Below are 144,179 nucleotides of genomic sequence, written 5' to 3' on the forward strand. Positions count from 1 at the left end.
CCAATTGCATCGCTTATTGGACACACCCACAAAATGTATTACGCCTTAAAAGTAAGACTTTTAACAAAGGGGTAAAAATAGCAATAGTCATTTTACGCAACGTACGACGGTTCCCGGATGCTCCCATCCACTTCCTCAGGTCGTGTGTAAGCCGAGTTCAGGTCATTAGGTAACGCAGGGTAGAAAGCATTGTCTATCGCGCATCCTTTCCAAACAAAGAGTAGTGTTTCCAGTACAGGGTGAAAGCGACAGATTTGACAACAGGTAGTCTGGTAAATAATAACAATTAATAACATAATTGCTTAGTCCTGATATTTTTTATTATTATTTTGACTTATTTTCCAAAGAAATTGTTATTTTTATTCACTGATAAATCAGTTATAGCATTTGAATCAAATTTAGATTTTCATTGAAATTTTGGATTCTTATTAATAGCTTAACGCCCCTTGTACTAAATCGATATCAACATCATGTTTGTGATGACAATTCTTATAATAGTGTTTTACTCGCAAAATATTTATTTTTACGGAAAACAGAACTTTGTGGAACTATCCGTTAAAATATGGGTCTGCCAGATTACCTTAAAAATATAAAGTTAAGACCCCTACAAATGAAACATACCAGAAAAGGTTAAATGCTCGAAAGCAAAAATTAAAAATTATATCTACCATAACAGCCAGATGAGAGATGCGGAAAACACAAACAGAACGACCAGCCTTACAATATATAATATAAGCCTCGATGTATAATGTACTATAATAAATATATGAAAATTGTAGATCAGTACATAGTTACCTAATATTTAAAAAAAAAACAATGGAATGAATAAAAAATTTAGTTTTTTTGTTTATTTTCACGCGCATTGTTTAATTCGTTTAGTGTCTATCAAAATCTAAATCGTAACAGCAAAATTCAATTCAAAGATTTTATTTTGCGTAAGGGTGAATGCAGAATTCAGTGAAATCTATCGATTGCCTAAATCTTGCCGTCTAAAAAATCAATAAAAATAAAAAGTGGAGAAAATGTGTGAGAAAAAAAAATGTGCAATTCCTTTTCATATTGACGAGTGTTTTTATACGTAGCAAAAAATATTAAAATAGATAAAAAGTGTAAATAATAAAAATCAATAGTGATATAGTGTGGTTTATGTGTAATGAAAAAAAAAGTGTCCGTGACAGTTGTATGCAGAAAGAGGATGCTGAAAAATTTGGTAAGTGCAAATTATATTATATTATAAGCGGATATTCTGTATAAATCGTTTATACAAAAAAATATGGGAGCATTTAATCATACATATTATTAAATATTAAATAACTAGCTTGTTGCCATTGCAACCATTTTCAATTTACACAAAATATTATAAATGAAAAATGCATATTTATTCGTTCATGATTTTATTCCTCAGAGATTCTTTTAAGCGCAATAATATTATTTTTCTCAAATAAACTAATACGGCGATAATTTATCCGAATTGTAGCTTTTTCCCCTAGCTTACTAATCTTTAAATCATAGGTTTTCTAAATCGTGAGGAAATATCAAAATAACAAACACCCGGTAAAAATGTTTGTAAGTTAACAGATGCTATTTCTTGAAAGTTCTTTGATTATTGTCTTATCTAATTTATCTACATATACCGTAACGGGTTTACTTTTAAATTTTGTAATAATGTATATAATTGTAAGTGGAAAAACTTGATGTGGTATTAACCGTGGATGTTTCGATTTATTTTGATTGATTTTATTTTTATAAAGCAAAACAGTTTTGATCCTGAAATTTATTTCTGTTCAAGGAGTACAATTTTAAAGATGAAATCAATGATTATGATTTATACATTTCATTTCTCTTTTAAGAATTTATTTTTTATTTTTTTTATTTGATATCATATAGAAATATAATAGTATCATCTTTCATTATCTTGTAGAAGCAAACTTGATAGTATTCCAGTATTTTTTTATTATGGCCATTAAACAATGTTCTTTTAAGACTCATACACTATTCCACGGGCGTTAAACTGTTAATATCTGAATACAAATTTAATAGATTGGGATCTTCCCCATCTCTTTAATTTGTTAGGCCTTACGTTCTAGACAAGGTGTATTTCTTTTTATTTGTTCGTTAGAATAACATCTAAATTGTTTTTTAATGATTTTAAAAATATCATATAGAAACTGAAATATATGTCATTTTTAATATAATGTAGGATACTCAATATATTAAACCGTTTTCTGTACTTTATTTTTATAAATCTTCACAAAAAAAAATATTTTTTGGTGTTTTTTGATAAAACATAAAATACAGATCCATTTGATTTCTGAGTAATACTGGTTCATTAAAAATATATTGTGAAGTTTTATAATTATATGTTTATTGCGTCTTATTTTTCACATTATTCGAATAAAATTAAGTTTAATAGATTAATATTAAAATTAAAATTCTCACTTCTATATTTTTTTTATTTTTGATATTTTTATAAATGATAAAAATATATGTAATATATAGTGAATATTTTTATAATATTAAGAAACAGATTACAGAGCGTCAAGTTATAAAGGAATTTTAGGCTCCCGTATTTGATAATTGTGAATAATAGACTGTTGCTACTTTACATTTCCCATATTTCAAACAAGATAAAGATTAAAAACCTATGTGCAATATTAAAAAAACTAGATTTAAATTCGTATACAGGCAAATTTTATGGCTTAAATCTATGGAAAGATACACCGCGGAGTGACTTTTTATTATATGATTATTAATCTAGTTCTTAGATTACAGACCCACCCTTTCTTATGCAATGGTATTTAGAAAAATATGTGGTTGTAAAATATCCGTGAAAATATATTTTTTAACAAAAAGAGGCTCTATGAATATTCTTTAGAAATCAGCAATTGTATCAAAGAATAATATTTCTGGATTAGCCATTATTTCAATAAATAGTTCTCAAAGGAAAAGAATCATATAAATTATTATAATACGATCATTTAAATTAATGCTTTAATGAGCTATAAAAATTATCTAAAAAGTAGATATTTAATTACTTCACAATATTTATAAAAAGCAAACACAAATTAAAATTTAATTGCTATCTATTTAATTTTTATTTTAAATGTTATTAAAATACTTGATACGATTTGTTTTAACGGTATTATTATGACAATTGAGTTACTTTTAACAAGTGTATTATGTCTAGATAACTATTTTTGTAAATCGATAGTGTTATCATAATTAATAATGTCTGATACTATGTAACTAAGTAAATAATGGAGATGATTTATAATGCACCTATAAAGGGCACTTGATTTTATAATCGTTCAAGATTCATTGGTATATTATGTTTAATTACTGTTGTAAGTTTTATTTCATATAATTCATCATTAGATGCAGTATAAATTATTCATATGAAGTTTGATTTATTATATTTTATAAATGATATATTTATAACGTTCATAAAATATATTACTATAACTGTGATTTTTTAAATTGTATATGTAGATTGATAAATACGTTTTTGGAATTAATGCAGAATTTGCAGTATTGAAACAGTAAAAATAATAATTCATGTATTACACAAATCGTTGTCTTGTGCTTATAATTAATCGATTTTGTTTTATAGCAGACTTGCTTGAAGTTATCACTTAATACATTAGTAGAAAATCTTTAAATAGAATATTATCTATAAGTATGTCCAAAAATAATAAAATCTAAAAAATAAATTACCTATATTTTAAATATATTTTATTACTATAGCTTTCATTTTTAAGTATATAGGTATATAAAGCAGCAACTGAGCTTACAATTTATTATTCACACAGAAGCTTATTTAACTAATTAACCAGTCTATTCATTCAGTGCATAATTGCATCAATCGAGCGACACAACACTACATTGCCACCCACACCTAACCATACATTGACGTCACATTTCACCAATCCAAAAGACCCAGCCAGATTGATATCTCCCATAATTTAATAATGAGCTCAATTAGGTCTCATGTTAATTTTAACGGCCACACACACACATCAATCTACAAAATACAATGGTTCAGAGGACACATTTGCATAGTACGTTCATTGGTATTGTCTTTTGAATAATGTATGACTATATCGTCATTTGAATGGATGAAAAATATGTTACCATTTATTCATAATCTATTTCTATTGGGTGCATACACCTTGAACCTTTGAAATATACCGGCCCATAACTAAATATAGTTTAACTTTTAACGAGTGTCTACTACTGGAAACCGTAAGCTCGCGTTGTTATGTTCATTTCAAGAATTCGACGTCAGTTATACGTAAACATTTAATTTACGACTAGAGCTTTATGTGTTATGTGCGAAATCAAATTTATGCCGCTCTTCCTGTGATTCCAGCGGAGGATTATGTCTTTATACGATGCAGACATAAAATCAATGTTACTAGACAACATAAATTATGAATGAATAAAATGAGAATAATTTACAAGTTTGTATAATTATATACATTAATACAAATTTTGTATATAATTCTTATAGTATATAAAGATTTTTAAAATTTTTTTTGTATTATATTCAAAGGCCAAATTAGTGTTTTGAGATGATTTTTTTATGAATATTAAGCACCGTTCAGAAATAATAGAATTGAGAACAAGAGCAATGTCAACTAATGCAGTTACGTGATAATATGATTTTTTGCAATTTTTAAATGTTGATTTTCAAAGACTAAAGTCACGTAAAAGCTCTACAAACATGGACTAGATTCTAAATATAATTATAATATAACGGTCTTGAACGGAAATATTTTCCTATAGTGCAAATACTTAACTCTTTCAAGACTATCTGTTCTTTTTTAATTGTTCGTTTAAACAAATATATCTTATAACGGGTTTAACAGTTATATGTATTTCTGTAGATAGAATAATTAATAAATTATAATATAATATGCTATTCAAATTTGGCAGTGATTACAATTAAATTTTAACTTTGTTACAATTCAATATTTTATCTGTTGCTGCCATTATTATTATATTTTTATTTTGGGTGGCGCATAATAGTAAAATATATTTAATATACTGATATCTATTATAGTATATTTTTAAGGATAAATTTAAATACACGTACATATCTAAAATAAGTTTATCTTATGATTTAATAATCGTATTTATAAAATCGCTTCGTTTTTCTTGACCACTTTCTTAATACATTTATTTGCAAAAAATCACAAACAGACGTGTTAAGCAGAAAAAGTAGGTGTATTAGTTTTCTGCACAATATAAAATGTGTTTTATAGTTTCTTGATGCCTTATTCGCCTAATTTTCTGGTGGGATTGTGGCAAGTAAACCTCTAAAGGATAATGCATTTTTATTTAACGAAATCTCTTATACACAATAGCAATTTTATTTTAATGGATAAATAATTATTTACAGCAATTAATTGCTGCAATTAAAGTATTTTTTTATTTAATAGCAAACTAACTTTATACTTTAATTACCATGGCAAATTATTTGTTTCGATTCACTACCTTACACTCGAGAATCAAACCAAGGACCTTTAAGACGTTAATAAGGGCTTTTGCTTATTTATTTATATTATTTGCTCAATTAAATTATAAGGAAAATATCAAGATTTATTTCATAGGTAAACTAAAAATATCGTTAATTTTAAAATCTTATTGCTATATTTAAGTATCTCTTTACTAGCAAATATAAATTCTATATAATTTACATCTGATGGATATACGGTCGATTGCAACAAGAGACTATACTTTATTTATTAGAACATTTTTATTATCCTGTTATTACAAATACACTTTCATATTTCTCTATATATAATATCTTTAGTCTCATGTCTTTACGTATTGCAGTAACATGCAATCAGTCGTCAGTAAATCGCTGCTTAATTTAAAAATAGTAGAATGATATGTGCAAATGTCCGTCGCTACCGTTCACCGTTTGAGAAAAGCTCTTGTGACAGACAAACATGTGAATTTTTTTGTTTGATAGTATAGGTAAAAAAACATATGATTACATTTGAAGACACATATTTTTTAATTCTAAACATATTTAATAACGGTGTCTATTTGTTAAAAATACTATGTTATTTGCTTAGCTTTAAATGTGATGTGAAACAATTTAAATATATGATTTCAAAGATAAAAACCACAATGACTTGATGTGTGAGTAGAACTTTAAAAAATAATCATGTAGTGACTGTTTCATACATTTTTTTTTAAATCTATTTTTTTAAATTTAAGTTAAAAGTCCATAAACTATTTGTGAGACACGCCTTTTTTTTCGTATCTTTTGTAATTATTGTTTTGTCGCCCATCTTGAAAGTACGCTTTCACTGAGGAATGTGCTAAAGGCGGAATTAAACAAAAACGCAATTGGTTCTAAATTTATTTTCTGCTCAATTCATCCATGTTTAATCGAAAGATCAGTATAAAATATTTTATTTGGGTACATATCAGAAGTTTCAGTGAAGAAAAACTCACCACTTTTTTTTCTTTATTTTTTTTGACTTGCTACGAAGAACCAGAGACTAGAGAGACTCACATTTTTAAAACTACGAGGTACTACGACTCTTTCTCACCAAACGATATATATATATATATATATTTGTGAAATAAACTGTATATCACATAATTTTTCCAGTATTCAACTGGCTAAAACTCGTACTACTTGACCATAAATCTTGAAAACCTATTTTTAGTTAAGAGTTTAACATATTTTCACGCATAAAAATGCGTTATGTGTACAAAAGTATCAGACAAATCAAACATATAAATTAAGTTGGTTTGCTATATATTTTTGTATTTATTTAGACATAGATACTAAACATACTATTCAATAATTCTAAATTATATACATAATAGGCATTAAAGAACAATATTTTAAAAATATTATAAAATATTTTAATTAGTTGAATTTAATGCGATTAAAAAAATGTGGTTGTTCATAAGGTAATATGTTTCTTATATAGTGCACCTAATTAGACCAACCCTTTCACGACAAAATAAAAAAGAATGATTTTAGCATATGCATTTTTGGTTTAAGGTGGTTTAACTTCATTTGTTCATATCATCATGGCGGCGAATTAATTTTCAACGCTCAATACACGATCAAGAGTAGCTCCTTTGTAAAAGCGCAAGTCAAGTGTCCGATTTAAAATATCATCGCCCCCCAATCAAAAGTTCACGGGGATCCTTTGAAAACAATTTCGTGCTTTGCTCTCGCGTCTTTGAAATTGGATTAAATACGTACCACGCGCTTGTTGGCGAAATGTATGCAAAAATATTCCATTAAAACCAAACACCCGTTGCAGATAAAGCCGAAATTTTCAATACGGCCTTTTGTCGGAGGGATCGATCCACTGCGTTGTATAATTTCACGCGTGCACAAAAGCTTGCATCGCTGCAACAGCGGCGAGATTAATAAAAGCTCGTCGGTGATTCGGAGCTTTTGTGCTTTTTCGAGTTTCATCATGTATGGCCTCTGTTTTGTTATATTTCGCCACGTCAATATTAATTTTCTAAATCTGCCTGTCTTCCCCTTGACGTTTCGGCGGCGAGAGTACCTGTCGTTCTATATTAGGGTCGGTTCACATATCAACTCGTCTGCTGGTTTATTTTGTCTGCTCGTTTGAGGGGAGTTGCCATATCGAATCTAATCAATATGTGTGCTTTTTGCGAGATGGATTCGTCTGAGAGTAAGATAGTAATTTTATTAGTCATTTATGTTAATAATAAAAGGCAGATCCAAATATAAACGTCTATGTATATTTATTTGCTAATTAGAATTTAATATAATAATGTTTATTATTACATATTATAACAATTCGTTTTATTAAATAAATCTGTAATATATTAAGGATATATTATTTTATTTTTAGATCCACCTAATTTTAAACCAGGACTTGAAAAATATTTAATAGATTTGTTATCTGTGTGTTTTTAATGAGCTTTCTTAAACTATTTCATCAGTAACAGTAAATCAATTTATCTTGAACGTCAGTTCATTTCTTCGCCATTTTGTTACATGTTTTCTGTTTTGATGATAAATTCAGCAGCAGGTATTCTTATTTTTATAATAAAATAAGAGTTAAATACCATTTTAAACACAACTGAGGCTTAATAAATATTGCACGTTTTCTTTATTTTTGGAGGGTATTTTGTTTACCAAAATAATTGTGATACTTTTTTGACTAAGTTTTAATGCTACTAAAAACTATAGTCCTAAAAAAATAAAAGATATATCAGTGTATTTATTTGTCCAATGATTTGTAATTAAAAATCGTTTAATCATTGGGTATGTCAATCAAATTTTCGTTCTTTAATATTGTAAAGTTCAGTTATAATACAACAAATTTGCCTTCCTGCTATTTAAAAAACTTAATTTCAAATTTCGCGAAATTCAACAGAACCAGCAGATTTTTTGCTATTTATTGATTTATATCATTTCATTTTTGGGCCCCTCTTATCGTCATTTCGAAAAAGAACCAATATCAGTGGTTTTATTAATTTCTATTATTTTTTATGACGACAGGAATGAATAAATATGAATTCGTTCCTATTCAATAATAACATAAAATAACTATAATAGCCGTCAGATGAAGTGCCTAGCCGCGCGACATAGATCGCGTACTCTCTCAGTCTCTTAGCGACTGCAAAAGAGGTGTACGGCATTTGATTAACAATACAGAATAAAGAAATCACTAATTTATATGCAAGCGCTTGCCTTACATTACATTCATATAATTCAAATATTTTACATTTAAAAAACATTTACACTCACATACATAAATAAAACTATGTATTTTATTCAGAACTCAACAAGCCAGTGCACCATTGCTCAAATGGCAAAATACACATTTATTCACAATTGCATACATATACTCATATATGTACATACATACATTTTGCCAACCGAGTAAAAAAGTAAGCATTTTCATTTTCAATTTTTATTGATAAATATCTCTCGTATTATTTGAATGCAGTAGTGATAAGTATTTTTGTGTAGATATTGTTAGTTTTTTGTGGTTTTACATTGTTATATAAATATTTCGATAAAGGGATTATTATTAATACTATTTTAGAATCCTTCATCTGATTTATATGTAAAATTATGTGCTGATTGCATGTTTGATATATTTTAATTAAATGATTTACAGCAGCTTCAATTTTGAAATCAAGTTGTAGTTTTATTATGCTGAATATACAGCTGAATTTAGAGCAGGTAGTAAAAATGGGACAGAGATTTATGCTTGTCACACAGATAGCATTGTTTTACAATATATATTTAACAACTGACTCCAAGCTTACAAACAATTTTATGTAAGATACAATGTTTAGTTAATACATGATAATATTATACAAAAAAATGCTTATTTTTGCATCAAATTTTGCTTTATACTATATTAAGTATTTTCATTAAATTTCTTATTAGTAATATTGTAATTATGTTTCATAAAATGTTAAATGGTCTATTAACAATTAAACAACTAAACAAACAATATACACAAAAGGTGAAACTTTGTAGTACAACACATTGTTCACAAAAGATCATCGTATCATTGTTTAAATTTTATAAATATGAATATTTATTGAAAGAATTAATATTACATTGAGCTGGTATTTGAATGGCATTTTTAAAATATTAAATGGTTACTCACAATACAAAATGATGGCGATTCATGGTTACTTAAATTGTGTGCTAAAGTTTTCTTGTACTCTTTCAAATAAATAAGTATTATGACCTATTTTAATAACTTTGATATGTCAAGTAATTATATTTAAAAGCAAAACATACAGTAAGGTTAATTAAACATTTCCTTTAATAACTGCTATATACAACAACCTCAATATTATCGTCAATTAAATTTCTCTCATCTTCCAGATGGTATAATTAATATATGTATATATTATATAATTCCGAGAATTTTATTAGAATATGTAATCACTCAATCAATGTTGCGTTTATTTGAAGTACTATTTTATTATTAGTATTCTACTATAATTATTAAAAAAATATCAATATTTTTTTAGTCACATTTCGTACAATTTCCTCTAAACATGTGTAACGACGCATTTAGAGATTTACTGCTGCGACGTCTCAGGAGATTTGCTCCTGCTTGGTCTGGAACGTGAGCAGAAACTTCAACGCCAAGTTCTGTACTATATGTACCTATACATATATCAAAGATTTTTATAGTTACAATATATTTTATGCACTCAAGCATTTCTGTTGCAGTAACTTTCTGAACGTTGTTTATATTTTCTTTTAAATAATTGTATAATAAATAAAAATATATTTACATTTGTTTTTTTTTTGAAAGTAACAGTTTGTCCTTTCAACCTTATTCTAAATCGACTCTCATATCCGATATTCCTAATGTATGACGTCTGATACCGGCGCAATTTCGGATCCCCTCCGCAGTCCCCTATCGAGGCTTTGTGATCGGGGAATTGATACTGTGGTACTTATTGGGAGCCGAATTGCACTACCGGGTGTTCAGTGAAGCGAAATCCAATTACCCAGCTGTCGGACACAGTGCTCCGTGTTTGTATTCTTCTTGATCACCGTGCGCTCAGTGGCGGCTCGTGGCTTAACCGTGAGTCAATAAATCGACTATCTTTCCAATCCGCGAGGGGACCATTCGGAAAACTTTCTAACACTTAGTTCGATTCTATGCCTGTACAACCATACATACATAGGTATCTGTATTTGCTTTGAAAGGAATTAAAAATACATTCATATCTATTGTAGTATATACGCACAAACAAGAGATATTTGGGTAGAAAAAATACTTCTTCCTGCTTTAAATATTATACATATACATATAATCATAATAAAATTGCTTTGTTTATTTGCGTTGCATGATTATAGAAGTTTTTATTTTTTTGGCAGATTTGGCAACCTTGCACTTGTTATTTCGCATTCCGTTTGTCAATAAAATATTTTTTAAAGGAAAAAGATGCAGGTTAAAAATATTCGTAGTATATCGTTTAGAATCTATTATCTTTATGTATATAATGCACTTGTCGCGTGCTGATAAAATTAATAGCATTTTGTTTATTGCTCTTTTAACGCACACAGCGGTTTTTTACCGGTCAAAGGTCCGGTTAGTCGCCGGTGATTCTTACAATACTAAATCGACTGTTATCAAATAATACGTTTTGTATTATATAGCAAATAATTTAGTTTCGCTCAGTGCGTAAATAAATTCGTGATTTGGCTCATAATCTCACGCTTGTGCTATTTGTTACATCGCGATTTACGATTAAAACCATGCACTTTACACTCTTTACCTTGGTTATTGTAAGGCATATTAGTTTCTTAATGTTAATATTTTCTTGACTTTCTCGATAATTTTCGATTATTTTTAAAATGATGCAGCAGTATAAAAAATACAGTGGTTGTAAAATATTTGTACAAATTTAATTTTTGCCAAAAAAGGATTCATAAAAATTCGTGTTATTCTTGAAAAATTCTCGAGAAGAAACATTTCTTATTTTTAATATTGTACTCATTTTCACTTAAATGATTTGTATTTTTTTTATTTTAACTTTTTAAGAAAGTTTTAACAAATCAGAAATATTTATTTGATAAGAATTCTATTAAATTTAATTTAGAAGGTATTTTTAAAATTGCAAATCCAGACTTTTTTTATCAAAAAATATTTTTAATTTTATGATCTGGCAACTGCATGTGTTTATTGAACAACAATCGATTTTTATGTTTTATACTTTATTATATACAATAACTTCTATTGAGATTTTATTGCAAAATTCATTTTTTTTTCAAGTAAAAATAAATATCATTTAGTTTATTATAATACTTTTAATTAAAGTCGAGAAAAGTGTTTTTATTCTGGCAAGAAACTCATTAAAGCATAAAATCACCTTGGTGCATTCTCGATTAATACCTTTTGATCACGAGGAAAGCTTATGTTAAAAAGCTTGAAGTTTGGCATTCAGAATTTGGTACTTACTTTTCCACGAATAGAAGGATTCCATTAATTTATTTTATTAAAAAAACGTCTGAAACAAACCAAATAAATCTAAAATATCTGTTTATATCATTAATTAGCTTAACAAATATTTTTTACACCTTAACGGAAGAAATCTTGTGTACTTTGTAATATTATGGTGGAACTTACATAACGAAGTTACTTAATATTTTGAACGAACTATTACATTTTATAAAAATACTTAAAATAAATATATAGTAAAAATACAATTATATATTTTACAAATTAACTTTAATTTTTATATTAAACAAACTTACTTTTATATTTTTTACATTTATTGTATACATTAAAAAAATATTAATAAGCTTAACTAACCTAATTTGAGCTATTTATAAGAGTAATATATCTTAACAGCAGATTTTAGACATTTACTTTTAGTCAATTATTTTAATACAATGTACTTTTGAAATATACATTGTATATCACGTAAAATACTGTTTGAGAAACTTTAAAAGCGTTGAACAATAAAACACGTAAAGCAGTTTTCGCTATATTAGCATTTACATATTTATAGCATATTGTTAATAATTTAAAATAATTGACTAAACCAATATCAAAAAGGCTTTATTATTGACTATAATATTTTAGATCAATTAAATATTTATTCGTTTTAAAATAATACATATTTAATATACCATCTTAAAAGTAGCTCATTGCCAATTCATACTAAAAAGTTTATGATTTTCTCTTCTATTCGTGATGCTAATGCAATTTACTGTATATTAATTCGTCAGTGAATATGAAATGTTAAGGTCTTTGATAATAAAGTCGTAAGTTCAACGAGGAAATATAAACATGTTCTTAAATTAATAACGTGAGCAATAGTTACATCTTAATTATTAAACGGCAGGAAAATAATCATTTTGTGCAATAATACTCAATTTCCTCATTCGAACAATTTAAATATTGCTCTAAATCATAGTTAATATATATTGATACTAATAAATCCAGAATGTAAATTCTTTAAATACAAACATCATTTATCACCGCACTTGTGTTTATTTATTATAATAAATAACTATTGGGTTGATGCAAAAGTTATGACCGTTTTTTACATATACAATTAAACATTTTTTTTTTAGATTTGTAATATTTATTTAATCAATTATATAATTTCCATCAGTTCTTATAACCTTCTTCCATCTTTCTATGAACTTATAAATACCATTTGTGTAAAATTCCGTGGATTATGATGCGAAAAATGTAGTAAGGGATGTTTTTACCTGCTCTATTGTATCAAATTTTTTATCATTTAAAATTTTTTTCAGTGATCGGAATAAATGAAATTCGGAAGGAGCAAGATCAGGAGAATACGGTGGATGCTTGATAACATCCCAATTCAACTCATTTAGCTTGTGTTGGGTCATCATAGCCACATGTGGTCGCACGTTGTCGTGGTGAAATACTACTCCTTTTCTGTTTACCAATTCTGGTCTATCCTTTTGAAGGGCGATGTTCAATTTGGATAATTGCTGACAATATCGTTCTGCTGTAATTGTCTGATTGCGTTCCAAGAGTTTAAAATACACAATACCCTTACAATCCCACCAAAAACAAAGCATAATTTTTTTTTATGGATTTCGGCCTTCCAAGTTGTTAATGGGGCTTGTCCAGGTATAGCCCAATGTCTTTTTCTTGTCACGTTGTTGTACACGACCCATTTCTCATCTCCCGTTACCAAACGATGCAAAAAAGGTTCATGTTTTTGTCTCGCACTCAAAGCAACACACGTTGAAACACGGTCCAATAAATTGGCAGCCGACAATTGATGAGGTATCCAAATGTCGTACCGCGAAACCATCCCCATACGGTTCTAATGTCTTAATACGGTTGTTTTGTTGACTTCCGTCATAGACGCGATCTCCCTGGTGGTTAGACGTGAATTGGTGTCAATTATGACTTTTAACTTGTCGTCATCAGATTTTAATGGCCGCCCGGTACGTGGTTTATCAATTAGTGAAAAATCCCCAGATCGGAATTTTGTAAACCAACTTCGTACCTGTCGAACTTTGATGACATATGCTCCAAACACTTCGCAAATGTTTTTGGTTGCCACACTCGCGGTATTGTCTTTACGGAATTTATAAAGTAAAAAATGACGTAAATGCACTTAATCGACCGACATTTTGAAAAAATACAAGGGCTCTTCACTGTACTCTGGCCAGGCCAAAACTGAATAGAAAGTAGAGGGAAAGTATCCTTTATACAATGGAGTCATTTAAAATAAGATACTATTCATCATTTCTGAAGAAAAATTTTTTTTACCTAGGATCATAAAAAAGGGTCATAACTTTTGCATCAACCCAATATAATTATAGGTTACTTCATAGTAAAAAAAAAATTCAATCTCAATATACATTGTATATGAAAAAATATTAAATTTGCGCAATATTGTAATTTTTGGTTTATAATAATATTTAGCCTTTCCTTTACTCATAGAACAGTTGGAATTGCAGAATTATTGTATGTGTGAATTTTGCTAAATTTTCACGGTGAATATGTTAAATTTATTCGATATTTGTATTCAAGCCTCGAAAATCGTATAATCATTTTATTGTCATGATGCCTGAATTATCGAATAAAAGACAATGTATGTATGTATATACTAGTTTCATTGTCCTAACAATAAAGCTCGCGAATTAATAGGTTTTAAATTGGTCATTTCAACCAAATTTAACGATTCTTTTATGGCGTGCATATGAATACCATTGAAATTTTATTTGACATGTTTCAAGACAAATGGACAATGTTATTAGTTTGACCTAAACACATATACGTTAAGGCATTTTAATAATACATATTTACTTTTGTGAATGCATGTTTATGGATTAACTTACTGGCGAAATCTGCTCTGAATTTAGCAAATTTAAAATTGCAGCAGTTGTAATGTTAAACTTGTTCTTTGAGTAATTTGGTTTAAATTATTTACACAGAAAATTAATTTTTTTAGGTCGTTTTTAAATCTGAACTTTAAAAAATATTTTAAACAAAACAGTGATATTTAAAAAAACATTGATATAACTGCCAACTTTTAAAATATGAATAATTAAATGGATTGTTAGATGAAATTTAATTAAAATGAAAATTTTGCGATATTACTAATTTCTTAATAAAGATGGCTGTGTTTGATTAGACAGATATTTAAAAAAAATATTGTAGTTATAATAAAATCGGTAAATCAAAAATATTTTTTAAACCCTAATATTTTAACTATTATTTTTTTGTTTATTTAATAATTTTTTAAACATTTTCTAGTCAACGTTTATCATACTTGTATCATTTTTAAGTTTAATCATTAAGTAAAGATAGTCATAAATAAACTTTCTTCACTTCACTGTTGATTGTTCTTTGCTTTTTAGCCCTTGAAACGCCGCAAACTATTAATACGGCCGTGCAATACAGGCCGGGAATTTCTTAGCAAAAACAAAGTCTAGTAAAACTTTTATGACGACGTATAAAATAAATATATAATATTTCATTTTTACTATCATTTATATATTTTTTCCTTTCAAACCAGGGTTGTCAGATTACAAAATATAAAAATAAAATAGGATTGTCATATAACTATTAGCAAAAATATAATAATAAAATTTCGTAAAAAAATATTTACATATTTGCAAATATATGTATATGTATATACATATATTAAAAAAATTATATCAAGGTTGTCACATTAGTTTCAGAAAAAAAAAATATAGTTTAAAATATTAAAATTAAAAATATTAAAAGAAAACATTGTAATACAATAAATATAGACATATATAAAAACATTAAGCAAGGGTTGTCACATAACTTATAAAAAGTAAAACTGTAGTACCATATAATGTAAAAAAAAAATGTCAAATTTAAAATAATGTCAAATACGCCCCAAGCGTGAGTTACACCTGTTATGGATTAATAATAGAAAAATCCCGCGGAGCACAGCCCTGAACAGCAACTCTCAATGAATGTCAAACAATGCTTTGATTTAGACCTCTCTAATATCGATAATAATTGCAATTTATTGTCCATTTTTCCTTATTATCTTAAGATATGCACTATGTGTTAAAACATTTTACGTCACACAAAACACTTGATATTGGCTAGTAAAATAGTACAAAGTGAAACGCGCTAACACGCTTAAGGCACCGAAAGGGTTAAAATAATTCATGAACTATGACTCAATTGCCTATGTGCATTAGGCTTATTTATTGGCATATAACCTTTCTTAGTCAACTATTGTTCTTTGGACTCAATCACTTTGCATGATTTTAATTAAACTTCAACAAAGCTAAACAATCCTTTCGAATTTAATAGCGTGTATGTTTAGTTTTCAATGTCAGCGTTTGTAGAACGGCAACTTTTAATAAGGTTCAAATTTATGTAGCTACTTGCGCCTGAAGTTACTGTTATTTATACAATTTTAATTATGAACCAATCAATACCATATCATCAATATTTTGTGAAGTAATCTTCGATTGGCAATTTGCCTCTTTTAAATTCATCAGATCACTTTGTCACTGCGGCATAGACAGCAAAAGAGACAGATTTTTAAAAAGTAGATAATTATAATACTATTAAAAAATAAACATTAAATAAATGTTTATGATATGTTCATTTTGATATTTCATAAAAATATCTATTTACTAATTGTATTTAAAAATATCTTAGCTCTTCACAACGCCATATATGTATATGTATATACATTTTTTATGGATACTTTAAAACCCCTTTTAAGTTAATATTTATTTTTTAAATAATTTGAATTGTACGAATATATATTTTTTTGTATTATATATTTTCTAGGATTCCAGATGCATTAGTACTCGACACACAAGTTCGATCTCGTTTCACATTACTCAATGGTTTCGTTCTTTCAATGTCGGTTCACGGCCGTGCGCAATTTGCATATAAGGCGAGTTTACTGGATTCGCTCGAATATAATCTTCTATATATAGAAAATCTACTCCCAATTCCGTCTCTCCGGTATGCAAGGCAGATAGTGCGGCGTATATGTTATAATGCACTTGGGTAGGTGCTCTGTGAGGTTTTTAATAAGGTAACGGGTTTCATAATCACTCGCTCGTCGACATCTCTCTCTCGCGAATAACCCAACTAGTAATTAGCATAAAATTGATCATTAGCGCCTCTGACATTTGACCATGACACTAAAGCGTTTGTCTTAATTAATGAATTAATCGTTATTCTGAGCTATGTGTGTGTTTGTGAATTTTCAGTCTTCAGTCTTCAACATCACGACGAGCATTCGATCCGCTCGGGTCATGTTGGGCTCGGACACTAGCTGACTGTCACGACCTGTCAGCGAGTAGTCATGTCTTGACATAACGCAAAATTGCTTAATGGAGAGCATTGTTGGTGTTCGTTTAACCTCATAAAAGAATATGTAAAACGGTATATATCGAAAGTACTGAATTAACTAGGATATTCAAATATATTTATAAAATTCTGTATATCTATTGTGCCTGTACTACACTCTCTGGAAGTTGGCCAAGGGAGAACGGGAGGTAAAGTGGGGGTAATTCAGTCGACTTGGCCAGCTTCGAGCGCTTCCGAACATTGTTGGCAAAGGATCCAAAGTCGGAGCTGATCTTTCGAGCGCGAGCTGTGAGATACTTCCCCTTTCGCTCTCTCGCTTGTTAAGTGACGAGAGGGAGAGAGACAATGATATGGTTTTTCGCAAACTGAGATAGAACGAGTAACTCGGTTCAATTTCAGTATGCGCGTATGCGTCCTATGGTCAACACGCATGACGAGCGCTGCATCGTGGTCACGTGGTCAAGCTATAATACCACATGCTTATCGAAGAATTCAACAGACTCTTACTGCCATCTTTGAATATTTTAGGGTACCAAAAGCGATTAATTATATTTTTGATAGTATATTCTTCTAACAGATATCGTTATTATATTTTTTTTCATATAAAATTAAATAATTAAAAAATAATTAGTGGTACTAGATTTTGTTAAAAAAAATCGTTTCCTAGATCGGTTTATATAAATGTCACACCATAACGAATTCTTATTTAGAATCGATGGCGACAAATTCTAGGATAGTCACAGATGTGGTGTTCGTATTCTGAAGTATCATTTTTATGCCTTATGGCATTTAGCAAAAGCTGACAAAAATTTTGCATAAATTGAATATTTACGACCGAAAAGTTTTCACTGATATTATATTGGTGAGTGCCCACACAAACTTATATAATTATCAGTAGCGTAATTTTAATAATATGACGATTTAAAAATTGAGATTATTTGGCACATTTTTCGATTGCGTGCAAATATGCCAGCTGTACGTGACAGCAGCCGCCGTGCGGACGTCGTCCGGACGGTATATAAAATTTGTGGCAGTGTGGCCGCTACTCAGAAGCCGGCGACCTCGGCCGACTTCAGTTGAACTTCGGTTCGGATGTGATGCTTTCAAGGAGGTCTAATGTTTTGAGACTCGACGACTCATCTTAACTCTTTGGGGAAGGTTTCAAGGCTTTGAGGCACTATTTTAATTAAATTCCAGGTAACCACAGCTTTCAGGTTTATTGATATATATTTATTATCACTATGAGCTAGCTGCTGTGTTTTGAAGGACCGTATGATACGAAATACTATTATAAACTTTTCTATTTGTAACGTTATGAGATATCGTCACACATTACATAACTTTGTAGTAGAAACTACGATGAGTGAGTTTCGAATTAGACCATATATGTAAAAGACATAATAATAATACTAAAAAATATGATTTAACAGTTTTTTATTTGTTCTGTCACCATATTACAATACGTTCAAAATATTGGTTTACAATAATTATTAGTTCAAACTTTTTTTTTAAATCGTCACAATTTTTTTTCTCGATATAATATTTTTGTAGTTATATTGTATATATATAGTCAATTCTTAGTATCTTATATTTGTGGCAAAGATTTTTAATTGTTGTAATATGATTGTATAGCATTGAAAATATTTCAAAACTGACTTTTTAATGTCGTTTATAGTCTTATATTTAAATTTGATTTTATGTGCATTGTTTTTATAATTGTCTATCTTTTATATATTATAGCCATGAAAGTTGTTTTACTATACAAATTTGTATGCATATTTTCTCTGGAAGTAAACTTATATTTTTTGGCAAAAAGATTCAGCAACCTAAGTAAAATTAAATTAAATCCTTTTGACACAGACCGCTAAATTATTGGATAAATCGCGAGCTATGAAATGCTAAATATTTTTATCGCATTTTATTGACAGTGTAAATATTGTATATATCTCGCCAATGGACTTGTTATTAATACATAAAACCATGTGCGGGTTACAAATAAGCAACCGGATGATAAGATTCCAGGATATAGCTTAAAATAAACATTACCATAACTGTTATATATACATTATTCATTGCAAAATCAATGTAGGTATTTCATTTTCATTAAGAATAACATCATCAATATAAAATATTTTAATAGGACACACTGTATTTGGAATTAAGAAATTACTTATTTTATTTATATGTATATATAACGAAGGTTTGCTATAAGTGTCTTCTTTAATACGCTGATTCAATTCCGAACAAGTGCCGCGGAAGATAATCGATTTTATATAACATCACAAGTCTACTGTACAAGGATGTCCACTTTATGCGCCCTATCATCATTGAAAGATATTAGCAATAATATATATGTGTGATATAAAACTGGACTATAATGCTCAAAACGTTTTAATAGATTGATAAAATAAAATCTTTATTATTATTTAGTGTAAAAAGTGGGCGAAAGCGAACCTTGGCCGGTTTAATTCAATCAGTTTTGATAAATAATCAAATTTCTATGTCGAAAAGTTTATGAATAATTTAGAAAATAAATCTGTCACCATTTTAAATTGGCTCGGGCGTGACGCGTTAATTCGTTTCGTGTAACAGAACAGCGTGGCCAATCTAAAGGACCGGAAGGACAAGAACCTTGTTATATTTAAGTGAATGTATTTATATACATAGTATATAGTACATATATAAATATAAACAAAATTAATTAATTTGTGAAAAGGAAATGAAACTTCTTCCCGCGACATCATTGATCGTTAAACTTTACAACATATTTTTTGTGGGCTTTATTAATATTTAATTATACATAATAAAAGTATAATTGATTTTGTTTCTAATAACATTTTAGATGTATCGTAAAATTATTGAAGTAATTTGCTCGAATGAATGGAAAATTTGATAACAGGAAAACGTATTATAAAGAATGACCTTACACGCAAAAATGGGTTATTGTGACATAACTGTAATTGACGTGAATACATTGATAACTGTCAAAAATATTCGTAAAATATACGGACAATTTAAGTGGTAATATATGTGTATAGTAGTGAAGCAAATTTTAAAAACGCCTTATACTGACCTAGTTGTCAGCGTGTTCATTTTTATTTAAGGCAATGTTGTTTGTATTTTAAATTATTATCGTATTAAATGTACAACAATATGTTCGTAAGCACCGGTTGTTTTCAAAAATCAGTAGTATTCTGGATTTTGGACTATATAACTAGATAACGGTTAATGTCAAGTGGGAAGCGGCCGTTCCATTTGGTGCTAATTTGTATGAAGTTTAGTGTATTTGGTGAAGTTATTGTACAAAGTGTGATGTTTGCGCTATGTAGGTATGTGCTTGTATACGCTTGGTCAAGATAGGTACGGTCGCTTTTCTTTGGCTTCTTTCGTCGCATGCACCAATTGCGATTTGGGGGAGAGTAGTTTTGTATATTTTCATTGTATTTATTGAAATAATAATTGCTTAAGCATTAGAGATTAATCATGTAAAGATTTAGAAACAATGTATTTTATCTGCTGTTCGTACATTTTTTATTTTTTGCAAAGTTTTCTCAATGCGTAATGGTGAGCATTATATAAAAAAATAATAATTCATTTTGCTAAAAATAATTCAAAAACAGTAACGGTGCATACCTAAAATAAATAAAAATCATTTCAAACTTTTTTAGCTCTTCATAGCTATCGTCGAAAACATCCTTTTTTGGTTAAGCTCGTTGTAAGGCTAAATAACTCTTGCAACATGAGCGTTCTCTAGCGCTGACATCCCGGCTGAAACAGACAAGAGTATGATACGTAATCGCGACTCTAAATCTCGCAGCCGAAAGTCAGTACTTAATTGATTAGACGCTCCAGGTGCTTTATTGTATCCAAACGCTTCAGGTAAAAATGCTTTAGGACACAAACCCAGATACAACTCGTACTCCCTCTTATTAAGATATCTAAAAAGTATTTTTTTTATTCTCATTTATAACAAGAAGTACTACTTTTCTTCACTCGGTTTTCAGATAATTAAACCACATTCATTCAGATGCGAGTCGCTAATAAATTATTGATGGTACACGCGCTCCGCATAATGACGCAGAGCATCCTTGATGCCATATCGAAAATTTTGGTGATACAGATTTGATACTACCAGATTGTTTTAGTGTATCTCGGAAACAATCTGTATAATAAAATACACCAACAAAACTAGCAATATCTATGCAGAGATTAGAATAGTCGCTTGTTTATAAATATAAGTATGTCCACTAATTCTCTATAATTTATATCATCGTGTTGAATTATGCTTCGGATTCTAATTTTAGTTTCCAGAATATTTTTTTCATTAATAATAAATTCAATAAGCACAATACGAAATTTAATCAAAATAGTGACACAAAAGCTATGAAAATAATTTACATTACAACTATTTATAGTTATCTTAAAAATTCTATTATAAGTAACATACACATTGAATAACATTTTTATTCACACCAGAAAATCCTATAAAAATATTTCGCATATCCACACTAATCAACCAAATGCCAAAGTGCATATTGCTTTATTAGCATACATTTCAATGGTTTTAAAACTTTAGCTAGTTATAATTTTAATCCAATTTTAAATATTAAAAACGATTTTTAACATTTTTCCCCTTAATTTTATGTTATAAAGACATTGCAATTTTTAATGTATAAATAAATAAAAACCAATATATGTTATTGTTTATTAAGTACACGTATATTTCGTATCATATTTTATGTGAATAACTTTAGTTAGCAAAATAGTGTTTCATATCATAATTTAAATAAAAAAATTCCAGTTTGTAAAATAGTCGTTAATATTATTACAAAAGTTGCACAGTAGAGTTGCAGTAATTATTATAAAAATCCATACTAGGGCTAAAAAATATTGAAGGTGATTGTGAATTTTTTAATGCAAATTATGAAAATAAAGATTAATGATATAAATAAGCTCAAAATATATTAGTAAATTATCAATATATAAATTGATGGTATATTCAAATTTCAATCTATTACTTGTTTCAGCTTCAATGGAAGCTTAAATAAAATAATTAGGTAAAAATAGTATGCTACACTTAATCATGTACTAAATATTGTAATAAAAAATAATACATCAATTTTTAAGGCCTGCGTCTATTTTCTCAGTTATTTTATTTTATTTTATTCAGCAATATAATTGAACAAATATTAGTTTTTTTATATGGAATATTCGGTTAAATTTTGAAAGCTAGTTTATTTTTGGATGCATCAAATATACAAAAGTTTTTGGTGATGAGAAAAAAATACTGCAATATGTTATTAGTTGATATAAATTTTAAGAAGGCGATTGTTAATTACATTGTAATATTTATTAAAAATAATAACATATTGAAATGTTTTTCTATAAAATAATAGTATTTTAAAACACGCAAAATATCATGATTGATCATAAGTCAATAAGTTACTGGCCCCCTATAATTATTAACTGACTGTACATTAAAGACATTACTGACCATGTATCGTTAAAAAATCTGACTGTTTAATTTTTGCGATTTTTTAATTCTAATTCTAAGACTTTTATGTTAAAATGCAACATATCTTTAAGATACAGAAATAATATACTAGTTATTCATTTGGACTTAAATGTATTTATCCATCTTTTCTTAATTCATTAAATGCGCTATTTGTTTTTATAAAAGTCTATCCTGAACCATATCCTTTGTAAAATAATCGTAACAATATATTTTTAAAATAAACCAAGGTTTCATTTTAATATGCACCTAATCTGCAAAATTTTACTTTTTCTTGCGTCGATAACGACTTTAATTCGAGGATTAGCTCTAACTTTTGCTACTATAATTAAAGTAGAAGAAGGATACAAATGTTTATTCAAAATATTACTAGCATCAAATTAGCTACATTTTTAGGACTTAATATACAATTATGTATACTTTACCTTTTAACACAATACATCTGAATTATTCCTTGTATTTATTCTGGTATGAGTTTATCTGCATTTTTTTGTCATAATTATATTTTATAATTCCTGTCTTTAAAATACATGAATTACAAAATATAATTATTATAAGAGAGTGTATAGAAACCTATACCAGTATGCAAAAAATGTGGATGGAATTTTGATATTTAAGTGCATTTAAAAAATGACATACTTTTTAAAACATTGCTAAAAATAAAGTCTAAATGTAACATAAGTGAAGTCTTTTCGGCAGTACGAATAATTAAGATGAAATCTCGTGCTCACTATTTTTTAAATTAAAATGAATTTTAGGAAATATCTATTTTTATATTAAAAATAGATAGATGAGTTATCTAGCATATTTTTATGGGTTGGGATTTGTTTTAAAAATAGTACATTTCAGTCCAAATTACTACTACCTAGGTTGTTTTTACATATATATCTCAAAAACTAGATTATATTAATATTTCATTTCATTATCCGTTAGACTTTGTTTATTACATTTTTATCTTTTGTCAACTGAACAGTTTCAGGTATCTTAGGGACTATTGTCTACAATTTTCGAGCCGCTGTTTCGTGTGATTTTGCGCAATATGTGTTCAGAACGGTTATCACCGGAAGGTTGAGGTTTCTATGTCATATTTGTATACTTTTTCCTAAATGTTTGCGAATATTTATGGCAATAAAATTTGTTCCTAATAAATATATTTTTTAATAGATTGCTTAAGAAAGACACTTTGAGTAAAGAGTCACATTCTTAATATTACCCATTCTGCAACGATCACAGTGATTTATCTGATATGATGGAAATGTGGTATATGCAAATCGGACATAATCGGTATGCTGGCGAAAGAAATGTGCCACTTTTCAAGACCACGACCGTGGCAAGTGAGGTAAGAGCATTCTCTCGTCTGTTATGTCAGCGGAGCTGGCTAGACGCGACCGACCGGTGAGACGGGGTCATTGACAGTGTACCGGTCGAGTCGAGGACCTTCCTGCGTCGCGTCTCGATGCCGAATGACACGGTCTCGCCGTGCGAAGCCTCGGCACTTCCCTCCTCTGAGCCAGACGCACGCACACTCTCAAACCGGCATCTCTCCCTTAGACATACATATATTCATAAGTATACGTATACACGTATATGAGGCGAATTCAGCGCGCACACTAATACAGACCGCAGTTTTGGCTTAGAAATCAGAAGTGGCCAACCGTCGGATGTTTTCCCGGGCATGAATGAACGGATGAATGAATGAAGGGAGTTTCATTTTTGCCTGCTATCAAGGAAAAAATAATACTTGAAATTCGTTTTTAATTATTTTTTTAGTAAGCAAGCGAATGACTCACGGAAAACAGTGCGTTTCTTATGATCGATAAGGATAAATGCATTTGATCCTTGATTTTATTCTGATGGGAAACCATGTACGTAAGTAATATTATTACAACTTTCCTATTAAAATGATATGAGCAACCCACGCTCAACTTTAGATTGTATGTTCTGACACCATTAGATGATACTTGCCCGCTAAATATTTCATTGATCTTTAGACATGTTACAATGTTAATATTTTCTGTAATGTATTATTTTGGTAGTAGCAATTTGTCTTTTAAAGTAAGTTCATATCTATCACAAAACCTCTCGCATACGTTTTTGGGTTTGATATTAAACATATTTATCTGACCTTTAAATTTATAAACATAGGCTAATGGTATTGCATTGGATCCTTTCATTTCATTTCAAAGAAAAATGTTATATTTTGATAATATTGCATTATCGTTACAATGCAAGTCGCTGATATTAAAATATGCTTTAAAATAGGAATCGTCTATTTTGGTCGATTTGTAAAAAATGTTTCTTAGTTTTATTTTAAAGTTATGTACTTCAAAACTGATAATTTGTAATTTAAAAGAATTATAAATGGCTTTATTTGCAATTTTAAAATTATAGTTTAATTAATAAAGCCTTGTGAATGTATTCGTGAAATTAAAAAAAATATATTCTTAGGTCAATTAGTAGCAAATATTCGTATATATTTATGCGATAAGGTATTTAGCTATATTTTTAGTATGACAGATCTGACCGTTCGTTCACACTAAGACGGTGACAATGCGATTTTATTGCTTTTGGCGTCTGAGTTGAATTATTTATTACATTTATACATTTTTATTCAAATTTATTTAATTTTGCTTTTTAAATGTATTTATTTTAAATAAAAATATATATATATATTTTCTATAAGATTTTTATCTATACTTTTTGTATAACATATTGTAGCGTTCGTTCACACTACAACGGTGACGGTACGATTTTATTGTTTCTTATGCGAATTTTCGACTCTTCAGAAGTGATAATTATTTTGTTCTGCTCTCTCTTCTATTATAATATTTTCTTAAATAATGTTTTCATCCAATTTTAACTTCAAAGAAGTCGTAAGATAAATTTAAACATGTGTTTTAATGGTTGCATCCTTACGAGCGAGTAACATGTTATTATGAGCACTTGTGTGTCAATGACATATTTGTATTGAACTACAATGTATTTCATTGAATATTAGGCATTCAAAGTTTTACTTAGTTATTCTTATATTCTATAATAATATTTTATTTTAAATTTTGGAGTTTTTAAGATTCTGAAGCATTTTAGAGACACATTATTTACTGATACAATGTATTCAAAATATTGTTTATTAAATATTTAAGTCAGTCTCAGTGATTTTATAATCTGACCTTGAGACTATCAATAATTTATTATCCGTAGGTTTTGATCAAGATCGAAGATGATCTCAGTAGAAGTTGTCGAATTTCAATTGACATAGATTTTTTCCTTGGAAGTTTAGTACAAAAAGCCTATTAAGGGTTGACCTCTCTGCCGTTTTCGGTCCCTCATAGATCCGCAGCATCTTCGTTCTCGACTCCTGCATCCGATCTCCGCTCAGCTACCCCCGAGGCGAAGGCGCTAGAGGGCCCTCTGGCCAATGGCACTCCCCCCTCCCCGCCGCCGCCTCCCCGAGTATTTAAAGTGCGAGTGCATCGCCGACGCAGAGTTCACTCGCGGACGAAACCTCGACCATCTCGCACACCTCCGCCGCAGTGTGTGTGTGTGCTACGCGAAAATAATCATATTAACAAAAATAAAATTAAAATAGCAAAATCGATCGGACATGCATCGTGGAGTTAACTTGTGAAAAGAGTCTTGATTCGAATTTTTTTTTTTTTGATTTTTTTTATTTTGAAATTCGCTCTTCTTCTTCTCTGGGACTGTGGTTGACTGTGTAGTAGAGTGGCCGGGGCACTTGCGGGACCGCGAGCGAGGAGGCTGCCGTGGTCAGTCGGACCCCAACGACGGCCCTGGGTGGACGCGCACTTCTCGCAGTAGACACCCCTGGACTACGATTTTCCGGACATTTTCGCGTAACGGTAAGGAATCGAATCGGCTAAATCACATGTGCTATTATAATAAATCACGATTAGTGAATCGCGTGAAAAATTTACGTAATCAGCGGAGATTTTCAGAAGTGTCTTTTATAGTGGAAGTGGCCGACATTGTCACTCCACTAATTGAGAATGTTTTAAGTGAAATAGGGTGGAATTAATATAATTGCAAATTTGCTTCATATTATTTTTTCAGATTTATTAATAAATCTGAAAAAATGTATTATCACAAAAGTTTCGGATTTTAATTGTTTTCACAGGTTACTTATACTAAATCGTATAACTAATAAACCTGAAATTGTAAAAATATAATATAGAAAAAACTAACCGTTATAGGCTAAAATATAATACATAAGGGCGCAAAATAAAAATTCTCAAATTTAAATGTGTTTCTAAACTATGCTAAATTAGAAGGAAAATTTTAATTTTAATAAGATTTACAATTGCACTTGTGGAGTGAAAATTAAACATATATATAAAATATAATTTATGACTCCAGGATATTTTTTAGTGCGCCTCATATTATTTTTAAATATATTAAGTGAAAACAGCATTAAATATTGGATTATATACAGTATTTTGGGGCTACTATTGAGCGCGCCTCATAATTGTACAACCATATAATATAGAGATGAATAATTAAGTGTTAATTTATATATTTTCAACACCTCAGTAATATAAAACTTATTGATAATTTTTAATAAAATAAAATAAAAATAGATTGGGGCTACTTTCAAGTGCTCCCACATTTTATGCTAAAATATACAAGGAAAGCACAAAAAAATACTGATGCTTAGTTAAGTTAAAAGTATGAAGTATTTTATTTTTTTTAACTCAATAATTTATTTTGTAAAAATATTTTTAAATAAATACAGGCTACTTTTGAGTGCGTCTATTACATTACAAAATTAAAATATTTTTGTTAGGATTTATACATAATCAAATTTTCACTATAATTAAAAATAATTATCTCTGGGCTACTTTTAAGTGCGCTTTAATTTTATATTACAGTTTGAGAATATATAATTTATTTTAAATTCTTTAGAGTTGCTTCTAGCATGATAAATAAAATAAAAATATAAAGCATTTTTTTTGTTTAATTAAAAATATTTTATAATAATTACCAAATGGGCTACTCTTAACTGCGTTTCATAATTATTTTTCTGAAGTTCAAACTGTTATTTGTATACATAACTATTTTTCACTACAATGAAAAAAAAACTAATCTCTGGGCTATTTTTAACTGCACTCGCATTTTCTTATGAGTGATTGAGTTTATTAAAAAAGCGAATAAAATAAATAATTCTAGGCTTAAAAATATATTATTTTATGTTACATTTACTTAAAATTATTTAGAGCTACTTTTAAAATGACCCATTTTATTAATTTACCATATTTTATTTTAAAGTAATTTTAATGGAATAGCTATTTTTTTATATTTATATACACATATTGTATATAATAAAAATCAGAGAATATCTTAATATTAATAATAAAATTAATGAATAATTTTCACTAATATTAAAGTGTGCCCACATTTTGAGTGTTGTAAATGAACAAGGAAAGTAAATAAAATATTCTGTCCTTAATTTCAGGTTTAATTCAAAGTATTTTGTACTATTTTTAACGTAACAAATTTTTTTTGTTGAACGTTAAGCTTTATTTTCTATATATTTAAAATATATATGAACAGCTACTTTCGAGCTACTTTTAAATGTGCATCATTTTATGATATATATATATATATATATATATATATATATATATATATATATATATATATATATATATATATATATAAATGGCAGGAAAAATAGTTCTAAAATAAAAATTGGATTTATAGCGTATTAAAAAAATAGTTTGAGCTATTTTTAGCAGCCCAATACTTGTTTAATTTGAAGCATAAGTGACTTAAACTATTGATTTAATATTTATTTATATACATTAATAATAAAAAAATTGTGTTTGCGATTGTGTCATAAGTATCTGACAGATTTTAATATTACTTTGCAATAAAATTGATCAGTCTATAAATATATAATAAATTAAAGCGCAAAAGCATTTTATAAATGAAATAATAATTATATATTTTATTTTTCTAGTTGTTTTAAAACACGTTTTAAATTATTTAAGTGCTTTTCAAACTATTATCAAATATTTTTATGTGTTGTGTAATTTCAACAAAATAATTTGTCTCATTGTCTGTACGTTCAAGCACTTCTACGTGGAAATCTCTCCGTCCGATTTCCCCGGATCGGGTCATATAACAGATGTTTAGCGACTGAATAATTCTGCGTACTCCTTTCGTTCGAATCGAATTTGTATGCAAGGTCCGATAATGGCCATTTCACTACGTGAATGGTTTTACGGTATCCGTGCGAACTGCTGCAACACTGTCGAACTCACGCTTCGTCCTGGCGTTAATTTTCACGTGATTGACTCTATAAATGGCTTTCGATAAAAATAAAATAAAAAAACAGTTTTTTTTATTCTGGCTCGAAACCCGCTGGGCGTCTATTAAATATAATTCTGCTCAGGTGCTAATTAAGATTGTAAATGTTCATATCCAATTATTACACACGATCGAAAAGTAATCAAGCGCGTCATTTGGCGTGTAATATATAAATTTGTAAACTCGTTGTTTAGCTAAAGGCAAAATTATTTCGCATTGAGACATTTATAAAAATTTCTACGCGTTATTTATTATTCTATACATATTTATATATTAGAGATTTTAAAGTATTTTTTTTTTTTTAATATTTTTTGCTTACTTTATCTATTTATATGATTAGTTCTGTTAATTTAACGTTGTAAGTAGTTTTAACAGTTTTTAAATGCACATTATTTTTTAATGTGATAGTCGAGAATAATTGGCAATGTTTGTCTGAACATTTCACTTAAGGCGGTGTTCCAAAAGCATGTATAGCACAATACGAAGAGCTTTTGAAAAATCAAAGTTTCAGAAATACGATTATTCAATATTGTTTCGAGGAAGCCTGGAAGACTATCAATAATTCTCTCTCCGCGGGCGAGAAACGCTTTGTTCTCGACATACCTGCGGGAAAGAGAAGCAGCGCTGAGAACAAAGCTTTGTGTATATCGCAAAATCGCCGATAATAAACTCCCTTCTTCGTTCACAATAAGAAAATCAATAAATCCAGAATCCAATAATTATTTCATCCGGTCGTGTGTCCGCGTGGGCGTCGCCCGTGAACTCGAATGCACCGATCGCTCTCATATTCGCATCGACGCCGCTTTAGAAAATTATCGGCGGTGTGCGATGGGAGTGTTGCCGAATGGGGATTTACTCTCGGACCATTGTAAGCGACCCTACAGATTCGCTTTTGAACCCTCTGCGCGAAATTCAGGATACACGAGGATCAGAATTGAGAGTGCTGGCTTATTTATTTTTTTCTGAGAAAGTAGTAAAATAGTGACATTATATAAAAAATATTAATACAGCTTAAAATCAATAGATGCCACAAGGCTCAAATTATTTTTATTATTTATCAAGATGTTCATCCGTGAGATTAGAAAAATCATGGAAAACCAAATCTCTGATGATTAATCGGAAGCAAAATTATATAATAATCACTAATTCTGATTTTCCAGACACGATAGAAATTTTAGAACACTTGATTCCATATAGGATTTGAACTCATATTTATTTGATATTTTAAATTAACCACACTATTTTATGTTTAACTATAAAAAAAATATTTCAGTTAATTTTTTTTATTTTTTAATGAAAAGTTTCATTCATATTGGGATAGTCATTCTTATCAAAATATAATATCAAAAAAAAACTGCAATTTTATTATATTTTTTAATAAATTCAATATTTGAACTATGTATGATAAAATATTTTTTATAATATCATACAAGGATAAAAATGTTTGAGAGTCACTAGTATTGGCTGTATATGTATGTATGTGCCTAAGTGTTTCCACTTATCATTCAAGAGTCAGAGCAAAAGGAGATAAGTGCCAATTTTCGTCAATCAAAAAGACAGAAATTTAATTTATTTTATTGCTCTTAAATCTATATTTTAGTTTTAAATTATTAATAAGCAAATAAGTTTGAAAATATTATATACAATATAACTTTATTTATGTGATATATAATATTTAAAATATAATCTCCAACTTTTTGGATATGCTTTTGTAATGCTATAAGCTGTAATAAATATATATAGTGTATAAAAAATATTTTAAGAATAGAAAAAATGTTATTTTTGCCTCCTTATAAATTAGTACCAGTGATGTAAATTATTGAATAATATCTGAAATATCTATATGTGTCTGGGAGATCGGAATTTTTGATTATTATATAAATTTATTTCTAATCGAAAATCATATATTAAGTTTTCTTAGATTTTTCTAATCTCACATATGAATATCGTGATGAATAATTAAAATAATAACGAGCTTGGTCGTTCATAGTAACATACATACTTCACTGTTGTGTCTTTTTACTTACTTAGTAGTTGTTTATTCAGTTCTAACGTATCATACGGATTAACGGAAGATTTGTATTAAATAAATATTTTCCAAATAATTTTAAGCTGCATAAATGGTGTGGTATCAATACTATTGCATATAAAAATATTAAATTAATTTTCTATTGGATTTAAAATAGTTTTTATTGTTGCCTCTTTATAAGTGAGTTGCACGATATATGCTTAAAAATATATTATTTGTATTTAAACATTTTATTCACGTTCACCCTATATTTGTATATACAGTAATTATAATTTATATATTGGGGCACTAACAAACACACAATTGGGGTGATTTTGCCAGAAGCGCAAAAAGCATACCATGAGGGAAACTGTAATTTAATTATCGAACAAATCAAATTAATCTGGCGTTACATGACAAATTCATCGGATTCGATATATGAAATGTATATCTGTGCATGTGTTTTTATTTCGTTCACTATCACGAATGAATTATTATTATGCAATATGCAACATATACAGAATGCAACCCGCGTTCGTGATCTATTTTCGTACATATTTTATTGAATAGTGAAATTTAATGGCACGATACAAGAACATCGGCCATAAACTTCTCGTGTTGAGCTCGAGAGATCAGATCATAGAATTATTGCTGTCTATTTCCACCAAGTGGATGATGGTTGTCCATAGCCGGGATGCAGATGGTGTGGGTGGTTTTGGATCGTTGAACCATTGGGAGAGATACATAGATATAATGGCATTAAAAAACGCTTTTAAGAACACTCGAGAAATGCACGCGTTCCATCTGTCGCTTAACCCCTCGTGCTTCTAAACAATGAACTTTCGCACTTTCATTGAATCTATTCAAAAGTCAATTTTATTGTTTATTTTGCCGTGATATCAGATTACGTTCTGTTCGATTCGATTCTCTCTCGCTTTATTATGTTTGATTGATATCGCTGTGGGGCGATAGGGTCCTGGAATCTCATCTCGGCTCGACATCTCAAAAGGAGCAAAGAAAGCGAGAGTCCACTTTGCCTTTCTTTTGTCACAATATTTTTATTTTCATAACATCACTCGGAAACAATTCGAAGTATTCCCAGTAACATTATTCATCTTCGATTCATAGTCGAACAACCTGAGCGGATGAAGATTAATGGTTTGGATGTTAGTAATCGAAAAACGACCACGCACGATTTATTCCTAATTAATTTCTTCACTTACGATTTCATTACAATGTTGTTTTACAGTTAAAACGTTATTGTATATCACATGTGAGTTTTTTTAATTAAATAAAAATAGCAGTTCTATTCTATAAATTTTAGATAATTTATTTAACTTCTCGTCTTTTTGATTTTATCATACTTTTACACAATATCATTTATTTTGTTGTGATTCTTACAAACATGTTTTTTGTCACAAATGGACCATATATAACATTTAAAATATTTTTTCAATGCACGATAGATTTGGAAACGAATTGCATATGGATCGTACTATTTTTCAATTTCTGTGATGTCTGTAAGTAATTATTATATAATTACAGCTCCGATTGATCAAAACAGATTAATTCATTTTTTAATCTCACGATAGAAAATCGTGGTTAATAGTTAAAAATAAAATATTTCATAGTGACATATATTGACTGTTACTGTAATAATAATAAATAAATGTCACTGATTGCAGTTTGGTGTCTCACTATTAACCTAGTAGTTGTTGATTGTTTCCACCTTCATTTAACGCATTGAGTTGTAAAGAAAGATTTAAAATAAATAACATGTTTTTTTTGTTATGGAATGAGTAGATCGTGTCATAACTTTGTCAGTTGATGCTGTAATGCCAAATAAAATGCTAACAATTACAGTTGCAGACTCTTATTATGAGAATATTTAATATTATATCAGTTATAAATATTAAAAATATTTAAAACTGAATATTTAAAAAATATCTGTCTAGTGAAATATTTAAAAATAAATATTAAAAAAATATTTTACTAGAAAAAAAAAATTCTAGTGAAACATTTAAAAAAACTGTCTTTTTGAGAAAACAATTTTTGATGAACCGCTAAAAACACAAAAAACTCACATTTTATTATTTTTTTATGAACCGCTGCATTATTTGCATCCCAATTTTTGATTTGAGATCTTTTTCAGCCATGTTAACAGCTATGGCCTTACAAATAATAACCGACAAATAAAATAATGAAGTAAGACAAACTTTTTAATTGCCGAAATTTCATAAATTACCCATATTTCCGAGTAAATATTGTATAGCTATTGACTTTCTCAATGGTTGATATTGAACTTTTTATCTCTGAAAATAAGTACAAATTATGTTTTTTTAAGTCAGTCTTATTAATTTATTATGCTAATTTGTGCATACACACTTATTATATTTTCGGCATCAAGTATCATATAATTAAAATTATTCATACTGATTATTAGTATTATAACTTTTATTGTTTTAAAAATAATAATATTTTTTTATTGTTATTGTATGTGTATAAATCTGTATTCATTATTTAAATGTATTTTTGAAATGTTCATATACTTACCAATATATTTTTATATTTTATCAGTAAATAACTAACGAATATTGGGAAAATTCGTTCCTCAAATATGTATTATTTACGATTAAAAAACCAATAGAGAACCGACAATTTAAGCCATCTAAATGTTGACAATGAATAAATTTATGATTGCGAGATACTTTTACGTGCACTAAACATATTTTTTTTATTATATATTCTCATACATAATATTGAGTTAAAGTATGATATATTAAAATATTCGATTGAATTGTATCATTAACTTTGCGAGTTATTTTATATTGTTTATTTTTTGTATGTCACGAAATTTTGTGTACGCATTTTTGCGAAAACAACTTGACCCATTTATTTAGAAATGATGTGTGATTTATGATTGCAGCTACATTTTAGTTTATTGCTTTTTTATGTACGTACATATTTGTTTATAATTTCGCAAAAAAATATATATAGACTAATTTATTTATATTGGAGATGATGTGGGCTACTTTAAAATGCACTATTATTAAGCAATTTTTTTTATTTAAAAACACATAAGTGAATCATATTGTAAAGTTTATGTGCAACTTAATTTAATGAATTAGCATATCTATAAAATCATGCAGATTTGCACGTATGTTTTATAAAATTGTTGCGTTATTTGACCCAGCGTCGAATTCTTTCGCGATGAGAATACAAAGCGAACAATTAAAGATGCTGTGCATCTTTCTGCGACCAAAATCGAGAAGTTGGCCCACACAATCTGTATTCTGATGCCGAATTTGAAGCCGCGTGTCGCCTTTCGAAAGTCTTTCTGGATTTGTGGGTCAAATGCGTCCTCACGTACGAGAGGGCCCATTGTCTCATGAACAGGTTGACCCCAGGCGAGACGCAACCTGCGACGTAGGGCAGGTCGCGGAAGGTCTGTCGCTTTGTAAAAAGGCACCGCATTTACATAATATCAACGCTGGTGATTTATGGTGATTGGCAAAGGTGTCGGTGGAGTTGCCGCAAAGTCACATCAGAGCCTTCGGCGAATAGCATGTCTTGTGGCTAGGTCTAATTGGCCGAAAACGGAAGAATTAACACCAGTTTATTGTGTGGGACCTCAGTGGTGCCGGTGATGCTTCTACGACTTTCAAAGTTTAACGACCGAGTCGTTGCACTCGGTTAACTCGATTTTTGACGAGTGCGTTAACACCGGTCAAATGTGTGCGGTGTCGGGATTCGCACAAAATTGCGTGCAAACGCGTTTAATGCATTGATAATATTTTTTAATATAAATAAAATCTTACTTTAAAATTCTACTCATTCGATCAACATATATTTTTTTATTTCGTATAAGATTATCATAATCGATTTGATTTGGAAAAAACTATTTTATTTAACGGTTAAGTTAAATGTAATTTATTTGTATTTTTACTCAATATTATTTATTAAACTTAGTGTTACAACCGCATGGAAAAAAATTACTCAACTTAAGAAAATAATTTATTTAGTACCGATAATAAATATTGTGATGAAGGTTTTTATTTAAAAATATTTATTTTTATACCTAGTAATCATGACGATGATCTAGCTCATTTTTGGTTACAATAACATAAAATATAGTTTTAAAACCAGTTTGAAAAGGTAAATTACATAAAGTAAATCAAGCTTTTTATTAAAATAGATACTTCATAATATATTTTTTTTTATTATAAATAAAAATAAAAATGACTTTTTTACCACCCCATAAATGTTAAGCCCGTTATAAAAAATAAAAATCGACCGTCTTTCAAGAGCAAAAGACTACTTTGGTTGTCATACTGTGGCATATATCACAAGTTTTATTGTAAATTGCTCCGTTTTGCGGCCGTCGCGTCGCAGCACACGGCCTTTTCGACCACCCTGTATTTCCTTTTCTGCAATATAAGTCACACAAGGGTCAACGCCTTCGGCACAAAAATTGCAAATAAAATAAATAGAGCCTCGCACAGAAACGCTCGCATCTCCACAAAGGAGAGCAACAAATACATAATCCCACCATACACGATGAGATAATGTACATATAAAAGGTGAACTTAATAAAGAAGCGAAGACACGTCGCCAGATATTGCCAAGTAAAGGCACGCGGTCATAGGAACGTCTGCATATTTACATCAAGGACGTCATACGCATCTCTGTTTTGTTTAAATGGCCATTTAGTAACCCACGGGGTGGGTATATCACTTTTGTGCTCGCCCACGTATGTAAATTATGCCCATTGTCACCCGAGATGCATTAAGCGATAAGTTCGATCTACTCTAACCCTTTGCTAACCCACGTCAATGCATGAGATGTGATTATAATCGATAAACAGCATTATTGATCGATCCACAGCCGAGACTTGTCATGTATTCTACATCCAATACATAGTAATAAAAAAAACAGCTTTTCAGTAGCGAACATATGCAGAAGCTATTCAATTGTAGATGTTTAGCATTCATAAAAAACGTAGTTATTAGACGCTTAACGTCACGGTAACAATAACAAATGATTTCGCGTAATTCCAGACACGTCTACTGTGTATAATGCTCTATTGACCTTCGGATAGCCTAATTCGCATATTTGCCATTAAATTAATGCCATTGACGTTATGCTCATTTATGAATAGTTTAAACATTAGTGGCACGTTATAAAGATATCAAATCTGCATTATCTTGCTCAACAACAAATCGTGCCCCGGAGGAAATTATACGCTATACTCGATATTTTTCATTATGTATTTTTAAACTTTTATTTGATGCACACACAAGAATGTGAGTTTAAATTGTATAGCAAATATTTGCACATACAATTCGGGATGTGCTTGTAAAAATCGAGTCACGTATGCACTCACAATGATGCAACCGATTCTTTGGCACCGGAATATTTTAGCTTTTTTCACATCAGAGTGCCAAAACGAATTCGAAAGTGTTGGCACTGGTATCGAAAAGTGAAAATGTGGCTATTTTATAAATAAAAAAATATGTGTATGTACATACGGTTGCTGAAAGGCGGCGCAGCTTTTAAAAGCTCTCACGCTCAACGCAATCAGACACATGTCATAAAGTGACAGGACAATGGCTGTAAAATATATCAACCCTTAGCTGGTAAGCTAATTGTGCTTTAGATGTCGGTTTCCATGCAATCAGTAGCGTACCTATTTAAATAAATATTTTATTATTCATAAATATGTGACTCATTTAAAAATTATTGCTATGGACCAAATTTGTCAATGGGTTTTTTTTAAGGCCAACGACATTGCATATTGATATTTTCCTTCAAGATTCACACCCACATTTGCAAACTTTTTGATGTGTCATATTGTAAGCAATATAAAAAATCGAGTGCACATGTTAACATTCGACGTTTGTTGCAAAATGTTGAGCAGAGACATTGCTCTGGTTGTACAACCGCTACCTTACCATGCTGGTATCATTACTTGACCTATCCATATTCTTCTTATGGCAATGTCACTAAATGGCCTTAACCATTGATTGCCAAGAATGGACATGGACAAGATGGGTAAAAAATAATACTCAGTTTTTTCAATCACGCCTCTTATAGTGTTACATAATGAACAAATAATCTTAAGTCTATCATATTAGACAATAACGATATATAACAGACGTAAGGTATTGAAATCAATATATTTATTACTTTGAAATAGTATATGTTCATATTATATCTTAAAATAACTAATTTATAATATATTTAAAATAGTAGCACATATTTTTAGTGAGCTAAAATTTTAAAATTATTTAAATATGTTACTAATTTAAAGATTATTGATATCTCACTATTTACTTAGTAGTTATTGATTGTGTTAGCATTGTAGTATTTATGCTTGACATGTTGCAACGGAGGATTGACAATAAATAAAATATCTTGATGAACAATTTTTTTTTATATTTTAACAAATACTCGAAAATATTTTTTTATTTTAAATTTTAATATAAATATATTTATTTTAAACTTATTTTTATTTTGAGGTTTATTGTGTTTATTAATGTAACTTGTTTTTGCAGATATAATTAGATTTTTGTTATTGTTGTTCATATTTTTTTTCAAAAAGACTTGTGTATGATACTATATTTTAATGAAATGGCAAATATAAAAAAAATGAAAACGATACTTTCATTTTTATCAGTAAATTATGGCAGAAGAATGAAACCAAATTTAATACAAGTAAAAACTGTCATACATATGATTATGCAATAAGTTTTTACTTGTATTAATATAAAATATATTTATACTTATATACAAAACGAATGATGTATATATATAGTAGATAAAATAAATTTGTTAAATACAATAATAAATCATATTTTTTCATAAAAAAAAGTTAATTGTCAATTATATTGTTTTAAGTCAATTCGTGTGTATTAAATTGTATTATTGTAGAAAAAACCTGTTATGTATTGCAATAATACAACTGCGTAATATTGAGTCAGGTTCATTATAATTACATTACTATATTTTATAGTTATAAATTTAAAACTAACCTCTGGTATTAGATTATTGTATTTACAATACAAGATGCTGTTAATACTGAATTCAATTGCTAAAGTATATCAAAATATATACAATAGTTTATATTTAAATTCATTGGTATTATATGATTAATATAATATGACACAATAGACTTCAACGAGCAATAAGCCGCCAAACCTTTAATTACTAAATATTAATAATTGTAAAACGCATTACTAATAATGATTTTATTTTTTGTTGCAGGTAAGCTTCATTGAATCCATCTGTCTACCATCCATCTTCAAACATCGTGATTGAGCCGTAAGGTTGGATAATTTTTGTATAAATTGAATGCGATGACACAAATATTTTAGCTTGTAAAGCTTCATAATCGCCTTAACAATTTTATCTATATTGTTGTATTAAAGTGATGTTTTGCAACAGTGGATGATGCAATGCTTAAACTTAATACGTTTATAATATTACAGAAGCTCATAATTTAACTGTACAAATGTATGTGCGAATATTTTTTCTCCCCTATTTGCAGATAATGTAGGAAAAGTCTGTGCTATCTTCCCACGCGCACTGTTTAGAAATAGATCTGGTTCATAACTTGTCGAGGATTATTAAATGCTTTTTCCATATTTGTAATACTAGGGGTTCGCACGGACAGTTTTTCTCAACGTTATTGCGCAATGTTCGAAGTCGTTGACTTCCATAGAAACCTTTACCATTTTTATCAGTGTATATAAAACACATACACACAAGATGTCGTTCATCTAAAGACATTCATCAATCATCATTTAGCAACGGATGCAGGATGGCCTTCTAAAGTATTTTGATTGGCCTCATACATATACGTACATAGGTATTCTCGTAAAATATTAAGGTAATTGCCATATAACGTCATGATGTACGCGCCGGCTCTATAAAAATGCTTAGATCACCATGTAATTGCGATATTAAATTAATACATATTTATTCATCAATAATAATATAACAAATATTCGTGTTATTTTTTAATTATTTAATAACGTTTTTTGCTATTATTTATATTAAGATTGTTACTTTACAAATGAGAAGCTTAATTACATTATATCTTAAAACTTATAACGCAGATTTATTTATTTATTTAATTTTTTTGTTGATCATTTTCGGTCATCTTTAGATTAGCTAACCTAATAAAAATCCAAGTATGGTTAGTTCATGCTTTTATTAAAATATGGCGCTGAATTTTAAATCTTGCTCTCAAAATTTGGCAGTGCATCAACGTGCACGGTGCATCATATTTATATAGTGACCGCGCGCGAAATGTATGCCAAATGCATAATAAAGCCTTTGCGGTAGAATTTACAGTTTTGCATCGGTATGAAACTGGTTTTTGCAACGGATTAACGTCGTTAACATAACTTTAAATCGAAACCGTATAGTTACATAAACGCGTTAAGAATATTTGAAGAACAGGGCAAAGAATGACGATCGTGTTTCGTACAATGTATCGTAAAAGTTAGCACCCGAGAGAAACTCAAACGGAATGAGCGAATGTGTCACGATGGAATTATGGCTAGCGACGCTTTGCCACGTTTTGTTTCCATTCATCATCGGACCATTGAAAAATCCAAAGCTCGCCGAGAGCTTTCCGGCCATGAGCTCGACTATAAAACCGCGACATGGCGTGCTCAAATTTGACCTCGTAGAAACCCGCAACGTATATACTGAAAATGAAAATAAATGGACAAAGCGATGTGTTTGACCTCACGCAGGTCGTTGTCGATAAACATCATGGATTGATTCTCATCCTTTTTTCTATAAAAATTCATACAACATTCTCAGTGTCTTAATCAATTTTGTATAAGTGTCATAAAAATCTTTGTGCTTATAAATCAATTACTATTACTAATTTCAAGAACAATTATTTACGCCCTTGACCGCAGCGGTTATGCAACTTTGAACATGATCGCAACGCGATTACATACGTTTACGTTATATCGATAACAATGTATGAATTACGATGCATTATTATTATAAAACATTTCCTAAGGGCACGATGCTCGGCAACACACCCACTCGAGATGCGAAAACGAGTGGGTCTCAGATTTCAATATCACCCGAAGCGAGTATTCAAATTGAATATGTGGTCACTCTGCACATATCTTGCCCTACAACACCTGAGCCCTGCATGCTCCGGCGTAGCATTACGACAAGAGAGCAAACAAAGCGGGAGGCAATCCAATCCTTGACCATGCATGACATTAAAACGACTATCGTGATCTCTTCAAACACACAGCGTTCCGAAAGTCATAAAATGATATGAAAGGGTATTTATTATACGTACATGTGCGTTAGAACTCCAGCGTTGTACACTTTCTGAGAAGCGTCGTTAAAAACGCACCGTTATGCTTAGAAGTACACTTTGAAGAACGTTCATAAGTTGCTAATTTTATGCACATTTCTTGCTTAAATCGGCAATCTATTCGAGCTTTCTCTCTAAAGTTTGCTCGGCAGTAAAGCAATAAATGGTATTTTTAAATGTAATGAAGTACCACAAAACTTTGCGAGAGATGGTAAAATTCATTTTATAGTTACAGTATAATATTTATTACTATGAAAGAGCTGCCATAATGCATAGCTTTTATTAGTGGTAAAGTTTATTAATATTTACTTTTCGCGAATGTATAATATAAGAACATGCAAATGCCAAAGCTTTCTTGAGAAACTAATTAAATTTTATAGTTTTTACAATTAATAGGTTAAAAATATTGTATAAAACCATCAGTTAAATGTTGCAATATGTTAAATATAAAGGTTAGTTCATCTTTATGACACACATATGCGATCAAGTTTTATATCAACGATATCAAAATAAGTATCACACTATATTATTTTAACTACAATGTAAATGTAATAGCAGAAAAAAATTTAAAAACGTATTTTGTAATAAAAATCAATTTTAATACAGATAATTTAACTTTTTCTACAAAATACAATATTTTAGTCTAATAAAATATGTCTAGTCTTATTTTGCGCATTAATTACTTTAAAAATATTTTTTATCACTATTTTAATTTCATGCTTAAAAAAATTGATAATCGAAACAGTGATTATTTCATTACCATTACATTGTTAGATTTCAGGAAAGTCTTCAAGCATAAGTATAATAACTTATATTTTTGTGTTGAATGCTTTACCATAAAAGTTTTAGTTAGGTTAGTGCTATAATAACAAATGTTTATTTACCTAATATTTATGATAAATAAAATAACATAGCTAAGACCGTTTTTCAGTTCATTTAAAACATAAATAAATTCTTTAATAATTAAAGCAATATTATATATAATAAAAAGTACAATTATTAGGTCTTATGTTTTACTTATTTTGAGATTTGAGGCAATTTCATTTTTTTATTAAATAATTTTTCTAAAATGTATCTTTAGTATTAGTATGAAAAAATCAAAATATTATGTTCAATGACATTGAATTACAAAATAATAAATAAAATATTTTTAAGATCCTATTTTTTTTCTAGTACATTTTTTAATGGAGTCACAATAATGTATATATTCCTAAAATGTATCTAACTATATTTTATTTGTCGTGTATACAGATTTTGAAAAAGCCTTTGACAAAGTTTGTCATAGGTTATTATTAAAAAAATTGTCGAACCTCGGTTGCTCTGATAATTAACTCGGTTATTCTTGAGTTATTTAAGCAATCGTAGACAGTTTGTAGCCTATGTTGGCCGATTGTCAAAAGAATATTTTACCCCTTCGAGGGTTCCTCAAGGATCCAATCTGAGACCTCTGCTTTTTGTGTTATTTATTAATGACGTAAATACAGCAATTAAAAATTCAAGTTTTCTTCTGTACGCAGATGATTTAAAATTATATAAATGCATTCGATCTGTTGTGGACTCCTTCTCTCTACAAAGTGATTTAGACTCTCTGTGGAGATGGGCTTCCATTAACCGTCTGCACTTTAGTGGCGGAAAGTGCGATACTGTGTCATTTTCTCGATCCCGTTCGCCATCAGCTTATTTCTACCATCTCGGTGGTAACATTTTGATTAGAGAAACTTCCACTAAAGATCTCGGAATCACTTTCGAGAGCAAATGGAGGTTCTCTCTACACATACACGACGTCTGTGATAAATCTTACAAGATGCTCGGCTTTGTTATGAGAAATGCCTTTCACTTTGACGATCCGTCAGTTATTCGCATCCTCTATGACACCTTAGTTCGTAGCATTCTTGAATCGGGATCTATAATTTGGAATCCCCGAATAGCCAAATATTCCCTTTTAGTGTAAAAAATTCAAAAAAGGTATTTAAGATACCTTTACAAAAGGACATTTGGTTATTATCCGTACTTATATCCCAGCGCCTTTTTTTTAGGAGCGTTGGGATATGATTCGCTGAGTTCTCGCAGAAAGCTGTATGTCGCTAAGCATTTTTTCAAATTACTAAAAGGTGCTGTCGACAATTCAGCTATTCTCGAGAAATTCCTGTTTTGGGTTCCGGAACATTTTCGAGAATCACGATCGCGATCTCTTTTGATGGCCGTTGGGGCTAGGACATCCGCACTTGCCGACTCGCCTATAGCTGTGGCCATCCGGCTTCTTAATACGCTGGCATTACATATTGACTTATTTAATGTTAGCTACGAGGATCTGATACAGTTTGTAACATTTAATTTTGATATTTTATAATTTTTTGTTATGTTTAAGTATTGTTATATTTATGTATATATACGTTTTTTATGTTTTATAAATTTAAAATTTGTTTTCGACCATCGTGGCGCATTGGGGTAACCTGTCTTAATTTAATCTAAAAAAAATAAAAATTAGTATGAAAAAAATTTAAATATTATGTTCAATGACATTGAATGATAAAATAATAAATAAAATATTTTTTAGGCCTTATTATTTTGCACTTATAAATATTTTTTTTATAAAATCAGTTTTACAAATTTTACTTTTACAATTAATTTAACAGATCTACTAGAATAAAGTCAACCAATTATATGGCGTCATTATAGTTAAAAGCTTGTCTTTCTATCATTGTAATATACTCGCATTAGATTCACTGCGCCGGCGATAGTGCGTACCCACCCGCCAAGACGGTCAATGCCGCGGCCTTCCCCTTAATAACAAATTTACGACGTGAGAGTGCCTCGGCGATAAATCCACCTTTGTTTTTGCTCGCAATTAAATCATCCTTTATTGTTTTACAATCGGCACAGCGCGGTATAAATTTGCCGTTTCGTGTCGGTCATGCAGCAAGGGTGCCTCCTTTATCTCGATGGTGCTGCATCGCGTGTTGAGCGCCAATAACCTAGCATTCTTTCATCTCGTGACGTCCCCCTGGGGAGGAAGATGGAAACCCAATACCTGCAGTCACTGGACCCCATGCGAGAGCGTGTCGCATAAAATGGTGTCGCCCAGCGTGACACCTGACATACTTCCCTACTGCAAGCCATTATTTTTCACTTTTGTCCAAAACTCCTTGTCGTAATTCAGCTTCATCAGTTCTGGATTTAAAGATAAACTAATAAACTGCAACCTTATATTACCAAAAATAAAATATAATCTGATTTCACGCAGTACTTTTTAGTTTAGCACATACGATTCAAGTACATATATGTACATATGTGTTGATTTATTTTTTATTCATTTTATTCGTGACCGTGGAATTATCTATAAAACAGATAAATTTATTTTATATATGCTCACTGTACATTCTGCGGACAGAGTGGCGCATTTAAATATTTAAATAGATGCTGATATCGTAAACATGAAGATGAAGGGCATCTTGTATGTAGCATACTGTGCCTGTTGAAATGATACGACTGCACTTACTTACCTTTTTTAATATACGGACCATACGTTGAATTTATGCCAAAACACTGAATTGCAATGCTTTGTGTCATTCTACACAAAAAAGATATCCGTAATCATGATTCAGGTGGTTTTTTTTTAATTCTCAAACCAAACTTGCGGTTAAATCTTCACTTTAAAAAACAAGACGCATTAGTAATGATTTGTACAAGTGAAGTGGGTCGTGTGTGTTTATTTTGTGTAAGATTATAATAATTAGTCACGATAGAAAATTTATCTAAAAAGTATGAGGTAAAAATATATCATATACAAATTACCTGGCTTTGACGATTTCTTACGTTTCCGCATTTTGACTATTGCACTCAAGTTGTAAATTATTTATGGTCGTGTTCTACGCTTTTTTTATTTTTATTTTGTATTCGCATTTTTGCGCGAATATAAAAGGATGGTTTTGTTATTTGGCGTTTCGTATTACGTGTTATACATTTTTTTTGTATAAAAATGAGTCATGGTATTGTCGAGTTAAAAAAAAAGAATAAGAAAAAATCATTGATTGAATTTGACTATGACGTTTCAGTTTTTTTTTGTTGGAAGATGTAACACTTACCTTATAATTCTAACACGGTCATGATATGGAGATTTTCAATCGATTTGTTTAATATGGTATAACGATAATAAAAACAAGTTTTACATATAATATTTATAATCTATACTGTAGCTTAAAACTACCTTGAAATAAATATATAGATATTATTTTTTTATTCTTTAGACGGTTTTTTATTAATTATTTTCTTGTAATGCTTTCTCTTGTAGCATACATTTTTTATTTAATAATAATTAATCTGTTTTTGAATAATCTTCTAAATAAAAGATTTTATATTGTTAAGAATAATATTAAACAATAATGTTAATAAATATTTCTTTTAATTATTATTTAATTTAAACAATGTTTCATAATAAACTAGTATTGTTTTAGTTATAAATTGGTAGCTCACATACGTCACAAATTTTAGTTTGTTGTCTTTATTAAATCAGCTTTAAAGTTAAAAGTTCACATCGATTTGATCTTTTCTAATTAAATTCTAGTCAATTCTAGCTTCAAAGTGTATTGATAAACAAGAAGCTGTAGTTATTAAATATCGGCTTGAGTGAAGATCGATATTAATAGTATCCTGACGGACCGTATGGTACGAAATATTATATGACAATGCCCTGATTTATGGCAATATGTTAATTATAAAACCTGAAAAATCAATGAAACGTCTTATACGTAATGCTATATGATAATATTTTCCCTTGCTTTATTTCGTGAATGCGATGAAATTCGTGACCATGTCTGCAGCATCACAGATTAAAAATATAAATTGATAATATGCGTTTATAACGTTACTGTACGTTTATAATATTAATAAAATAGCAGACTATTTCCTTCTAGTCTCAAAATAGCTTATTTTTTATTGCCTTAAATACAAGTATTTATAAACAAAGAACTTTTTAAATGCTCTTGAACCCAAATTTTATTTGATTTATAAACAACAACAAATATATCTAATAAATAAATTCAGCCACTACCATAAAATCAACAACAAAAATATGAAAATAAACCAATGAATAAATTTAGCCACTACCATAAATAAACTAGTTACTGTATGTAGATGTTTTTATATATTTAGCAAAAAGTTACCTAGCGTTTATGTTATATCTACTGACCGCTTGTAATTATTAATACATTTGTATATTTCCCTCAAATCAATGATGATGTATATCAAGGTTTATTGTAGTTGTATGCATTAATAAAAAAATATGGTACATAATTTTGGGGCTACTTATAAATGCGCCACTCTAAATTTATATTAATTATTTTGACTCACCGTTGAGTATTTGGTCTATAATCTACTATTGAAACGATGATGTCATATTAACGTGCGTTTTTTCAGCCTTTTTTTCACTCACCCATGACCCCTGTTGTTATTTTTTTCAAGTCTGACTAGTTTGCCGATCGAAATCGAATCTTCGATACATTCGGAAGTGTCCGATGATCCGGAGGTTCGTGACCACCGCAGCCTTGGCGGGAGCATCTTCGTACGCGCGCCGTTTTTTCCTTATTTTTTTGGTTTTGGACGATCAAAGCACTTTCGGGTCGCAAACTTGACATTTGGGATTTGAGGTCGCACGCCCCGCCGCACGTCCTCGACCCTAGCCGTGGAGACCACCGGCTCATCGCGGAGCGTGATCATCAGGATTTTTTCATCCGGAGGTCTTCTTCGGCGTCATCGCCGGCTTGCGTCATCGCGCGGCCTTGCGAAAATCTCTCGCAAAAAAATGTGCAAGAAATAAGCATTTTTTTCTTTCGGTACAGCACCGAGGGTTCGCACCATGTCGGTTATGGCGATTCTCACGATGCCATCGGCGTGAATCACGGGTGTTTATCACTTAATGTGTTTTGATTTGGTGTAATGCGTTCGCGCGATTGGCGATTACTCACATGAAACGCTGTAGTATTCTATAAAAGTTTATGCATTCCTAATTGTGCAATACATACATGCATGCATGAATGCAATAGCATAAACGAATTATTTTTTTTAATCCGTCAAATCAACAAATCGGCGATTCGAATCACGTCATGGAGATTATGCTTTAATGGATATTATACACATCATAAAAAAAAAACAATAAAATGATCCAGTCTACACTTTTGTATTATCCTCGCTCAATATAAATCATAATTATTTTAATAGAAATATATTTTCAATTGCTTTACATCTGCGTTCGATAACGTAAATATTAAATTTATTAACAATTAGTGATACATACATTAAAATATACTAGCAATAATTTAACAAAATTTGATGTAGATCAATTAAAAATTTTCTTGAGCTAACATTTTTATTTTTATTTATCAACTTCCTTCTACAATTTACTTATGATTCATAATCATAATATTAATAATATCATCGATCAATCCTTTTTATGAATAATATATGATAACTGTTATTTATTTCGTAGAGCGATTACTTTCAATGTCAGGAACAGAAAAACGAGAGCAGAAGTTGCCTCCGAAACGCATTTATCACCACTCTCACTTTCGTTAAATAGCATAAATATATTCATACATACAAAATATGTATAACAATACGTCCTTAGTTACATATTCGCGTGCTAATTCCAGACTTTCAATGTCAAATTTTATATTATCTCACGTCAACGTTTATGAAATACGTTTTTGATGAGCGTTCCATACAAAAGGCATTAAAACGAGGACATATCTGGCATGTAAAATCATCATTAAACATGATGTTTTAAAGGTATACATATATATATTATATATCACACATACCATTGACAGTGAACTTGCATACAAGATCATTAATAATCGGCTTTTTAAAGTGCGACATTGAGAGGCGAGCCGATCGTTTTGTGAATGGAGAATGCGTTTTCATTCATGACTTTTGGTGGAAAGCAAAGTCAGGCAAGTCCGTCGACCTTGAGAGCCGCACGCGAAATTTTATTGAAAATTTGCATACAATCCGCGGTTGTCCACAAAAAATACAATTTAATTCAAATAGCCGTTTTATCCTCACTTTTGTATAAAGATAAATCTTTCCTAATAACTTCATTGTTTTTAGTTAAATTATCCGGTTAATTTATTGTCGTCGCGGTTAACAAACGAGGTTTCGCATTGAGCACGATGAGCTGATCTTCTCCGCGTTTGAAGATTATAGCGTGTTGAGAAACAATGGTTCAATGCGGACGTTAGATAATTTTTTCAACTATATTATGAAGGCAATTTGCATCTGATTTTTTATGAATGAGCCGCGTCCGAGATGCAATATAGTAACCATCAATTTTAGAGTTAATTAATTAGAAGCGTGTGAAAAAATGGCGTGATGCAACCGCAGTCAGATTTTATTGTTATACCATAAAATAGATGAACTATTTATGCTAAATCTTGTTTTATATACTGCAATTTTCTATATTAAATAATTGTAGAGCATATTCAGAAATTTACATAAATTAAAAATGCTATTTACTAACTCTATATACATATATTTTTTGCACCTTGTAAGAAAATAATTACGACAATGAATTCTCATCCATTTAAAATACAACATTATTATAAAATTGTGGTATAATATATAATAATCAAGATTTTATTATTTAATAAAATTATTAAAAAGTTAAACTAGGATTAAATTATTCTTAACAAAAAATTTTTTTTTTACATAATTAAATAATATATTTTACTACCACGATTAAATGATTAATATCTAGAAGACTTGGGTTTGTATCTTATATGAATCCTAGTTTTTTTTTATTATCATCGTATATATGCAAATTAGTGACTATTATATTATTGTAATTATTAGTTTTTCCTTGATATTTTTAATATCGCCATGAATATTTTTTTATATTGACATATTGATTGTTAGCTGTAATAATAAAAAATATGCCACTGATTTGCATAATTTGATTTCAGTCTGGTGTTCCACTACATACTTAGTAGTTGTAACGTATCAGATGATTTACAATAAATAAATTTGTTCGGAATGATTTCAAGCTTTATAAATTTATATTGAAATATAAAAAAATATTATCTTAATTTTATCATACGTTTAAGAATAGATTTATATATTACAGTTAGGGATTCCAATCCCGGGCCAAAATTTTGATCCCGGGATTTCGGTATTGCAATTAGCCGATCCCGGGATCCCGGGACCAGTCCCGGGATAATTTTCATGTTATTTTATCGATAAAAATAATTTAAAATGAATAATACAATTTATTTTTACATCTGTTTTTTATAACGTACAATGTATAAAGTACGTATAATTTTAGTCTTGGACTTAAAATAGAAAATAATATATTAAAAATAAAAAAGGGAAGGTCTTAAATATTTATTTAAGAAGAAGAAAATGAACTTTTGACAATGTATGTACATACTATGTACATTCATAGACACAATTAATTGAAAACATTATTTTGAATAAAGTTCACGAAGTAACATCAAAGCATCAAGTGTTTTATCATTTAGCTTTGATCTGATTTTGGTTCCTAAGCAGCCTGCTGCTGAAAAAGCACGTTCAGACTCACAGCCTCAAAGATTCACAGATGACATGTGCAACTCGCGCAAGTTTGTACACGAAATATAACGATGTTGTCAATAATAATTCGATTGTGCTTGATAAATCAACCAATCCGAAAAATTCGGGATTATGTTTTATAATCCCGGGACTCATCGGGTATTGAAAATCGTCCGGGATCCCGGGATCCCGGGATTCGGGATCCCGGGATTGGAATCCCTAATTACAGTAAATAAATAAAATAAATTGATAGATTGAACTTTGTATATTGATGATTTAATGCCTGATAAAATGCTTTAGAAATACTTTTCTGCGAATTGCTACAATTTTATTGCCATTAAATGTGTTATGTGCGATAAAAAAATAGTCATGGCAACTGTGTTATATTGATGAAATAATACACATTTTGGTAAAATTGATCAGGAAAAATCGCTTATTGTTTATTTATTTAAAAAGAAATATTATTTTTTTAGGAAAGATTTTTCCGACCTTGGCCCATTACGGAAGCAATATTGCTTTTTATGGAGACGGCTAATTTTTATTCTACCATTCTTTCGCTGCTTTGATTAATCTAGTTGTAGTTAATCTATATATCATAGAGTCATTAGGATCAGCATCATAACGAGTCACGTTTCTGATCTTTGACACAACCTCTTTGACACAAATCTCATTGCTCAAAATATTTTAGAGAAAAAATCATGCACTCTATTTTTTATTAAAACTTAATTTACCAATCAACCATTAATATATTAAAAATAATATATGATAGCACTTGATACGATGAATATTCTCAGTGTCTTATCTTCTATGTTTAAAATCAACTAACCACTTTTTACCATTTTTAATAAAAGATTATGTGTATAAAATATTTGTAATTTATCTTAGGAATTTGTTATGATGTAAAGCTTTTTTTGTGAATTACTGTAATATTTGTTTACACTTTTATGAAATTCATTGAACTTACTACTTCAGAAATATAAGAAAAATCACACATAAGCTTTCCATATGTATAACCCCATGATTTTTCAGTGCTTCTTCTCTACTTAGAGACTTTTTTAATAAAAGGCAAAAATGATATTTGATGTACATATATTTAATATAAATTATTTAATAGATGTTACAGATATTTAATGTAACATATCCAGGTTGCATATGCCATAAAATTAATGTTATAGATTGTTCATTTATATAAATCATATTATGCTTAATTTTCAGTAGAGCTTTAATTGTATTTACTATGCAACAATAGGAAAATGTTACTGTGCAATCTTAATGTCATCTAGATTTGGAAAACATCTTCAATTGTGCATAATGCGCTTTACAATCAGCCCGAGTCCCTACAGCGGCAAATGAGATTTCCGCTGATTACCTGAATGCAAAAAGGCTCACACAAAAGCCCTTCGGTCGAGGTTAGAGGTTAGCGACCGCGCTTCTTCAAAGATCCACCATCGTTCGGTTCTCATATTTTGCATTCTAAAAATATCATCCGCGGCCACAGCCACCGCATTCCCGAGGCCGCACTGCGGGTTATCTCCATTAGCACATTATCTATGTGTAAGATCACGATGTTCCGGACAATGGCAGGATACTGGGGAGAGAGAGAGAAGCCCCAGGCTCCGGACCGCATGGATATCATGACTAAGATACAAGTCCTGCCGGGCTCTAAAATACGCCTTATCCCTCAATTAATACTCGGACGCGATCGTGCTATGTTTATTCCGATACATTGTCCATGCGAAACGGACAACATTTATCACGCGGCTCTATTGTTGTTATTAATAATATTTTTTAATAAATACAGGACTTGTGATGTTCTGAAATTTATCATGTCAGTGTTAGTTATCGATTGTGAGCTTTGCTTATTAAGAATTGACACATGAACGCGAATCGTGCGTTGAATATTAATCGACCGAAATTTTGTCTTTCGGCACTTTGAAGTTTAATAAAATGCAGTTATCGAAAATATAAAATACCCTTTGTTAAAGGTTAAAATACTGGCTCTTATGTATATTAAAGATTTATATTAAAAAAATATGTTTTAGAGTTCACTATCATTTATTTATAATTTAGTGGCGCTTAATAATATACATTTCATATAAAATATATAATTAATAACGTAATACATTTTGTTACATATTAACGTGTTACATACGAGGCACATTTAAGGTCAATGTCTTGCATTGTTATACACACACGTTGGAATTTTTCTTCCACGAAATTATTACATAATGAATTGTTTACGTGAAAAGAGATTTCACGCTTGGCTACCGCGCATGCGCAGATTATACACGCGATTACCATTTTCATATTACGAGTCACTAACGTCGCGATTTTCGTGAGATTTTCTCAATGAAATGATACATCTATTATATTAACACATATCCGATGAGTAATATCGATCTATTTGATAATATTGGCATTTTTATCGAATGTAAAACATTCGATCGCGAAAATATTTCTTTGCCGTACAGGTGGTGTTGTGCGTGAACTCGATGCCATTGTTTTGTGATGTAACAATGAAGTGCTTCCCACGTTTGTTTCACTTGTTCACGGAAGATGATGATGATGATGCACTATGAGCGAGTTTTTGCAAGTAAAAGTATGCGCGATCATTCGCCGTGACAATGGTTAAGCAAATTAATATGGACGATGTTGTTGCAAAAAAATCAACATTGCGCACACTTACACTATCGGGCGAGGTCTTATTTTTTTTTAATCTGTGCAGAATTACAAATGAAAAAATCAAGCAGGTATTCAGCGTAGAGAATCTCTCGATTTTATTATGTGCTGAACGCTCCGTAGCTCACGGAAATCTTGGATATTGTGAAAAAAGCAAAAATTATCATGTAATGCATGGGCATTTGTACTGAAGTGAACTTTATAAGTTTACATATACATATTCATGCGAGCTTGAGAGCAACACCCTAGAATTATATAATAATAAATATTATGCATGCGTAGTATTGTAATATGATACTTTATTTAATATTTAATTAATGTATTTATTTTAATTTTTTGCAGGTGAGTTATTCATACATGAATTAACTGTCAAACGTATCGACTTTCATCAACGTACTCAATCAGTTTGGTAAGATTTATAACATAGGTAAATATATATAAAATTACTATTTACTTATGAGTAGTAAAGAGCTGAATTTTCGTTCTATTTTCGCGAGAGTTTTTTTGTCTTCCACACAATTGATTTTTAGTACTGACTATCAAATATACAGCGTTGAGTAGTTAAAGACAGATGTTCTTCTGAGCCTGATTTGACTTTCAATTTAATTTTAAAGGATTGCGACGGCAGTCTCGCTGCTATTTTTGATCTGCTTTTCAATACATCAGCATTTCCTGATTTTTATTAATGCAGAAAAGTCACACTTATTCATAAAAATAGTAAAGAACTATAGAAGCAAACGCTATTATGTCAGCTCCTGCTAAATTTTTTGAATTATTTTAAATCACTTTCGGCAAGTTTTAATGAACCAAAAGCATTGTTTACGTCCTGTTTGTTCCACTGTTATTAATCTTCTGGCTTTCACCAACACAGTTTACAACATCTTTTGATGCAGTAATTTGAGTAGATGTAGTAAATACATATTTTGAGAAGGCCTTTGACAAGGTTTGTCATGTTATATAAATAAAAAAAAATAACTTCGGCGATTATGGATAGTTTGCAACTCACTTCAAAAGTCCATCCTGAGCCCTTTGCTCTTCGCGTTATTCAATATTGACATAAATACAGCAGTTACAAATTTAATTTGCTTCTGTATGTAGATGATTTAACATTGATTAAATGCATTCGATATGTTGCGGTGATTTAAATAAATCGTCTGGCGTCATTTTCTTATTTCCATTCGCCATTCTCGTTGGAAAATTTTTGGCTTAATAAACTTCCACTAAAAATCTAAAAACCACTTTGAAGAGCTAGTGAAGGAATGCATTTCACTTTCATGGTCTTCTTTGATACTTCTTAAATGTTCGCAGCATTCTTAAATCAGGATCTATAATTTGAAATCCATGAATAAGCAATCTTAATTGGAAAACTTTATACAGGCATATTTTATAATTATTCATTGCTGTATTTTATTTTTTGTGTACTGTAATAATACTGTGAACTATTTTTTTATTATCGTGACGCGTTTAGGGTAACCTGTTAGTTGACAATAGACTCAATTGATTTAAAATTTAATTGTGAATAATTTTAAATATCAATATCAAATTTAAATGGTTAAAATACTTTATTATTATTGCCAAAGTTAATTGTAAAAAGATAATGATGATATATTTTTTTGAGAAACATTGACTAAATTTATTGTATTAAAATAAATTATTTAAATTAAAATATTATTAATTATAAATAAATATAAATAATTTCTAACATTGGCTAATTTACTAAATAATATTATATTTTAATCTCAACCACTATTTAGAATGTTATGCTTGGTAATATATATTCCATATAATAAGTACTAGCTGTAAATTTACTATGAAATATATGATTCAATTTTTTCTTGGTAACCTTATAGCATACATAAAAAATATATTGGCATAGATTTTATCATACTGTTACATACATATCTTTTATTGTTTTCGTCAATCTTGTCAGTAAAATACCTACCAAGGCAGTCCGAGATACAGTTAGTTATTTAATCAAACGCTTGCAGACTTCAACGTATCGAAGTGAGAGAGATAAAGTCTGAGCAGCGAAGGCAAACGCGCGGTCGACGAACCTTCTGTATAATATTTTTTATCTCATAACTTATTTACACACCGGATCGAATCAATTCAAGGGCCATTTTTGTTTGCGAGCCAATATCGACTCTCCAGCTGCAATTGTATAGTAGTGCAATCTCGTTTATGGTAATAAGCCTTGTTGGAATCATCGTTTGCGGTCAAACATTTGCAATTCGCTCCGCTCTTTTTCATTTAATCTTATTGTCAATTTTTTAATACCGATCATCACGTCGCCAGTTGTCAATCACTGGCGCAAGCACGTTTCACCCGCTCGAGTGCCGTCATTGTCAGACTACCACGTAACGAAACTTAATTTGTGAATCACAATGAGCGAGAAAATTGCTTTATAGCGTATGTCATTCCCATTACTTTTTTGCTCGGCGTCCTCCTCGTTATTCCCCTTTTTATTGCCCCAGTACGGTGCAGGTGATAAATTTTATATCCTCTCTTACTTCCGTGTGAGTGTGTATGTTTTTTTTTTCGTCCCTGTTTTTCCCCGTTTTCCTTTCGTGTCAGAGATGAATTCTGAATCATGCCTTTGGGAACGTGTCCTAGTGGAACTTTCTCCTTTTTCTTCAACTGTATAAAGGTTAATGACACGCGAACAATAATATACAGGGCGAATACGGAATATGCTGCAAATAACTAATGAGCTATTAAGGTCTATATATGTTTAGCAGTATTATCATTTATTATCAATTATATTCAATTTAATTTAAAATTTCGTTCGATTAACTTTGATAAGCTTTTTCTTATATCATCAATATCAAGTTGAGCTTTTAAGAAATAAATATGATTTTTGTATTTATTTACTTTCAATAGTTTTAGTACAAAGATCAAAGTTCTGCACATTTTATACAAAAATAAATGTATTTTAATTTAAGTTAAATACATGTAAATATATGAAAAAATAAACCATCAGCTTTATATATGATATAATAAAATATACAAAAATCGATTTTACATAAAAACATAATATAAAAAGGAAGAAGATTTCATGTAGATCAGATTAAAAATTAATGCACGAATAAGCATCTACAAGGTTAGCGTAAATCACTTTATTGAACCAACGTCAACAACCTCCTCTTTTTGCATCTCGGAATTCGATCGGATAGTATAACGTAATACAAAAAAAACGCAATCGAACTATACCGATGATCGGCCGCAATCTACAAGAGGTAATTTCCTCTGATTTTTCTGTACAAGCAAATGTGCATTTCGATCGTACAGATCCGTCAATCACGTGGTCGATCTTCGATTTTCAATAGATTCAACAACGTCAGATTATCCTGATAATGCCGATTCACCCTGACGTTTCATATGCAGAATATCGTGATTGAAACTGAATTTTGGTTGAATCATCGCATGCGAAAATGTTTGACATCTTTATATTTATTGATTTATATTGATGAACCTTAAAAATGCGATGCGCTAATAAGACAACGTGATGGATGAAAATCGCCTTCGGCTGTTTGACTTGATTGATTTTTAGAAGCGTCGGTACACTTTGAAGGCTGTGTACCGTTAATGTTGCTAAGGAAAAAATCTCACTTAACAGCAAATAGGATTAAGACAGGATACAAGACCATTGAGCGCTGATTATGTGGCTCGATATGCAAATATCTGCATATTTTATACATTATACAAATGTCGTTCTATTGAAGAATTTTACATGCTCGATACACCTAACTTCCGCCATTATCTAAATTATTTTGATAAATCGTTTCTTCATCTCGGCATTGAAGTAATCACGTTTATTTTTTATACTTCCGACCTTAGCGCATGTATACAACGACGGCTATTATCCCTAACAGTTTTAAAGCCATTTAGCCATACACTAATTTAGGCTAGTATCAATTTCAAACGAAAGTGTATAATTGCAGCTGTGGTTAATGTGCCGTGAAACTTTGGAAGCTTGCTAACGTCTCGAGTAGTTGCTCGTTTGTCTATTAATTATATCCGGTGTGTCACATTCATTTTATTATTATATTTTATAGACTAGTGTTTTAATTAATATTTTCCCATAAACGCTAATTACCTTAGCGGCATTTCTCCAGAGAAAGAGGAATCATTAATCTTAATTATAAAGGCGGGCGATAAATCACGTCCTTTTCATAATAGGGCTCCGTCGGGTTGAGCTTCACTGATTTCTGCGTTTCGTTTGGCGCCGCTGCATCCTGCAGTATCGAGAAAGCTCTGCTCGAACGGCCGTGCAAAATTGGGGGAGAGCTTTTTCGAGACCGAGGGGGTCGAGTTACCAAAAGCGTTGCGGCTTTTTCATAAGAAACTCTCCGGCGGTCTGGTAATCAACACAAGGCTTCGAGAAATATCTCGTCTCGGTGTCTTGCGAGTCTGCGGCTGTTCTGGGAATGCCTCATGCATAGCAGGTGAACAATTGTCGAAGAAGAAAAAATAATAGATATGTACTACATGAGCACATTTCGACACGTATTCGTACGAACAAATTGCTTCTAATTCACGAATCACGATTTTCAACGAACGCCGTGATTTATTCAAAGTGTACACAAACAATAACGCGAGCATCATGTGACTTTTAGTTAACATTGGAACATAATAAATAAAGCCTATATGTCGCTCATGATCATTAGTCACTATATATATGATCAAATAAATTAGTCTTAGTGAAAATGTTTTAAGATTTGAATCGATAAGCAGACATTTAAATTGTGAATTAACTCACTTTACTTTTTAATAATATTTTGCTCACAGCTAAAAAATAGCAAGACAGTATAAAAAAGTATCTCAAGAAAATTATTAACCACATTGTCACTAAAAGGACTGAAAATGCTTAAAAATACATTTAGTTTTAACTATAATATATTTTGATATCCATAAAAAAATGTTTTATAAAATAATAGGGGGTAAAAAACATATGTTACTATTTCTTACATTAAAATAGTTATACTAAGAAATGAAATTTGAATAGCATTAGATACTAGGTTCAGTCGTTAAATGTTCAGTTATTTTAGTTTGTGAGTCTATTTTTAAATTAAATGAATAAGTTATATTTTGACTGAATATTGGTATTTTAATACATAGCGATAATATGCATCGAAAAAATTATGGAACATAAAATGGCTCTTTAAAAATATGTTTAACAGACATTTGCTTAAATAAATAGCCAGTAACTAAAATATATCAGTTCTTATACAGTCAGTTAGTATTGTAGGGTATTTCTAAAATTAAACAGTTAATTATATTTTAACTAAATATTGGTATTTGAACACTGTACCAAGTATTAAATGTCATTGATTTCCAGACTTTTCAGTTTAAAAATCAGTGACATCTATATAATTAATAATAAATTATTATTATGCGTAATATAAGTTATAAACAATAAATGTAATTTTGCATCCGGGGCTGTTTTTTTTAATAATAAAATTCTTAAACTTTTGACTTGAAATAGTATTCCTTATTCCAATCTTATTGTGTTAAATAAATAGTAGCTTAGATTAATCGTCTATAGATTAATTAGCATTAGCAAAACGGTCAGATATTATATTAAATGGTCAGTACCTTAAGTAATTATAATATAATCTGTTTTTTAATATCAAATGTTATGTTTTAAAATTAAATAATAAGACATATTTTGAACTATTTTTAGTATTAGAACGAAAAACTAAGCTTTGTGTTGGTATAAATTTTGCATTATGAAATGGCTATGTCAGACTAAAATGAAAAATATTTTTTTTAACACATGTTTAAATGACAATTTTTAATTTTTTAACTTTCGAAATTTTCGCTGCTTTTAAATATTTTTTCCTCGATGTTTCGATAAAAATGTCTTTTGGTATCTGCAAAAAATAAATTTAGGAGCACGTTTTTAAATATCATATAAATTAATAAAAACTGAATTGAACGCAAAAAAATCTTTAAAAAAATTAAAGCAATAAACTGTAATAATTTACAATATTATTATGTTTATATCCGCATAAAAATAGTTGCTAAAATTTGCTTGATTAAAATGAACTAATTAAATATATAATCATTTTTGTGCGCAATATAATAATATATCCGCATAAAAAGCTTTTTTGATTGAAATTAACTAACTTTATTTATACGGTAAATGAAAAAAGTGCACTAAAATTATATTCCTGAGGATGTCGAAAGACATTTTTGCCGAAACGTCGAAAGAAAAATTCGTAAATATTAAAGTATGTTCATAAAAAAATCACATTTAATCTATTGATTTTATAAATTCAAGTATACATGCAATGGGAAAATAAATTAGTTTTAATATTATCGGTATGACGGTTAATAAATGCAATCGGAGCTTAACTGCCGTTTATGACTAAGTTACTGCCCATATATTAATAATAATACTGACAGTTTTATTTAAAAGCTACTGGCTATTTAATCTTAAAATAACTTTGTTGCTATAAATAATAAGGAATGTAGGCAATCGTTTTTCAATGAAATATTAAAGTAATAGTTTTACATTTAAATGACAATAAAGTCATTTTTATCTTATTTTATTATGTAAAATTAAAACGATAAACATTTTAAAATTTGTATAAATCAGGCAACTATCATTAAAAAAATATTTATTTCATTAAAACAATTTATCGTGTTTTTTTTTATATTAACGATTTTCTAAGAAAATAAAATTCTGTGCTACTTTTAAAAGCACTTGCAAGTTTATGACTATTTATCTAAAAAAAAACACTTATTAATTTATTTTAAAATTGCTATTAAAAATTCTTTTGGGAAAATAAAAAAATGTTATTTTATAAAATATTTATCGATATCTTAAAATGTTGAATCATGTATTTATATATTATGTCAAAGCCTTAGACTTTTAGAACAGGGAGAGTCAAGCTTTTATAATAATAATATAACTTTTAGGATTAAATTAAAATTTAATATTTTTATTATAGTATATTAATTTAAAATACTATATCCTGTTTTGGGTGGCCAGAATCATGAATACTGCATAAGAGTCTCTCTTAATTTGTTCAAGCTTTTTTTTTCATTTGCGGCAAACACCAAAGATTCCCATGAGCGTATGCGTTCAATTAATAATTAGCGGGAAGATTCTAATGAACAGACTTGACAGGCAGACAGGAAGGGAGCGTCTGTTTCGGGTGGTTTGGCCCTTATAATTCAATACAACTCGCTGAAGTGGTCTATAGAATATATTTTTTGAAACACAATCTTATCTACATATGAATGAGATAATCGAACGGAAATATTATTAAAATAAAAAAGTTAATCCCGAATGCCCCTTCGCAGTTATTATGCTATATACTTAATCGTACACGTTGCGGTACAAAACCGGTCGTGGGACGTATAAAATACCAGCAAATTTGTATTTGATATTTAAATAAATTATCCGGTGTAAGTAATTTAACCCGTTGGCTACCGTTTATAGCTAAATACGTATAATAAATGAGGGAACGTTAACGCCGAGCGCCTCGGGACCGATATACGAGAACTTACTGTATTTTTTTATGTAATAATATTTTTAAATTGTTATAACAGAATGCGACGTTGATTTTAAACACCTGTTGTATTTGTATGATACATAGAGACAGTACCGTAAATTAATCCGATGGAATGCACCGTGAATGAATTATTAAATTTGGGTTTCAATCAGTTGCTTGATTAGGTTACGGTTACTTAATAATCTATTTGATGTGGTTGATTAAGAATAACGTTAATAACAAATTGTAGAGTCGTGTTTTTATACAGAATAGATGTAGTATGTCTGTGTTTATATGTATGTATGTATGTATATGTTATATATAAATATTAATACGCACCCTTAAAAAAGTTCTATATAAGATTTAATTAGTCGTATTTTTATTGCTTAGTAATTAAAACAAAGTTGTTATCACTAGATATTTTTTGGGTTGCTACAGTATTTTTCTAACGCTGCGATGTAATAGTTTCGCTACACGGTGTTTTTCGCATAAGATCCCCTCTCCTAGTGTATAATATAGAACTGCGCCTCTGTAGTAGTAGATCTGGATTTTGTTCTCATGCTCTCACGAACAGATCGAAGAGTAAGGCAAACACGGCTTATTATCGAACATACCTATATCAAACACAAGAGAGTCGAACATACACATACACGTATACCGCGGGGAGCACTTTAGAGACTGTTTGTATAGAATAATTGTTCGCGCATGTACCCGAGTTATCCGAGATGAGTCTGTTGTGTGTGTGGTGGATAGTTGCATAACGTGCGTGCACTCCAGCATCCGCGTTGTGAATGACGAAAGTGGCTTTTTGTGTTTGCATTCTCATTATACACCCGTTGTAGGTACTGACGTTTCGAATTTCGGTATATCGCAATATTTGGACAGCGTGCTCGAGAGACGACTTGGAAACGCCTAACTGTAACGTGTTAAGTACGGAAGGACGTACCAGAGAAAAAATAATGATTTGCGATAAAAAAAAATGGGTGGTCGATAGATAAGTGTATTTTACACAAATACTCGCTATGGAGTAATGCTGTAAAAGCTTTCACTGCACTTTAATAATATCAAATTTAACTAACGCGATATTGTGAATCAGTAATCTACCATTCTTGAGCATACACTTGAGCTTTAAAGCTCTAGACTCTGAGAATGTTAATGAAGAGATCATTGAGATAATCTAAAGTAGAAGTTTTAATTTAAATATATAAAAAACTATATTTGCAGAACATACGACTGAATATAATTGATTTATAGGTAGTTAGGATTAAAAATATATGTATTATTATTTATATTAAATTTATTACTTTTTTGATCATCGCAAATAGTGTGTTTTAAATATCTTTTTCACCCTAACCAATTTGTGCCTTCGAGAGGCTATTTGTAAACGCCTAGCTGTAACACACAGGAAGATTTTTCCGAGTATTTATAGAATAAAAAAATATGTAATGATCTGTTAAAAATTTAGACGTCCGATAGACACAATGGACACGCCGCGATGTGTGTTCTATATATTTTTTGCGGTACTTAACGGGACCCATTCTCGGACTATGCCGGTCGTTGCGTTTTGACATGGAGCCAATCGGAGTAAATAAGATTTTTTTTATCCTTGGACGTGTACGCACGCCAAAATTGTAATTATTTGTTCCGTACGGTGTGCCAGTTGCGGGTCTTTACTGGACAAGGTGTAATCTAAGGTACAAAAAAAGTACATAGGTATCTCACTAAGCATTCCGACGTAGAAAATGAATACGGTAAACCTAATTTGAGACATACGAATGTAATTATCATACAGTATAAACAATATTTAATAAATTTTAAGAGCATTGTAAAACATGCAGAAAATGAATTATGTATATATTACCTTAATCCCTATATATTTTTTTTAATGATTAGCTACAAATATTTTGTGTTATGAATTTTGTGACACTCAACTGTTTATGTGGAATGACATAAAATGATATTATATTATCAATGTCTCGATGGACCGTATGATACGAAGATTTTAAAAAGGGCTTGTGATATTTTAAATAATATTTATATAGCTCCAGTTTCTTTCAATTTATTGCTGATCATTTGACAAAAATTTTTTATTGCAAAACTGACCATTATCACTTGACAGACTTTCCATATCACATCCACATATTTATTTTCCGCTTCTTATACATAGCTACAACCAAAATTATTCTTGTGTTTAGCATAAGCACTGACAGTGATTATGCTAATATTTTTTAAAGAATAAATGTTTTTGTTTTTATATTTTACTTCCGATTTATTGTTGTTAGTAAAAATATATTTTTTATAGGCGCATTAAAAAGTAGCCCAAGACCTCTTTAAATAATTTTTTTGGAATAAATTTAAATCTAGTGTAAACTGAAACTTTAAATTAGTTTATTGATTATAAATAATAATATAATGATATTAAATATTTTGGTTATTTATTAAAATATTATTTAGTTAAGTTAGCTTATCTTTGTAGTAATAATCTTAAGATATTAATAGTTAAACAAATATTGGTTTAGTTAAAAGTTATTTAGCATTAATTTAATGATGAATATATAAGGTAAATATTCGTATTAGCTCTTCAAATTAATTTTAATCTCTTGAATGTTAATATAAACGAAATGAGACAAATATTTGCTTATACTAATAAATTAACACTCCCCATAATTCATATGACTTTAAAACTAAAATTATTTTTTTTTTATTTAAATGGCAATAAATCCTTACTAATGTGCTAAAAATACCTAATAGATTGTTAAAGCGTTACATTCAAGTTTTTTTTTTTTTTCATTCTATTCTTATTTGATGAATATTTATAATCGATAAATAAACAAATAACGGTTGTCGTTGTCGCCGTTGATACATCGTCCTCGAACTTAACACACATAATACAAATTTGCATATGGAATTAACATTTATATCTCGGCGAGTTCAACGCGCGGCGGACACAAACCTGATTAAAAAACAAACAAAGCTCTTGAATAATATGAATATTCGCATAAGTGGAAAAAATAGCACACAAGCCGCAAAATACGTGTCGTTACAATTTGTCTTAATTGTTATCGAATTAATGGGTTTATTGTTATTGAACGCGTTAAACGCAAATTGATGTAAAACGTGATCGTTTAATCTCACGTTTTTTTAACCCATACCCATGTATGCATACTTGAGGAGATTTAATAGCGTGTTGCGCGATGATATCTAAATCTAGATACGGCTCTGAAATAAAACTGGTAGCCGTTTTATATATTACGTTTTTTATTCTCTATCGCGTTCATCAGCGCGCCTCAATTACAAAATTGCCAAAAAACAGAACGTATTAATTAGTACATTTTTTATTATTATTATTTCGTTATTAGGCGCCCAACGAACGATATTTAACGGTATTTTTCATATTGCATGCAAACGATATAATACATCGGCCAAACGAGGCGTGTCGTCACTTTTTACGTGAAAATTCTTCGAGTAGCGCCATGGGCATTTCTGCGGTCCAAGTCTGGAAGTTTTTTTCCTTGTAGATTGCATCAGGTTATTAACTTAAAAATCTTATCTATAGGAAATCGTTAATATATTTTTTCGATTATGTAACTGTAACTTTAAAAAAATGGTATATACAATAATTTGATTATAACTTATTAGTTTGAACATCTATGACATCAAAAATCGCGTGAGATAATTGCAAATTAACACTTTAGTGAGGTCAAGTAATATATCTTTTAATTAAATCTAAATAAAGAACGCTTGTCCTGTCAAATATCCGTTATGTATCCAACGACTCAAGCCTCGCTAATTACAAAGTCATTCTTGTGTATTGCTTTAATTATATTTAAACGAGCGCATCATGAGAACGTTATTATTTATTTTGTGGTACCGAAATTCGTGTTTGGATAAACTATTTTTTAACAAGAGTGTTAATATTTGACTGTTTGCTTAGAAACAAGAGAGTGTACATTATAAACACAATACGTACCCCAATATACACTACCCTTAAAGCCGATTTTGACCGCAAACAAATATTTGTTTGTATTGTATAATACTCAAGAATGCACATTGATCTTTTGGTCATCTGCGAATCTCTCCATGATCACATTCCGGTTCTTCCCGTTACTCGTTGCCATGATCGCCAGGAACACGTTATTGTAATTATCCCTTGCCTCTTAAGGTGATGCAATCCTCATCTAACCATCGTTAATAATCATTGACGACACTTCAATCAGTTCCTGGTACACACACATACATCAGATCAGTATCTCATCATAATTTACTGTAAGATGCGTACGTACTACGGTCCTGTATTGAACAATGATTATATAATAAAAAAAATCGTAATTAAACTATCTCTAGATTTATACATATACGATTTCATATATTACAAAGTAAGCTCGGTTTTAGGGATCATCTAGATAAGCTCGCGACCGCAATAAGATTAGTGTTGTTATTTAGGATTTAATACAATCCCTCCCATCTTACATTTAAGCTAAAAGTAAATAAGAATACAATTTTCTCGGCATTAAAACATTAACTAAAAGTTTTTCCACGTGTGGCATAAATACATAGGCAATGTGCTTAATATTGCATATGGTCCATAAAGCTGCTCCGAGCTGCACGGATGCTTTAAGTCTCGAAGTTTCCAGACGCATAAATATTCCAAGCCCACACCCCTAAAAGGATTTCGGGAATTTATCTCCTATCCCACTCCCACTTATTGATCGTTCGAACGTTTATATTGCCTCATTGTATCCACCTCCGGCTTATTAGGGTTATTTATGGCAACAGTTTCATAAATATGTTTTGAAAAAAAGTAATCTGAAAGTAAAATGCGATTTTCACGCGTATTTAAATTTATGCTATGAGCGAAATAATATAATCAGAAATTTCATCCCTAACCTTTGAGCTTTCTCCCCCTTGCGAGAAACACGTATTATCCCAGTAGACGCTTTTGTCGCATAAATCCGTGGGATGTTGTTCCCATGGGAAATAAGCCCAAGGTAGATATTTCAACTTTTGTTTTAGGCTAAGTTACTGATCGCTCTTTTAATCCACTCTCTACGGAGAGCTTTTCTTACGGAGCGAAACTTTTATGCGCGACTTTTGCTTTTTTTTTTATCGCGAATATTTTCCCACGCCAAAACAAGATTCTATTTAACTTTTGACAATAATAAACAGAAGTTTAATATAACTTTGCAAGCTTATTACATATTTTGTAATAATGTTTTTCGTGCATTAAGATCGATGGCAACAAATTACTCTGTTTTAATTATATTATACAGCAAATAATATAGTAAATATATAAAAAATAATCTGTTATAAATATTGCAAATATATTATACATATTAATTTAGCCGTTCTTTAAAATGTTAAATTTATGCTTATTTATTTTTTTAATCATATTTTCACCTCTTATAGTATAAAAAATATATGTTACATTGAATGTGATGCAATGAATTTAAATGTAATTAAATCTGAAAAATAATTTTACTTTCACTAGTTTAAATATAATTTAGTATTGTACAATTGATTCAGTATCAGAGATCCACATAATTGTGACATCACATCGTTTGACAAAATTCTACAATATTTAAAGTAAATTAAATCAAACCAGACCTAACCTAATGCGAGTTTAAAAACTAGTCAAGTTGGGTTTGGTTAATTTGCTTAGATTATTCTTAGGCTTAGATTTAAACAGCAGATTTTGCAGCTCTCAAATTAAGTTTGATAGATATTTTAAAACAACAAATAATTTCACTAGTACCATCAGATAGTAAAAGTATATTTCTTTCTGTAAAAATATATTCGGATATGATTTCATTGAAAATATAACTTCACTGATAATACATATTCACTGTAACATAAACTGAAAATGTATATAAATATGATTTCACTGAGATGCCAATGAAAAATTAACTGTAACATATACATATGCTATTTATTATTTTTTTAGTAGCATAAAACACACGATTAAATATTGTGTCACTATAAAAAAAATAGTTTACTGCAAAATTTAATCATTTTACTGACTTTTTATTAGTCTTTACAGATATTATTGATTAATGTGTTCAATATGAATTACTAAATTTATCTGAATAATATTTTTATACAATGATTAACAACGCGCTTTTCTGCACAGATAATTTCATTAAAATAACTATATTTAAAATTGAAGCTTGAAGCTGTTAAGGTGCCAGAATTTATTCTGCGCTATTCAGAAATAATGAGCTTGATGTACTGTGTATATTTTATAATACCTAATAAAATAATATAATCGACTTCCTCATGACACTATATTACCCAGTGTATATATAAATTTTATAGTCGCGTTTTCTATCTATTGTTATATACTACATAGATAAGTTGCTCATTTAGGATATGAACGCTGCTAGTTTAAACGTATAGCATTACTATATGGTCCGTCAGGACGCTGGTTACATTGATCTTGAGCTTCGATAATCATTATTTTATGTCATATTCATATTTTTTTACATTATCCTAAAACGGTTTAATTTGAAGACTTCAAACCCTTCTTATTGATTTACAAAATATTTTAGATTCTTCTTGAAACATTCACATTCAATATATTAAAATAGTAATAATTTAATAAACTATATGCGAATTGTCGCATTAGAGGCATTAAAGTATGTAAATATGTATTAAATGCATTTATATGTATATATATATAGTAGCTCGCGTGTGGTCCTAATTATCCTTTTATGTAATAGATCAAATACATTACCATAAAATTACGCTCGATAAAAATTCTTTCACTAGGTGCACACGTATTGAATTATAGGTTTATAAGTACTTGAAAATGTTGTTGTACTAATAGAATATTTTATTATTTTTACAGAAATTCCGGAGAGGGAACAACATGGGGACGGAAAACGCGCGGCGCTCTGCGCTCGCGCTCATAGCGCTCATCTTTGCACTAGCACCATTAGTATTAACCGGTAAGTCTTCAATATATTAATTTAAAAAAAAATATAATAAACACACATGTTGAAAACCTCAGGCAAAAGACAAATTACCGATGGGCTCGCATATGAAATACGACTCTCCCGAAGCACAACAGTGTATCGGAACCGCGTGGGCTATGTTGAGAAAATGAAAATGTATTATTAGTTAAATTGTACACATCTGTTACTTGGTCTTATTAAGCGAATCGTGAAATTGTTTAGAGCGCTCCCACGGGCGGATGTTATCTAACAAATTACACACAGTGTTGTTGTTTGATTTAGATAATCGTAATAAAATTTATAATTAACAAACGGATTAATCGCGACGAGGAATGAGTATTATTATATTTTATTTGCTTAGAGCATGATCTGAACTACTGGATCTAGTTTAATATAAATACAAAAGCACCCACTCGATTTTAATCGATCCCACTTATAGATCCCACGGCATACCAGACATTCCCAATCTATTCTCCGATGCTTTTTTTCTCCACCACTTCTGGGTAAATTGTCGCTAAAAGAACGGGACCCGGCCGCGGGCCCACGACTCTCGGCGACCTCTCCGTCCAGCATTAACCGGTAATTTGAGCATACGCATGCAAATGGATTATTATTTCCGTCACAATAACAGTTATTAACGCTGAGATTGATGGTCGCGGTCTTCCTTGTTATATCGGACCCGGGCGCATTAATCAAACGGGCGCCATTATATTGTGACGTCACGTCGCTGGTTAGCTACCCCACTGCATGCGTGGAGTCATTCCTGATGTGTAATTTCGAGCAATTTTCGATATTGTTACGCAACCGATTCGGTTTCGGACCTCGCTGACATCGGATCGTGATGGATGTCCGAGTCACGTAGTTGTGGAAACACTGTTATTTCCACGCGCTCATGTGTTGCTTGTGCGAACGATTGTGATGCTGGACTTGACCGTGCGCTGAGCTAATAGGTTATTGAAGAACGTGGATTGGTGTAATATCATTGAGAAGGAAGTAAATCGGATTTAGATTAGATAGATACATACGGAAATAAATTGCAAAATATGTATTATTCTGCGAGATATATAATATATGTAGCGTAGACAGAATTTGTTCAAAAAGCTCATTCGAGGTATATTATTAGTTAGTATCGACAAATATGTGTTCATAAAAATAGTGTTAAATCGCAAGCACCAATAAAAAATCATATAAAATGCTTGCGGTATTTTATAAATCAGTCAGCATGCTGTTCCAATTATATACATCTGTCAATATACAATGAATATATAATATTATTTTTACTCATACATTCCATGCAGATCTGGGTGCTTCTTTAATATTTTTAATATGAACATATATTGAATATATATTAAATTGTGAATATTTAGGCTACTTTTAAATGCGCCTTTTAAAAAAACCTTCTTTAAATCTGTTACTTATTAAACATATCGATTTTTTTCATCTAAATTCAGAGCAACTTTCACTAAATATGGCAGTTCTGATAGACTTGTTTATTTAGCTCTAAATATTACTAGGACTATATGCTAAAAAATAAGATTGAAAAGCTCATTAATAAAATGCGTTTTTCATGATAAATTATTTAATTTTACCGTAACTTCCACAATATATTTTGCTGTAAATATTACTAATATTAGATACTAAACAAGAACCTTGCTAAAAATATTTTCTCATTATATATCTAGGTGTATTTTAAAATATTTAATTTAACCGTAATTTTTAGTTCTTGGAGTAGTCCTGATTAATTTGTATATATTAATAATAAAACTGTATATTAAAATAGAACTTGCATTTTAGGAACAGAAAAGCGTGCTAATATAATTTTTTTTATTATACATATGTGTGTCTATTAAATCATTACATTTTACTGTAATTTTAATTTCTTAAAATAGTCCCGATGAATTTTCATATTAGTCTATAAATATACTATAATTTATTAAAATAGTCCTGAAGAATTTTCATATTAGGCTATAAAAAACTGCGTTTTAAAAAAATAATAGATCTGGGTGGATAAATTTGATTAAAGCGTTTTTTATTATATTATACATCTATATGTTTTTTTTAATTATTAGGTTTTACAGTAGTTATCATATTTTAGACTGCTACTAAAAAAAATTATATTAGGCTAGTAATATAAATAAAGCTACTTACTGAAAAATAACCTGCACTTTATATACACAAAAGTTTCATAAAAAGCGTTTTATATTATTAAATTGGGTGTCTCTTAAATTATTTGATTTTACCGTAATTTTTACATATTAGAATAGTCTTGATATTTTGCAAATTAATCTGTAAATATTATTGAGACTGGATAATAAAAATTAACATGCGTTTTAAAGACAGAAAAACTTAATAAAAAGCATTTTTAATTATACATATGTGTAATGTTTTATTAGATTTTAATGTAAGTTTTTATTTATTGAAGCAATTCTGAATAAACTTGTTTTGTAGACTGAAAATATGATTAAATAGGTACTGTAAAATAAAATATTATAGGCTACATTTAAACGCGCCACCTGCAATCTTCATCAGTGCGTTTTTATCTAAATATTTTATTTGCACTTCTTTCATAGATTATTACGTGAATGTCTATTACCGATTCTAAAGAGGTTTTAGATCAAGTTTTAAAAATCTGCAAATAAAAAATTCGAAAAAATACAGTTGCTTTGGTAGAAAAATTAATATATATGATGGAGAAAAAAATATTTTTAAATTCGATTTTAATTTTGAAAAACTTTAAAAACTTGCAGGTTCGTAAATAATTATAAAAAATAATGTGGATTGTACTTCATATTGTGGATTGTACTTCAAAAGTGCTGGAATTTTTTCAACGACCCGTGTATCTATACTTGTATATAGTACATTAAAAAGCATCGCTTGTCGAGATGCTCAAAGTAAAAACCTTCATAAAACCAATGGTGCAATCTAGCAGTAGTAAAACGTGTTCTATCGAGAAAACACTCCAAATATAGTATTATATAGCAGTAGAATCCGAGCTTTTATTATTATTTTACAATTCCGTTTTTCGCCCCACATTCCTGAATCTGTGCTGTATATATTGAAAGTACATACGCGACGCATTTTAATCGCAAATCGATTAGTCAGATCGGACCGAATTGCAACCAACGGTAACACATTTCGTGTGTTGCTGTGTGTAATTATCGTGCAATTCGACGTTGGGCAACACCGAGGTGTGCTGATGGCGGTTATTTTTTTATATTTTTTTTTCATCGAATGCCTATGCATATTACTCCACGTTCTTCATAATCATATAGATATTATTTACGTTGCGCTAACGGTCAAGGATTGAACGTAATGACACTAATCGGTTAAACAGATCGACGTTTAAACATCCGGATACGGTTTTTGAACTTGAAGAAAAAATCGTCGGGATGACCATCATCAAATCGTAAAAGGTGATGATTGATGCGAAAGTAACGAAGTCGATTAAGTAATTTTGGGCGAATTTATTTTCGTATGATTTAACGAGTACACCGATCGTAGAAATTATGTGGTGAAATAACTAGAAAAACAACGAAAGTAAATAAATTTAATTAATTAATTTTTCAATATCACTAATTAAATGTCACGCAATAATACTACTTACGGATTTTTATATAAATATGCCATTCTTATATTCTGATATATATTTAACTAAAAATTTTAACTCATCATAAAATATATTTTTCTGCTCAGTTTTGTCCAAGATTATTTTAACACAAATTTATTATGAATATGTTAAATAAATGTATTATATTCAAAGGTATTTATGTAAAAATCTATAATAAAAAAAAAACACATTTTATTACTTATTGCCACTGATGTTTATATAATGATGCATCTTATATATGATAATCACAAATTTAATAAGGTCGTTCACATTTGTATAAAGCTGCCGTTACATTAACATAAACTTTGATAAATCGATTTATTTACATAAATCTGTATTGATTTGTCGTCTCGTGTGAATTTTTATAATTGGATAAATCAATTAATACGACCACCCGCTAAATGCGTATTTTTATCAATCCAGCAATAAAACTTGTGTCCAATTAAAGCGCTGATAACGACCGATCGATGCATAAATCGAAAATTTATATCGAGCGGGTTCGCCGCTTGTCTCTCGTCGATGTCTATTCCGACCGGCTAAGACTTAATCGCGGTTAATTTTAACGGCGGTCGTAAAACGCTAATCTTGAATTGATGACGGATTTTATGGATGTATTTTAAAATATTAAATGCGAAATTCTCAACGAAAACTCGCTGAGAATCTAATATTATGTCACGCTTATGATATTACACTAAATATATATTTAAGCGATCGATATTTATTCAGCAATTATCAAAAACAAACCTTTCGCGTGCTTCACGTGTGATTTATATTGTCACAAATCAAAAATTCGATTCGATCTGCCTACCGAAAGAACACGCCTTCATATTCTCTCCCATTAATCGATACGGTAGGTGTTAACATGCGTCTAACAAATTTTTCATGTGCACGTTTCGATTTTGTAATATAACAAATAATATAAAAGCCGCTGGTACACAAGGCGTTACGTTAGTTCACACAACAGCTTTTTCTCTTATTTATGTTTCTTTTTACAATCGTGAAAGAGCGAAGGCGGTTTATTTTCTATCTTCGTTTTGTGCATCTTGCACTTCTTGTGCAACATACGCGAAGCACTATATATGTATTTTTTTTATTTTCCTCGCCTGACCGGTCTGCGTCTGTCATCCATCCACTCGGTGCATAATTTTTTTAACAAACAAGGTATGCATATGCTTGGTACATTTTATGTTGTATTTATACAGTGTATCATAAAAATATATACACATTTTAATCAATGTTTTCAAATGAACAAACGTTCAGTATGTAATTTTATAATAGTACCATAATATTTTTAATCGCTCGTAATTTTCCATTCGCGGACACGATAATTTTGCGCCATCATCTTTGGAGCGATGTTAACTTTTCGGATTTGGTTCATTATGTGTCATTATCTGATCGAGTCCACTGTGACGATGGAGATCGAAGGGTGAGCCATTAATGATAGATTGTCGCTAACGGTTGTTCGTATTGATTGAACAATTACAATTAAGTTGACATAATCATAATTTGCGGAGAATAACTTAATCTTCAATAAAGTTCTGCATTTATTATTAATGGCTTTAGAAGTTTAACCTTTTTTCATTACAAAGATAAAATTAAATAAAACACTGTCATTATTTTTTTTATAAAATCGTTGCAAAATAAAAATTGCTGTCATTACTATTATCTTACATGTATCTTTTGCTATTATATTAAATGATTATTATATCAATTAAATATACAAAATGTTGGATATAAATAAACAAATATTTTTTTTAATTTATAAAAATAACAGATATTACTCCACATATTTATTTGGAATAGTCTAATTAAATAATTGAAATTCGTCGATTAATTTTTTTTATTGAAATAGTTTTGTGTCTTTATTTTGCTGTTGTATTTTCTATACAATTTAATTACACGCACAATTTTTTAATTAAGATTATGTGATGTTGGTAGTTGGGTTAAACGTTGCATTATGTCAAAAAGACATAATATTTGAGTTTAAATATTTTTAAAAGGGTAATTAAAATGTTAGTTACAAATCATATACTATATATGGATCATGTGAATATTTTACAGATTTTTTATTCTTTATTAACCCTTAGCGTAGTGAGTTAAAAAAATAGTATACATCTGAGTGTAAGTTAATTTTACATATTTTTGAGGTGTATTTATGTTGTTATTATTTTATATTGCATTTAATGTAAATTATACAAAAAAAATCAATAATTGCTTTAATTTATTTTACATATTAATTTTACTTTTTTCGGCTTTTGTATTTTTTTATATCAATACAGAGGCTTGAAATAGTTTCAATAAAATTAATATAAGTATTTTTATTATGTTAATTTATTTCTCACTCTTTTATTGATATTATTTTCTATAGAATTATTCACATTATTTAATTTTCTTTTATTATATAATTAAAATGTTTTATATTAATTATTTATTTAATTACATTTGTAAACATAAAACAGTAAAATATCAACCACCGTACATGTACGGCGATAATCATCAAAGGATTATTGGACTAGTTATTGGTTCAAATTTTATTATATCTAGCAGATAAATTATATACAAAAAAAATATTGAATAACTAGAGGTACTTATAAATAAAATTAAAATTAATCTCTATATTTTTTTTTAAATATTTTGCACAATATAGCTACCTAAAATGTACAAGTCGCTTTTAAAAAATAGTTGTAAAATCATAAATTTTTCGTCTTTTATTATGCAATATATTTATATTCAATATTTTTTTTATATTTGTATTATCTTTTTTTTTAGTAGGTAGATATTCGGAAAAGTAACATAAAAAAAATATCATAAAATAAATTTCTGTCCATCTTAATATTTTATTTATTTTATCGTACTATATGTTAGTTAATATCTCTTTTAGTGAAAAGGGTTTGTTTTATAGATATGTTGTTATGTAAGTTGAATTTATTTTTTAATCAATCTTTAAAAAATATTATTAAATAAATAAGCTTTTAAATTAAACTAATTATATTATAAAAATATTGCTACACTTTTGATTAACCCCAATACCATCTTAATAAAATAAATGTCTTACAATAAATGCAAATAACGACGATTTATTGCTATAAGACACTTAAAGAAAGCCTTCTCCATTTATATGCTTTTTTTGTTATATTTTGACTAAATTTTAGAATATTAAAATACAGCATTAAATTATATATAATCCATTAAATATATATTTTGTTTAAAACAAATATAATAAATAGCTTGTTTATAACCGCTACCGTACGACCAAGTTACTGACTATATAGCAATATGAATACAAACAGTTATTAACCATTTATTCTTAAAAAATAAATGTTGCCCTGAATAAGTAGATGTATAAGCATCATTTTTCAATTAATGTATTTTTGAACCAAATACCATTTTTTCACTCGCGAGTGTTCCCCTTTAATATGGGTGTTTTAAATATAAAATAAAGAAATTCCAAGGCTACTTTTAAACGCGCCATCTGCGTTTTTAAGACACAAAACTTTCTCAAAACGCGTTTCAGTAAAATATATATGGTTTTAATACCGTATTACTGCAGTTTTCTCACGGTGAGGAAACGAGATCGAAATCGACGTCGGGCTTTCCTCGACCGATTGTTACGTAGGCGATTGCTCAAGCGTCAAGCTCTTGAACTTGCGGCGCCGGTCGAGCGCCGTTCACCTCACTCTTGACCGATGACGCAACGACGCACGTGAGCGGCGACCGCTACCGGCGATGCACCCGAGCGCGACGACAATTAACCACCATTTTAACCATTCAGAGTGGCTTTTCATTAAGAATCTATTACAAGCGCCGCAAACCGGTGGCATTTCATCAAAAATGCCAAAGAAAAGCTTTTCCGCCCGGCAACTTTGTAGCATTCCAGTGATACATAGGGACGGATTCGAAATGCGCATGCGCACAAGGCTGAAAAAGAAAATTTATCGTATTAAATGCCTGTGACATGTATTTTAATATTTTGGGATAATTTAAAGTCGTATATATTAGGAATAGAATCAAGACATTTGAAATTTGACATGAACATGAGCATTACTCCGATGCGTTACAACGGGGTAAACATAATCAATGACTATAAAGTAAATAGTGAGACACCAAGCTCAAATCAGTGACATATATTTTCCAGCTCGCTATCAATTCCGTTCCAACTTACAAATAATATGTCACTTTGCATCATCTAACATGATTATATTTAAATCATTAAAATTTGAGTGTTAGCTTGTAGATAAAATCATTTTTAATAAATATTTGTGTAAATGCATTCATATTAATTAAATAAAAAATAATTAAAATCAATATTTTTGTTATATGTATATAAGATGTATCAAAACTACAAAAAACGTTGTTTTAATTATTTATACAAAAAAATTGTAGATATATTTTAAAAAAATAATTGTAGGGAAAAATAAGTTTTTAGAATCATTATCAGTATATTTCTACTTTACTATTACTATTTCTGCCATTAAAAATACATGCTCGCTTTCCGTTGATGTTGGCTTAATAATGAGCAAAAATGTATATTAGATACTTTAATTTTAAGTCCATTTTCTGTTAGTTGCAAAATCTTAAAATTATTTAGTCGACTACATTTATTATTTTTTACCAGATAAATATTTTTGTGGTATATTTGCTGTTTGTTTATTTTTTTCGATTGTCAATGTTATAATAATAATAATTATTTCAGTATCTAATTCTAAACTATATAAATTAAAAAAAAGCCCTTTTAATAAATATTTTCCATTATGCAAACAAATTTTTGGAGCAATCTAAAAAAATTATTAAACCAATGTATTCTTTCCATAATTTTTGCTTTTAACGCTACAACAATTTCTAGTGATAAATTTGTGTGAATTTCAGTCCTGGGACACGAAAGATCAAAATTAAATTTATATAGTAATATTTATACATTATACAATTTTAGGGGTTAAATAAAATTGTTTACAAAAATTTTAACTAAATTTTATATTTAAAGTAACTAATGCAGTTATAACTTAATAATTAAAAGGATCTGCTCTTAAATTCATAAGAGTATGTTATATAAAACACAGCAATATTTGAGCAACTCATAAATATTCAGAATTGAATAAATAATTATTTATGTATATAAAAAACCAGCAGTGACATTATATCATATATGTATAAATTAGAAAGTTATTCTACTTATAATATTATAATTATTATTTAAAAAGAAACTATGTATATAAATATTTTTAATTAAATGCATAGTATACGTATGCAAATATTGTTACAATTAGTAAACTGAACGGTACATCTAAGCATCCCTTATAATCTTGGATTATCCCGGATAATCCATCACGCGTGTTTATCCTATCCATAAATTTAAGTATTTTAACATAAATGTCATGATGGAGTATTTATTATAATATAAAATATGATTGGCATCATTTAGGGGAAAATTTATACTATACCTTCGATATATTGACAATGAAACAGTTTTACTTATATTAAAATAATATAGAAGCGAAAATAACAATATAAGTATATTTCCAATTTTCCTTACCTCAAATAAAATTTAGCACATTATTATTAAATGCACAAACAAAACTCTCACGTTTTTTTGCATTATAAATTAATTTTAACAAAAAACGTGCTTACCGTTGTTATATATTATAGAAGCAACTTTTTTATGTGTGTGTACATTTAACGCATGAATAATGTATATGAATATTTTTAGATTTATATTTAATATATACCAAAACGCCCATGACATTGCTCAGTCTATAAATAAAAGGCGATCAGCAGTGCTTAACGGTCAAGCGACTGTGACTAGTGATATGATCACTAAAAAATGTACAATAACTTTCGAGATAAGCGCTTGACACTATTGAAAATATCACTTGTTATTTTCTATTAGTGTAATATTAAGAGATGACATGAATCGTTTATCTTGCGATTATAAAAAACACAATTTGAACTCTCATTATAACCAGTTACGTTGGCAATCATTGTAATCGTTATGCGTTCCTCCGACGCCAATACTAATGCTAGATTATGTTAAAATGAACAATAATTTAACATCATAAATATTTGGTCTCGATCATTAGGTTGTACAGTTTTTTAATGACATGTAATATCAGTTATTTGGCGGCGCTTGAAACGCATGAACTTCGACAGGTCATCTCGACTTGAAATTTGGCACAACAATAACATCATAATATATATAAAAAATAAAATTGTGTGTGAATGGCCGTGAGAATGTCCGATAAAATACAGTTAAGATTGAATTATAGACGCTGCGGTTGACTGTGTAATTACTATACCAGATATCGATCTTGAAAGTGAAATAAATTAGTGAGGGCCAAGGGCTGAGTGCCAGAACTGTCCAGTCATCATTATTGTGAGGGTCCATTGATGACTCATGATACTTATGTGCATTATTCATTTAAAGATTATGTGTGTAATAAATATTAAAATGAAAATTTCTTTGTGGGAATTTTACAATAAAAGATTTTGGATATGTACCGTTGATCGCTGTCGAAAATGTGTGTCAAGTTCATAATAGATATGACACTTTTGAACACGACTCGTTTTTTACGTAATCTCACACAGATCATATTATAGCGGTGTATTTTTTTTTTATTCTTCAAAGAAAATTCGTCCGCGTCCATTAGCGAAATAGTCTTATAAATGGGCACTAAATCCAATAAACCCACTGCGGGATTGCATTAGTATTCGGGGGTGCTTTGGAGCAAAATCCAGACGAATGCCATGATTCAAGCTTAATTAGATTTCCTCTCAACGCGCGTTTTTCGGAGGGGAAGTGAAGAAATATTTTATTTTTAGGGTCAGTACTATGCAACTTTATTTACACTCCATTCGTTTTGTGTCCAATTATTTCGTATTGCGGAACGAATCGGACTTAATCCACAAACGCGAGATGTGTGCCAGGTGTGTTGGCGTGAGACTCGACAAAATCCATTTTACAGTTAAAGAACGACAGGTAAACTCACGTGGGCGTTCTGGATAACCTTGGCTCATTATGAACCCGTTCGCATAACCACGACACATATTGTCGCTCGAGTTAATTTCGCGATTAGCACATCGTAAAAAAGTTCTCACATCGTTAAAGTCTATTTATGATATTAAGATGTTCAGTAAATAATGGCCGCCGTTAAGTTAAAATTTTATTGAAACATACTTCTACCAGTGAAGATATCTATACTAGCAGTAGGATGTCACGCATTAGCATATAGTTTCTACTTATAATTTTATTTTTTAAATTTCTGAACCAAAAATTGCTTTTAAGCATATATTATTTTTTAAAAATGAAACTGAGAAAGTTTGATAATTGATATTTATTTATTAGGCGATTTTATATACTCACACATATAAAAATATCAATTACTATAGAAAATTCGCGAACAGCATTAAATTGCACCCCTCTTTCGCTTCATATCCAGGAAGGATGGGGAGTCCGCCATTAATCATTTATAGACCAAACAAGACCGAGGGGATGATTTAGCAGCCATCTGATGTCCTTTTACCAATTTATTTTTATATCGCAGCAATAAATGCGATCTTATTTTTTTATCTCTCCTGTCAGGCGCAAAACAACAGCGGAAGTCATCAATAAAAATTAAATTAAAACAAATCCGATCGGATAAGATGCGCGAAGGATGCTGTCGTTTCGCATACAAACAACGTTCGTTTAATTAAATGTGTGTATGGGTAATGCACGAATTGCATCCTGCGGTAATGAAGCTACAAGGCTTTGCACTAAACTTGATTTTATCTCAGATCTTGTCTAATGCGCCGCTATTCTCGCAAACGCGATTTATTGCCGAAGACCTTATCTGGCTGGAAAGCGGATTTTATTTGCGGCGAAAATTTGCAAAAGCATTGTTGGCTTTGGCTAGGCAAATATATAAGAGAATATTTATATATGTACACAAGAAGAGCGTTCAAAAAGTTCTAGGTTTTAAATATATTATCTGACTTTAATTACCATTTACCTTCATTTTGGCATTTAAAAGGTTAAACGCTTTCTACTTTATTTGTAATTAAATTCATATTTTATTATTTTCATAAACAGAAACCATTTAAAAGCAGCAGTTTTTCCTTTCACATATAATTATAAATTGGTGCAATTATTATAAATATATAAAAACATCTAATGAATCAATACTGTTGATTTATTTTTGAATCAGAAATGAATCCCATTCCAATTTTGGAACTGATCATTGTTTTAAGCAGCTGTGACGTGCTATTTTAAAAGTTCGGGAACTTTTCGAATTTGCAATGTATGTGTGTACATATATAGTTAAAGCGAGGGGCAATTTGTTGGTCAAACGGCGAACGTCCGGCGGTTCCCGTTAACGAAACGACATTGTCGTAATATGTCGGTTAATGCCTTGTGGACACGGCCAAAGTCAACGACATTAATATTTGCGAATGTCAAACCACAATTTTTTTCCTCCTCTATGCAGTTATATTCCTTGGCGGTGAAAAAAAAATAAATAGCCATAAATATGATCTCCTGCAGCACCATCAGAGGTACCACTCCGCTCAGGACACTGACCTTTGAAGAAACTGGTTTAGTTTTCGTCAATATTGATCATCTCTCAGCGCGCTGATTCTCATTAGCTTTATTGCAAATAATATCTCCATAATGGATCTGGTTAATCGTCAACATGTGTATGACAGCGGACGTCGATCGGCCGTCCCGTTGCTCATTCCATCTCATCTCGTTTCGGCAATTAATCGACGGAACTATTTGTACGGTCGAACCAACGGAATGCTTTTGAATGCGAGATTTAATTAAAAAATAAACATGCCAATATACAGATATATTAATACGAATATAGCAGTACTATAAATAGAGCAAATTATTCGCATACAACTGTATGTATATTATAATATACAATAATACATATAATACGAGCGAAACGTAACGGTCAAAGACGATCATTTTAGCGACAACCTACATTTAATTAAACACTACCCCAAATTTAATAATATTATATTAATATTATTTTATAAATTTAGCTATGTATAATGAAAACTAATAGTATACGATACTAGTTAATTATATTATTAAATCATAAAATAACTCACATATACTCTTATATATGCGTCTACATCCGAATCGATTGATTGTTCGCAGACAGATAAAAAACAGAATTAATCTCTTGCACTGCGGGATGAAGAACTTCGTTTTGTTGAATCGCAAACGAACATGACACCACTGTTTTCCGTACATGGTATTGATTCCATTTGAGTGTATCGTATAATGTACCATTAGCGTTTATATAATTAATTAAAATATACTATCAACTATATATATATAGATAAGATACGTACATGTCCTCAGACTATTTTAAATAAAATAATCCTGAACCATTATTATATACTGTTAGGTAGTGTTAGAGCTTCGTCTCGAGTTATGTCCTTTCAGTGACAGTGTTGCTAACCTGCTCGTCTCAAAACAGGTTAGCGTTAGCGAATTCTCTTCTGCGACATTTTTCTTTTTGTTTTATACATGAAAGCCGAATCTGTTTAATCGCAAATTTTTGCGAATAAACTAAACCTAAATTTTTACTTTTCCATTGGAGAAAATGGTACAAGTTGAGGCGTGAAAATCGGTTGGAAGCAACCGCCTGTTTAGTATGACTCGCGGGTCTTTTGGTTCGTTGGTGGCCGAGGCTTTGTTCTGTCCATGGACCCAGACGGTCCATTGTCTTTACCAAGAGTTATGCTAATTCCTGGCCGGAGATGGCCGAGGAATGCTGTCACACAGTGGTCCAGATACCCAATTTCAGAGTGCACACAAAACGGTTGATTATAATAACGAGGGCAATGCATATGAATCATTGTTGCCAAAGTGGCTGCGGTTCATCATATAAATTTTGCGTAATAAAGCATTTCCATCACGTATCAGAAAATTATCTTGTACGAATTTGCATTAACTGTGTTATTCGTATGCAGTAAGTAATATTGTTTTTTGATAACGCGACGTGGCGAGAATTGTCTTAATCACGTGATTATTTTATAAATTGTATCTCATATCTTTAATTAAATGCTACATAAAAACATTAATTATATAAAAATGTTTATAATTTATTTATATATTATTGTGCTCGATATAGTTAAATTTAATAATTAAGGCTTTAAATGGTATAATAATACAATTAAACTAACTAATTTATTACAGTATGATTTGTATTAATAGTAGACAATTTTAAGTTAGCAACAGAACTGTATTTAAATTTAAAATAAATTGATTTTTATCGCACATCTAAAAAAACATAAACCAAAAACATCGATTATATTTATATGTAACATAAAAGTATCATACCACATACCGATCGATGCTGATCCGCGGTCATCCGATCGAATTCCTTCATCAATAACATATCGACATGCATCGGTCAAGTTTCCTGGTTCCCATGTCCTGGTTAGTCGCTGGCATTATTTATTCAGCTCTTGTGACACTCAAGCGACAGCGTGTTACGCCAAAAAAAATGCTAACTACGTGACTGCACCTCGTATTTGTGCCACATCGATTTGGCTATTAATAAACGATAGTTATAAAAATGAACTTTTGCAACAAATGAATCTCATTTCCTCATCAACATTCATAGCGGATCGTGGATATTTCAACAAGGCATTTAGCATCAGCATATATGGACGAAGATTACATGGTATTCGATTAATGTGTAATTAATGAGTGGGCGTGCAAAAAATCAGCGTTAAAATTCGCACTCGCGTTAATGACAATGATTGAACAATCAGAGGTGCAAAACGGAGGTTCCTTTGGCATACCGGCACGATGTCAGCATGCTAGCAATTACAAGGAACAAGAGGAGCGTCTCGTACATACATATATGAACGCTGATTTATGTGACGGTCATCTGAATTAACGGTATGCTTTCGATAGAAAAAAGTCGCGAAACCGGAATGATCAACTCCTTGGGCGCGCGAATCAATGAAAATGTTGACAACCGCTGCCGTTATTGAATTTAATCTGATTGACACATCCGATGCCACATCGAAAAAATTACACACAGCACAACAGTAAGCCTCGATCTACATAATTAATTAATTGATTTTTTTTCATATTTAATTCGATTGTGTGGGATTGTTTTTTTAGGTCAATATTGTGGGAAAAACTAACAGTTCCTAATGATTGCGAGAATCACGCAAATGTTAAAAATATATTTTATATGCTTTCAATTTCACCGCTATGTCCGCTTATCTTGCATCATACATCTCCATGCAAATAATCTGTGGGTGTATAGCATATCGAAGATGTATCGAATTCCTTGACCATTGCGTACCGTTAATTATTCCTAGATAGGACATTAAACGGCACGAATGGGTCGTTAAAATGTCAATATGACGACGACGCTTTATTTACCGTGGAAAACACTGAATTGTAAAAGCATCGTGTATACGTGTAGCTACAGATTTATCAGATTTATGAAAATGACAAATGTGTTACTTACAGAGAATATTTAAATATTTTTTTCATAAATTTGTTACATCGTAGGTTAAAGTGTATATAGTTGGGTTTAACTCATGCATAACAAGCTTAAACTATATTAAAACGTTAAATTATAAAATGTTTTTTACAAAATAAAAACAATTATATTTGCTTTAAAGATTTATAGATCTCCGCTACAAAATTAAAATACAGTGCTCTTAGAAACGATTGTTAATCAAAGTTATATTATTTCTAGTTTTAAAATTTAAAAAGAAAGGTTAGCTATTCAAATCTTTACTGAGATTAGTTAAAGTAAAAAACAACTTTAATCAGGATCTGTAATAAAAAGTTGATGTATCATGTGATAAACATGTATTTATTTGTGTTTAACTGATTCTTAAATGTATACAGTTAAAATCAGTTCTATAAAAATATTATGAATGTATTAATAATATAGAAAATATTGAATTAATAATAAAAACTGTATTCAAAAATGTTTTATATATTTGTATCATGGGATAAGAGTGTATATATTTGGGTTTAACTTGTGTTCAACCAATTAAAGGCAATATTTTTTTTTATTAAAAATTAAAATTTGTAAATAATTTTGATTATTTTTTATCATTGGATAAAAATGTAAATATTTGAGTTTAACTTAGGTTAAATTAATAATCATGATCAATAAAAATTTACACTATGAATAAAAATAGAATTTTAAATGTATTTCTATAAAATTAAATATTTAATAAAAATAAAAATTATTACTTTGAGATTTTTCTTGATGTTGTATCTTGGTATATTTAGCTTTAACTTATCAATTAACACTATTCTTAAACGTTTACAGTTTTAATCAGTTATAATAAAATCTCAAAATTAAGTTTCTATAATCAAAAATATTCATTAAAAATTAAAAATTGTAAGTATTACTTGAAAATATTATTTTAATATTTTTTTTCTTGATATTGTTATAACATGGATTAATTTATTTAACACTATCTTTTAATGTTCATAGCTCTAATTATATTTATAAAATAAAAAATATGAGATTAAAAATTACTTCCTTTATAAAAAAATTATAATAAAGTAAATACATTTTTTTTGTGTCATGTGATTAGTGTTTATGAGCCGTTGTTTTTTAAAGTGGAATAAGTCCATTTATTGCGTTGGAATCAACTTTAAAATATTAGCAAACGATTATTAATTCGGGTAATGTATATAAAACCGTTAAATTTTATTATGCAAATTACTGAAAATATAAATAATTTTATTTAGCTTTTAATAATAAATTATAAATAATTTTATTTAGCTTTTCTAAAAAGTATTTTTAATGTAAAAAATAATATTTAAAATTGATACATGTAAATAAGTTTACTAGTTTTGAGAGTTTAAGATAACTAATAATAACAGAATTATTCATATTCCAATATTATTTCTCCTTCACACTTATGGTGAATAAGTTGCAGTAAACTCATCAATTATGATTATTACGAATGGACTTATGCCACTTTCGACAAAATCATTCTTTATTAATTACTTATTAAATCAAAAAATGGACTTATAACACTTTAAAAGAAAAGTTTATTTTTTAAAAATTTTAAGTAATTAATTTAATTTATATAAGTTTTATAAAAAAATAATATATAGAATCAGAAATGTGTTTTTTAATAAAAAAATATTTTACTCAATGTATATAAATATTATTTTAATATACTTTTGATGTTAATTATTATGGAATAAAGATATACATATTTAGGTTTTATAAATATCAGTTTAATGGTCATAGGATTATGAATTAAAAATAATATTTTAAGATAATATTTCGATAATGTTGTATATTGGTATATATTTGTATTTAACTAACCAATTATCACTATCCTTAAATATTTACAGTTGTAATCAGTTTTATTAAAGTTAGGATTATGTGTTTCTATAAACAAAAATGTTAATTAAAGTTTTTTGTGTGGAAAAAAAAGTATATATTTGGGTTTAACTATTTTTTATAATAAAAATATTTATTACAATTTAAAAGTAGTAGAATTCACTTAATGATAATAATAACTATCTCCTAATGTTTACATAGAACAGTTTACATTTTTTTTAAATGAAACAGTTTTATATAAATGTGATATATTGGATTATGATTTTTTTTTATTAAAAGATAGGTGTATATTTTTTTAATTAAAAATTGTAAATTTTACTCGAAGATAATATTTTATTTTTCCTTGCTATTGCTGTATCATTAAAAAATATTTTATAAATTTGGGTTTAACCTACTTTAAACTAATTAACACCATTTTTAAATATTTACAGTTTTAATAAAAAAATAAATTTATTATTTGAAAGTTAAAAATTATAAGTAGCACTCAAAAAAATTTTTTTTTTTTTTGGTTAGTTTTCTATCATGGGATTAAAATCTACATATTAGAGTTTTACTTGTGTTAAACTAAATGATTTTTTAACGTTATTTTAATTTTTTAATGATATTTTTGTATCATAAGATAACAATCAATATATTTGGGTTTAGCTTGAATTTAACACTCTTTAAATGCTTACAGCTTAAATAAGACTTATAAAAGTGTAAAATTTAGAATCATGAATGTGTTTCTATTATAAAAAATATTAACATTAAACTTATCTTAACCTTAAAAATATAAAATGTTCAACATACTTTATTTATTATATTTTTTGCATTTTTTTTACAAAATTACTATGCCTAAAAACTGCAGAGAAATCAATTTAATTAATTTATTACAGTAACCTAAATAAAAAAATTAGTTCTCGTCATAAAGTTTAATTATTTTTAATTCATAATATTTGTGTAGTATAAGTTAAAATATGCTGGTTTTCGTAGTTTATGGTTTGTTTATCATTTTTTTTAGTAAGACTACCGTTTTTTCTTTGACAGTTAATACCACATTATTAAATAATTTAACCAGACAATCGTCAAGAAGTGTCGGTTAAAATTCCGCGGTGAGAATCATAACCGTGATTTGAACCGATCCGCCCTAATCGTATTACGTGTCTAATTGCAATTATGGGCGTAAAAAGTGTGTTATTGCTGACGCCACTTGAGTCTTTATGGGCAACAATGGCGCCAATTTGCGATTCCATTAACGCAAATTTCCCATAGTAATCTAACAAAACAGTTAGCCGCGATAGTGACATAACCCACTGGCATCATCATCGCTCACACAATGCACTTTGCCCGTTATCGGTTGCGATTTTTCAATTTTTAAGACTTTTTTCCACTCGCACGCCATTTACGGTTACGCCAATGTATGTGTGTATAATACAAAATGCAATTTCCTTCTTAACATTATTATGATTACTCATGTATTTTTTCTCTCGTTGCAGCTCCCGTGACTGAAACCGCCGAAACGACCGAAATGGAAGAGTACAACGGTGAGTTGGATATTATTTTTTTATCACCGAAATTAAATCTGAATCGCATTGCGTCACGTTTTTTACTTTAATAATAGATTAACACTTCATTAATCTAAACGCCTCAGCGTTCCTCAGGTGCGAAGCGTGGCAAAATAGCAATTAAATTAGACCTCGCTCATCATATTACAATTTTTTGTTGTAGATAATCAAACAATATTTTAAAAGGCCTTCATACGTCTCATTTAATAATAAATTATATAATACATAGATCGTTCGAATAGTTTCTGAACCTTAAAATCACTCTTCAATGTTACTTAAATATATACAATATAGACTTAAGCGCACTCCATTATTAAATTCCAATAAATATAAAATAAAAATCCGGGAATATTTTCTTCAGTCCACGTATATATGAATACATAATAAAACGATTATTAGATTGAAATAACCGTTTGGTTTAGATTATTGCACAATATTAGCTCAATCGTGCATCGTAACGGCCACGACCAGTGTCCGTATGCAAATTGTAAAAAATCAACAATCGTATAAGAATAACACGAAACGGGATTATCGTGGCTAGATAGACATCTCGTTATTGAACATAGGAGAGAGAAAAATGCAAATTTGCCATATAATTCACCATCGCATTGTTTGTTGATGATTCGAACTGTTTTGTTATTTTGCAGAACAAGAAGCTGGGTGCTATTATAACTTCCAACATTACGGAGAAGGTGATAGAATAATGACAAACGAGCCCTGTTTGAATTGTACTTGCCACAACCGAATGCTCATGTGTTACTTGAGGGTCTGTCCTTTCACGAAACCCATCGGTCAAGATTGCACTGTCGAGAAACGAGGAGATCAATGTTGTCCAATCATCACATGCCCGGATGGTGAGTAATTGAAATAAATCATAAATATCCAAATGAGATTAATCAAATATATTTTTAAATCAGTTCCAGTTGATCTGGTATCTGCTACTACATCATCGCCTGATGATTCTACCGAAGTCGGCCATCATGATAACTATGGATGTTCGATCGACGATAAATTCTACTCAGACGGTGCTCGTGTGCCATCCGATCCTGACAAACCATGCGAATTGTGCTATTGTATCAGAAATATGACAGCTTGTGTGATGCAAGAATGTACGCTTCACGTTGAGGGTTGTACGCCTGTTTACAATAAGGGAATGTGCTGTCCTGTCAGATATTCTTGCGGTAAGTGTAATTTATAATATATTATATATTATAAAGTATCCCCATATAATTTTATTGTATATATTTTTAGATCATCCAGAAGAAGAAGGACCACTAATGATCGATGACATGACAACGACAGTCAGACCTACTCCAGGATTTATGTTAACTACTACTTTAGCACCAGGATTCACTTCAGAGTGTACTTATCACGATACAGTATATGCCGATGGTGCTTTGATTGCCACTGATCAAGCATGCGAACATTGCTATTGCATGAAGGGTGACATTGTTTGCGCTGTCCAAGAATGTGGTACGCAGATGGAGAACGAAGGAAAGAACTGCACTGCTCTTGCGCCCAAAGAAGGCCAATGCTGTCCGGACAGTTATGTGTGTGAAGGAGATGAAACGACAACTCTGGCCGCTGGATTAGAAGTGACGACTGCGGCCGAAGCCCAAGAGCAAAAACCTGCCGATCATGTGACGCCGCAAGAAGAAAGGGATCAGACGACTGAAAAACCTGCCGTCGAGCAAGAGGAGCAAAAAGAGGTGGAATCTAGCACGGCCGGCCAAAGCGATTTTGTAACCCAAATGCGAGACAATAAGGGCGATGACCAAAGCGTTCCTGAAGAAGAAAAGGTCACCCACGTTGAAGCTGCTGTGACTCAAGCACCGGCACATGTAGATGAAGAACAACCGGAACATATCCCAGAAATCATAGAGGCCTCCACCACAGTTAAATTAGAAGAAGCTGAAAAAGAACACGAATCATCAACTGTATCACATATTGAAGACGAGAAGCACGAAATGGACTCTGATTCTCAACAAAAAGTCGTCGATGAAATTACTACAGTAACTCAAGATGAAGGAGAAGTTTCCGACCATACCGAAGGACATCATGAAGTAATAGATCATACAAAAAGTGAACACGATACGCACGCACTGCCAGAAAGTCATGACGCTGGTTCTGGATCTGATATTTTAGACACTCAAGATGTTACCACACCGCGTATACACATTATCGATGATGATTTGTCGTTATTAGAACAAGTAGAACAGCAGCAAGAGGATATCACAGACGAACAAAAGCACGTACAAGAAGAAGTTCCAGAAGTTACGCCTTCGATATTTGACACGATAATGACTACCTTATCTTCGTTAATTATTGAACAAAAACCTGACAAACCTCATGTAGATGATCGCTATGAAGGTTCAGGTGTTGATGATGTAACGAAGTTGGACGCTGAAGTCGAATTGACAACCACTTCACATAAAATTCACGATCATACAGTAAAAGAATTAGAAACATCTACGGAAACCAAAGAAGTCACGCAAAAATCAATAATTGAAGAAAACGCGACTCCTATTGTCGAAACGCACGATGAACATGATGACCATACCGTTCAGCCAGAACATGTTGATGCAGCAACGCAAGAATCAGAAAAAGAGCAAGAACATGTTACCGATAAAGTTTCCGATCATGATATTCATGAAGATGTTTCAGCTACTACTATTGGACATGACATTAAAGATTCTCATAAAGAGCCAGAGATCGTTGATGATGTATCAGCTACTACTATTGGACATGACGTTAAAGATTCTCATAAAGAACCAGAAGTCGTTGATGATGTATCAGCTACTACTGTTGGGCATGAAGATGTAGATCATCCTACAGAATCAGACATCGTTGATGATGTATCAGCTACTACTATTGGACATGCAATTGAAGATGAGCATAAAGAATCGGAAATCATTGATGATGTATCCGCTACTACTATTGGACATGCCATTGAAGATTCGAATAAAGAACCAGAAATCACCGATGAAGTACCTGCCACTACTGTTAGACACGATATTGAAGATTCTCATGAAGTACCAGAAGTCACCGAACATGATGCCGAAATTTCAGTGACTGAAAAATCGCACGCCCAAGAAGAAAAACATACAACAGAATCATCTACAAAACTTGAACCACAGGTAACGGAAGACGTAACTGCTGTCAAAGTAGAAGACAGTGAGGCTCACGAACATGAACCTCAAGCGACTGAATCTCCTGATCACGGTGAAGATGACGAAACTAAATCTGAAACGGTGACTCCTACTCATGATGTTGTTACTGAGCATGCTGAAACTTCAGCGCCGGATGAAGTCGAACGTACTAAAATCACTACAATCAAATCTATCGATGAACTAGAAGCTACTACGATTAAAGACTTTATTGAAAGAACTACGCGCCATCCGGAAATAATCAAGGATGATACCACTGTCACGAAACAAGAAGATACCTCGACTGAAAGTCATGTGGATTCAGAAGAAGATTCGATGATTCAACAAGAGCCATCTCGCATCCCAGGAGAAGGAGACTGTCTTGTGGATGGAATAACTTACAGAAACAACACAAATATTCCGACAAGAAACAAATGCCAAGAAAGGTGTGAGTGCATGAATAGCATATTAAAATGCGAGCATGTGCAATGTCCTCCTCCACCTTCAAACATGAAAAACTGTCAACCAGTACAGCACAGCAAAGACGCTTGTTGTCCAACATATACTTGCGAACATATGGTAGAACAAGCGATAATCGAAACTGGAAATCAAATGTACGATGGTCATGAACAAGTCACAGAAAAGGTTAGTGATGTATTTGAATCCGAGAAAGAAGTAACTGAACACGCAATTACAACCTCACAGCCACTCATTCACGATTCAACTACTGTCACTTATCACAAGTATGACGATAGTGCCGAAACTCAAAAGCCAGAAGAAATACCTGAATCGCACGATGAACAAAAGCCAGAAGTACCCGACTTTGAACACACTGTTGCACCACACAGAGATGAAGTTTCCGAAGAACCAATTGTCCCAATTGAATATCTTCCTGGCTGTGGACCAGAAGGTTGCTTTAAAGATTCTACTAAACCAGGACAAGAATTCTCGACAACTACAGATTCTATCGATCAATTTACAACATTTGAAATTAAACACGAGACTGAAGAAAAAGAACATACAACATTCCACCCCAAGGATATTTATTATGAACAAAAGACTGAAGTTCCAGTACATGAAGTTGTAGATGAGCACGATGTTAAAGAAATTACAACAGATTCTTCTCTTTCTCAAACACAAAAGCCAGCGAGTGATGATAAACAAGTTGAATCACATGTTACAGAAACACCTGTAGCGATTACGACTCAATTGCCTTCACATGAAGAAAAAATAACTGAAAAGCCTTTAGATTCTTCTGATGAAACCCCGGAAATAGTCGAAGAAGTCACAAATGTAGCGGAAATTGAAGATACACATAAAGTACATGATGAACAACAACCGATTGATCATGAAACGCAACGGCCCATATCTGATCACGAATACGATTCTAAACAGACAACGTTGCTTCCAGAGGTTATCGAAGATGAACATAAAGAAGAACAACCGATTGCTTCTTCACCCAAAGATCATGAAGAATCTTCAACAGTAGCTGACCATATTGATGAGCACATTACTGAACCAGCTGAAAAAACGCCAGTTTCTCATGAAAAGCACGAAGATGAAGTTGAGCCAGAACATGACACGAGCAAACCAGAACAGCAATTAGAAGATGAATTACTTAAGGCTACTACCGTGAGAAGTGAAATTCACGAAGATGATGGTCACGAAGAAGAAGTGGAACAAAAACCAGTTGAACCGGAAGAAGATGATAAGACAATCGAAGAAGTCCATACAACAGGATCAACAATCGATGAGGTGACACACAAAGATGTTGACATTACGACTGTCATTTCTGACGTTCATGAAAAAATTACAACCGCCTCACCCGAAGTAGAAAAATCTACTGTGTCCATTGATGGCGTTAATGAAATCGGTGTCTCTGTATTACCTACAGATTCAGTCGATGACTGTGGAACGTCGGGATGCTCTTCCAAGGGACCTAGTGATTTAGGAACGACTAAGGCTCCAGAGTCGGTTGATGACTGTGGTTCTTTAGGATGCGAAGTTTCAGCTGAGTATACTAGAGTACCGAGCGTAGTTACTGAGAAACCAGAACATATACCGTCGCAAGAACATGTACCACAATGCAACGAACACGGTTGTGTTGGAGATGATCAACAAAATATAATCAGCGACGATCTCGATAAATCTGAATGCGGTCCAGAAGGCTGCCAACCAACCAAACAACACTTACCTGACACCGTAGATAAAGAAGTTACACACGAAGACGGTCTTATTGTAGAGCATGTTCAAACAACGGTTGTGCCGCAAATCACAACTGAAAAGACATTGGACGAACATGTTACATTGAAACCAGTACTACATGGTGATGATGAAACTTCAACTGGTAAACATCCTATTGATGGAAGCGACGATGAAAACGAAATTGAAGATGATCTTCAACAGACCATTAGACCGATAATTGAATCAGTTGAACAGAAACCCGTCGGCCAAGACGATACGTCAGATAAAGAACTAATTAAACCTGAACAAGAATCAGAAGTGGAACACGATGTTACTACGGAACATGAACTTGTCAATGAAATTGATGTGCACTCTGGACAAGTAGATGATAAATTTAGCCAAACTTCTGATGATAACACCGATAAACCATTATCTTCTGATGAAATATCAGATATATTCACAACGGTATTGCCGTCCTCAGATGAAATAAATACTGAATTGCCAGTTATTAAGAAACCAACTACTGGACACAAAGAAGTTGTATGTGTAGAAGATAGATGCTCCTTTGTATCTGAAATACCAGATGAGAGCACCCCTGGTGAAAAACACGAAGAAAAGCCAGAACACACTGACGATACTGTAAAACCAGGACATGTCGATGATAGTCAACAACCAGAGCACGTAGACGTTACTGAAAAACCGGAACATGTTGACGATTCTGAAAAACCAGAACATGTGGATGATTCTGAAAAACCAGAACAACCAGAGCATGTAGACGCTACCGAAAAACCTGAACATGTAGATGATGGTGAAAAGCCAGACCACAGCCAGGAAGTAGAGCATGCAGATGTCACTGACAAACCAGAACATACAGATGATAGCCAAGAACCACAACACGTAGTCACTGATAAACCCAAACATGTTGAAGAACTTGAAAAACCTGCTGAAGTTGAAAGTGAACAACCAGAGCATGTTGATGTTACAGAAGCACCAGAACACGAAGATGACAGTCAACAACCAGAACACGTAGACGATAGTAAAAAGCCAGACGACAGTCAAGAAGAAGAGCACGTAGGTGTCACTGACAAACCAGATCATGTTGACGATTCTGAAAAACCAGAACAAATTGATGATAGTCAACAACCAGAGCATGTAGACGCCACTGAAAAACCAGAAAACACTGATGATTCTGAGAAACCAACCGAAGATGATACTGAGAAACCAGAGCACGTAGATAGTACTGAAAAACCTAAACATGTTGACGGTTCTGTAAAACCTGCAGTAGATGACAGTGAACAACCGGAGCACGAGAGCCAGGAACCCGAACAGGTTGATGTCAGTGAAAAGCCAGAACATCTTGATGATTCTGAGAGACAACCGGAAAATGTTGATGCTACTGAAAAACCAGAACACGTCGATGATATTCAACAACCCGAACATGTGGATGTTACTGAAAAACCAGAGCACGGCTTAGATTCAGAAGAACAACCCGAACACGTTGATATAACTGAAACACCAGAGCATATCAAAGACGATCAAAAACCCGAACATGTAGATGCTAGTCAAAAACCAGAACATGACGATGCTACGGAAAAACCAGAGCATGTTGATGATTCTGTAAAACCAATTCTAGATGCCAGTGAACAACAAGAACACGACGCAACTGAAAAACCAGAACAAGTTGATGATGTTCAGCAACCCGAATCTATTGATGACAGTAAAAAACCGGAACACATTGATGACTCAGAAAAACCAATTGTAGATGACGGTGACAAACCAGAACATGTTGATATCACCGAAAAACCTACACACGATGACGATTCTGAAGAACAGAAACCTGAGCATATTGATGACAGTCAGCAACCTGAACATGTTGATATTACTGAAAAACCAGAACATGTTGAGGATTCTGAAAAACCAGAACATGAGGATGAGAGCCAGCAACCAGAACATGTAGATGTCACTGACAAACCAGAGCATATTGATGACAATCAACAACCAGAACATGTGGATACCACTGGAAAACCAGATCATAGTGACGATTCTGAAAAACCAATTGTGGATGATAGTGCGCAACTGGAACATGAAGATATTACTGATAAACCAGAGCATATAGATGACAGTCAACAACCCGAACATGTTGATATTACTGAAAAACCAACACACGTTAGCGATTCTCAAGAACCAGAACATGTCGATATTACTGAGAAACCAACGTACGTTGATGAATCTGGAAAACCTGAACATGTCAATATCGAAGAACAACCTGAACATGTTCCTATTACTGAAAAACCAAAACACGTTGATGATGCCCATAAACAACCAGAGCATACCGGTGTTACAGACATACCAGAACACATAGATGACAGTGAACAACCGGAACAGGTAGATGATACTGAAAAGCCAGACGACAGTCAGAAAGAAACACATGCAGACACCACTGACAAACCTGAGCTCGATGATGACTCTAAAAAACCAGCACATATTGATGACAGTGAACAACCTGAACATGTTGATGCTACTGAAATTCCAATACATAGCGATGATTCTAAAACACCAATTGAAACTGACGGCGAACAACCACAAAATGTCGATGTTACTGAAAGACCATTACACGGGGATGATTCTGAGGAACCGGAACATGTAAATGTCACTGAAAAACCAGAACATGTTGAAGATAGTGAAAAACCAGAACACGTTGACGAAAGTGAAAAGCCAATACATACTGATGATTCTGAAAAACCAGAACACGTGGACGACAGCCAGCAACCAGAACATGCAGATATCACTGACAAACCAGAGCATATTGATGACAGTCAACAACCGGAGCATGTGGATACCACTGGTAAACCAGAATATAGTGATGATTCTGAAAAACCAATTGTTGATGATGGTGCGCAACTGGAACATGTCGACATTACTGAAAAACCATTACACGAGGATGACTCTGAGGAACCAGAACACGTAGATGCTAGTGAAAAACCAGAACATGTTGATGATAGTGATAAACCAGAGCATGTTGATGAAAGTGAAAAACCAGAGCATGTTGATGAAAGTGAAAAACCAGCAGTTGAGACATCTCAAAAACCAATTATAAGCGACGGCGAACATCCACAACACGTCGATGTTACTGAAAAACCAGCACACGTAGATGACAGTGAACAACCAGAGCATGTAGATTCCACAGAAAAACCAAAGCATGTGGATGATAGTCAACAACCTGAACAAGAAAAAGAAAACGAAATTCCGTCTGATTTGGAACACGTTACAGAGGATATTATTAAAATCGATGATGACAAGACTGATAAACCAAGCCTTGAATCTGATACCCACATTAAAGAATCAGGAAAACCTGACATCAAACCATCTGAAAAACACGAAGCTGACGAAGAAATTACGAAACCAACCCATGTTTTAGAATCTGACGATCACGTAAAGGAAATTTTGGAACCGGAAAAAATAGAAGAAGAACAAGCTAGCGAAAAACCAGTTCATGTCGATGATAGCCAACAACCTGAGCATATCGATGATTCTGAAAAACCAATTGTAGATGATGGTACGAAGCCTGAACACGTCGCTGCTACTGAAAAACCAGAGCACGTTGAAGACACTCAAGAACCAGAACATGTAGATATCTCAGAGCAACCAGACCATATTGATGATTCGCAAAAACCAGAACAGCTTGATGATAGTCTAGAACAGGAACACGTGGATACCACAAGTAAACCAGATCATGTTAAAGATTCAGAAGAACCCATTGTTGATGACGATAAGCAATTGGAACACGTCGATATTACTGAAAAACCTACGCATGTTGATGATTCTGAAGAGCAGAAACATGTTGACATTGGCGAAAAACCAGAACATATTGATGACAGTCAACAACCCGAACATGTGGACGTTACTGAAAAGCCAGATCACGTTGACGATTCTGAAAAACCAGAGCACGTGGATGACAGCCATGTAGATGTCACTGACAAACCCGAGCATATAGACGACAGCCAACAGCCGGAACATGTGGATGTCACTGGAGAACCAGATGAAAGTGATGTTTCAGAAAAACCAACTGTCGATGACAGCCAACAACCTGAACACGTAGATGTTACTGATAAGCCCGAGCATATAGATGACACTCAACAACCAGAACATGTGGATGTCACTGAAAAACCAGATCACATTGCCGATTCTGAAAAACCAATTGTAGATGACAGCCAGCAACCAGAACATGTAGATGTCACTGATAAACCAGAGCATATAGATGACACTCAACAACCAGAACATGTGGATGTCACTGGTAAACCAGATGAGAGTGACAGCCAGCAACCAGAACATGTAGATGTCACTGATAAACCAGAGCATATAGATGACACTCAACAACCAGAATATGTGGATGTTACTGGTAAACCAGATGAGAGTGACGATTCTGAAAAACCAATCCTGGAAGACGGTGAGCAACCAGAACATGAAGATATCACTGATAAACCAGAGCATATAGATGCCAGTCAACAACCTGAACATGTAGATATTACCGAAAAACCAACGCATGTTGATGATTCTCAAGAGCCAGAACATGTTGATATTACTGAAAAACCAACACACGTTGATGATTCTGAAGAGCCAGAACATGTTGATATTAGTGAACCTGGACATGTCAGTGTTACTGAAAAAACGAAAGATATAGAACAAGATAATATAGATGATAGATTATCAGGAAGTGAACAACCAGAGCATGTCGATGTTACAGAATCACCGGAACACGAAGATGACAGTCAAAAACCAGAACACGTAGACGATAGTAAAATCCCAGACAGCCAGGAAATAGAGGATGAAGATGTAACTGATAAACCAGATCATGTTGATGACTCTGAAAAACCGGTACAAATCGATGATAGTCATAAACCAGAACATGTGGATGATATCACTGAAAGACCAGCACATGTCGACGATTCTGAGAAACCAAGCGTAGATGATATTGAGCAACCAGAGCACGTCGATATTACTGAGAAACCATTACACGGTGATGATTCTGAAGTACCGGAACATGTAGATGTCAGTGAAAAACCAGAACATATCGACGATAGTGAAAAACCAGAGCACGTTACCGAAAGTGAAGGACCAGTGCATGTTGATGATTCTGAAAAACCAGTTGTAGATGACAGTGAGCAACCAGAGCATCATGACGTCACAGAAAAACCGGAACATACAGATGACAGTCAAGAACCACAACATGTAGATATCACTGAAAAGCCTGACCATGTTGATGATTTAGAAAAGCAAGAACATATTGACGATTCTGGAACACCTGCTGTAGATGATAGTAAAGAACAGGAACATGTGGATGTCAGCGAAAAACCAGATCATGTTGATGATTATGAAATTTCTGTACCAACCGAAAAACCTGTATATGAAGAAGTTACAGAGGATCATAGAGTACATTTCGAAACTGATGATAGTGAAAAGCCAAGCGAAGGCATTGATCAAGTAAAGGTTCACCCGAGTGAAGATCAAACAGAAATACCAATATCTGACGATAGAACTACAATTAAAATTGAAGAGGGACATGTACCAGAAATAACTGAATCTATTCACGAAGTTGAAAAACACACAACAGCAATACCTGAAGACATTGAGAAACATACCACAGTAATACCTCAAGAAATTGAGAAACATACCACGGTAGTACCTCACGAAATTGAGAAACAAACCACGATAGTACCTCAAGAAATTGAAAAACATACAACAATAGTACCTCAAGAAATTGAGAAACATACAACAATAGTACCTCAAGATGCGGAAACTTCCAGTCCTGTCGAAGAAGAGGCTAAATTACCAGTTAAACCAATTGATGTAATAACCGAAAGAATTCCTTCAGAAGAAGTAACAACACAAATAGCTGAACATGAAGAACATACTGTAAAGAGCACAGGCGTTGAGGAAGAAAAACAAGTTACTGTTGTTGAAGAACATATTACAAGTAAGCCAGCGCATGTCGATGACGTAGAGAAACCGATTGAAGATGCAGCAGAGCATGGCGTAGAAGCAACGACACTTGCCGAAGCGATCGAAGACGATAAGAAACACGTTCCAGTCACGCAAAAACCATCGATTGATATTCTCGACCATACCATAGCATCTTCAGCAGAACCAGAAGTTACTGCTCATCCACCTGTACATTACACGACCAAGTCTCCCTTCTTTGAAAAGCATCCCGAACAAGAACACGAGACGTATCCGGATCAAGAGGAAGATCAACACCCGCAAGTTCCACACGCTCCAGACTTCCAAGGAGGTTACGGAACGTCGGGAACAGAGGAATCAGACTACGAAGAAGACGACCAAGCGTTCGGCCCAGGAATGTGCCGGTACGGCGGAAAAGTTTACGTGTCAGCCCAACAAATTCCAAGGGACGACCCGTGTGACTTCTGCTTCTGCTTCAGAAGCGATATCATATGCCTTCAGCAAAGCTGTCCTCCTCCTATCCAGCATTGTCACGAAGAGCCGATTCAAGGCTTCTGCTGCCCGAGGTACGAATGTCCTGTGTCGATGGCTACTGTGATGAACGTGACCACCACGACAACGACAACGACCACGACGCTTCCTCCGCATTTCTTATCGCACGCTTACAAAGGCGCTGCCAGAAAACAAGGTTGTCAGATCGAAGGAAAAGCATTTAGAGTTGGAGAAGTGGTCCATTCTAGATCTGGCCCCTGCTTACATTGCACGTAAGTACCTTTATCTATATTTTTTTTATTACTTAGATAACCCATAAATACATTTTTACTGATACAAGTGAGTACTGCACTATGGCAACACTCCAATCCAGCCAAAATGCAAATACTAACATTTAAAAAGATAAATGCTTTGTTAGCTGATTTTTGTTATATACCCAACATAATAAAGTGTTGTTATAACGCAACGTATTTTTTAGCTTCGAGCATTAATTTTTCTATGTGGCTACTGATCAAATTATGAAATTTTATCCTGTACATTAAAAAATAGTCAGGTCTGGTTGGTGCGATATTTTCCCTTTCGCTCGCTCGTGTGTTAAGTGACGAGAGGGAGTGAGAGATAAGAGCGTGCAATTGCACGCTCTTATCTTGCGAGCGAGCGAGAGAGAAAAGATTTCACTAGCTTGGCCTGTGTAAGTTATCTTACTTTGATAATATATAGTCTCATCTTCTTCATTATTATGTTACATTTATTATTTCAGTATTTTTAATTGATTTATTTCTTCTTTTTAGGTGCGGTGGCGATGGACAGATGAAGTGTGATCCAAAAGTATGTACTCCAGAGCCGATGCTGCGACAAATGATAGCCGTTGCCGCAACGACGCGTAGGAGGTGAACACCCAAGATCACCGATTCGCAAACGAACCCCACTGTGATCTAAGTGTTTTTAAATGGACTAATATTTTTTTTTATAAAAAAAAGAAAAGTGAGACAATTTAAACAAATCAGTGCACGTTTCAAACGATTGAGTCAATTTTTTTACCTTTTTTTAAGGTGAAGTAACATTTACACCATATCATATATTATATTAAATATATGTATGTATTCTCTTTTTGTATGTCTTTATAATATTTTTTTTATTTTTTTTTGTTCAAGTCAAATGTCTCGTGAATTTTTTTTATATTATTATAGGCACAACTATGATAGACACAAAGTATACTCTTCCAATTGTAGATTAGATTGATATTCCTCAATACATATTCAGGTGCCAAAATTGAATTAAACGATTTACAAACAAAAAAAAATATGAAAAAAATACTAAGTGTAATTTTGTATGCGTTTAAAATTTAAAAAAAAAGCAGCAAGGAGATTTGTTATTATAATATCGAATAGATTTCGTAGGTTTTGAGATCCGTCTCAATTTACCGCTTCGTGTATATCGCCGATAGTTCTTGTCCGACTCGATAAGTTAACTCCTTGCTCATTAGTCTTTTTTATAATTATTGTATTTTTATATGGAATGTTTGATACGATTGTAGTTTAGAGTTTTGTATGAGTGTTGTTTATACGAGATTGACGGACGACTTTATTTGCCAATATTTTATTATATAAGAAATATATTTGAGTTTTTTGTATGGATCTTAATTTTTTTGTGTGATTAAATATATATTTTTGCAATATGTAATATTGCAATAAATAACTGAATGTTCCCAATCTTTGTGAGATCAACAACGGATATTGTGGTTCATGTTCATATATATCAAAAGTCTTAGTGGTACTTAATAGCGAAGGGAACATTCTAGTTGAAATTCTGCCAGACTCTTAGTCGATGTGTAATTATATAACAGTTAGACTTTACACAAATTTCACTGTATAAATTATTTTGTCCTAAATGTCGACTGTTATTTGATCGAATTTCAAAACGACTGCGGCGTTTTGAAATGTCGATCAAATATTATATTCTATTTGGCTTAGAGTCATCTTTAGATATAAATATTTTATAAATAAATATTACTAATAATATTATTTAGTATTCAATCATGACCTATTACGAAACATTGTATTTCGTCAATAAAATAATTGTCCGCATTAACTTCCGGGTTGTTTGATTTGCAGAAATGTGTTCATCGACGATATTTTATTTAAAATTTGTTATTATTATTATTTTTTAATATTTTTTTCGGTTTAATGTTACGTAATTTTTAAATTAAAATTAATGAAGGAGTATTTCTGCTTCTTGAACAGTCGGATTTAATGATACTGAAATAACTTAATAACACAAAACGGACACTCAATCTTAACTATTGTAAATGAATATGCACGTACGTCTAAATATTTATATTTTTACATATAAATATATTCCCGTACATACGTATACATTGCAAGTAATGTAATATGTATAATTTAAGTGTCTAGTTACATTTTAAAAATATTTCTAGTTAGTTTTTGTAGTATTTATATAATGACTATAAAAAAATATATTATACACATTATTATATACATACACTTTTTTATTACTTAAAAACATTCAACAAAAATGTTATATATGTAACTTTTTCAGTTGACTTGTATTATATATTTTATTGCCATTCCCACGACCATTGCCAATCAAATTTATATGTAAATTTTATATGATATCAATGTGAACGAAATTAAAAATACTGTTTAATTTATGTGGGATATCAAATTATACCAGTGGCAGTGTCGAAAATGCATGATTAGGATATCACATCAAGTGTCCTTTTTTATACATCAAATAAACATCTTTTTATGAAAAATAAATTTAATTGTATTATTATTTTGCCCCTAAACTTTTCCACTTACCTTGAAAATAAATAAATGCAGAAATCACGCAAACAAGAACAGAACAACAAACCAATGAATTAAATAAATTTATTTTGTAAAATACATCGGTACATCCTTTTTAACGAGCAACCAATCACAAAGCAGATAGTTCAGATTACATATTGAAATTTATTTTTGTAAATTAAGTTTTTGAGCTACAGCATCGAAAATGAACTACGGATCGCAAATCAGAGAGGAGAGCACGCATCTTTCCTCAACATAGAGTCTCATCTTTTGCCTAGTCGCCAATTTTAAAACTATTTTACGGCATCCTTCGTTAAAAAAATTTACATTGATTTTATGATAAATCAAATATTTATTGTGAAGACCTATTATTCATTACGCCAAAAATGAGGTGGCACTCTGGTAACACTGACGTGACGGCGGCGAATGGCAACACGTTCCTTAGCGGATCTCTCATTAGTCGGTCCGTAAAGCAGACAATTAATTTATTGTTTTAATTATTGCAAAAAAAGTTTTTTCTTAATTCCTGCAATCACAAAAGTAGCGTCGGAACATATGCTAAAAAATTATCGCCTCAAACTACCAATTTGTGGCGCACGAAACGGTTTTGTACGGGTTTTTTGTCATAATCTACCAGGAGTGCATATGAGTGAGAAGGTAGCTAACAATTAATTTATTATTTTAATTATTGGGAAAAGTTTATTTTCAAATTCTGCAAATTATGTTTGGACGAACCTCAAGAGTGCCAAAGCATATTCAGAAAAAAAATCCACTTCAAATTATCGGTTTTGTACGAGTTTTTGTCATAATCTACCAGGAGTATAGAATAGGCGAGGAGGTAGTGGAGCTAATAATTTATTTAATATTATATTATCTTATATATAATTGTTCTAATCCGCTTCCGCCGTCGCTTCCGGACGCGCATAACTTTAAACGAAACATTCTCCGTTCAATTATCTACTCTGTAAATCGTATCGCTTTGTATTAACGGTGTGTAACAATACACGTAAACAAAGGAAATATATTTAATTATAATAATAAATAATAATAAAAATAAAAATTGAATTTGTTCCGATTGATTTTCGAGCCGCCGGTAATGCGTTCTGTTGTTTCGACCAATCAAAAATAAGCATTCAAATATTCAAATAGCGTCGACCAATGAAAAATAAGCATTCAAATTCAAATAGATAGTACCGTGACAACACTTTTAAATAATTATTATTTAATAATAAAATTTTGCTACGCGACAATAATTTTCATTAATTCGTCATTTGACTGAATAAAAATTAAATATATACATAATGTGTTGAGGATTAGAAGAATACATTGATTAAACTAGATAAACAATCATAAAATAATCTTCGTAATGAAATTTTCAAATTTTGAATTCCCGGCGACGGGCTCCGAGGCCTAAAAGTGAGTTTTTGCTTTTATAAATAATCGGATTGCAAATTAACTAGGTGTGTTATATAACTATGAAAATTAAATATATACATAATGTGTTTAGGATAAGAAGAATACATTGATTAAATTAGATAAACAATCATAAAACAATCTTTGTAATGAAATCTTCAAATTTTGAAATCCCGTCGCCGGGCTCCGAGGCCGAAAAGTGAGTTTTACTTTTATATTACATAAAACATTATCATTGCTTTCCGATTTAATACATATATACGTTAGATTTTAAGAATTTTAAATTAACCAGTTATGTTTTAAACATGAACGTGTAATATATCCTTAGTAAGTGAGGATTGAAAGTTAATGTCGATCAAATCGGCGCTGTCGGACAGCTTATAAATGTGTAGTTTCTTGGATGTTATCTAATGAACGACATTTTACAATGATTATAAATATGTGATTGCATACCTGGAATAATCGATAGCCAAAATATCTAAGAGTGGGTTATTTTTAATTCCGATGTGGCAAAATATGTACAATTTTTGTTCTGTGCCATCATTCCTCTTTCTGAATAGCCAAATTTAAGATATTCAGTTACATCAAACTTATGTAGTATGTTCTTTATGAAAAGATAATACTTGCTGACAGTGACTTCAACATGAGAAGATTAACTCTTTGTTTATATATACCAATTCTACGTTGTAGCCATTTAGGTCATCAAATTGTTCCATCATTGCTTCTGAAAAGTAATTAAAAAATTATAAGAGTAAACATTGAACACATTATTACTACTATTATAATCCATAAATTAAATTTGAACGACAAACGAAGAACAAAATTAACGGAAATTACTGTTGAGGATTAAACACGTAGATTGACATATCTTCATCTTCTTCAAAATAGTCGCAATATGTCATACATTAATTGTTTGCCATACGTAAATGTTATTAGATCTCTCATTGATTCTGAAAATTGACTGTAAACGATACTATATATTGGGTAAAAAGTAACTTTTTGTTTACACTAATATGAGATTTTTCATTATTATTACCATTGTAATATGTTTAATTAACTTTGGCATGTATATCTTCAATTACCAAATCACTGCTGTTTGTCTTTTAATATTAGATCCTAGAAAGTCAATAGTAATTTTGTTAGAATAACCGTGATATAGTATTCATATAACCAAACACTTACTGGCACACTCATAATTGATAATTTCGATTATAAAGTCTATAATTCCAATGGTAAATCACTTTGAATCATCTACAATTGTAACTTTTTAAGAAAAATGCTGTGATTATAACATATTTCACTGTTTATTTAATCGCACTAAGCTGTATCCCGGCGCGCGCTTGACCGATGACAGATGAACTGTCACATATAAGAAATTCCGGGGAATACCGTTTATGGTATTTCCCCGGCGCGCTTGAGAACGAACTACGAAATTGATTTTATCGATTTAAATTGTAAAACACTTATCAATATATGTATAAAAATCATCAAATTATAAAAAAAATATTTTTTTTAAATATGTTTAGTTTATACGGTATTTAAAATCTTATATATAATTGTTCTAATCCGCTTCCGCCGTCGCTTCCGGACGCGCATAACTTTAAACGAAACATTCTCCGTTCAATTATCTACTCTGTAAATCGTATCGCTTTGTATTAACGGTGTGTAACAATACACGTAAACAAAGGAAATATATTTAATTATAATAATAAATAATAATAAAAATAAAAATTGAATTTGTTCCGATTGATTTTCGAGCCGCCGGTAATGCGTTCTGTTGTTTCGACCAATCAAAAATAAGCATTCAAATATTCAAATAGCGTCGACCAATGAAAAATAAGCATTCAAATTCAAATAGATAGTACCGTGACAACACTTTTAAATAATTATTATTTAATAATAAAATTTTGCTACGCGACAATAATTTTCATTAATTCGTCATTTGACTGAATAAAAATTAAATATATACATAATGTGTTGAGGATTAGAAGAATACATTGATTAAACTAGATAAACAATCATAAAATAATCTTCGTAATGAAATTTTCAAATTTTGAATTCCCGGCGACGGGCTCCGAGGCCTAAAAGTGAGTTTTTGCTTTTATAAATAATCGGATTGCAAATTAACTAGGTGTGTTATATAACTATGAAAATTAAATATATACATAATGTGTTTAGGATAAGAAGAATACATTGATTAAATTAAATATAATATAAATAATGTAATTTTTTTATTAGCTTCTCTTAACAGAAAAAATGTGTACTTACATTTTGGCGAACGTTGCCAATTTAAAGTAATAGTTTTTAGAGAATTTTTAAAATTTCCTTTGAAAAAATATTTTCAACAAAAAGGGGCAAAGTTTAAAAATAAGTACTATTCGATAACAACCAACTACTAAACACATAGTGTTGCAAAAATCCTTCTTACTGACACATTTGAAAGGAAACTACACAAAATTGTATATCACTAATTTTAATATTTTTTAAATTATAAAGTTTCAGAATAAAATTTCAAGATTTATTCAAAATATTTTTTTCAACTTTAAAAATATTTTTTATTTTATTATGGATTTTAAATATTCTTTATTTATTATGGATTTTAAATATGTTTATTTTATTATTAATTTTAAATAATGTGAAAACTTTTTGCATTTATTAATTATTAAAATATATAATACTGCGCAGAAAAAACATTTACTTTAAAAAATATATCAATCAAAATAAGTCAAAGTATTTTTTATTAAAGATAGACAAAGGTCTCAAAATTATTAATATTTTTAAAACGCATTTTTGGTCTAAAGTAACATATTAGGTGCTTGATATTTTCAGTTTATTATATCTTTCTAATTGGCTTTTATATTTACACATAAAACATATAAACAACTTTTTTTAATTATAAAGTAACTTATGGTGTAACTAAAAAACGCTCTTATCACTAAAATTTTAATTTATGATAAAATTGTGTTATATGCATCGTTAAAACGGGCCGCGAATTCCCAAAACACTCGCGTTCGAACGCCATAGTGACGTCACGATGATGTTTTACGCCGGCGTCAAAATCAGTTCCACAAATACTCACAGGCGTCGCTTCATACGTCGCTGCGATCGCGGGATCGGTTAGTCATAGATTGGATGATTCTGGACAATTACAAAATATACCGAAATGAGAACAAATCAATACAATATCATTAAAAAAAGGTTAGGTTGTTTGGTTCTATAGTGAAGGTCGGCGCGAGCGGTAGCGAGGCGAAATAATGAAATTCCAGTATAACGAATCTTTAATTTGTCCCCGAAAAACTTTCATGCAAAATGTTTTCATTGTAATGAAGACTAATCTCAGCATAACAAAATATTTTGCTCCGAATTTAAGAATGACGTTATAACTTGACAAAATATTTCTAAGAATTCAGTTCATCATTGACTTGGGGTGTGCCAGATGTGTTCAAAAGCGACATTACAGGTGTTTCGTTGACCCTCAAACTTTTTTTATACAACATTTTTTCACAAATTTTATTGTGTTTCATACATTTTTCTTAAACAAGGACAAAAACGATCTGTCAACCTTATAAGAGGTTATTTTGATGCTGTAGTAATATAGTAATTAAAAATAAAATAAAAATATATCATCTTCCTTACATTCAATATAACGAATTTTCAGTACACCAAAATTTATTCATTGGTTTCGTGAGCTTCGCTGTATTGAAATTTCATAGTACAATTTTTAATTTATTATTATCTAGCCAAGTTTTAAACCTATTCATAAATGATATACAATGTTTAGATTTATCAATAAATATCTAAGTTTCAATATAACGATAAAATCTAACGTTGTAAATCTAATAAATAATATAAAATGTTTTCTTCTGGAAATATTTAGTCAAGTTGTAAACCTATTTTTAAATGAATTGAAAATGTTAAGTAGTTTTTATAGATTGAACTATTTTGTCTATCATTGAAAATCTTAAATAGTAATGACCAATTTGAACCATTAAATTTTAAAAAATATTTAAAAAAATCAGAACGAAGCAAAAATTATATTTAAAACCCAAAAAGTTGAGGGTCCGGTATTCGCACACTCGCTAGCTATCGGTACCTCACGATAGTGAGGTACCGACAGCTAGTATTTATATAATTGTTTTAAGAGTTACCAGGGCTGTTTGCTATATATGCTATGGAATAATAGTATCTATGTACATATACATAAAGCCTATTATTGCATAACCGTAGTTCTCAATTGTTCCGACCAATCAGAAAAAAGAATTTAAATATTTTAAATTTCCATGGAGACGCATGATATTAGAAAAATGTACATAAATAAACAACATACACAAGTCGTGGGCGCTTGTCTTCTTTACTTACGTTTATTGTGCCATATAGTAATAATCGGTGACGGCTGGTGGAAATAGAAACAGGTGGAGCCAGGGGCTTTAAAAATATATTTCTTTTTTATCGAACTAAACATAATATGTGTTATACATATAGGGACAAACCATAATAACTTTTTAATTAAGACAGATACTGAAAAAACAATGACCAAGAGATGTTTATGTATGAATCCAGAAAAATATAAAATACAATTAAAGAGAAAAATAATAATAATAAATACTTTAACTCTTTAGTCGCTATGAGATTTTTCTGAGAAATGCTACTATTAATAATTTGATTAAAGACAATTTATTATTTTTAAACTCAATACAGTAAATTCAATATAATAAATATAAAAAAATATTTTAGACCACTAGGTAAAACACTGCTCGAAATAGATTCAAACTCATTATTTATGCATTATAAATGCTTTTATTCATCCTGTTTAGAATTTATTTTATTACTTCTCTGTATACAATATTTTTAGTGTCTTGTTTTCACCTATTGTACGTAATCTGTCGTCAGCACGTCGCTGTTTAGTTTATCTTACAAGTTGAAAATAGCATGGTTTATATTGTATAAAAATGACATGTGCAAATGTCACGTCGCTACTGTACAACGTTTGGAAGTTCTTGTGACAGACACATGTATTTTCTGTTTTATAGAATAGATTCTGCTCTTCTTTGTTTCATATGATAAAATGTTAGATTTCTTGTGAATAATCCTTATGAATAAATAGTACGGCTAGAGAATTCAACTGATCTTGCCTAGTCTAATTTAAGTGTTTTTCTCTAGATAAGTTTTCTTTTGTCTTTGTGCTAATTAGTATGTATGTTACAGTTAGAATAAATTTCGATAAAGTATACAATTACTAGACAAAGTATGCTGTAACTACGAGTTTTAGTTTAAGCTTACAATGCTACATTTCATGCAGGGCCGGCTCTTAGCATTTGCAACTGATTTACTGGAGTATGGCCCCGCGCTAAAACGAAAAATAATAAAAACAGACGTTAATATTATTTCAATCACAAAGTGTAAAATTACAATTCATATAGTGATATTTCACTATCCTAAAACATACGATGAAATCAAAATTGAGCGAATTTTGGGGTCGGTTGTGCAGTCTCAGACTTTGTGTATCTTTGTAAAATTCGTATACCTAGACAGAGACGGCAACCTCGGCCACCTCGCGCACCACCAAAACTCCTTCGTCAATTTTGCGGGGCCCTTGGAACTCTTTGTGCAAAATAAACAAAGGCCAGAACAACTTGAATGTGTCGTTTCTATAATCTGTCACGAGAAAATACACAAAAAACTATGGATATGTTTAATCATGTATAATTTTATATTGGAAATATTATATATGAAATGCATATATTGAAATTATTTATTTATATATTATTGAAAAAAAAAATATTTGTTACATAACATTTGGGGGGGGGGGGTAATCGCGCTTTATTATTGCATAGGGCCCCGCACTCGCCAGAGCTGGTCCAGGTTTCGTCTATATTTTCACTTGATAATTTATGCTTTAACTAGTGAATGTGTGAACTCTCCGACGTGAGCTACTTACATTGTCAACGAACAAGATTTGACATACGAGCGTGTTTGACAACCAACCAAACAGTAGAGCCAATAATTAAAAAATAGCTTTGGAGAGGTTAGGTGGGAGCGAAACAGTGAGATATAATATGAATAACTTTCTGCAACGAATCTATTTATAAAGATGATTGTATAAATTAGCAACAATATTTACTTTAAATAAATGGTTTGAATACCTATTAAATATATAAATTATTTAATTTTTATTACTTTGACAAACACCGAACAGTGAGAGCATACAATAACTAGTTGTAACTGATGTGATTTGACAATTAATATATGCATCGTGCATTGCCTAGTCAATGTGTGCATTTTCGAGGTTCATTATTTGCCTGTAACATACATATTTTAATGTCTAAATTTTAATTTTAATAAAGCTTCTGTGCAATAATAGCAATGGATATAAATTGGGTCTAAAATATCTTGATGATCCGAAACCCTTATGAAGTAACCGTTTTTACAATTTATTTATTTTCATGCCAAAGAATAATTACTAGGAGACAATTGGATTTTTGAAACAATCTTAACTTTTACTATTCTTAGGAATTACTTCCCGTCTCTACTATTGACTTTTTAAGTATAATTTTTTTACTAAAACATATAAATCATATCTCGGGTTTTACCACCGAAAGCATATTTTAATTAGATTCTAGTGATGATTTGGATCGTCACCTGTTTCAAACAGGGTCTGTACTAATTTTGATTATTTTATATCCATCTTTTGTGTATCAGATTCTATTTTCTGTTCAGATAACGGTCAAAGTGGAAAGCAATCCTTTTTAGGGCAATTAAGTAGTGTCTCGGTCGATTCGTCGTAGTTTCGCTTGATGCTTTTATTGAGAATTTGTAGATCATTAAAAATATTATATCTTTCTTTTATTATGAAGTTGACTTGAACCTTAATAAAATTTAAGTTTATTCAATTGAAAAAGCTTAACATATTATTTAGGATACGGAATGAATACTTATCTTTATTAATTCTTAAACATTCTGAACATCAAATTTTCAATAATTTAATCTTTTTGGAATTAAAACTATTAAATGAGATGAATATGGATTTCCTCAATATTAATTTTTCATGAGATGCTATTTTAAACGTCAAACACTCCATTCACTCAATCGTCTTGATCATATGATTTTCTAAGATGGAAAAAATTTATCAATACCAAACTTATATAGTAAGAGGTGAACTGGTAATCTCACATCAACTGAAGAGAAGATTTATATTCGAGCATGTGGAAGACAATACTAAATGATTATTTTTGTAAAGCTGTAGATAACGGTGATGATATTTATAAAACTAGGTATGTAGGTAGGCTTACCATACGTTCCGGTTTCACCGGATTGTCCAAGTTTTATAAAATTTCTGAGATGATCATTTTATTTTGGTTCTCGCCATCATTCTGCATTTCAACCTAGCACATCTTAGTATCGCAAAATGACTTATTTTTAGCTGTACCAGTTTAGTTTCATAAACATGGTAAGCCTATTTATAATTATAATGCAAGTTTTAAAGAAGTGTTCATATCGATACTTAAAATCTAGGTTGTATCAATATCGTGAAATAAAAAACATATCTATATAACTCTGTTTATTTATAAAGAAGAATTCAGATAAGCATGTATTTATAATGACCTTATAAAATAACTTAAGACAGATGTTCAAAGACTGAATTTGGTATGGAGGTTGAGACCTTACTGGTCAAGGGTACATTTTTACCGGACAATTAAATCATTTTATACTATAATTATTTATTTTACACCTTACATTTACTTATATAGTTGTATGTTTCTATGTAAGGATGACTAAGAATTAGTGTCAACGACATTGAATTGCTAAATACTTTAAATTATAAAATTGTACTATCTTGCTAAGTAGTGGTTTTAATTTATTTTTATATTAACATTGATTTAAAATTCCTGTTTTTTATTACTACATAATGGCCTCTAAAGGTGTGTATATTGTTGTAATAATTATCTAAACATGCATATGTATGTATACATTTGAATATTTTTTTTATATAATATATATTACTATAAGTAATATGCGTTAGATTAAGTTTCAAGTGCTCTTTCAAATTAATACAGATTAAATGTACTTTTCTATGAGAGTTAAATATATAGTTCACAGCAAGAAGGTGTTAAGTTACATAGATAACATGATATTATCATATTTGTTCTGATATTAAGCTCCTGTTTTTTTTATTCAGTAATTGGAAATTAGCTTTTCATAAAAACATATTTTCCAATTTCGAATAAAATATGATCTTTTTAATTTAATAAATTGTTTAAATGTATTTACTTATTATTGCACAGAAGTTCAGCTATGATTTTAAAAAAAAAGTACAATTTTATTGTTGAAAAATTAAAAATATATGATATATGTACGTATATTAAAGATAAAAATATATAAAATAACATAAGCATCTGATTTATAACATTTCATTTGTCATTTTACATATGTCTACATATATATATATATATAAGTCTTCATTTATTACATTATTTTATAAACCATAATAAATTTTAAAATAAGTATTATTGCATTAGCAAAACATAAAAGTGACAGATTAATATGATTTAATTATTAATGGAATTATTTTGATTGTAGTATCTTTAAAAATACACATTTATTTGGAATAAGAAATTGGAAGATTTATTTCTAAACGTATTTGCAAAAATATTAGTCATATACAATTATGAAATACAGGAGAGAATTTATATAAGTAAAAATATTCCGATAGTAGTGTAATAGTTGCTATAAGCATGTTATTTGTTTATACATATTTAAAAAATGACTGGTTTTAGAAAGCACATCTGCTAAATACTTTCTCTACAAGAAACATGTGTAAATATATCATACAGAGAATACTTTCATCCACATGTTTATCTTTAAATATAAACATAATGTATACAACGGGTTGAGCGGTTAATAAACTATTTGAATATAGCTCTTATTCCAATATCTATAGTATATATTATGTTATAAATAATAAATTATGTATTACATACAATTTTTTAGGATTCCGTCGTCAACATATTGTTGTCATCAGTTTAATAAAAGCTCCGATGTTACAAAATCGAAATTTCAAAAACTTAAGTACAAATATATAGAGAAACCTTATTTAAAAATACAAATTAAAGTTGCTACTTGAAAATTATTGTATGTTTTTAAATATATTTATATAATCAATACAAAAATGAACTGTTTTTTTCTATAACAAATTAATGTATGTGTTTGTATTTTTCACCAAAAATTAGTTTGATACAATCCTGATGCTTATTTTTGTCAATTATAATCGAGATGATCTATGTATAAAATTGAAAAGACAAGTGCAGGATCAGCGGATACTCAAAAGTGATAAATTACACTTTAATGGATGTAGACCATAATTATAGTCATAACAACATCCGAAATGCATAAAGATTAATTTATTTAGAGGGCGAAAAATATAAAATGATTAATAGTAGTAGAAAAAACTAATACTCATTTTAAATCTTAACCATAGCAATAGCTATCAAAATTATCACATTAAACTGTGGCAACCGCTTGTAACGTTGATAAAAACTACTTCTTTGAAAACAGTGGAACGGTGGTTTCGGGGAAGCATATAAATTTTAGATGTAAGATGCCAGAAATCGGTAGTTTTCGCCGAGGCACGACATAATGTTGCATCATTGTGGGCCAATGCTCTCCGCCCCGGGGTTTGTCGAACCTTGACAGAATTATTTATTTATTCTCGATGTATGGAAAATTATTTTAATAAAATTAATAATTAATATAATTCATGAGCTTGCTTCAGATCATATCGAAAGATACTTAGTTGAGCAATAAATCTGTAGCAACGAATGTTTTTCCGTATTTGTCATGAAAAATCTCAGTATAGTAACATATAGATGTCATCTACGCTGATTTTGAAAAGGCTTTTGATAATGTTTGTAATGCTTTCATTCTTACAAAATGGATTTTGCTATTCGTCATTCGTTAATAGATTATCATTCATTCCATGACATATTCTAGAGCAAAAACAGCGCTCAAATTTGATTATAAAATGGATGACAATGTGCTTCATTGCAAAGCAGTAGCAAAAGAACTACAGATTTTATCAGCATATAGAAAACATATGCAATTCCGATTTGGGTGTAAAGAGAACTACAGATTTTATCAGTATATAGAAAACATATGTAGTAAAACCTTTTAGGATGTGGAGTTTTATCTTGCAATACACGTAGCAATTGAGAAACTCAATTGCTATATGTATTGTGTAATCATCTAGTGCAGTGTTTTTCAAACTGGAGTCTGTGGTACCCTAGGGAAGCGGTTTCAGGGTGAACGCAAATGGATCACTTTGTTAAAATTCATAAAATTGTATTAAATTGAGGTAAAAATATTTGTGAATTAGCTGATTTACATATTTTTTTGATAACTAAAATTGTGTTTTTGTCATTCGTGAACTTTTTCAATTTCGAATTTCTTCCTTTTTTTTTCCTTGTATTGTTTTTTTAATCACAATACAATGGCTACGGAATACGAGTCATCAGAGTATGAAACCGATAGTGAATTTTATGATTCAACATCATCCACTACAAACCATTACATCGTTATCAACTCCAAATCTCAGATTTAAGTTTTATGGAGAACTGGGAATAAAATTCAAGAAGATCGTAAGGAACATTTTTTAATTTTTGGAGTTGTATTTCGACGATGAAATAATTGATTATATATATCAATAAAAACAAAAAGCTGAGTAAAAATATGTTTCATTATCTACCCAACCTTCTACTTTGCGTTCTTCGAAAACGCCTGAAACTCGTTTCTATTCAGAGTTTAGGGTATTTTCAGTTTTGCAAATTTTACAAAGCATAAATAAAAAACTTCTGATATAAGTGTTGATCAAAGTATACTCAAACCGAATTTTAATCAATAGGAGTTCGCAAAAACAGCTATCACTTCTCAGAAGTCAAAAATTCATCTCAAAAGCAATAAAATCGCATAGGCGCCGTTGCAATAGAAACGCTGCAACGGCAACGTCACGATTTTATTGCTTTTGACATAGATTTTTGACTTCTGAGAAGGGATAATTGTTTTTGCGCACTCCTATTGATCAAAATTCGATTTAGATATACTTCATTCGTTCTCACTTATTGTTATAAAAAGTCTTATAATGTTAAAGAATGCTAGATAGATACCAAGGCATTTCCACTGTGATGGCACGATTTTAATGCTCTTGATGTCGATTCTAAGCTGAAATGTTATTGCTATGAATCGAATGAAAAATCTGAAATGATGTCCCTGACCTATTGTATCATATACGGTACAGTAAGTTTTTTTTATGATATATCTACTCAAGTTGTATGGCAATGATTTATCTTCGCGTCAAGTGTAAAGAATAAACAAAACTATAAAAAAAGTTCAGTGCTCTAAAATTTGTCAGAAAATGAATACAAGCACAACTAAAACTCAAAAAGGTTAAAAAAAATATTTGTTTCGTAATTATCTATTATATTTTGGAAGTATTATGGTCATGATGCTAGTTCAATATTATCAATATTTTTTAGATATTTATGTACTTTTTTCAGTTTGAAATATGGTGTACCTTATTTGGTACAGTAGGACAATATCAATACAAAATTTGTGGAAAACTCACCGTTTTTTTGGAAATAATTTGATCGTTAGGCTTTATCAAGAGACAGATTTTTAACGACTTAAATTCAAATTTGCATTGTGCTGGTAATTTACATTTAGATAAATCCGTTAAATTTTAAATAGTTCGCTTACTTGAATGTCAGATACTCTGAATTAAGTGCATTGATATGGCAGTGCAAAATGCTTGATTGCTTATCAGAGATAATGGTGGGACAATGGATCTGTTGACTTTCAGAAGATGTATTGCAACAGCTATTATAAAACAAATAAGATTCGTAATAAGACGGGACCAAGCAGACCATCTTCACTGATGACTGAGGCAAGATAGAATGGTAAAGATCACTTGATTACAAAAATATTATATATGCTAAATAAATTAGATAAAGCAATGTTGCAAAAATTACAAAATAGGCCAATGAGAGTAGTTTTAAATAAAAATATATTTACTAGTTATAGAAGTATGATTGATAAATTCGAATGGTTGGATACTCAAGAAATATTGATTGTTTGTTTTAGTATTTATATATAAATTAGAAAATAATATGTTACAAGAGTATTTTAACAAGTATTTAATAAGAAATAAAGAAGTACATAGATTTAATGCTAAAAATAGAGACAATTTAAAGATAGATAGGTTTAAGAGAACAAGTGCGGCCAGGGTAATATTGTATAGAGCTGTGAATTTGTATTATAATATTCCTTGGACAATCTACAAAAATAAAAATGTAGTGGGTTTCCTCAATGGTATAAAGAAACATATATGCATTAAGATATAGTATATTATAATATTAAAGGTTTTATATGTATGTTTGGTGTATAATTAAGTGTAATTAACTAAATAATAATAAATAATAACAAGTAATCAAACAAGTTGTAGGCATTGCCATAAACAGTGACCTGCCAGATGCATAAAATGCAATATTGGACTACATGTTAAGTGTTTCTTGGATTATCATACTAAAAAATAATGTTAAATAACGAATCGTAGAAAGTGTATGCAAAATTGTAAGTGTAATGTGTTATTTTATTGTATGGTAATAATTTAAAATAAAGTGAAAATGAAATGTCATACATTGCCCTTTGAGCGATCAGCTGAACCATATGTGGTACAGCTGATTCTATGAAACTCAACATAATTTAATTTTTTCATATTTTTTAGATGACATTTGGATCTTTTTAATTGCATTATTATTATTAAAAAATAATTTCAGGTCTAAGTGGGTTAATTGTAATTAATTTTAATTTTACTTTTAAAATTAATTAAAAAAAATAATTAATGGCTCACAGACCCTTTGGTCTGCGAGCCATTATTTTTTAAAGAGACCGCTATGCATGTTTTTGAAACAATGATCTAGTGCAGGGGTCGTTAACTTTTTAACCTTCTGTCGGATAGTATTGATTTGTTCTCATCCAGGTATTCGCAGTTGGTGGACTCATTTTAATGAATTTAAGTTCTTAAAAACTAAACAAATATGACATTGATCTAATTAAGACTCGTGAATTACAATTTTTGTATTGAACTGTTTTCAAATTTTTTGAGAGCAGGGCTTTCTTAGATCATATATTTAAAAAAAATCCAATTTGAATAATTCAGTCTGACTTCATTCAAACTTTCTTCCTAAACTCAATTTAACTAATGTAACATTGGAGGTTTTATCAAATCTACGACAACTTGTTTACATCACAAAATGAAATAAGCTAAAAACAATAACATGAAAAATTACGTTGGAATAAATTAAAATTTCATTTCAAATCAAATTTACAGTACTTAGTCTATAGGTAGTCCGAGCGTTTTTCTAACAGTGGCTTGAGCTCTTTTATTAAATTGATCCCTGTCTTCGCGCCACATTTTAGCAGCGTCGACGTTAGCGCTGCTCTCGTCGTTTGGTTCGGCAAGCATACTTACAACAGACAGCAGAATCTTTTCGATACTTTGAACAGGAGACCAGCGTTCTTCGCTGCTCTCGTAGCCGAGTGGATCGTCTCCGGGAGCATGAAGAATAGAGATGCATACCCTGCCATCGGAGTATATATTCGGATGAAACATATCGCACAAGAATTGCATTTTAGGTGGACTTAGTGGATAATCAGACGGAAGGGTAATTTTTGCAGGGAAGACTCCTCCTTCGAAACAAGTATCGTCTGGACCAGTAATTAGGGCCTCCCATTCGAAAAAGTTTTCTTCGTTAGTCGGACCAGCTAATATTCCATCGGGAGGATTCAGAGTCAGCTCTTTATATTCGGCCATCAAGCGTCTCAAAGCGGTACCAGCCATTTTGTCCTGGGATGATGACTGCTACTGGAATACCAATATTCATATATCAAACAACGTTTTACTTAAATATAACTATACAGGCTTTGTAACAATCGATATATTGAACAATACGATGCAATATTTACGACAATTCAGTAACGATGTGACGTATAACATTGCTACCATAAAATCCATATTGGAAAAGTATGCCATGATCAATATATGCGTTTGGGTGGATTTGTATGTTAAAATGTACGTAATATATGTATGTGATCTGATATATAATTAAACTTTTAGCAAACGTTTCTTACTTGATGGCTTTTTGTTGAAATTTGGTGGCGCACGTCAAACAAAATCAATTACGGACTATGGAAGGGGTCAGTGCTGCCACATGTAAAATTGAAATTGAGCTACGAAAATAGCAAGTATAAAAATAACACATTATTATTCTTAATTATTCACTTAGTGTTATAATAATTTGCATAACAAATAACATTACTTATTGATATCGGTGCCACACTGAAAAACTGAAGGATATAAACATTTGTTTTGCTTTTGGCCTTAACATCGTCGATAACACTGAGTAGCACACCATGACACTAAAAACCGGTTAATGGCGATTTTTAACCGATTTTTTAGGGAAAGTCATGGACATGGTGATAGTTTTGAATTTTAAAACGTATTTATGTAACAAAACGTTGTTGGCCACTTTCGTAGACGTTAGGGCCAACAGCAGAGCAAATATTCATAAGCATTGGTTTCTAAATGTGGCGCCGCTATCCTTAACAAGTACATAAATAAAATTGTCTATAAATTAAAATATAGCAATATTTTAAAAGAGAAGTGATTTAATTTTAATAATAATAATATTATTCATTACGGTCATCTGTTGACTGATATAAAAATTAGTTTAATAAATCTGTATATTAATTTTATAATATTTCAATAGATGGCAGTATTAAAATAAAATATTTTTTAGAAAATTTTTGATTTATAAATTAAGAAAAGTATTTGCCTTATAAGATATGATTAAACAAATATTTCGTTATTTAACAATAACACAAAGAGACATTATCCAATTAACTAAAACTTTCATCAACAGATGGCCTGAATAGTCTATTATTTTCTAAATCTAATAATATTAGTTGCATATAAAAATATGTTTTTTGTATATTTTGATAAAAAAAATGCTATTGCAGAGCCGCAATTAAAAGAAAAATATATAGCTACTTTAACTACCACCATCTTAAAACCACTCTCAGTCAAAATGTTCTATATGAGCAAATCACATGTGTAGCAAACACGTGGTTTTGATGGATGTTGATTCTTGGTACACACGTGCTTGAAAAGGTCTATGAATTATGTTTAGGTTATAATACTTCAAATCTATCAATTAAACTCTCGTGAACAATGTGACTGCTTGGCTAGATGAAATATAGCGATTGAAGTGAAAGTGGCCGCTTCTCTGGACTTGTCGTCTGTAGGGCGTAAGCTCCGCTAGATGTGAGTTCATACTAAACTTTTGTGTATTTTCAAGTCGAAATTGAGATCGAAATCGAGTATTGTGGTATCCAATAATACACAGTTATAGAAATCGAGTATTGTGGTATCCAATAATACACAGTTAAAATGTGATTATTGGGTACGAAAGACAATGACATTTGACAGATTGTGTCTGGCATGTCTTGATTCTTGCAAGGGCTTAAATATTTATGGTTGCGGTAATGAGTGATTCATCAATAATTTCATTTGAAAGTTTGTGGTTATTGTGCAATATTAGGTGCTCAGCACGCTTTACATATTTTGTTGTATGGCATCGTTGTTTATAGCCATTTATTATTATTTGCGTGATGTCTAAATTTATCATGAATGACAACGATATTGTCTTCAAGATTTTTATTTCATTGTTAAAAGAAATCAGTCGTTTCTGTGATCTCTAAATTAATTATCAAAACTTTTAACAGTTGTAATCTCTGTTTAATTTTTTTGTAAATGGCAATTCAAATGATATTCATATTGTTTTAATGTATAAAACACGTGGCTATTGTAGATTACCATTTTATCTTTGAAATCTAGATACATTATGAAATTGTTAGAGAATAAAAAATAAAAATAATTTTAATAACCATCGTTGTAGATCGAAACGAAACCATTAAAAACATCCACTTATAGGAAAACGACCGTTCGGTGATTGTATCTCGTTATATTTTGAAATGCACGGTTCACTTCAAAAGTAAATGTTGAGTGCATTTTTAATGCCAAACTGCAACATTAAAAGCATACTGCTGTCATATATATCAGCGGGGGGTATAATTTATTATCGTTATTTGCATGGCGGTGACATAATGCGGCTGGGAGCCCAAAGCACTGTCTGCCACTTGATTTGTGGAGACAACATTCCTTTCAACTTTTTTTATACATTTATTTTAATAACAAAGTCATATTGTTAAAGGCTTCGGCGCGCATATTTCAAAAATGCGATTGAAGCTCGCTGTAAAAATAAATAAAATAAGAAGGAAAACATAGTACATCTATCTCCTTTTGTGCGTGGAAATATAAATATGCACTCGCGTAAAGAAAACGTAGACCTAAGGGAAACCTTATATAGCACGGAAAACATTGAATCCTTTTATTTCGATTGAAAAGATCAGGGAATTGCTTTTTTCATACTAAATTTAATACATTTGCCAAACAAATATTATTCCGCTCTCTTTTCTCCATTCATTCCGTTTTGTCTGTTCCGTTCGTGCACCCCTTTTTTGTTCCCGGCTCGTTTTCGATGTTTTATTTTATTTTTATAATACGTCGAATTGAACGAGTGCCGAAACGTATATATAATCAATCTAGAAAGATGAAATATAACAGTATACTACACACACTTATATTTACATACATATAAACAAATACAATTATCTATCTGGATACTTTTTAAAAAATATATAAAAAAACTGAAAGCTATTAAAAAAAATATTTTTTAATATCAGTTACGATTTTTAAATATACAAATATCATAAAACTGTTATATTGGGTAGCAAAAAACTACAGTATATGCTAAGGCACTTTACAGCAAATATCAGCTTTTATAAAAAATGAAACCAATTACACAAAAAAATATTTACAGATATGGTTTTCTACAAAACATCGTATATAATAAAATCAAAGCATTCACGAGATGAATATCTGCTTTGCAACAAATTTACACAGTTAAGCTTTCTATTGTATAAGCCTTTAACATTGCTGTTAAATTTCAGCGAGATTTAAAAATCGTTTCAGACAGTATCAAGAAATTTACAAGGATTTGAAAAAATAACAGATTATTTTATATGGGGTAAGTCCAGAAGAATCTGACAAAAATAATTTAAAACCAATTCTAAGGAAACAACAGGTTAGATTAGAATACAACAGCAGCGAATAGGAATATTAAAAATGTTATCCCATTTTAAGTTATGTGCATATTATAAAAAATTGTTAAGTAATATTTTCGAGTACATATTGCCATGGTAAAATAGTAATTTTAAGGTTTTCTAACCCTAAGGAGTGTGATTTTGTAGCCAAAAAAACGCCGTTGAAAACTGTCAATAATTTATTAGTAAAAGTTACATATATTGCGACAAACTATGACAGGTGAGATCGATATTCTCCGAGCGGTGGTGGAAAAGCTGTCGGTGGGATGATGACAGTGAAAGGTCCTCAGAGGTTTTGTAGTTGTGGCAGAGACAGTGTAGTGAAGGTCAATTTCTCTCTGCTGTAGTGATAGTTGGGTGAAGTATCTCTCTGGCCGTGTCTTCGTGTCTGTCCTCTCCTCAACGGAGACCAGCCTTAAGTATTAAGGGCTACAAAGCTATTTGACCGATTCGCAACAAAGAAATATTCTTTCAAAGTATATGCATTTTGTTAAAGGCTTCGGCGCGCATATTTCAAAAATGCGGAGAATAATTGCGTATTATTTATGTGAAAACCTTTTTTTCTAGAAGTAACAAGGGCTTTTGTGTGGTCTTATCTTTATATTGTATTGCCTAATTCATCCTATTTATCATCCTCGGTTACGGTAATTACTGCGCGTGTTTCAAGAATAAGAATCCCTACATAATTAATAATATTTTTACCACAATGACATTTCGCTTTACGCAATTTTTTGTAAGCTATCCCCGCGTCAAATGCAATAAAATCGTGCCATCGCAGTGTAAACGTTCGGTTATCTAGCGTTCATATTAAAAAAAATATAACAATATTACGACTTACAATAAGTGAGAATCGAATATAGCATATCTAAACCAAATTTTGACCAATAGGAGGGCGCAAAAAACAATTATCATTTCTCAGAAATCAAAAACTCACGTCAAAAGCAATAAAATTGAATTGATTTTAATATAGTTGGATCGATTATTGTAGACTAGATTATTCTAGACTTTCATAATCATTTAATTTAGACTTTTAATCCCGTAACGCGGCGACTCGACTCAGGTGACTCGAGTCAGCTGTCTATCATATGTATGCATGGCATGGAAAGGGTTAATTCATAAAGTGGGTGCACTGATTTACAGACTTTGAATTTAGACTGACATCTCGCTACTTACTACGTTGTATCGCATTATGTTAACGCTTCATGTTGAAACGAGAGAATATAAATTTATAATATAAAACAGAAAATACATGTGTCCGTCTGTCTCTGCCACAGGAACATATCCCAAACGGTAAACAAAAGCGACGTGACACTTGCACGTGTCATTCTGGCTGTCATTTCTAGGTCAACTGTGATTTTTTCAGCTTTTAAGTTGATAGTTGCGTTAAATAGCGATGTGTAAACGACCGATTACCTGCTACTGCAATACGTGCCATTGAAATCGTTGAAGAAACTGAACAGCGACGTGCTGATGACCGATTACGTACTACTGCAATACTTAAAATATTGTATATAATACTTAAAATATTGAAATAAATTTGTAATAACAGGATAAAAATAATTATAATCAATGAGTTTTAATATATTCTGGAAGAATCCGGCTAATAAAGCTAGTAAATAAATAAATATTAAAATGCACGACTTTATATATTTGTTTTGAGTATTGTTTACACACTGTTAACGCCATGGTATATTATGTATTTTTTTAATAATTAATATATTAAAATTCAGGGTTATAAAACTGTTATCATAATAAAACTGATACGTCAAAATGTGACTATTACAAGTAAGTTTAATGGTTGAATATACCATATTTTTGCTTGATGAACTATATATTTCGATTCTTAATATATGTTTATAGCTATTTATATTCATATATGCAATTATTTAATATAAATAAAAATAGTTCTTATTTTTTTTCTTAATACAACGCGAATAAACTCGTCGTTTCTATGCCAGTTTTTTTTCTTCGCCTTTTTTCCCAAATTACAATGATACATTCTAACGATTCGCATTCATCACATATGAAACTTACGATATTTTCATTTAAAATATTCATAACATCTTCAATTTAGCCGGAGTCTCATTGACCTAAATGGCAAATCGACCCCCTCGCGCAGAAAACGCGGCGCACATGGCGCCCCCTCCTCAAAAACGGCCCTGTATCTCTTTTATAACAAGTTAAACGACGTCAATAAGCATTTATGAACAATAATTTTCATTTTAGTACAATCGCACGAAATGTAAAGTGAGCGTAACATATGAATATTTTAATAAAATACCGCATTTATATTATAAATACGTTTTCGGCGAAGGAGAAACGCACACAATATTTTCTCCTTTGAGCGCAATTTCTTACTGTGTTTTTTTTTTGTGATATTAAATTCTGAATAATATAGGAATTTTTGCAATTTATTCAGAGATACATACATAACGCGCGTTTGTTATGAAACGTTTTTACCTTTCGTCATATGCATAAACTTAGAAGAGAATAGATACGCAGAAGTCGCGTCTTTGCACATAAGTTTATAGTAAGGGTCTCACTTAGGTCCTATGTTCTTTATATTATTTATTATGATTTTGTCTTTAATAAAATTTAAATAACTCTGGCTTAATTAATAATAAACAGCCTCGACATTGACAATTGTCAAATAATTACATGCATTCTTGATAGTTTTAATTATTATTAAAATAATGATACACTAAAAGTTGTTAATAATATTATGTCATTAGAGTTCCATAAATTGTACTACTAGTCCTGACTTTCGAATATATAGTATGTGGTTGCCCAACAATTGAAACATGTTTTTCGGGGTGCATCCGTACTCCCTAAGCGTCTCCAAAGCGGATTCATTCTTACGTCCTTATTGTTGTTGACGTCGAGCTGGATCAGTGGATGCAAAGAGAGAAGCGGCAGATCTTGCGATTTTCGCTAGTCTTGATTGTATGTAACACAAATTAGAGAGCTCTAGACAGAACCTACCCTAACTTATTTAAAGCCAAATATCAAATATCATACACGAATAATAATTCACAGATAATTTTAAAATTTATGGTAATACGAATTCCTTACAAGCATTTAAAAATTAAGAGTAAATTAAAATTACTACATAGTAGTTGTTTATTGTATAATAATAATATTGTTGATTGTATGATAATTATAAAATTAATTTATGTATTTAATCCCAAAGCAATAGTAGATCAACGCTTGAAAATAGCGGCGAAAACAACTGTATGGTAACCACAGAACAAAGAAGCTAACCAAAGTGTGCATAGAAGAGCGACGAAGAGCAGTACAATATATACCATGAAACGCAAGTCGCTCTACTATTAGGTGCTATGCTAATAATAAAAATACACCGTTCAATTTAAGTGCGAACCCTGCTTAATCAATCTAACATTATTATCTGTATATAATAAAAAATACATTTTGCAGCTTTAAACAATAATAGAAATGACGTTTTTAGAAAAATAATTTATATGTAAATTCAATATAAAAAAAGTACGTCAGTTAGAGGCATTTATAGGTTTTTTAAGTATTATTCGTTAGCTCTATTAAATAATTTTGAGTGTTCTCTGATCGTGTGCTCGCGGTTGCATGTATGCTCACCAAGCAATATTTAGCTACATTATTTTTAAAAAAAAATTGATTTTTACTGCCCTTCTGAAGCTGACCGTTTTTCCAGCCTGCCCTGGCTTTGGAAGATCTGATTCTTTGCGAATTGCCAGGAAAGAAGTTCTGAGAAGATCTCAGAGTAGTTCTCAGACGAAGTTTCTGAGGAGAAGTAAAGAGAATAAGTGGTATGAGGAAGTGATCACTGGTTGCCGGCGTTTTCGTATTTATTTGCTCCTTTTCAGCGAGACAACCAATTACAAAAAGGTAGCTAGATTTTTTGTCGCTAGACACATTTTAACAGCTCAAGTCGCGTACCTTTCGACTTGTGCTGTTAAAATGTGTCTCAATGTGGTGTCCGATTTTAGCAAAGAAATCGATTTTTTAAGAGCAAAAATTAAAAAAATAATTAAGACTGTGTTTAATGATCGATTAAATTTCGAGAAATGTTCAAAACTGGTATGTAAGAGAGCAGTATTCTAAAAATAAATAAAGGAGTGTTCTAAATGTATTTATAAGTCAGTCGAAAAATAGAGTGCTTTAGGATTTATGGATTTTGTATATTTACATCCCGAATATGCCTCGTATATAAATTGCTGCATTAAGCTTTCGTTTTTTAAATTGTGTTAATTTATCGATTGACCTAATATTTTATTTATTACTCGTATTAATTTTAAAATCAATTTATGTTGACGTCGATTGATGCCTAAGGGGTTTGTAAGCTGATGACAGAGAGTGATAATATTATCTACACAAAAAAACGAAATAAATGACGAAAGATAAATAAAAAGAGGAAATGATAAAAGTCTACTTTAAAAGATAAAAGTAAACTAAAATGGGATGAAAATGAAATGAAACGGGCGAGCGTTCGGGGTGGGTTTTAGTGGTGGCGCGAGGCAAATTTTGGGGTGGTAAGACGAGGAAGAAAAGAATATGGCCTAATGCGACCTCAACACGGTCGATACAGTGTCTCCTCGCATGTCTTCCTTTTTGAAGCGTAATCTAATTGAGTGTTGATTATAAAATATGTACTTTAAGCGAACGGGTATTATATGGCACAAACATATATGTATATATTTTTTTAATGTTTAATTGTATATTTATTGTTTGTACAACGCATTGAAAAAATTTAGCAAGTCATAATGGTTAGATTCGTAATCAAAAATAAAAATATAGTCTATGATAAATCTTCGTAGCTTTTACGACTTCCTTGACGGACTAATTATTGATTACATAACTATCTAAGTAAGCACATAAAAATAAATTTCATCTCCAATGATAAAAAACAGGTTTACGTTACGCTGATTTTCTTAAAAAATATTTTTTCTTTTTTAATGTATGAATGCATGAAAATATGCTTAAGTAGAAGAACAGACAATTTTACTTTTAAAAATACTTTTTATTGCTTCGTTGAATCCTGATAATATAAGTAGGCCAAAATAATTCTTAAATTTAAGAATATGGAATTTTATTCATACAATGCTTTTTTATTAAATTGGCTTGTGATGCAATAAAGATCACTCTTGAAAGTGTCACGTGATTAAATCGCAAATCACATTCACAATCCTCGTCAGAAACATGGTTAACGGGGATATAAATAAATGGAAAGAGAGAGTGGTTTGGTGTCAGAAGGGGGTTGGAGCAAAAAAAAAAAGAAAATTTTCTATCTGATGGTAAGTAAGAATAAATTGAAATGATAATATAAAAAAATGGGGTGACGCACCGCAGCGGGTGGAGGTTCTAACCCCACTGGGGCTCTGCCCCTCATCGGTACCAGGAGAGGGTAATACGATTTTATGCGAAATGAAATTTTACACAAGTAGTTTGTTACGATGAGGCTTCATTGGTTTTGTTCAATAATAATAATAATAATGTACAAAAATTTTATAACAAGAAATACAACACAACGACTTTTCCGATTATTGTTTCGCTTAAAGAAAATAATATACATACATACATTTTTTAAACAATATATTTCACCGCGTTATAACGATGAACACATTGTTATTTTGTAATATAACGTAAAAGCAACACAGATTCGATTTTATAACAACAATGATTGCGAATTAAGCCCCGAAAGCTCGCTTCGATCTTAATTGGTGCTTTATACAATTGTGATTTATTTAAAACTCTCGTGAATTAATTAATTTAATTTGACATTGACAAAGGAATGTATCGCTTTGAGTGGAATTATAATTTATTATGGAGTATTTAATGTAATCATTTCGCAAATTGGGTTTCATTATTCATAATAACTTTATTTATTATGTAATTCGCAAAATGTTATTAAAATCAACTAAGTTATTCTAATCAAAGTATTTAATGAATAAAATATTTAATCTGACGTGCCTATTTATTAAAAGTATAAGATTTTCAATAAAACATTAAATATTTCATAAGTTGCATTGTACATTGTAAAAAAATCAACGAAAAGCTTATATATTTTTAGTGGATACATTAGATTGAATGTTTAAGATGCAAATTAAAATTTCATATTTAATGTATATTTTGTGTACATAGGCAATTGTACTAGTTTAAAGTTTCTCCTCCAGAGTGCCTCTTTCAGTGAAAATTTGTTTTTGATGGCCATTTGATAATTACAAACAATAGTTGGAACAATGCTTATTAGATGCGAACCCATTTTTATTTTTATAGACGAGTTTTAATATTAACGAAAAAAATCTTTTAACATTATTTTTTGTTGTATTTGACTACCTTTGAAAATATGTGTGGTAATTGTGCAATTCTTGGTGTTCTGCCGGTTTTATTGTTTTATGAATCAAACTATTATATGCAAATTTCTAATGGTAATAATCCCCTATATATAATTATTTGATCGATTTGAGAAATATTTTATTATATATTATAGCTAAATAATAAAATAATACGTCTATTTTTTATTATACTGTTATTATTAAAAAAACATTGTATTAACGGTGTATAATAATACACGTAAACAAAGGAAATATATTTAATTATAATAATAAATAATTTTAAAAATAAAAATTAAATTTGCTTCGTTGCCTTCTGAGGCACCGGTAATGCATTCTGTTGTTTCGACCAATAAAAAATAAGCATTCAAATATAAAACAAGATGGCTGACAGTACCGTGACAACAGTTATGGATAATTATTATTTAATAATAAAATTTTGCTACGCGACAATAATTTTCATTAATTCGTCATTTGACTGAATATAAATAATCGGATTGCAAATTAACTAGGTGTGTTATAACCATGAAAATTAAAATCTCCATAATGTGTGATAATTGAAAAAATAAATTGAATACACTAGATAAATAATATTCGCAATAAAATCTTCAAATTTTGAATTCCCGGCGACGTGCTCCGAGGCCGAAAAGTGAGTTTTTCCTTTTATAAATAATCTAATTGCAAATTAACAAGTTGTGTTATAACTATGAAAATTTAATATATGTACATATTGTGTTTAGGATAAGAAGAATACATTGATTAAATTAAATAAGCAATCATAAGACAATCTTCGCAATGAAATCTTCAAATTTTGAATTACTGTCGCCGGGCTCCAAGACCGAAAAGTGAGTTTTTCTTTTATATTACATAAACATTATCATTGATTCTGATTTAATGCACAAATACGTTAGATTTTAAGAATTTCAAATAAACCGGGTACGTTTTAAACGTGAACGTGTAATATATCCTTAGTATGTATGAGGATTGAAAGTTATTGTCTATCAAATCGGCGCTGTCGCAGTGGGAACGCTATATATATTAGCCAACGGACAGCTTATAAATGTGTAGTTTCTTGGATGTTATCAAATAAACGAAATTTTACAATGATTATAAATATGTTATTGTACACCTGGAATAGCAGGTTATTTTTAATTCCGATGTGGCAAAATATGTATACGTCATGGTTTTTATTCAATTTTTGTTCTGTGCCATCATTCCTCTTTCGGAATAGCCAAATTAAAGATATTCAGTTACATCAAACTTATGTAGTATGTTCTTTATAATAAGATAATACTTGCTGACAGTGACTTCAACATAAGAAGATTCACTCTTTGTTTATATATTATATACCAATTCTACGTTGTAGCCATATATGTCATCAAATTGTGTATGCACCCATTTAAAACCATATAAAGTATGAGCATGGTATAATTGTAATATATGAATTTGCTTTAAAAATAAGTAAAACGTCCTAATTATCCTAATACATTTTTGACAGCAAAAACGTGTTTCTATTATGAGTCAAAGGATTAAAAGAAACTATGAAGTGCCGACCATTTTCAACTCTCACGGATTGTAAACTTGAAACCATTATAAACCTCATCATTGTACATGCAAAATTTGCTCTATTTATATTTGCAGATGCCGAAACAAAATAGGTCACAAATCTTAGATTGTGAAATAATACTTTCGGACTGTTATGTATGTCCCTTTTCGATGCACCACTTTCACTACCTACTTAATCCCTAAATAGGTTTTGCGAAATTAAATATTCGGAGAATTTAGCATCTAAAAAATTGTGTGAGATAAATTTATATTTCATATGGGGAAATTAAATATTATTTTGAAATTAAAATAATATTTTTTTCTCTTTAAAAGTAATATTGCAATTTCTTCGCGAATGTACTACTCGAGCTCGAGTCGCTTGGCTTAGCCGCCTAGCCTAGTTGCCTATGTTTTTGAGTCGGCTGCGGCTAGTCGCCAGCGACTAGGGCGTAATAGGCCTAAGAGTCTCTTCGAGTGTCTAAGCTCTAAGTGCTTGAGTCTGCCTTCTCCTAATCGGAATCGAAGCTCAACTATCCAGGACTGCAAAGATTGCTGACCAATCACAATAATGCAGCGATCATCCAGCTAATAGATGTACTCGTTTCTTAGAATAGTGAAATATGTATTCGCCTTTAGAAAGCGACATTCGCTTGATGGGCATTGTCCAAGGTCATATACCGCAACGGGAATTTTGTGCATCCGGTGATTTTATTATATTCGTGACCGTTTCGCAACAAAGAAATATTCTTTTAATGCACCGAAGAATCCTTGCGTATTATTTATTTGTTGATGGATGGTAATTTTGGTTACAGTAAATTAACGCAAGTTTTAAAAATGTCACAAAACATATTTTTATTTTATTTTTTGCAGACATACTAGTTTATCATTTTTATAAATTAAAAAGTATGTATCGATAAAAATAACTTAAAATTAACTTTTTATGTTGCGCATAGTCTAGTTATTTTTAATACGGCTGTCATAAATAATGGGTTGAAGTTAAATTTATTTATGTGTTAACGGCTCAACTTTTAAAAATCAAGCTTAATATATAAAACGGGAAAATAATATATGTTAAGGTATTTTAATACGTATGTTGAATGTTTTGAAAGGGATATTGTGAATGAATAGATATTCCGTATCATTACAAAAGCTTGAAAACTTGGGGTTGTTGCTATTATGTAAGATATCTTGTTACTGAGCAACATATAATATTTTATAATTAAATGTTTTATTTAACGTTAAAAACTATATAAAATATAAATGTAAATGAAACACTATAAATATTTATGCCTAAAATATAAAGTAATGCGAAACGCTTTAACGATTGAAATATATTTTAATGTATTCTCGAGTACACTGCAAAATTCACAACATTATTATTATTATAAATATTGTATTACAAAATGTCTGCTAAAATATTGTGAATATATTACGTGTAAAGAAATACACTCTACGTTGAATGTCTAAGAACTTCACAGTAATTTTGTATAATGTAAATTTATGATTTAATTTGGCGTCGACGTGCAAATTTCGTCTTTCCGCAACGTTTCGCGAGACGTGTCCTAGGGTCGGTTTTCCGGCGGAGCTTTCGAATGCCTTGAGGCCTTCTGCAATTTCAGCGTTTAATTAATAAAGCAATCATTGTGTCGTGTTTGAGTATGAGATTAGTACCCCAGGGACACTGTCGAGGACCGGCCACATTATATACAATAATAATACCGGGAATTTTATCAGAAATGACCGAAAATTTTTATCCCTACTCTGTGACGTCAAAGCGATCAAAGCAAAAGATGAAATTGAGCTTTTAAAGAAAAAAATGTTCATACATATTTTTATCGAAATACAAAGAATACTCACGTGTGCTAACCAATTATTTTTAATTTTCTATTTATAAAAATGTTATTAAAGTAACATTGGAAAATATTAAGTCTGTTTAAATATGTGTAGGTTTTTGTGAATTGAATTATTTTCTCGACCTCTTTTCTAAATTAAGCACAAAATGGTAGAAATCATCGATGCAAATCTTACTTTGTAAAAATGATTAAAATCATATTTTAAATTGGTTGTGAGTGATAGTGGCTATGAAACGAGACTCATTTCAATGTACAAATAATACCATAGTGATTATCGGTTAAATAAGGTTATTTAAAATTATTTTGCGTATGCAAAATATAACTTAAAGCAACTAAAAAACGCACTAGCTTTGACTTAATCTGTTTTAAATTTAACTGTAATAGTTATATTATATTATATATTACAATAATTCACCATTTAATGACTTGAATTATGAAAATCATAATTTCACAATTTTTTTAGTGATATTTAAAGGCTTCAGTTTTTTCTCTATTGTTGCAAACGCATTTTTTATTTTAATTCCTATTGGGATAAAGAATAGTTCTGGGTTTCATATTTTCTTTGTTACCTTCCAATGTTCTTGGATTACCTTGTTCTTTTCTATGATGATCGATTTTTGCAGTTCTTTTATTGATTAATTTAATTAATGTGTATTGACATTGTTTTGTTTGCCTTTTATTTTAAGATAATATTTTTCTTATATTTTAATCAGATTTTTTCATTAAAAAAAGTAATAAATTTATATTATTAACACTATATTTTATAATTTAATCACATTTTGTATGATTAAAATTTATGTATATATATACATTTATTTTAATCTTAAATTATACAAATATTTGTATAACAATATATTTTTTCAAAGCCTTGAGATATAATTTCTTAAATAAAATATTTATATGTGTAGTATATATGTATAATACATCAAATCTAAATATCAGTCGTAAATATATTTACTCAGAATTTATTATATTTGATACAGTATAATTTACATTATTCAGTATTCGTTAATATTGTTTTCATATAAAATATAATACAGTTTCTCAATATATATATAATTTTTTATACATACAGTATACAGATTCTGAGAAATAAATGTTTTATTATTTATTGAATAATATTAGCAAAATAATTTTCATAAATATGAATGTTTTATTTTATATACATGAAGCAGTATATTTCAAGCACATAATAATAATAATTATATATTATTATAGTAAACGTTTGTTTTTACTAAAATATATACTTAATTACAGCTTAGAAGTTCGAAATATTTTCCAATTATGCAAAAAGACAGAATAATTCGTAAACTGTGAAATTACAAGCGTTTCACCCGCGATGTAAGTATATTTATGTTTCCTTTCGCTGTAGAGTAATTTAATACTTAAGACGTTTTAATAGGCTCAATTAGAATAATCGCTTTTTCTTGGAAAATTTTCATGAATTTCTTTAATTAAGTTCAAAAGAGAACATTCCTTGTGTGCGGGTATATGTGCTCTCACACTCCACCTCGTTATCGACCGGTATAATGTTATTAGGAATTATATTATATTATAAGCCCACGTAGCACACACAGTCATTTCAAGGATTTTTGCCGCCCTTATATCTATAATTATCAGTGAGAATCATAATATTAATTTACACCCCTAAAATCACCTCCATAGGCATCTGTCAATTGAAGTAACATTACACAATTAAATATGTACATAATATTCCATTTATTTAAAGCGATGTTTGTTCATAATTCGACTTCTCGTGTTTATATAACAAAGTTATGAATTTATTGCGAAAGTAAAGGCACGGACAGAGAAAAATAAAAGTTTGCTTTATTTTCATTTTAAAATGTGTTTGAAAAAGTTACGTATTAAAGTTTAGCAACTAAATAGCTTTCTGTGATGGGGAGGCGGGGTGTAATATCCACTTACCCTCCTATACACTTTGCCATGAAAACTTCTTATATTATTTTCTGGAAAAAAAATAATACAATATTGCAGCGTGTATCGTTTCTTTATGGAGTAATAAATATTTGATTTAAAAATGATAGAATCGTAAATGATACAATCAGAAACAAATATAATATTAAAACTTACATGAACTTTAATTGGAAATATAGAATTTAGATTATTTTGTGTATTAGAAATATTATTTATTTTATGAATTCGGTAATTCATTAAAATACTTAATCTAACAACTAATAATATATTTATATATATATATTCTTAAATATGGTTTCTTTGGTTTAAGGCGCTAAAGAAGCAGTGTTTAAAATAATTTGGAAATCTTTGTTTTAATATCACAATTATTTAACTATATTTATATTTAGCTGCATATTTCCAAATATTGTTAGGTGATAACATATTTTCTTATTGCCTTTCTTGTGAGGATATTCTGATTTTGTTTATTACATTATTTTTAGCGGTTTTGTGAAAACAAAGGGTTTTGCCAAATGCGTTACAATGGGATAAGCTCAATCAACAGATACTAATCTGAATTTAAAGTCTGAAAATCACCAATCTATTTAATTTATTATTAGCTTACAATCAGTGTTAAATTGATTACATTTTTAAATATTCCTCAGGATATTTATCTGTGAGATAAGAAAAATCTGGGAAAATCGAATCTGCAATATTCAATCAAAATTATAAATATTTAATATCTACTATTTTGTATTTAAACCCAGCTATTTATTTAAAACCTGACATAAAATTGCTATTAGACACTTAAATAAAATAAAAACCAGGACTACATAAAAATCTTTTTCACTGATTTTTAAATTGTGGTTCAAATACATTATGATACGATTTTTTTAGACAATAACAAACAGTCTGTTTTCGCCCTGAATCATAGCATTGACTAAATAATCAGTAGCTAAGAGTGACGTTTGACTTCACTAAATTTTCAAAAGTATATAAGCTCCATACGGTCATACATTTCATTGAGGTACTTATATCATAACTTAAAATATAACAAGAGTTCAGCCAAAGCAATAAAAACAAGTCTAATAGTTCGTTTTTAACTTCAACTTTTAGAATCGCGAGTTCAACCCGAGCTTCGAGACAACTTGAAACATATTCATTATAAGGCCAATTTCAAAGGTAGGGTACGCTCGGGATAAGGATTCCGGTTTGTTATTGTGTGCGGGAGCTGTGTGACTCAAAACAATTTCGCTCAGAATATTTAATTTTTTTATTTTAAAAGAAAATATATGTTTATTTAACATATATACATCTAAGCTAAGTTGGAAATTTCAACGGACAATTAAAAATATATAATATAATAGAAGAAACCAGACATTGATGTCATTAATTAAATATTTGCAAAATTCAAAATCTTTCACTAGTCAAAAAATATTGAAGTCTTTAGCTATTCTTCAAAAGCAAAAAGATATAAAATGTGGAAAGAAATTATTTGCAGATTGTTTAATGGCTCGACGACTCTATTAAATCATTAGAATCCATTGAATAAATTAAAAAATTATCATTGGCGCAACGATAAGAATAATAACTTTTATAAGCCTTACAGAGAATAGTGTAAAAAAACCAACAACGTACGGATTAATTTAAAAATAATTAAAATATTTTAATACACGGGTAAGAGAACGAATAACTTACAGTGTATATTCGAAGCCTTGATATAAATTAACCCAGATATGCCCAAGAAATTTTGTTCTCTTAAAATTTCATTTATAAATAAAAAACAGTGGCACGAGTTTAGTGACCTACCCATGAGACAGTGGGCATATCTGGGTTTTAAACCAATATCAACACAAAATTATTTAAAATAAATCACTAGAGAAGATCGAACTTCTGTGCCACACTGCAATTTAATGACGAATACCAGCGTTGACGAATCAGCGACTGTCCTTAAAAGAGAAAGCGAGATAACGAAGTACACGCTACATCGCTTCTCCTTCTCATATACATATACACGCACACAATATCAAATCGGCATCCTTATCCCGAGCATACTCTATCGCATTTAGCTTGTTCTAGAGTCTAGACAATTCGAATATTCTTCAAATTTTGCAACATTGCCTATATAAAATATGCCCATTTGAGGAATGACTTACCTTATCACTTGCTTGAATATATTCACGGCAAAATATTATTAAAAAACTGAATTTAAAGAGAAAGACGTAATCTTAATAAGTGAATATAAATATATCAACATTGTACATATCTCTTATATGAAATATTTATTTAATTTATTAGTAAAATAAGTAAAAAATTAGAAGTTTTATATTGTTACAAACGAAATTGAATATGAGAGGCAAAAGGAAAAAAATGAATATGTACGTAATCACATGTGGAAAATTGTAAGATGAAATCTCGAGCAAAATTCGTCGACGCTGCGACGCCAAGTGGGTCCGCACTCGAAATTTCCAGGGCCGCACTCGGCATATGAAAAAAAAACTCTTAGCGGGGGGAAATCACAACAAGGAGCGACAATAATAACAATACGACAGAATAAATATGCAATTTGCCCGTCTCCGCGCGCCGGAAAACCCATTAAAAAAAGTTTGCCATTATGAAATTTCCAGAGTGGCCCCGGCGACTTTTCGCGTTTCGCATAAATCAAATATAAATTAGCTAAGTTTTGCTAAATCGCGCGTCGCCATGGCGACGAAGCGCCTCCGCACCTGCGGACCAAGAAGAATTTTCGTGAATATGCTCGGCCAATTGAAAACGAAACGTCTTGAAAATTATACAAATTCAAGAGCTACTAACCAGGATCATTCTATATTTTAAAAAAAATCAAACGATTTTCAAGAAAATTATCGTTTGATCGTTTTTTTTTTATTTGAATTTATATTGCGATAATTTATATTATTTTTTATTTAATATACTTATATTATTTTTTGCCGAATATAACTATACGGTAGCAATCTAAATATATTTGTGACACGGATTGGCATGTGCCATGATATGATACGATTGTGGCGACAAAACATAAATGTCGGCTTATAATACGACACAATATATAGTGCAACGTGACAAGATGCGTTGTGAATTTCTATTTTCCATTGAGGCAAGCTTTATTGGAGCCATGTCTCTGAAAAAATATGAAAAATAACATTTTTGCATTTTTGTACTACAAAGCTTTATATGAGCAATTGCAAGCTAATTTCAGGTCTATAAGAATTTGATTGCAAGAGTATTCTAAAATAATTTGTATGATTAATTATGACACATAGTGCACATATTATCAATTTAATGTTGATTATAATTATGGATTTTTGTGACATTGATTTAATAATTATGTACTGCTTACAATAAATATATCTCATATGTTTGTTAAAATATTTTTTTTGCAACCAAAAATAAATTATCTACTTGATATAAAACATTATTTTCGAGTTTTGATTCAAAGGGGTGTGACTCCGCAGCTAAAATAGAATAAATATGCAAGTAAAAGTTTATTACATAAGTATATATAGACACTCCTATCAGGAAATGGCAGATTCACTGGAGTGTCAAGTTGAATTATTATCGGTTATCCTTGTGATGATTCTGAACAATCTGCTGATGTATCTGCATTCTGGAGTATCTTCTCCGGTCTATTCTCTGTGACTAAGTGTTTCAAATTATATATTACTGGTTCGAGACAGTTTTGAAAAATCCTAGATAAAGATGTTTGCGGACCAATCGCATCGCTTCTTGGATACGCCCACGAAATGGATTTACGCCTTTAAATAGATATGGTCCAGGTAGTCGTTCCAACGATCGTTTACTAAGGGGTCAAAGATAATAGTATTATGGCCAGGCTAGAAGGCAATTTCCACAGAAAAAATAGCTTTTATATGTGTTTATGAGTGATTAACCATTAGATATGGATGTGCTATTAGGTTGTCAGTAAAATATTTACAATCATTAACGCAATTACTTGGTCCCTAGATCTCTCTTACCAGTGTTGTCATTCTTTTGTAACGTGATAGTTTCTCTTTTCACACTATATTAAATAATTAGTGTTTTATCTTTATTTATTTATTTTATTAGGAAAAATTAATTTAATTTCAACGACGGTATTATTTTCAATTTATTATTATTGCTTATTATTCTTGAGTTTTTTTTTATATATTGTATTATCAGTAATTTGACAGATTAAAAATTATTCAGTTTCATGTTATTCCTAAAAAAATAGTTAATAGTAAAATCATATCGGAATACATTTTCACCAGTAGATTTATATTTTTACTAGTATTTTTTTAAATTATCTAGCAGGTGCTAGTACAATTATATAATTTCAACTTTTCTATATGTTGTAATATATATATTTACATACTTAGCATTATTAATTTGCATCATTTACATCGGGGGTGGTCAACCAAAATGATCCTGCGGGCCACTTTGGAAATGCATCATAGCTCCGCGGGCCATATATAAAATTATATGTCCCCATATTAGATTTAGATACACTATAGACATTTTTTTGAGTAAAAAATTGTCTATAGTGTATTGGCGATTATAAAATAAATATATTTAGTGAAAGTGTGATGAATCTCGGGCGGTGGGTTGGTCACCCCAGATTTACATGAATGTGTATTTTTTGGTAAAGTTATATTTTCACTAGTAAAGGGCAAATACATTTTCATCTGTACATATATAATATATTTCTACTAGCGAAAATATAATAAAACTGAGCGCTAGAGACATTTTAGAGCGCTAATATGCTGTTCTAAAATATCTATAAAACTCAATTTAACGGTTGCGAAACGTCCATTTGCTGTTCAAACCCAAGTCTCAAAAGTAATTAAAGTTTTTGAACTTTTATTAGGTCAAGTTCAAAATAAAAACTAAGCCAACTCATCTCTCAGGAGAAGAATAAGTACAGACGGACATCGCTCCATAGTTTGTCTGCATTTCTATATTACACTATGTTTTAAAAATATGATGTTTAATGGACTTTTAATATAAGAGGGCTGACCAAAATATATTCAAAGCAAATTTTGGTCAATAGGAGAGCGCAAAAACAATTATCACTTTTCAGAAGGCAAAAATTCACGTCAAAAGCAATAAAATCGTGTCGGCGCGGTCGCAGTGGGAACGCTTGGTAACGAGCGTTCCCACTGCGACGGTGACGGCACGATTTTATTGCTTTTGACGTGGATTTTTGACTTCTGAGAAGGGATAATTGTTTTTTGCGCTCTTCTATTGGCCAAAATTTGGTTTATATGTTCCTCGTTTAATTCGTAATATATTATAAAAGTCGTAGTATGAAAGACAGATTACAGAGCGTTCCCACTGCGACGTCGACGGCACGATTTTATTGCTTTTGACGTGAATTTTTGACTTCTGAGTAGGGATAATTGTTTTTTGCGTATCTTTATTGTTAAAATTCGGTAAAATATGCTTCATTATATTTTAACTTATTGTAAGTCATAATATTGTTATAAAAGTTTTAATATGAACGCTAGACATCTGAGTGTTTTTATAATTTTTTACGTTCCCATTGTGACTATTTATTCAAGAAATTATATTACGATGGTAAAAATATATAAAATGTCATTTTTGTCATGAGGCCCGGAATCATTGTTTTCCCAGGGATCGCTCTCAGAGGCCCTGCATATATGTACAACCTAGCTCAATTTTAAATGCTCATCACAATCGATCGGTATTATAAATTTATATAGAGTACTAATTTTAATTTTCCAAACAAAATGTTGTCCATATGGTATTTGCAAATCTTTTATGATTTTTACCACTCATCCATCGTGCGTTCTGTGTTGCATAAATCCAGCAACAATGGAATTTGTGTGTTCTGTTACTTTTTGGGATATTACTTTGTGGTTCTTCTGGTTACTTGTTCTGTTCACAATATATTTAGAAAAAGAAATTTATTTCTAGTTCATTTCGCTTAATATTTATTTTAGCCATGCTGCTAAAATGTCGTTAATCTGCAAGAAAATAGAACAAAAAATCTCATTAGTTTTATGACTCGTTTAACGGATCTGGTACATGTGTACGTGGCTAATGTTAATGTTTGCTAAATATAAAATTTATATGAAGACATTGAGTTGCAATTTAGTAATTGGTTCTTGAAAAACATCTAATATAATAGCTATAAAAAAATCAACTGCTACTTCATTTTTTTTAATATAAAATAAATTTATTTCGTTGAGATATTATAATAAATATTATTTTATTTATTTATAATATTATATAAATAAAAAATAGTATTATATACGTATATTCAAGTTTTAAACATGTTACACAGATGGCATGTTAAAAACACGTTTTAAATTATGTTTTATATTTATATTGTAATAATATTTAAAAAAATAATAATTTACACCCTTATTATGTTACTACTCGTATAAACAGATTTATAATAATGACTTGACCACACCTAAATAACTCATATATACATTTGCTTATTTAATATGCTCTACATATCCTGCTTATAAATAATTATGTTATATACTATACATATAGATACGGCATAATGTCACTTATTAATCAAAATTTATATAGGTTAATTTAGTCGGCGGAATATCCGAATCTTCCCTCGGAGTGTAAACGCGCTTTTATACCCACCATCAAAGGGGAGGTCCCTCCACTCGCATAAACGTTTTAATTAGACGAAAATATTTCGTGCGACGTTGTTACTTAACAATCAATTTCGTTTATAAAGGACGTTAATTTTCTTCGTTTTACGAGCAATCTATTCGAACAACTAGAAAATAGAATAAGGAAAAAGTTTTTAATGTATTCAAAATTTGTATGTGGCGCGCGTGTAGAGGTATGTATAGAGCGTGTGTAAAAGCTGCACACTATCACCGAGTGCTCGAGAAGAGGAAAGCTCTATCGGAGCTTTCGGCGTTAGAGCGGGACAAAAAAGCTCGCGAGTAGATAAAAGGAAATAAAGGGAATATAAAATGAGATTGGAATGAAAATATCTTTGGTAGTGGGGAAAGTACAGTCGTACAATATGAAAACGTTAGAAGTTTTCCCACATGAAATATCGATTTTCATACTGTAGCGTCAAAAGTTTGACGCTTCGCTTCCTACCCACCGTACCGGCACATTAATTTCATTATCAATATGTATATAATTTATAGTATATATGTATATATACACAAGGCGTGCCTTTAAATATTAATTCATTTTAACTTTATAAAGAAATATTATGATTATATTTAAATATCACATGTATTTTTTAATAAGTCTTTCTCACATTAAGTACATTTTCTTATATCAGGATGTAACAAATTAAATCAATATTTTAAAATTAAAGAATATAGATAAGCAAGAAAACGGTTTTTAGCAATAATGTGTATTATTTTTAATTAATTAAAACAATAAATCTGTAGTTAATTCCAAAACTAATTGATGAATACTTTTTTTTGTGAGTGTTTTGTTCAATAAATTAAAAATATCATATTATAAATAACTAACTTAAACATTTTTACTAATATTTTTAATGAATAAGATTTAATACATCTAAACTGTAATTATTTATACACATTCTGGCGAACATCATGAGAAGCTGGATGCTGCGTTCTCGAGCGCTGACGTTCTAGTTATGATGGTCAAGAATAGGGACGCAATCGCGACTCTGTAGAGTACTGTAAAGCACAAAATTAAAAATCGCCGAGCATCAACAGATTTTTGCAGCTACTCCATAGTATCAGAAAATATTTTTTATTAAATATACGCTACGTTAAAAGTACAATAAATTGTATCCAAATTCTTTGAGCCAAAATCTGTATTTCTTCTTTTGGAGATATTTAAAATATTTTCTCTGAATCCTCTCCAACAACAAAAAGTATTGCACTTCGTTAGTATTCATAAAGTAATAATTTTTTAAAGTAACACGCGCTCCGTACAACCAATCCGAGCATTTTGGCGCCATATCGCAAACTTTGACATCACTCAAAAAAGTAAAATAAAAATGTACTATTTATAAGCGGTTATCAATCGACTACAAAATTTGTTCGAGTACTCGCAAATATTTTCAGATCATCAGCTTTCGTTATTTTTTGCAGCATGTAAATCATTGATAAAGATAAAAAAGAGCACTATAAATCAATTTATAGTAGCAACGAAAATCATAGCTAGCATAGTTGCTTAATTTCTGAATGAAAAACTTTGTCGATACAGACTAACATCGACCGTGATTTGGCACTGTCTTTGAGAGGCATAATAAGTTAGTGACCATGTAACGACTCAGACGAAAACCAAGGTTCTGATCCACTAAAGATATATTAATATATTATATCAAACAACAGGTGCCGAAGGAACGCCATTGGTTTTAAGTTTCTGATACATGATTTAACCCCTTTTGTAGATGGGGTCTTTTGTACATCAAATAAATTAAAAATATATCAAAGGGGAGCAGGGAGATTAACTTGACAGCGCTTTAATATTAAAGTAGGAGATTAAATCCAGTCATATAGAGCTACATAGTTTGACATTGATATCTATATTTATGAATAAAACAGACCACCAGCTGGTTATTTAGTTCGGTCTTCATAATGATTCCTTATAAATAAAGTAAAAAAAAATATCAGAAAAATCTTTTTAGTTATCTAGTTTTTCATCGCAATAGAGGATTAAAAAAATATATACAGCAATATTTGAGTGAAATAATTATACCAAACCCTTAAAATATAGATTAATTTATCCTACTTTATATAATTTCAGTGAATTTTTAAAGGTTACAATACTAAAAATAAAATTGAGGTATTATTATTTATAATCTTATTGCTATCAATGGTGTTTTAAAACAATATATTAAATAAATACACACCTTCTTTTGACAGTACTGTAATGTTGTGCATTATATAGACCATCTTTTCTGCACTTTCGTATGTTATGTGCACGTTTAACGTTCCGATTGCAGAAGAATAGGACTATTATGTAAGATATTCAAAAACGAACTCGTTGAGGGATAATTTATTTTATTGCGAGATCGTGTTATATACATATATTTCTGTACTGCGCGGTGCGCAAAACTACGTACATTACATTAAATTATGTACATTCATCATAAAATATTACGTATGGCCGTTCAAAAGTATAAAAGTCTGCGCTCGGATTGAAACCTCACTGAAAAATTCATGCACGAAAATAAAATAAATTGAAACTGCTGCGAGATACAATCAAAGCGAAGCACTTATATGAGAGACGGAAAATTATGCAAAAGGAAAATTATTTCATTAAAAGTTTCGGTTTTTATTGGATACAAAAAAACTTTTTCTTTATCAACTCAATGCTTCTTTTTTGAAATTTATGAGATTTACGAGAGTAAAAAAATGAATTTCCTATCCAATTTAGAAGTTTATAATAAGTATTCTGACGGGGAAAATGTAAAACATTCATATTTTCCTCTCGCAAAGTGTGTTTACCGAAAAGTAATTATGCTCTTGTACATACAAACACACATAAACGTGTTTAACGAATATTTTGACGCCCATCACACATATATTTGTTTTTGGTTGTTAACGAGGGTTAGAAGTATCATTGTACTAGTTAGTTACTTGTGAAAGTTTGGTCGTTCATTTCCCGTTTTTATTATAAATGCTTTTAAAAGCATTTAACACATGTTTTTAGTTTAACAGTAAAAACACATTCATTTAATTATATAGAAGCGGTATGTGTATGAAAAAATATATACTATAAATATCTACAAATGTCATTAAGTCTGTCCAGTTAAAAATATATTAAATATAATACATACTTAACAATAATTAACAGATTCGTCCAATTGTTAAAATGATTATACTATCAATAAATAGTCTTAGATTATAATAAACGTTGATTTTAACAAATCAATCTTTTTTTTATAATCAACTTGAATTTTCAGAATGCAGCTTTAAAAGTAAATATAAAAACAATAAAAGGACATTCATATAAAATATTGTTAATCTATCACATTACAATTTTTGGTAAGTACTGCTTTATTTTTTATATAAAATAATATAAATTAAATTTATTTTTTACTGCTATTTTGTATAGATATATTCTATTATCTGAGATGATTAATTAGACAATTTTTATAATTCATATGTACGACCTAACTCAAGTTAAAATAATCAACACAATATTCATCAACGAATATAGGAAAATCTAGGAAAACCTAATAATTCTCAGACACGATATAAATTAGAAAACGCAAAGGTTGATATAATATATACAAACCCAGGCCTTTTGGGTGTTAGTCATCAACTATACTACTGGTATTAAGGCTATGTTGTTATAAGCTTTTGTATTTCTAACTTAAAACCAAGGATCTTAGATAGTGAAGCACAAGCTCCAGCGGCTTACGTTTTGAGCGGAGCACAATTGTTGCGCGATACCTCTGGGAGACGCAGGCTCTCTGGATTGTTGATTTGTATTTTATGAAAAAGCATGGTGCAGGTCATCGCATTTGCTTCTTTGTTAGTGGCATATATGTTCACATAAAAATAGAGGAAGATCATAAATTATTTTGCTTCCGATAATTGATTTAAACAATGACTGTAATGATTGCTCCCATATATATTATTTAAAAAAATATTTGCATGATTTGCTGTTCTACGCTGAGATTTGCTAAATAATAATAAATTATACAAAGGATATGAATTTATTGCTCGAAAGTCTGTCCAAAAAAGGATGCATTTATTTATTATTTTGCATATATGCACGTGCCAGGCCAATAATAAATACACGTTTTATATTCTATCTTCTGGATGCGTGCGCTTTAAAATGAAACATTATATGCTTAATTCTCTACTATGTAAATCATATCGCTTTGTATGAACGGTGTATAATACACGTAAGCAAAGTAAATATATTTAATTATAATACTAAGAAAAAATTGAATCTGCTCCGATTGATTTTCGAGCTGCCGGTAATACATTCTGTTGTTTCGATCAATAAAAAAGAAGCATTCAAATATAAAACAAGTTGGCCGACATAACCATGACAACAGTTTCAATAATTTTGTGTGCGCGACAATAATTTTCATTTTTCTACGTGACAATAATTTTCTTTAATTCCTCATGTGCATTGTTCGATTTGACAGAATACAAATATTCGGATTGCAATTTGACTAAGTGTTTTAGAACTATAAAAGTTAAATATATACATAATGTGTGCAAGGATTAGAAGAATACATTGTTAAATAATATAAACAATCAAAACAATCTTTGTGTTGAAATCATCAAATTTTTAGTTCCGAGGCCGAAAAGTAAGTTTTTTCTTTTACAATTCATAAACATTATCATTGCTTCCTATTTAATGCAGATATTCGTTAGATTTGACTGAATATAATTACTCGAATTGCAAATAAAACAGGTACATTTTAAACATGAACATATAATATATATTTAATACGTATGCAGATTGAGGTCAATGTTGATCAAACTATATTAATGCTAATAAAACGTATTTTTTTATCTATTAATATTTGGGATACTATCTTTCACGACAATGATTGTGATGCAGTCAGTTATTTAGCTGGAGAAGTTTGGTTCCATTTTTGTGTATCTTAATGTTCACTTGCTGCATCTCATTGCTCGTTCATGGCTTCTAAAAAATAAACAATAATTAAAATCTAAACACAATACTTACACAGAGAACTGACAATGATATGACATAATAATTTGGTGAGGATGTAAATATTAAACTTTTAAATTAATTATATTTGTCCTAAAATGTCAGTCATGGGCTCTTGACTTTTTGATTATTAACTTTTTTGTGCTATATAGTGATACTATTTAGGGTAGTAAGTGAGTTGTTGTATACACCAAGGTATTATAAACAAAATAAATTAAAACCACCATTGCAGCAAAAAAAATCACCTAAATCATTCCGTTCCGAGCGATGACCCGCAATATATCAGCCAACGGACAACTCATAAATGTGTACTTTCTTGGATGATATCTAATATACGACATTTTACAATAATTATAAATATGTGATTGCATACCTAGAATAATCGATAGCCAACATATCTAAGAGTGGCTTATTTTTAATTCCGGTGTGGCAAAATATGTATCTACGTCATGGTTTTTTAGCAATTTTTCTTCTGTGCAATCATTTCTTTTTCGGAACAGGCAAATTCGAGATATTCAACTACATCAAACCTATGTAGTTGGTTCTTTATAAGAAGATAATACTTGCTGAAATGATTCACTTTTTGTTTATATATACCAATTCTACGTTGTCGCCATATATATAGGTCGTCAAACTGTTCTATCATTGTCTCTGAAAAATAATTAAAACAATAAAACCTTATCAAAAGTTATACATTGAACACATTATTACTATTAATATAATTCATAAATTAAATTTAAACGACAACTGAAGAACAAAATTAAAATAAGTTACCGTAGAGGATTAAACACGTAGATTCGCATCACTGCTTAAACTGAAAGTTGTACGTCGTATTTTAATTGTTTGGCATACGTAAATGTTATTAGATCTCCCATTGCTTCTGAAAATTAACTGTAAACGATAATAGTGGGTAAAATATAACTTTTTGTTTACACTAATATGAGATTTTTCATTATTACTACCATTGTAATATGTTTAATTAACTTTGCCATGTATATCTTTAATTGCCAAATCACTGCTGTTTATCTTTTAATATTAGATCCTAGAAAGTCAATAGCAATTTTGTTAGAATAACCGTAATATGTTATTCATATAACCAAATACTTGCTGGCACACTCATAATTTAAAGTTTTGTTTATACACTATTTTGAATCATCTTCAACTAACACTTTGTAAGAAAAATGTTGTGATTATAACATATTTCACTGTTTATTTATCTTCACTAAACTGTGTCCCGGCGCGCGCTTGACAGATGACGGAAGTGTTGTCATACGCAAACAAATTTTGTATTTAAGGGAAATCCCGGGTTTTTGCGCGCTTGAAAACAAACGAAACAATTGATTTTATCGATTTAAATTGTAAAATACATATCAAAATATGTATAAAAATCATGAAATTCTAAAACAAATATTTTTATAAATTAATTATTTTAAATTGGTTTATTAGGGATTTAAAATATAATAGAAATAATGTGAATTATAGTTTATTATAATAGTTTATTACATATTTTAATTACAGTGAACACTTTGTGCACTTATTGATTATTAAAGTATACAATGCTGCGCATTAGAAAACCTTTAAAAAATGTAAATTAGAATGTTTTAATAAAAATAGACAAAGTTCTTAAAATTATTAAAGCGCATATTTTGCTTACTGAACATTTTTGATATAACACAGCAGATTAGGTGGTCGATATTTTTAGTTTACTGTTTCTTTTCAATAAGTAAATTTGATTAAAAACTGGCTTTTATAATAACACACAAAACATATTTATATATATATTTTAATTATAAAGTAACTTATGGTGTAATAAAAAACGTTTTTATTATACTGAAATTTAAATTTATGATAGAAAAATCCAAATAAACCTTAATAGAGACTAGGCTTTTATATTTATAAAAAAATATTTATTTATTTAGTTCTTATGTTAAATATATAAAAAAATATTTATACTTATAGCCCAGCGGTGCGGTATGCGCTACGTCACAATTATTGTTGAACTGCAATCTTGTGAAAAAAATGAACTCCACAGAATGATGCGCTACAGCTACGAAAATAAGGTAAGGTAAAACTAAATAATATTTATTCCAAAACATGTTTTTTCTACTCTTTGCTAACACATTTGCTTCATTTATGTGTTAAGAGTGACATTATCGCACCATTTTGAAAACAAAACACAAGCTAAAATAAGCATTTCATATTTAATTAAAGAATATGCCATTATTGCTGACGGCAAATTAAGCTGTTATGCATGTGTATACAGTAGACCCCCAATAAATTGGAGACGTGCTATTTGAGTTCGTGTAGTTGGGGGATTATAATTTACTATACGTACGTATGAATTAGGTGCGTGTGGTGAGATATCCTCACGTTGGCTCGCTCACAATTTATCGTGTTGTTGGGGGGCTTACTGTACATCTTTATTATAATTAATTTTACGTTACATGCTCATAATTTAAATTATATGCCTCCCGGTTCATAGCTTATTTTACACACTTTTATATGTATTTTATTTATGCTATTTATCTATTGTTTATGATCGTGATACTAATATCATAATAACTAAATTCCAAATAGAATCTATGGCCGTGACTAAACACGGCAATGTTGTGCTTGCAATGTGTTTAAAATGACCGTGTTAGTTTCTGCTGCAGATATTCATCCACAAAATGTTTCTGTTTGATATTAACGTTATACATTTATTTATTGTATTGCTAGCCTAATGCGTTACAGTGGGGTAAACATACTCCATAACTATTAAGTAAGAACTAAAGATCCAGAATGAAATGTATGTACATATATGAAATTCAAACCTTGCTCTTTAAGAATTAGACAAATTTGATGTATATGATGGAAAGGATTAGAATATCGTTTCCAGACTAGTTAAATATGTTGAGCTATATCGTGACTAGAATAATACATAAAGTGGTAGGTGTTAAGTATTTTAATTCAATCCTTA

General features: G+C 30.4%; 2 protein-coding genes and 1 long non-coding RNA gene across 4 annotated transcripts; 1 reads left to right on the forward strand and 2 right to left on the reverse strand.

The window, feature by feature from the left end:
• The first annotated feature begins 26,314 nt into the window (after window positions 1–26,314).
• Window positions 26,315–97,453, forward strand: tnc (tenectin). The gene is made up of 7 exons (XM_088183699.1): window positions 26,315–26,690; window positions 66,102–66,201; window positions 84,621–84,668; window positions 85,337–85,543; window positions 85,607–85,870; window positions 85,941–96,741; window positions 97,261–97,453. The coding sequence occupies exons 2-7, from the start codon at window positions 66,123–66,125 to the stop codon at window positions 97,361–97,363; spliced, it is 11,502 nt and encodes a 3,833-aa protein (XP_088039825.1). The 5' UTR covers window positions 26,315–26,690; window positions 66,102–66,122; the 3' UTR covers window positions 97,364–97,453.
• Window positions 97,454–99,902: 2,449 nt separating this feature from the next.
• LOC148236639 (uncharacterized) lies at window positions 99,903–102,192 on the reverse strand. Of its 2 annotated transcripts, none has more exons than XR_015809012.1 (3): window positions 101,726–102,192; window positions 101,527–101,650; window positions 99,903–101,413 (listed from the first exon to the last, which is right to left on the reverse strand). It is a non-coding gene; the product is annotated as an uncharacterized LOC148236639 (long non-coding RNA). The 2 variants fall into 2 exon arrangements; XR_015809011.1 differs by having other exon boundaries at window positions 99,904–101,650; window positions 101,726–101,805; window positions 101,872–102,192.
• Window positions 102,193–110,517: 8,325 nt separating this feature from the next.
• On the reverse strand, window positions 110,518–115,008 carry Ubc7 (ubiquitin conjugating enzyme 7). Its single transcript, XM_088182152.1, has 2 exons — window positions 114,868–115,008; window positions 110,518–114,601 (listed from the first exon to the last, which is right to left on the reverse strand). The coding sequence occupies exon 2, from the start codon at window positions 114,575–114,577 to the stop codon at window positions 114,071–114,073; it is 507 nt and encodes a 168-aa protein (XP_088038278.1). The 5' UTR covers window positions 114,578–114,601; window positions 114,868–115,008; the 3' UTR covers window positions 110,518–114,070.
• Between the last annotated feature and the right edge of the window lie 29,171 nt (window positions 115,009–144,179).

This window comes from Plectrocnemia conspersa, unplaced genomic scaffold, assembly GCF_051122295.1.
Source record: "Plectrocnemia conspersa isolate PC_06_02 unplaced genomic scaffold, ASM5112229v1 ptg000003l, whole genome shotgun sequence".
Taxonomy (NCBI): Eukaryota; Metazoa; Arthropoda; class Insecta; order Trichoptera; family Polycentropodidae; genus Plectrocnemia; species Plectrocnemia conspersa.

Coding starts and splice junctions, on each gene's coding strand:
- tnc (XM_088183699.1), top strand. CDS start 66,123: ATGGGGACGGAAAACGCGCGGCGCTCTGCGCTCGCGCTCATAGCGCTC. Junction 84,669..85,336: donor CGAAATGGAAGAGTACAACG/GTGAGTTGGATA, acceptor GTTATTTTGCAG/AACAAGAAGCTGGGTGCTAT. Junction 85,871..85,940: donor TCCTGTCAGATATTCTTGCG/GTAAGTGTAATT, acceptor ATATATTTTTAG/ATCATCCAGAAGAAGAAGGA.
- Ubc7 (XM_088182152.1), bottom strand. CDS start 114,577: ATGGCTGGTACCGCTTTGAGACGCTTGATGGCCGAATATAAAGAGCTG.